Source organism: Triplophysa dalaica, chromosome 2 (genome assembly GCF_015846415.1).
Source record: "Triplophysa dalaica isolate WHDGS20190420 chromosome 2, ASM1584641v1, whole genome shotgun sequence".
In the NCBI taxonomy this organism is placed as follows: Eukaryota; Metazoa; Chordata; class Actinopteri; order Cypriniformes; family Nemacheilidae; genus Triplophysa; species Triplophysa dalaica.
Genome location: NC_079543.1, coordinates 11887861 through 12016975, shown reverse-complemented (window position 1 = coordinate 12016975; position 129115 = coordinate 11887861). Strand labels below are relative to the sequence as shown.

General features: G+C 38.3%; 5 protein-coding genes across 11 annotated transcripts; 3 read left to right on the top strand and 2 right to left on the bottom strand.

Moving 5' to 3' along the window:
* The first annotated feature begins 7427 nt into the window (after window positions 1-7427).
* On the top strand, window positions 7428-49259 carry dclk2a (doublecortin-like kinase 2a). 6 transcript variants are annotated; one of them, XR_008909288.1, is made up of 19 exons: window positions 7428-8221; window positions 14660-15000; window positions 29282-29411; window positions 31427-31534; window positions 32680-32730; window positions 33858-33952; window positions 35286-35333; window positions 36256-36340; window positions 37359-37464; window positions 37603-37660; window positions 37927-38046; window positions 38392-38538; window positions 39915-40048; window positions 40191-40268; window positions 40596-40692; window positions 42956-43054; window positions 43170-43283; window positions 45631-45710; window positions 47822-47961. XR_008909288.1 is itself a non-coding variant. In XM_056770044.1 (18 exons), the coding sequence occupies exons 1-18, from the start codon at window positions 7825-7827 to the stop codon at window positions 48137-48139; spliced, it is 2499 nt and encodes an 832-aa protein (XP_056626022.1). In that variant the 5' UTR covers window positions 7428-7824; the 3' UTR covers window positions 48140-49259. The 6 variants fall into 6 exon arrangements, 5 of the variants coding, with proteins under 5 accessions (XP_056626022.1, XP_056626014.1, XP_056626048.1 ...); XM_056770044.1 differs by lacking the exon at window positions 45631-45710 and having other exon boundaries at window positions 29282-29384; window positions 47822-49259; XM_056770036.1 differs by lacking the exon at window positions 45631-45710 and having other exon boundaries at window positions 47822-49259.
* A 500-nt stretch (window positions 49260-49759) lies between these two features.
* Window positions 49760-74811, top strand: fam193a (family with sequence similarity 193 member A). 2 transcript variants are annotated; one of them, XM_056730907.1, is made up of 23 exons: window positions 49760-50060; window positions 57045-57113; window positions 57367-57597; window positions 60406-60575; window positions 60690-60857; window positions 60947-61178; window positions 62356-62480; window positions 62564-62711; window positions 63168-63242; window positions 63348-63425; window positions 65299-65417; window positions 68167-68406; window positions 68913-69045; window positions 69129-69272; window positions 69556-69822; window positions 70193-70406; window positions 70541-70765; window positions 70957-71239; window positions 71699-71882; window positions 72229-72459; window positions 72540-73350; window positions 73440-73521; window positions 73596-74811. In XM_056730907.1, exons 1-23 carry the CDS (start codon window positions 49917-49919, stop codon window positions 73687-73689), a joined length of 4467 nt encoding a protein of 1488 aa, XP_056586885.1. In that variant the 5' UTR covers window positions 49760-49916; the 3' UTR covers window positions 73690-74811. The 2 variants fall into 2 exon arrangements, with proteins under 2 accessions (XP_056586885.1, XP_056586876.1); XM_056730898.1 differs by having other exon boundaries at window positions 57367-57645.
* Window positions 74812-79177: 4366 nt separating this feature from the next.
* On the bottom strand, window positions 79178-83218 carry tnip2 (TNFAIP3 interacting protein 2). The gene is made up of 6 exons (XM_056731490.1): window positions 82461-83218; window positions 81570-81863; window positions 81320-81409; window positions 80845-81123; window positions 80565-80681; window positions 79178-80455 (listed from the first exon to the last, which is right to left on the bottom strand). The coding sequence occupies exons 1-6, from the start codon at window positions 82779-82781 to the stop codon at window positions 80210-80212; spliced, it is 1347 nt and encodes a 448-aa protein (XP_056587468.1). The 5' UTR covers window positions 82782-83218; the 3' UTR covers window positions 79178-80209.
* Window positions 83219-85088: 1870 nt separating this feature from the next.
* scpp1 (secretory calcium-binding phosphoprotein 1) lies at window positions 85089-87791 on the bottom strand. The gene is made up of 9 exons (XM_056735931.1): window positions 87655-87791; window positions 87483-87546; window positions 87341-87388; window positions 87202-87258; window positions 87088-87117; window positions 86964-86999; window positions 86822-86860; window positions 85940-86005; window positions 85089-85845 (listed from the first exon to the last, which is right to left on the bottom strand). The coding sequence occupies exons 2-9, from the start codon at window positions 87534-87536 to the stop codon at window positions 85345-85347; spliced, it is 831 nt and encodes a 276-aa protein (XP_056591909.1). The 5' UTR covers window positions 87537-87546; window positions 87655-87791; the 3' UTR covers window positions 85089-85344.
* Window positions 87792-89381: 1590 nt separating this feature from the next.
* Window positions 89382-99009, top strand: sparcl1 (SPARC-like 1). The gene is made up of 11 exons (XM_056730977.1): window positions 89382-89499; window positions 90328-90383; window positions 92127-92192; window positions 92497-93453; window positions 93601-93703; window positions 94873-94994; window positions 95088-95208; window positions 95558-95694; window positions 95892-96040; window positions 97937-98085; window positions 98232-99009. The coding sequence occupies exons 2-11, from the start codon at window positions 90330-90332 to the stop codon at window positions 98258-98260; spliced, it is 1887 nt and encodes a 628-aa protein (XP_056586955.1). The 5' UTR covers window positions 89382-89499; window positions 90328-90329; the 3' UTR covers window positions 98261-99009.
* Window positions 99010-129115: the final 30106 nt, after the last annotated feature.

Genomic DNA, 129115 nt, shown 5'->3' with positions numbered 1-129115 from the left:
AGTATTGATTATTTGCATTTATTTGCAGAAAAGGAAAACCCGGAGAAACAGGTCAACATAACAGGAAAGATGCTCTGTATTTTTTCAGATCTCAAATAGGCATACTGCAAAGAAATGTTTAAATGCAAAATAACAGTATTATTAGTTAGGAAAATAAAAAAACGTGATAACCTTTAGCACAGTTTTCATGTGCCTTGTTATGCTATCAGTCTTTCACATTACTGTTGGATGACTATGGGTCTCCTGTTTTTGCCAAGTGGTTGATATCCTTACGACAACATCATGTTGACCCTGGGAAAACATTTAAATCAGCCAATCAGATTTCAGGAATAAAATTACAGTTTATTTTAAATTTAAACTTCCAACCATGATTAGGTGCTTCTACACCATTGTTTCACTTATCATTTCCCTGTGATTTTAGGGGTAAGTTATGGTTAGGTTTGGTGTTGGTTTAGATTTTATTTATAAAAATATGTTGTCCTGAGGACATCAACCACTTGGCAAAATCAGTTCGAGCGGATGACTATATGCCACTCATGAGGATTCATTTAGTTGAAGTTCAAAAACATCGGACTGTAATGGCCACAATACATCTAGAAATGTTGATTTGAAATTAAAATTTGAGCTGGTCTCACTTTTTTCTGTGGCTGTAGGCTATTTGGTTTTAATAAAACCTGTTCCAATTAATTAGAAAGTGATGGTCAATAAAGAATTTCCCACTATAATATTTCGCAGTGAATTATTAATTTTACGAACAACATATCCTGTGTGCTTGAAATCGCATTCATGCTGTATATCTGTATCGTATTTCTAGCCCTATACTCACCTCACTGTATCTTTTACTGTATTTGAACACTGACCACATCAGTAAATGGAACAAAGAACAATTTTAAACAGAGCATATAGCATTGAAGAATGCTTCTTTTTATCCCAAACAGAACCAGAAGAAATGGAAATGAGCAACAGATGGATGGCAAGAAAGAGAGCACGAGAGGAAATGAGCGAAAGACACAACCGGAGATTTGAGAAGCATTAATTAATACTTTGCCAGAAGCATAATATCAGACACATTGAAGTGGTTTTGGATATTTCGCACTCAATCCACGAATAGCGAATAACAAGTTGGAAGTGAATAAGTGGCCATACATATTTCTCTCCACTTCCAAGCCAATTTTCGTGCAGGGTGGTGATTGATCATTAGAGGCACCTCGAGAAAGGTTGGAGACCAGCTGAGGAGATTGAGGTGCAGGTTTCCTAGCAACCAGAGGAACCATTGTCTTGGTGAGGCAGTAGAACATCTGAGTGAGATTCTGTTCAGCTCTCGATCGTTTGAGATGCTTTTCTCACACTGAATCATCTGAAAATCTGCTCATGAATATGGGCATGCTATCCAGTGACATTGGAATTGATTTATCTCAGGTCATCATATTAAGCTATAATGTACAACGTAGTGTATTATTCATTTTCTCACATTGTAAAAATGAAAAGTGCAGAAAACATGGGAATGACCAAGAGCACAATGAAACTTTAAATGAAAGGTCCCTAAATCCAGTGCAGTGTTTTTATTGATGCAATGACAGGCTATATCACACAGAGTTTTGATTAATTGAAAATTCAGTGCACAGTAATCCCTGTTACCTGCCAGAGCCCTTTTTGAGCCTACACATGAAAGCGCATGTTGGAACTAGAATGGCGGTAACTCATGAATTCTTTGGAATACAGACTTACGGTTGGTCTCGTTTGAAAAAAGAAAAGTAGCTGATTATTGCAACAACAACAAAATCATACACACACAAAAATTTAAAGGTATGGTGTTAGGCTTATTTAAAAAAAATGGTTTATGTTTTTCTTTGATTAAAAAATACATTAAAAAATTACAGGTCGCAAAAGGATAACAAAAACTCTAAGCACACTCTTTATAAAATGGTTTATGTTTTTCTTTGATTAAAAAATACATTCAAAAAGTACAGGTTGCAAAAGGATAACAAAAATTCTAAGCACACTCTTTATAAAAAAGAATCAATTACTCTCCCTACATAAACTATTTTAAAAAACACCAAAGAAATCTGAATTCTAGAGTCTTAGACCTTTCCAATGATATATAGTTTGTCATGATTTGATAAGAAATTGCATGCACAATATTGATGCAAACTAAGGTGTCCCGCACACAGAACGTGTGACAGTTAACAGGCTACACCAGGACAGAGAGTTTGAATGATACTCTGAGGATTGAAACCAAAGACTGAACAACCAACCCAGTCTCTCATGGCTGTTCGTAGCATAGACACGAAATTTGGAATCTATTCATTCGTGTTCATGGACACGAATATCCCCATTTTTTCTTGTCTGTGAGCACGACCTTTTTTATGTCACTCATCACGACATGTTTTTCGTGTCACTCAGCGCGACTTTCAATACACAGACGTGGGTGTGTATTTACATATTTATAACCTGAAAGTTCCAATTATTGACCAGTCACACAGAATTGCCCTATCTTCAACCATTTGTGGGTAAAACCAAACTTTTACAGTTTCTATTCAATGTTAATTAAACACTAACATTTGAATATTATCTTCAGTGTTATAACATTTTAGAGCCCTTAGCTTACAACAAGTTTATTAGTTGTATTTGCTATTTTGCAGCGGAACGACACATGACAACATTGGTAGATGACGTGACAGATATGTTAATGGCCATTTGTCAGTCATTATGGTCTTCTCACCTCAGAGTGTTGCGACTTGAATCATGTAAACTTTCTTTTTCAGTGTAAAAAAAATGTTACAGCACTAACAAAGAATTGTCATTGGTGAAGAATTGCCCACATAGCGTTATCCCATGAAGAGTACTTGATATTCATTGTGAAATTAGCCGTCAATGAATTTGACTCATTTTGCAATACACGTGGCGAATTTGTGAAAGAGAGGAAATAAGACAGGAACTGAAATGACAAAAAAAAAGAATGTAAAAAAGGAAAATGGTGGGAAAGGATCTTGGTTTAGAATGTGATGATATAATAAATGATTCCCATGAGACTTACATAGACAGTTAGTAATATACGCAGAACAAATCTCTCAAAACGTTTACATCAAAAGCTCACACATAACCCAATATGGATGACTTCTCATACAAAGGTTCACCTTGGTTTCTCATATTATTAATGCAAGCATGTTCTCATGCATGAAAAACTACCATATGTGTCCCAGGCTCATGGCCACAGCAGACATGCTGTTATTTCTCAAGGGAGGGTTTTTAGTGTGAGGCATATAAGTAGACGGGCTGCCCATTGAGGCCGTCCTGATGTGTGTAACCTTGGATCACATTTGGGCCACAGATGAGACAGACGCTGCTTAGTAACAAATGGACTGGATGACAGATTGACGGCATTTTTTACTCGCAGATATTTTACTCGCCTGGTGCTGGATGCTGTCAGCCAACATCTTCATTTGTAATAAAGAGCACTCTATTTTACAGATGCATCGTTTGCACAGATGCAAGGCCGCTATAATGAATAGCCAAGTGATAAGTGTGGGTTTGTCAGTGTTTTTGTATATGTTCGGGAGTGTGTTTAGATATTAATATATATAAATATTATAAAAATAGTGAAATAAAACGGTAATATGAAAGGTTATATTAAAACATTGTGTGTTTACGTACATGTATGTCCAAGTCATCCTTGTGTTAAAACCACTTGAATTATTTTCCACTGACTGACTGAGTTTATTAACATGTTAACTAGTCAAGAATAATTCTAAACAAGATGCATATGTCAAACAAATGTACTGCAATACAGAAATAGTTTGACTTCTGTCAAACAGCCTTTGTCAACTTGTGTATTAGTGCATCCCCATGTGGCAAAAAGTGGAAATGCAGGTCACTGTGGGTGAATTCAGGTAATGTGGGACACCTAAACTCTGATTTACAGTAGATAAGCTAGAAACTGCTTATAAATTATAAGGCCTGTTGAGAAAAAGTTAAGATATCCATCTGAAAAAGTAGTTAGCTACACTAACAAATTACTAAGCTATTATGTTAAAACATTTCTACCATCTGTGAAATATTTTTAGGATGAGTCGACAAGCTACAATATTTAAAAAGTATCAAGCTACTCAAATGTATTTAAATTATTAGCGTCATTAGTTAACTACTCACCAACACCGATTTTTATATGAAAGCATTTTAAAGATGCTTTCAAATAAACAAATTTAAGCCCAACAAATCAAGTATAAAAATATAATTAAAAAGAGTACAATTATGAAAAACATGGTATTGCAAACAACCTTAATAAACAGTAGGTGAAGGGCAGGTAGCGAAGATTCAAGTACTCATGTCTGGGGGATACAGAATAAATAAAGCACGAAGAATGTCATTGAAAAATCTGCTGATCAACCACTAACTGTATTTTTTTATATATTTTCTTTTCATGAGATCAGTGACTATGTTGATGATGCTTTGCACAGTTTTAAAAGTGACACAATCTGGAATCCTTTTCTGTGGCATTATTCAACTTCTACCATTTTCTTTCCTTCTCGATGCTGCAGGCCAACATCCCACTCCTAATGGAATGTGAACGATCTGGGTCATGGGAAATGTGTTTCCCGCTCGCAGACACCCGCCCACTTGACTGCACAACCACTGGTGTAGAAGCTGGCTTTGCTGGTGATAAAGGTGATATTAATTATAAGTTCACCTTCAAATTGAAAATTTGTTTACTCATTTCAAATCTGTTTGACTTTCTTTTGTTCGCAGAACACAAAAGAAAATATTGGATTGAGAATGTTCTGTTACCAACATTTTTCAAAATATCTTCTTTTGTGTTCTGCAGAAGAAAGAAAGTCATAATGGTTTGAAATGAAAAGAGGGTGTGTAGATGATGAGAGAATTTTCTTTTTGAACGGGAAATACTTTAAATGGTTACAGTGTGTAGAATAAGAAAAGGGAAGTTGGTCTTAAACATACAAAATTGCTTCTTTAATTACATAATGTCAGTAATCTGTATATTTATTAAGTTATAACCACAGTGGACCATATTGAAATAATAGTTTCCAAATAATTCACTGACCCTTCTTTTTTCCCATTTATTAGTGCAACATTGTTTTTTTTTGTCCCTGTCTTCACATCCTTGATAAATAAAATGGTGGCTGTAACTTCTTTCTAAAAACATAAATCTAGAAAAAATAGATACAATTTTCAAGCTGTTACATTTGCTGATGTATACAGCAGTCCCTTCTGTACATCCTGGCAGTAATCTCTCACACTTTTACTCTCCTTGCCTCCCTGACTATCATCTTGTGCATTCGCAGTTCATCCACAAGATGGCAAACTCGTGCATTTTTTTGTAAATGAAGGCAGTGGTAATTGTGCAGAAAGTCTCCTGAGGTAAAATTGGCATAAAAAATATAGTCCAATATTCATTTTTAACTCAAGCATACCTTGAGACCCATTTGGACTTCAGTTATTATTATTCATTCCGTGGCCTTCCAGTGATCTAAACACATCACAGTAGGTGCTTTTCTCCCTAAACTTATTTTTTATTTGAAGACTTAACAATGTTGCTACCATTTACATAATACAGGCACTGTATTTGCTTTTTAACCAAAACATTAAACCACGAATAATAACAATAAAAAAAAAATACTTTGGGCAACCCTGCAAGTTCATCTTTCAAATTTCTACTGAATAAATTACAAATGTATATTTAAGCTTGTTGTTCTTCCAGCTGTGATTATGTAAACCAGGGCCTTAGGCTGGTCTTTCTCTGCAGAGAGAGAAATCTCCTGTCTCTCTCTATTTTTCATTGTGGGAGGTTACTTCTCTGTAACTGCTATTGTCTTCAGGATTTCCTGTCTCCGGGGCTTTTCTTTCCCGTTGACATCCTCTTGAGAGGACTCAGCTGTTTTAAGACTTCCTTTAATTTATAAAAGAACCACCATGTACGTATTTGTTCTAAATGAAGAGCGTATACTCACAGCAGAGACATAAGATATATGGTCTTGTCTGTGTTCATTTTGAATCAGTTCTTTTACTTTTGTGTTATGTGACTGCAGCCTGTGGCTCAGGTGCAAATGTTGCTCTTAAAAAGATGCCTAATTTTTAAGACAAACCTGTGTGTTAAATTACCTTGAATGTTCAGTCTTCATATTCATGTTTGCTGAATTATGAATGTGCAGAATATTGAATAAGCACACTGAGTATTTGAATATTGATAAATTATGAGATCATGTTGTTTCTGTTAATATAAATTCTACATTTTTCATGTTTTTTTGGGGTGCAAGCTTGAGCCAGCCCATACATTATTGGACTTTGTACTAAGGTCTTTGAACATGCTTGACTGAACTTATTTTTCACATGATGCTAAATACAGATCAATGGCTATTATTAAAAATTTTTAGACATTCCAAAAGTTTTTATAATGTTAATATAATCTTTGAATATTATGATGGTAAAAACTGAATTTGATGATAGTTTCAAGCCTAAGACTAAGACAAATTTTGGACTAATTAGACATAAAAGTAGAAATGAGGAGGTGGAGACGTTACAGAAGTGAGGTAAGCTTTTGCTTCTGTATGCCTACTTTTGTACTAGATAAGCATGAACTTTCATTTAGAACGTCATGTTACTTCTAGAACATTGCTGTATAAACACAATTTTAGACTTTACGGGATCTCAGGATTTTGGATATTTTGGAAGAACAGTAACAATAAAATATTGTCATCTTGTAATTATAAGGCTATAATTGACATTTGTGTCAGTTATTCACACATTCTTATTCTGCGACACAAATTTACATAAATCCATAGGTTGTCTTTATGTTGTACATTTGGAGATTTTGAAGAAAACAGAAAGGTTCTATCTACCAAATCTAAGTCATATGGAATGCAAAAACTGCTTAGAATTCCTAGGTGGCAATATGTCTCGTTCGAACTTCAATAAAATCATAGAATGTCATCAATGTTCTGGTATCATGAATCACTGTATTGTTTCACTCACTCATGTAAGTTGCTTTGTTTAAGTGTTTACTAAATAGTTAAATGGAAATATAAACCTAGTATATTATTAAATAAAAGCTTACCCCACAACTAAAATCTGAATAATAACTACATAAAATTAATGATAAAATTTGATAATAACGATAATAACAATAACCATAAAAAAGTAACACAGAGAATTACAAAGCAAATATCAAGTTGAAGCAAATAAGAAAAAAAAGCATTGGCAGAGAATTCTGGGAATGAGCCTATACACACAAAAATAAATTATAGGCTATTATATGATTATTATTATATCAAATTATAGATATAATTTTTATTATTAATTTAAGTGCATGGTTCCCTTAAAATCAAAATATATCCGATGTTTTTAGGACCGTGAGGAGAAGCTGATCTCGCTCCTCCAATGGCGCTGCTGATGTAGGTGTGTGTTGGCCTGAATGTGTGCCAGTGGAGGGATGAAGAGAGCGGTGTATGGTCACGCGTGTCCAGTGAGCTCACATACAACTCTACGCGTTTCATCAGGATGATCTGGGCTCATCCGAAGGATATTATCTGTCCAGCGAGCACACAATTGTCTTAACATCGTTGTTCTTGGACTTATGGACTACTGGGCCTCTTCCACAACCTTGTAAATTCTAAATGTATTCATTCTTTTGCTGGGTTTAAAGTTGATCGAAAACTGTTTTTAATCCAGTAGGTACAGTTGTAGCCTAAAAGAAAGCGCGTCAAATTTGATTGAAGTCAAAGGAAGCAACTGATATCCTACATTGTTTAGAAATAACACGTAAAAGTTCTTATATTAAGGAATCAGTGCTTTGACTTCAGGGAAATAAACATGTCCAGCAGAAGTATCGAGTGGGAGCATTTCGAGGAGCGCGAGAAGAGTCACCGGTCTCCGCGCGGCAGCGCCGGTTCTCACTCCGGCGCGCGGGGTAACGGGCTCGTGCCAAGTCCCGCACACAGCGCGCACTGTAGCTTCTACCGCACGCGCACCCTGCAGTCGCTCACCACCGAGAAGAAAGCGAAGAAAGTTCGCTTTTATCGAAATGGCGACCGATATTTCAAGGGCTTGGTGTACGCGGTGTCCCATGACAGATTCAGGTCAGTGGATGCGCTGCTGATGGAGCTGACCCGCTCTCTGTCGGACAATGTAAATTTACCACAGGGAGTCCGGAGCATCTACACTATAGACGGGACAAAGAAGATCACCAGCCTGGATGAGTTAATAGAAGGTGAGGTGTAACACGACTATACTGTAGATGTCTATTTAGACACAACAGACCATTTAAATGCTTTTTAGACATCCAGGCCTTTAATAATCTCTGTGTATTCAAATAAGCCTACTTTGTCATTCAACAACTTTATTCAACAATGCATTTTAGTTTAACTTAATACTTTCATTGTATAACAAAATATTGTTATTATTTTTTATAATTATTTATATTAATAATTTATCACAAATTGTAATGCAAAGTGGATTGATGATAAGTTTGACTAAAACTTTTCCACTGGACTCCATAGGTCCACTAATTCTGTTTTTTTTTAACAACACCCTTGTAACTCTTAACGTGACTGACTTGACTACTAACTGATGAATTATGTAGAGTAAGATGTGGCTGTATGTAATTGGCCACTTAAAGAGTCAAGTCACTTAAGGTCAAAGCCATTATAATCTCCATTCTTTTATAGACTGAAGTCGACTGTAGACAGTAATAGGAGCTTAGCTGACATTTGCAAGTCAAAGCCAGTCAACAGTACTAGAACAGGAATGTTTTATTTTATTATAAGGTCTAAATGTGAGCATGTCACTAAAAGCACACTTTTTGAAATAGATGGTTTGTTATATAATTTGTAGAATATTTTAAACTGATGTTAAAATGCATGTTGTTTGTAGATTTTGTAGATAGTCACACTATCCTAACTATTTTTGCTGAATTGGTATGTGGTATCCGCTTTGGCCCAGAATTCAAGTTTGTGACGCAGAATGTGCCTTTGTGTTTGCTCTGTAATGCAATTGTCCGTGAGCTTTGCATCTGAAGTGCTGAGCTCAGCAAATCTTTACAGGACTGGCGTTGGTCTATTTTGTGTTTTAAAGACATACACAGCGTGACCAAAGGTATGAATGCTTTTCGTTAAACAACCAGCAATAAGCAACCATGTGAGAATGTGTTTGAAGCTGGTGACATGTCTTGACACATGTCTCCACTAAACTTTGTTGAATGATGGGCACATCAGGGTCCCATCTGCACATCTGATTATGAGGATGTGGTGGAGGGTTCATAACCCATGTGGCTGTTTCACACCTGAGTCCAATGTGAACGACATGCATTATACTTTATTCCCCAGATATCTGTTCCTACACGTATAAAGTGTCAAATAGCTGTCATTACATTCGTATTTTGAGACAGTTTATTCATCAGTATCGCTGACCCCATCTGGTGTCGATTAATTAGCCTTTTGTTCATTTCTCAGCTTAATAAAGCCCAGTGCCTTGGGAGCCCCAGCCTCCCTCCCTCCTGTTTCAGAGCAAACTGAGTAAAATTGATATTTTAATCCAGTGGCAATGAAATGACTTTATATTTTGGATGAATGGCTGTGGTTCCAGCTCAGTGGCAAAGCCACTGTATATTTTCATGTGAATAAACAAATGTTTATTTCACACTAAGTGAGTCACCGGTTCTCAGATGCCTGATTCCCTTAGCAACTGAGATCAGAACTACCGCATATATCACATTTTTTTTCCTAATTCCTCTGAATGTTTATAAATATATTGTGCTTTCATGGTGACATTAAAAAAGCTATGACATTTCCGGGATCTGCGTTGGGTGCAAGTGATTATACATCACCAATATCACTTTTGCTTAGTTATATGACATCTACAGCTTGACTTCCATAAACCCAGTCTCTAAAACTAAATATAACACTTACATAGGCCTGCATGATTCATCTTATTTTAATTGTAAAAGCGATTTATGCCTCCTTCGATTAAGTGAGCATAATTGTTGCCATACTAATGTGTTAATAAGCATAAAACGTTAATGTGATTAAGGTCACACTTTATTTTAAGGTCCAATTCTCTGTATTAAAAAAACATTAACTATGACTTTTGACTCAGTAAACTACAAATTTGTTGCTTATTAATAGTTAGTATGGTAGTTGTTAGGTTCAGGTATTAGGTAGGGCTAGGGAAGTAGAATATGTTGAATATGTGCTTCAGAAGTACTAATAAACAGCCAATATGCTAAAAATGGGCATCTAATTAGCAACTAGTTAATATTGAGAATTTGTCCCTATACTTAAGTTTTACCGTGATTAATGTGCATCATTTTGGTTAGATTTACACTATCCCATGTTTTTCTTTAAAATATGTACATTTTTGGACTTTTCTAAAGAAAACAAAAAGGTTTGATCTACAAAATTTATTTATAATTGGGTTCTATAAGGTTCTGTCTGCAAGCCAGTCAGCACTTTGAATGCACACAAGAGGACCAATCAGGATAAGATTTCTTTGTTTTGTTTTAGGTTTTATTGAAGATTAGGATTTTTTAGATTTAAAGACACAACACTAGCCAGCAGCACTAGCTTCCTAATACCTGTGAGACATGCTTTAATGAATGTTTTGCAGTTAGAACCTTATAATTCTAAGCAGAAAGTGATTTTTCAGAATTAGAATACATTTAGGGTCTCTTTTTTTTACAAATGAAAGAGATTTGTTCCTCATATAATTTTTGCTATGAAATTGCAAAAACTTTGAAGCTCATTATCTAAAAACTACTTAGAACACAGATAGAACCTTAAAATTCCAAGGCGACGATTTTTGTGCATGGTTAGGTATATTTATCAATTTGGGTGTTCCCCACGTGAACCACGAAGATTTTCCACAATCAATGTTTTTTAAAGTGGTAAGTTTAATTTAACTGCTTGTTAATATGTTGCATCTGTTAAAGTGATAGTTCACCCAAAAAAAATTTTTTTTATCATTTAATCTTTGCATTTCAAACCTGCATGACTTTTTTGCTTCTGCAAAACAGAAAATAATATATTTTGAAGAATGTGTTGGTAACTGAAGGCAGAACCCATTCACTTTAATTGTAAAGACACAAAACCAATACAAGTCAATGGGTAAGGGCATTGTTTGGAAACCAACATTCTTCAGATTATCTTCTTTTATGTTCTGCAGAGCAACGAAAGTCACACAGGTTTGAAATGAAAAGATATGCATATACATGATTACAGAATATTCGTTTTTGGGGGAACTATCACCTTAAAGCGGCCCTAACACAAGGGGTTTCTGCCAATCTCATGTTAACCTTGAGTACCTATAGAGTAGTATTGCATACGTCATATCTTCGAAGAGTATTTCGTTTAAACACATTTATAAAAGATAGATACAACTAGATACTAGATTTTTTGTTATATTAGCCATAATGAGCAGCCTCTGCACACAATCGCAATCTTCTTCTTGTAGTATTTGGTGGTGAATTGCATGGTACCTTTAGCGCCACCTGCACAAAGGGAGTATTGAGGCTGTACAGTATGGGTAATATCATTAAAATTGACATTCAAATTTATGAAAATATTGAGCGAGTCACTTCACGAAACTTCAACATGTCGCCAGGAGCCGCTTTTTGGAATTTTGTGCTTTAGGAACTCTTAGAATGGTCGACCCCATAAACTCCCATTATATGAAGCAGAGAGGGCTGCGGATTTACCAAACAATCTTCTTTATGATTCTGTTCAAAAAAATGTCACCTACATCTCGGATGGCCTAAGGGTGAGTAAATAAATGGCAAATTGGAGTTTTGGGCTAAACTATCCCTTTAAGCAAGACAATTCACTGATAGTTAACCCAAAAATGAAAATTCTGTTGTTATTTACTCTCGCTCAGATTGTTTCAAACTTGTTAACATTTCTTTGTTCTGCTAAACAGAAAGGAAGATATTTTGTCAGTAACCAATCAGATCTCATCCCCATGGACTCCCATAGTATTTATTTTTCGTAAAAAATGGGAAATAAGAGTTTTAATTTTGGGGTGAACTGTCCCTTTAAGTTGCCTCTTTTCAAGGGGAAATATTTCAATTTTTTAGAATAGTTTCAATTTATATTATTTTTGGGATATTTTTATTGTATCACATATCCTTCCATATCCTTCCATATCATTATCTCATTCAGGTTTTAAATAAAGAAGGTTTTACAGTATAGCGTACTAAGCATTTTTTCACTAAACATTTTTTCAGTCTTTTTTGTTCTCACATCACTGGCAGAAATGAGCTTACGTACTTCCAACAGACCCTTCGGACTACACCAAGAATTTTTACATCCATTTATAAGATGTGTTGCTTTATAACCGTCTGGCTATCCTGTCTAATGATCCCATCGACCTTAACATCAAGATAGGTTTACCACCATAAAGCTTACACAGTCCATATAGTTCATACCTCTCTCACTGTTTGCTGATGTAAGTGGCTCACCTGCTTAAACAACAGCATCATTCATCATTCAATTGTCAAATAGTGATGATAATTTCATCATAATGGCCATACATGTGTATCCTGCTATTTCACTCTTACATTATGAACATGTTGTTCAGACGTATTTCCACTGAGAGTGGAGAGTGTCAGCGGATGTTTGGAGTTGAAGGTTGTTTGTCTTGTTTTGATACACTAGCATGTCTTATGCAGTGACAGCCCTCCTCTTCTTATGATGACAAAGCTCCATTTTCAGACCAGCTGCCTCTGCGGTAGTGCCAAGATGTGCCATGTCACATACACAACAAACATGCCCTCTATGCTGTCAAACACAATTTCACATGGTTCAAAAACTTAGCAAAACAACAGCTATCAAACAAGCAGGTGCAAAAGTTCCTTTGTGAGTGCATTTAATCAGCATTTGTTAGCAAATCATGTGTTTAAAAAAATGCTTGTCCATCTTGTGGTTTTTGTTTACTAAAACATTTGGGAGTGCAAACTGGCTAGCAGTTATGTTGGAATTCCTTAAAAAAAAATATGCCTTGGACATTGTCCAGAACTACAGCTGAAAAGTGCTGAGAAGGAGGGCTAGGGTCGTGAACGGGCTAAGTGCATGTTTTTTTTCTGCCCAATGCATTAAAACCTCGGCAATCTTTAGTTATATATAGTAAGTAGGTATATTGGTTATATTGTACTACACAATATGAAGCAAGGTTTGTTAACATCTAAATACCTCACCCCTACAATATGCTTGGGTGTTCTAGGGTTCATATCTGGACTTTGTGCAGACCAGTCAAGTTCTTCCAGATGCATTTCTTCACTGTTGCAACAGAGTTGGAAGCACACAATTCCCTATAACGTCATTGTAGGCTGCAGCAATATTATTTTCTTCAATGCAAATTTAATCAAACATGAATGTTCAATCGTAATTCACTCATTCTAATGCCTTCATAAAAGTACTCTTGTGAGTTGTGTTGGTTTGTTGGTTTCTGTGAGAAACGATTAACATTGTATAAAATACTGCATATATTAGGCATGAAATCAAATATGGCCGCACATCAATAACTCAAAATTGGACCATGCCTATCTTGTGACAACTAGCCACGAGACTTGAAAAAAACAATAAAATTAAATTATGAGAATATTCTTCCTTTAAAGCAACATTAGAGAACTTTTGCTTATGGTCCCCCATGTGGTCGATAAGCGCAATTGTCTGTTATCAGAGTCATAAGTTCTGTAGCTGTATAAGCTTCTACTTGGGCAAGGCGCTACACGTAAATTTGTTGACTAAGCAGAAACTGCTGTTATATCATGTCACTTCATAAACTGTGCATGTCTAAAGCACTCTTTTGGCTCCCGCGGGTATACTACTGGGCTATAATAATAGCTCAAATTAGATTTTGAGGTAGCAGCAGCTTGTTAGCGCATAGCCTGCTAGCTACATAGCACATTTGCAGTCACTCAAAACAGAACGCATGGATGTGAATGTGTTTTTTAACCAGCAAACGTGACGAGGCATGATTATGCTACATAAGCTATTGAGACCCGGCAACATTAGGCTACATTATCTCTAGTCTACCTTACATTAATAAATTGTGAACCTGTATAATTAGTGTGCAAATAGACAACCTGAGCAAAGCCTAATAACTGATAAGCTCAATAGTGTACTATTAAGAACATTTTTACATATAAGAATTTCAGATCCAGTAGCAGTGAGGCTAGGTCTCCATCCGTTTTGAAACCCGTTGCCTCTTGCAGCTTGTGCTCCCGAGTGTAAGTCCGTAAGATATTGCTTCGTGTTCGTGTCCGATCACTCTCTCTTAGGTAGCAGGGGCAGTAAAATTTGTCCAGTTAAGAGTTGTCCTACCACTAAAATACCAATTATTTTAAGGTCGAAAAACTCTCTAGTGTTGCTTAAAAGGGCCTTGAAGCCATAAATTACAGGGGGGCGTCCCACAAATTTTGGCCACATAGTAAATTTGCTTAAACATTTTTTGGTACAGATTTTTCTTGTACAGAGATGTAGTATCATATTGACTCAAATTAATGCTAGAGTGTGTGTTTTGTGCGTGTGGTTCAGTATTTAAAAAAGCAAAAAGCTATATATTAATGATCTACAATTCCCCAAATAATCTTTATTTGCATACTAAGCATTTGACACTGAACATCATCAAATTCCTCTTATTCCTTCCTCTCTGGCAGGAGAGAGCTATGTGTGCTCTTCAAACGAACCCTACCGTAAAGTGGAATACACCAAGAACGTTAACCCTAACTGGTCAGTCAATGTGAAAACGGGCACGTCGCGCTCGCTTCCGTCACTTGTCACCACTAAGAATGAGCAGAGAGAACGGGAGGGCAAAGACTTCATCAAACCCAAGCTGGTGACGGTCATCCGTAGCGGCGTCAAACCGCGCAAGGCCGTCCGGATCCTACTGAACAAAAAAACGGCTCACTCTTTTGAGCAGGTGCTCACAGACATTACCGACGCCATTAAACTGGACTCGGGGGCTGTGAAGAGACTCTACACTCTGGAGGGCAAACAAGTAAGTGATGGATCGAAAAAGCCATTTAATAAAATGATCTAAATAAAGATATTAGTCAAAACCCAATGGGGTTTTGCAATGGTCCCTATATTGCCAAGGGGCTTCATTTATCCATGTTTTCCAAGTGAGTGGGTGGTCATGTTATCCTCTCTGTTTATGAGGTACTGAAGGGTGGAATTGGCCATTGTGACACATATGCAAATGTAACATCTTTTAGGTTGTTTCTTGAACTGGATAATAACCTTATTTTCTCCCTGAAGTGCCAGTAGAGCATTGTCTTGTAAAAAATGGCCTCACTTTTTATCACCTAATCAATGTGAATGCTTCCCAAGGGAACCTCAAATAATGATCTAAGCCATGTAGAATTTACATATAGATAGTACAGAATTATACACCAGGAGCTGATAATGACCACCTGAACCCTCTTCAATTCTCAACATGCTTGAGCCAGACAGGAAACCCAGATGGGACGTGTCTGTGGTCATTAGAACGATAAAACAGTCATCCTTGTGTTATTTCCGGGGTTATGACCCAAAAAAGAATAAAAAAAGCGATAAATAAACAGGCTAGAGAGAACAAAGCTATTACGTGCAACTTCAGTTATCACTTTCTGGCGTCTTGATGATGTCATCAGCGATTCCACTCTGCAGTATTGTATTGTTGATCTTCCATAATTATGCACAATTGTCTGCAAAAAGGTGAATGCAGAATTCATACCCAAAATGAAGTTAACGTATGTACGAAACCTTAGAGCAGTTTGTCTGTTTAGGGCTACTGTAGACACAACATGGCGAATTCCATGAAAGGGGACCCGCGGTGTATGTAGATAGAAAAAGCTCATTCTAAGGTTATAAAAACATAACGCTTCATTGTGTAAGGTCTTAATACATTATATTGCATTTATGTCAACATATCCTTATTGGACCTTTGATAAACTTTTGTGTATCCTTTTTAAATTCAGAGGTTTTTGACTTTCTGATTTATTGTATGTAGACTCTAGGGAATGAAATTTAATGACGTAATGTTTTTCATACACTAGTTTTGGTTATTAAATCAGCATCAAGTTCATTTTTGTTCATGTTTTAAGCCTCAGAAGAGCAAATGTTATGTATACCTTCTCCGTGGGAACATCCAGGTTTATGATTTAAGATATATAGAATAGTTATTGTGATTAAAGAGATAGTTCACCCAAAAATTCTTTCATCATTTACGGACCCTCAGATTGTTCCAAACCTATATAAATGTTTTGTTCTGCTGAACACAAAGGAAGATATTTGTAAGAATGTCAGTAACCAAACAGATCTCATCCCTCATTAGCTCCCATAGTATTTATTTTCCCTTCTATGGAAGTAAATGGGGGATGAGATCTGTTTGGTAACTAACATTCTTACAAATATCTTCCTTTTTGTTCAACAGAACAGAGAAATTTATACAGTTTGGAACAATCTGACGGAGAGTCAATGATGACAGGATATTCATTTTTGGGTGAACTGTCCCTTTAATGCTTTCGGATTGAACCTTCTGTCAATATCTACTGCTAAGTGTGTTACATTGCTTGTTGTAGGTCCTAAAATATGTCACACAATCTTATGACAGTTTGTAAATATCTTGCAAATTCATACAAATCAAATTTTTAAGTATTAGTCGATTTGCTTTAACGCCAGTGATGGTCAGAGTTGGGAGTAAAGCTTCATTCCTGCTTTTTTCAAATAATCTTACGTTTCTATATTCATCATATGAATCCATACAAAATTGCCACCACTTAAAATTATTTTGTTTTCCAGTGAGAACAACAGGCTGTAAATGCCCATTAAAGCTACTGTTAGATATCAATTAAATGTCAATTTGATTATTGTTGGGTGGGAAAGGTTTCAAGTAAATTGGTCCGTTCTTCTACTTTTATGCTGGAATGAGCCATGATGGTGTGGGGTTGGACATGCTAAGTGACACTTTACTCTCACTGTTTGTATGTTCTTAGCCTTGTGAGTAAGATTAAGGTCATTGATTAATCACTTGATCTTTCAAGGTTTGACGGAACATATCTTGCTCGTTTTCCATGGAAGTGCTGATGGGATAATAAAGTAAAACCTTAAAATATTCAGATATTTTCTGGAATCTTGTATATCAACTAGTGCGTCTGCCAAATTAAGAAAGCTTGTTCAAATCCATTAAACTAATTTAGATGTCACCTGTCTTACAGTTAAGCTTCTTTTCACACCTTAAATGCACATGTTGTTGCTTTCAGGGTACATGTGCATGTATGAGTATATAATATGCGTCAGCACACGCCCATGAGGAGAGAATTTCACTTGGCATTGTGTTGACTTGAGAGTTCTTCAGATCTGATTCAGGCAAGCCATTCCTGCCTATGATATGTGATTACAGCTGGCACACCCACACAAGGACTGTAAAGAGTTTAGGGTGGAGTGACCAAGACACACAGCTGCAAACACACCCGATTTTATCCCTCATATATGAAATGCATTAAAATGAGCCTTGTTTGACCATTATTACATCTCTTAGACTCAAATAAGATGAGTAAAATCACTTCACAGCCTCAGCATTCGCGCATCACAATCGAAGAAGGCCCTCATTAAACACTAAATGATGAATATTTAGGGGTGACATTCATGTTAACTCGATAGCCACTGGGTACCATCTGCTTCTGAGCATTCCGAGCCTAATTCTCGGCAGGTGGGGGTGGGGCGGAGAGGCGTGGACACCCCCCTGCGACTCCATCCAGCTCTGCTGTAATTGAACCTTAAGGCTGGGGGATTTAAAGTGCAGCTGGCAGGTGTGGGACGAACGAGAGGGGGCCAGCAGGAGGCAACACAAGATTCTCAGTCACACACACTCCTTATTAACGCCTATGAATGCCAATCGCCTTTTTCCTTTCTTCTTAAAAAGCTTTGCTTGGTTTTACATCTCAACAGCAGATGGACAGAAAGAAGCCACGCACTTTCTTTGGCAGGACTTTGGATTTGCCGCGCCAAATCAGTAATCGGTGGTTAAGACTGACCCTTTTGAAGCATTGGAGATGTTAACTTGGTTATGTCCCCTCAGATGTGTGTCTTTTGCTTTTAGCCGATAATGACATCCAATTACATGGTAATAGACCCTCTATAATTGTTTTATAAGTCAGCATAAGGACAAGTCTGTTTCTAGGACAACAGCAACGGGGAGGTGCATGTTATAGTCAAGACAAAAGAGGGGTCATCACTTTGTATGGTAAAAGTAGCACACAAATCACCTAAAAGCTCAAAGGCAATTTTATAATCATTTGTACATTCTTTAAAAACATTATATATAGGGCCATTGTATATTTTCTCAAAAATCTCAAAATTAGTTTGGAAATGAGAAACAAGTATGTTAGGTTCCCAACATCACACATGTTCTGTACCCTTGCTAGTTATCTTAATGTATTTATTACTTGTAAAGGAATCAGATTTACAAATTTGTAAACTTTCACAAAAGCTAAATATTTTTTTAAAATAAAAATGAATTCATAACCCAGTAGCAAAAAATATTTCCTTTCTTTCTTTAAAGTTTACTTTATCAAATGTTGGTTTATCTTTGTTTTGAGGTCAAGAGTAAATGGAAGTGACCTAGAATCTTACAAAGTATGACAAATAAAGCATCAGCTAAAGATTTTCATTGTTTTCCATCTTGTAGTTATTACATATTAACAATAAGCTAAACTATATTACTTATCAAATCAACGTTATTTATTTCATTTTAAATGCATTTTAGCAGATGACAGAGATACTGAGTGTAGATTGGTGATACTGCATGTGATGGTTGTGATGGACAGTGGGGGCTGGTGATTGACATGTAGTCCCTCGAGTGCATTAGCATAATAACAGCCTTTCATTGTTCGCATAACATCAGGATAATGTTCACAGTCAACCGATCTCTGATCTGTCAGATGTCCCCTGAATACAGTTTCATGGCAAACACAACAGACTTCAGAATCAGATCAAATTCTTTGAGGACGTGATTCACATTAGATCATGTACTCATCAGTAAATAGGACACTTTGTTTTAAAGGTCTAGTGTTTGAAATTTAGATACAATCATTGTTTGACTTCAAATAATTATTACACCAACATCTGCACCCCCATCAACATAACTATTGTGCACAAGTAACAGAAATAAATGTAGTTAAACCCAAAGAATTGTATGTTCTGACTATGGCTTTCACAAGCAGAAATGTGTCAGTGGAGCCAACCTGGGTCATTGTTTGATCTCAATGCCCTCTTTTGTGTTTGTCTGCCAGTCTGGAGACTTTATCAAGTGAGGAAGGCCTTTCCATGTGGCTCATCGTTCACCGGCATCACTTTTCCTGTTGGTTCATTTTTGTTTGTACTAGGGCTGACAAAGTCAACTCATTTACATGATTAATTAGAGATGTTTAGGGAACTTTTTTTGGAATGAAATCAATGTATTTTATGTCTTTAGCAAAGCATCTTATCAGTCAGTCACTAAAACCCCATTCACGCAGACCACTGATCCTAGAAAATTGCCGAAAATTGCATAGAGTGCCTTATATGTGAATGCAAACGCATCATAGATTGATCCGAAAAGTGATTCCGGAAAGGGGACCTAGTAACATTAACGGAATTTAGTCCTGGAAAGCGCCATGTGTGAACAAAAGGCAGAAACAATGCCGTAAAAGTTTTGTAGTGATGACACACATTTATAATGAGTTGTAAATAATTTGGATATGAAAACAAATACAGTTAAGCAAGTAATTTTTGTTTGTTAGTAAATCGAACACAAAAAAATAGGCCTACTTTTTGTCTTTAGCTAAATCATGGATGAATGCAAGAGTCCTAATAACCAAACCTAAGGTCAGATGCGAGAATGGCATTGTCTGCTTCTAAACTCAGTTTAAACTTGAAATTTCTTTTATCAAAGCTATTATCCTAAAAATAATCAGCGCTTCAATAACCTTGATCACTTACTAACCTTTAAAATATGGTTTTGTGCACCTGCTGTGCTGCACTCCGGAGAAGCCCTTGAGTTTCTGTATAGACACTCTTAACAGACTTACTCCAAACTTTCACCCGACCATTTATGTGCTTGTTTTTCTCAACAAAAACATTGTAAACAATATAAACATGATGATCATATAAAGACCTCAATGTTTATTTGTGGTTTTTACAGCATTTGTGCAATATGCTTTAGGCCCTGTTAACAGGTTTTTCATTCGATCTGCGTGAGCTTATTCCGAAATAAATGTCTCTTTAAATGATAATAAGTTACGGCGAACTTACCAACCTTCCATCCGGCGTGTCAACACAACACACATGTTGTACTGCCATGGCAATGGTTTAGCTAAATGATATTTCCTGAATTCCTCTGCAGTTAGATTCGTCTTAAACGTATCTAGCTCTGAACCGCCAGCCTGACAAGCGGGTCTGTGAACGGTGCCGTAATGGCACTGGACCGGATGGCTGCTTGCCGGAGCTGGATTATCTTTGCCTGTTGCAAGTCGTTTCCATGATGTATTATGTGTATCTGTTTTTCTCACCACTTTCCTCATGTTATGCTTTTCTTCTTAAATCCATTTCGTTACACTTTACTTGTATATGTGTAATGACAATACATTGAATACAATCCAATCAAATAATTTGTCTGGAGACAAAAAATTCCGTCACAGGAAACAGCGCTCACGTTGTGCGTGTATGTTTGCCTAAAATCCACGCATTGCGCATTTCATTAGCAAAACAAACAGCTTGCCGCAGCTAAACATATTAACGCACATAATGTATTAACATTCATACAGCTAAACTCCAAGTGTCCATCTGGACTTATATACAGTATGTTTATCACTTTCTTTGAATGTTCTATTTAGCCCGTGACTGACTTAGCTCTAGAGGGGCTTAAACATTATAATAAAATCCGCTTTGGACATCACAACCGGAACGAAATCTGAATGGCTCGATTTCTCACATGCTTGCAGGGAAAGGCAAACCAAAATAAACTTACTGGGTTCTTATTTTTCACGTTTTCTGGGTTGCTAGATGCCCCGGGGAGCCGATTATAGAACTTAAACACAGGGGTTTTCATATGATGTCTCCTTTAAGGCTGTGTAAATTTGCACCGAACAAACCTGATCAATTTGCTTTTACTTGTTTTCATATGACAGCTTAATATAGCTTTAACCTTCATTGCGTTCTTGTGCCTCATTCATTTTGTTGTTCTGCATTTACCAATAAAAAATATGAATTAAAAAGTTTGTTTTAAAAATTGACGTCTTTTTCATTTGCAAAAGGCAACAATATATGCTACAGAATAGTAAATAAAAAAACTGATATTATTTTGTCCTATTGGGCACTAGATAAAGGAATTAACAATAATTTTGCAGTAAGCTAATATTTACAAATTGCGCTTTTTATCCAACCTAAAACACTTGCAAGGAAATATCTTTCAAAGTGATCAACCCTATTTTCATGACAAAAAAAATGCACATAACATACATTGGAATTAAGTCATGTGTCTTTGTGGGATCTTCAACTAATGTGAACGCAAGCAAAGATTCCAGAAAATCACTGACAGTGTGAATGAACAAAATCTAACGATCCAAGGAAAATTCCTGGACACATTTTGGTATTTTCCAGGGTCTTAAATGATGTGTCTTGTTTCTCAAAAAAAATTAATTATTTTAATTGTAATTCTATTGTATTTTGAAAATATGAAAATAATATTTTAATGTAGTGACAGATAAGTCTACCCAAGAAGCACTTTGACTCTAACCCACACAGATTTTTTGGGGGGGGTCATGGTGTTGATGTTGCTGTGGTTAGACAGCTCGTGTCATCACAGTGAGAAATGAAAGCTGATGTTCTATTCGCTGCCACATCCTCATCAGTTGAACTTTTGATGACCGACTTCTCAAATGGCGTTCATTTTCTTTTTGCAAGCATTAGTCGCTGTAAGAGTTGCTTGTGAAAACAAAACTAATACGGTATGTAATGTGTTTATTTTATTAGGCCTACTTCATTCTTGATGTTTTTTCTTGTATTCTCTTTTACTTATTTTGTTCCCATGCATTGAACTCTTTGGGAACAGAACCACCCCATTAAATGTAATTTTAAACTTATCAGTCTCTTAACGCATAGTCATTACTGGGAAATTGTCTTTAAAAAGGCTCATTTATCAACACTGCCTTTAATGGTCCATTAGCTGACGAAAAGAGAGCATTTTTTCTTCAACTGCCACTGCTTTTCTTTTTTAGCTAATGGTTGTTAAACTCATTCAAACCTTGTTGTTGTGACCAAGGTTCCACCCCATTCAAATCCCCTGAGCCATCACTTCTGCTTGAAAGGAAAGCTAACACAGTACATTACCACTAATAGTTTTATATGTATGTGGGATCCTTCTCCCACACAGTTTCATCCAAAGCAACTTACAAATTAGAGAGCATTTAATGTTCACGTGTTTCTTAGTGTGAACTGCATTGCCAAGATTTTGGTCTTAGCAATTGTAATGAGATTGTCTTAGCTTTACTATATTTACATTTATTCATTTGGTAGATGCTTTTATCCAAAGCGACTTACAAGTAGGAGAGCATATACAATTTTGTCAACACGTAAAACAGATCTGTTAGTTTACAAGGCCATGCTACTTTTTTAGACAGACAGATTTTTTTAGACAGACAGACAGACAGTTATTGGTTAGTCAAATAAATGGGGAACAGGAATATATATATATATTCAGTTCAGTTGACTGATGCCAGTTTACGTTAAATTATTGATTGCAGAATTTTGATATCTAACCATGTGACAGTATTGGCTGTTTGTCACTTTCCTCATAAATGACCTATGGGTGTGTTTACTTTACTAAATTAGCTTCTCTGCTGTCTTTTGCTAAATGGATATTGGTGGTCAAGGGATCGTGTAAAAAGTGCAAACAATGCATTTTGAATGATAACGACGGTTAAACATCATTATATGATGAACAGAACACTACACTTCAGTTTCTTTACATAATATGTAGGGGGTGCCTAACTTTTAAAAGGAACTAAAGGTCATAATAAGCAGCCCACAATTTGGGGTCATTCTTAGATGAGGACAGGCTCTTTCTTAACTCTTATGTTTTGGGTCTCTATAGAGACCTCAGGTAACGAAATGTAATTGTTTTTTAAAATAAATGTAATTTTACTCTGCTTTTTATGTAATGTTAATTTGATAAAAGACCCACATTTCTAACTTTCATTCATGGGCATAACATGGATAATTTGACATGGTTTAGTATAACGGTTTTGCCCATCATTTGGAAAATGCTGTTTTAATATTATAGATATTGTGAAATCACAATTAAAGTCAAAGTTGTGCATTTTTGTACTGAAAAAATATTTTTATCAATAATGTTACATTATGACTGAAATCGAATCAAGGAAAAGTTGCAGTCTTTAGAGTTTACGATTTATTCAATAATCCGTTTTTCATAGAATTCTACAAATTTAATCTAAACATCAAACTCTCTCTCTCTCTCTGTGTGTGTGCGCATTTGAGCATGATGTTATTTGCATTGTTTGAAGTGTGCCACTTTCTTGCCATTTGGACAAGAGACAAACGTTTAAAAATTTTTTAGCATACGTCATTTGCGGGTCAAAAAGACCGCGAATACCACATAAAGGTTAAATAGTCCTTGAGAAAGACCTTTGTTTTGATAAAAAATGTATCTCTTCATTTCATTTATATGCCTTCTATTTCTCAATCCCTTCTTTTTTGGTCTTGACACAGTGTAGAAGGGAGCTGCTGTTACACCCTTCATTATTGTCAGGAGAAAAAAGCAGGGCTGTTATTACACTCAGCACACTGTCAGGTCTCTCTGAGTGCAGGCCTGTATTTTACTGGTCTGTGGAGGGGAGACAAGATGTCAAGGAGCTTAATAATACAAGTCTTAATGAAAACTTTTAAGATACTTAAAATAAAGAGATAAGACAAAGACTTAGTTGAATTTTTTTGTGTTAAGTATAATTATATAAGTATAATTATATTTTGAATGATGAAATATATTGCTTTTTTGTGATAAGTATAATGATTGGTCACCTTTGAGATTATCATTTGCTAATGTAAGCGCTACAACTGTGATTGCTCATACTTTGCAATGCTTAGCATATACTTGAAACATACAGCTTACCTGTGGCTCAGTGGTTAGAGCATGGCACTAGCAATGCCGAGGTCATGGGTACCATCCCAGGGGGTTCCACATAGTCAGAAAAATAATGTATTATACAATGCAATGTAAATCGCTTTGGATAAAAGTGTATGCCAAATGTGTAAATATAATGTGAATATTTGTCTGTGGGATTATAAAAGTGGTTTAACAATCCTGTAGATCTGCACAAATGAAGGGACCCAAATGATTATTCTAAAGACATGAATATTAGAACGATTTTTAGTGTGAGTTTTATGACATGTAACATTTCAGTAATGTTTAATGTACGTGGACACTGGATGTGCAGCCAGCGTGATTAAAGCAAGGATGAGGCATGCATTTATACTCAACTCAACTTTATTTATATAGCGCTTTTTACAATTTTCATTGTTACAAAGCAGCTGTACATGAGACACATTTAATACAAGTATGAATTCTAAAGCAGCCCCCCCGGCCAGGCAGATAGTGCAAAACAATATGCAAACGGTGGTGAGGAACCCAAAACTCCCATCGAGAAAAAAAACCTCAGGGGAACCCAGGCCCAACCAGGGGATTCCAGTTCCCCTCTGGCAAAAGCTGCTGCCTCTGCACAAGCTCATCAGTGCTTGCACAACAAGGCTTAATAAAAATATAAAAATTAAAGATTATCATTAACAATCTAATAGCATTTGAAATGTTGTAGAAAAAAACAAAGTTGTCGCGTCCTTTATCCAGCTCTATCCTCTTAGCACTTGTCAGGTCACCGCTTCCCATTCTCAGCTCTGCCATCAGGTCTGGGCATGAACTGCATCCTGCGGTAACCTTGGAACAAAGAGACAAGACTGGCTGAGAGTAGAGTACTGTTCTGCACTCTTTGATGCAACAAGTACATCATTTGTTGTTGGATGTGTTCCTGGTTCCGGTTGATCTAAATAATGCAGCCTAAATCCTCTGAGGATTAATATTATGGAGGTGTAGTGTATGCAAGATTAAAAAGATGAGTCTTTAGTCTAGATTTAAACTGACAGAGTGTGTCTGCCTCCCGGACCGTGCAGGGAAGAATATTCCAAAGTTTAGGCGCTAGATAAGAAAAGGATCTACCACCTGCACTTGATTTTGAAATTCTAGGTATTACCAACTGACAGGACCCCTTAGAACGTAATGTACGTGGTGGTCTGTAATACAATAGAAGTTCATTCAAATACTGCGGCGCTAGACCATGTAGGGCTTTATAGGTAATAAGCAAGATCTTAAAGTTAATGCGATGCTTTATAGGTAACCAGTGCAAGGTTGACAGAACCGGGGTTATATGCTCATACTTTTTTGTACGTGTAAGAACTCGAGCTGCCGCGTTTTGAACCAGTTGCAGTTTTTGTAATAGGCCCGCAGGGCAACCACCTAGAAGTGCATTACAGTAATCTAGTCTTGATGTCATGAATGCATGAATTAATTTCTCTGCATCTGACAGTGACAGCATATGACGTAATTTAGATATATTCTTAAGATGGAAAAATGCAATTTTACAGGTGTTTGCGACATGGCTTTCAAATGAGAGAGTACTGTCAAATACAACGCCAAGATTCTTAGCTGATGACGAGGATTTTATGGAGCATCCGTCAATCGTTAAGCAGTATTCTTGGTTGTTACGCATAGCAGTTTTCGGTCCAGTAAGTAACACTTCTGTTTTGTCCGAGTTTAGTAGTAAAAAATTGTTACTCATCCACATTTTTAAGTCAACTATGCAATCCTTTATTCGATGAAACTGCTGGGTTTCATGAGGCATCGAGGAAATATAAAGTTGAGTATCATCAGCATAACAGTGAAAGCTAATTCCGTGTCGCTTTATTATATCTCCTAGAGGTAGCATGTATAATGCGAAGAGCAGGGGTCCCAAGACTGAGCCCTGTGGTACACCGTACTGGACTTGTGATTTGCGGGACACCTCATTGTTTATTGCGACAAATTGAAAACGGTCGGATAAATAAGACTTAAACCATTTCAATGCTATTCCGTTAATGCCGACGTAATTTTCGAGTCTATGTAGAAGTATGCTGTGGTCAATGGTGTCAAATGCAGCACTGAGGTCTAGCAGCACCAATAACGAAATACAGCCACGGTCAGACGCTAAAAGCAGATCATTTGTAACTCTGATCAAAGCAGTCTCTGTACTGTGACATGCTCGAAATCCAGACTGGAATTCATCATTAATGTCATTCCTTTGGAGGAAGGAGCATAATTGAGTTGAAACTACTTTTTCCAGAACTTTAGATATAAAAGGTAAATTCGATATAGGCCTGTAATTCCCTAGTTCTTTGGGGTCGAGTTTGGTTTTTTTTAAAAGAGGCCTTATAACAGCCACCTTAAATGCTTTAGGCACATGTCCTAATGTCAGAGATGAGTTAATAATACTAAGAAGAGGATCTATAATTTCGGGGAGCATTTCTTTCAGTAGTTTTGTAGGTATAGGGTCTAGCATGCATGTTGATGATTTAGATGATTTAATGATTTTAGACAGTTCATCGTGATCTACTGTAGAAAATAATTGCAATTTCTCCTTAGGGGTGCTGTAGTTAGTTTGTTCAGCGGATTTCACTACAGGTTGCATTGTTATAATTTTTTCTCTTATATGTTGGATTTTACTTGTGAAGTAGTTCATAAATTCATCACTGTTATGCTGATAATCAGAATCTGACGTCGATGACGACTTATTTTTTGTTAATTTAGCCACGGTGTTAAATAAGAACCTAGGGTTGTGATGGTTTTCCTCTATTAGTGTTGAAAAGTAGGCGGATCTAGACGTTTTTATTGCATTCCTGTAATTTCGAGTACTATCCTTCCATGCTATACGAAATACCTCTAAATTAGTTTTCTTAAAGTTGCGCTCCATTTTACGGGATGCTTTTTTTAGAGTCTGAGTGTGTTCATTATACCACGGTGTTGGGCTGCTATTTTTAATTTTCTTTAAACGCAGAGGAGCAACTGTGTCTAATATTTCCGAGAAAGTAGAGTTAAAATTTTCAATAGTAGTGTCAAAATCGTCAACGTTATTACTCATGCTGGATATTTTAGACAATTCAGGCAGATTATCGAGAAACGCATCTTTGGTAGTTGAAGTAATCGTTCTACCATATTTGTAACAAGATATTGTGTCTGTCTGTCTAGATAAACACAAAATATGACATTTTTGATGAGTTCCATGTGTGCTATGTGTAAAATCAAGACATTTTGTTATAGATGCTTATATAAAGAATGTGGCATGCAGTTACTTATATAGAAAGTTATAAGACATTATAAAACACATTTCAATCTAACATCTGATTAAAATTGGTGGTTCTTGAGATTATACCAGATTGATTGGGTCACAGATTAAAAAAATTTGGGAACCCCTGTTCTAAAAATACTAGGAAAGCAGGCTATGCTCCCAAAATTATAATTAAGTATAATTTTGTTTTGACCAAGAATTGCTGTTGCTAGCTGCTGTTGAGTTTGACTCCATTAATATATGTTTTTAATTCTAGGATGGTTTTTCTCATCACACACAGAAACAATGTTATCTAGGAATGACAGAAAAACTTTGGCTCCATTCCAGACTGTATTTTGTTTTACAGATCCAAGATATCACCTAAAACATTTCAGGCCTAGTTAATAGTCTCCCAGTGTGGGATTCCTCTGTTACTGTACATAGGCCAGCAACTGTGCCCATATGGTCCTCTGATCTTTTGACTGATGGGAACACAGCTTAAAATCTGTCCCACAGACTTGTCATGTGTAGAGCATAGCACATTGGTACCAGCTCGGTTTAAAAGAAGAAACTTTATGTGGTTCACGTGTTTTCAGTAACCCTTTGCAATAAGGTTACAAATGAATGAAATGAAAATGTATTATTATTTACTCATCCTCATGGATCAAATCTCATCTGGTAAACAGTAGTAAAGATCTTTGGAACGCTATATAGTAAGCTTTAGGACTTTAATAATGCTAAATTTGCTAAATAATTCTAAGCATATGACCTGAATGATACTTCTAATCTTTGTTTCTGTGGGGAAGTGTGTTTATTGTGTTTTTCAAAGAATGCCCATTGAGCCTGTTAAATAGCAGATTTATCATTTACATTAATAACATGTTAACAAAGTACAAGAGAGACTTCAGAGCTTTATCTCCCATCAGTTCTCTCTTGTCCCGGTTTTTCATGCTCTGTACCCTCTATTTCACTCATTATTCTGTCGAATGTTGTGTCAAGCTTATAAAGTGGAGGATGGGCCTCTTTACCTCTGATTTCCATCTGTGACCATTCTCTCAATTCTGTGTGTGTGTGTGTTTGATGGAGCTCCACATTAGGACCATCTGTTTCTTGCTGCCCACCTTCATGAGTAGAGGAGAGTGGGCTGAGATCCGGACATCATTCCTTGAGTCCTTGCCCACTACCACCGCGGTTATGTGTGTATGGGGGTGTTTGCATGTATTTTCAAAATGTGACACACTGTATGTGTTACTCATCAGGATTGCAGATTTGGTGAATTTTTCCAAAAAATCCATGTGTGGCTTTTGTAGGTTTATTTTCTAAAGGAAATATTACATGACAACAGTAAGGATTTGAGTTGAATGATTTCTCCTTTTAATGATTTCTACTTTAGAATGATTTCTACTTTAGAATGATTTCTACTTTTCCTGTATTTAGAGTGAATATGCCATTTTTCAAGCAATAGAGGCACTAACAGCATGTTTTGTTAATGAGAAGTATTACTCAAGTCAGATACACAAAAAAAGTAGCTGTTAATTAATAATCAGTATATTTAATCAAATACACAGCTAATTTATGTTATTATTTATAATCACAAACAGTAACTTAATATTGTAGGAAGATATGGTTTCGACTGCCCTGTTACCAAAAAGACATAAACTTCAATTTATTAATAACTTTCCAACAATCCATTTATTTAATTTAAACAATCTTAAGAGTTTTAGGCACTGTGTTTTGTTTTGGGGTATTTCAAATGTTCTCTGAATCTTCATTGTGAATGACTTGCTTTATCAGTTCATAAGGGTAACAGATATCGATTTCTGTCACATGATTACTTCTATTCATTTCTCAAACAGTGTTTCCCTCTTTCTCTCTCTCCACCCCTCTGTGTAGATAACAGGTTTGCCAGATTTTTTCGGGGAGGATGACGTGTTCATTGCATGCGGGCCTGAGAAATTCCGCTATGCACAGGATGATTTTGTGTTGGATCACAGTGGTAAGGCTTCTGCAGCCTTTCTAACCGGTAGGATCAGCGAAGCACTAACTTCATTTTTACACAATTTCAAATGCCATACTTAAATATAATTTGCATTTCATTTATTTTACAGGTAACTTGTATTTGACTCAAAATACGAAAAAAGGGCTTATAAGAATGTTATAGCTGCTTCTGCAATGCATGTTAATATAGGAATTTATAACCATTTTAAATGTAGTGAAGAATAAATCTCTTACATATTTAGTTGTCCTCAGTGAGAGTATCATCTCATTTATAGCTTTATTTATCGTTGTATTGTTAATGTTAAAAGAACAGTTCACCCAAAAATGAAAATTCAGTCATCGTTTGCTCACCCAAAAGTTGTTCCAAATCTCTTACAGCTCTTGGTTCTGATGAACAAAGAAAGATATTTGGAAGAATGCTTGAAAGCAAACAGTTATTGGCCACAAGTACCACAGTACTTATGTGACTACCATAGTAGGTAAATTTGCTTTTTACATTTCTTTGTTCTGTCAAAGAAGATATTTTGAAGAATGTAGGAAAGCAAACAGTTCTGGGGCACTTTTGACTACCATTGGTAGTCAATGGTGGCCAAGAACTGTTTGGTTACAAGCATTCTTCCAAATATCTTTCTCTGTGTTCAACAGAACTAAGAAATACATACAGATTTGGAACAATTTAAGAGTGAGAAAATGATGACAGAATTTTTTGTTTTGGGGTGAACTGTCCCTTTAACAGCACACAGATTAATAAGGAAAAGTATTCAAAAGTATCTGTACCGAAATGGAGTCATTCATTCAAATGCAGGATTTAAAAATGAACCCTCTTCAAGAATGCTATAAAGACATTGGACATGAGACAATTGCCATTGTCATGAAGTGACCCTGTTATCCGAAGTTCCCCACAATTGTTTCATGAGCGCTATGTCTCCTTGTGAACTCCATTGGTGGGGAAATGAAGATAGTCTGGGATTTATGGTTAAATTTGATATAATATAATATGAGCTTCCTGTTTCTCTGACATACATCCAGTTTTTGTAGCTTTTCCCACACATGAACTGTGATAGCTTGATTCATAGCCGTGTGAATTTAGTTCATCTGGTTGGCATTTTGTCCCAGTTCTTCACCACTGCCCCACTTAGACTAAGTAGGACTTTTCCAAAAATATAAAGAAACGGTAAGTCTGACGGCGTCTGACGGTATTTAGTCCTTTTCTTCTTACAGCAGGCGTGAATGCTTCAATAAGCCGAACCACCAGATGAACTACATTCTCAGTAACTAAGGAGTTCACCACATGTTGTCTCTCAGAAGCTGCTATTAAATTCTTACATGAATCCCCGTGAAATATATTAAATTGATAGTAGTGACATTTCAATTTCACTTTTTAGCTATAAATTAATTTATCACAGCCCGTTGTGATTAACATGTGCATTGAAATCAATGGGATGGATCAAGTCCGGTTGCCTTGAAAATTTTTAAAGGTTTTGCATCTACTTCTCTCATTATAGTGATGGGCTGTTCTCATAGGCCTTGGGCAGGCACTTTCATTACGCCTTCGCATAGCGCTTTAAAGTCTTGGCACATCCAACGCTGAAATATTTCTGCTGATGTTTCTTTACAAGTCATTTACTCTATATGTTTAACTGTATGTATAGGACAATCTGTATGTGATCATTACAGTAATTGGTCAAACATGATATCAGCTCTGATTTGAGCATGACTCTATGTTTGTTGTGTGTGTGTCAAGAACATTCTGTATCGTCCTTTGAGTGTGCCAATTGTTCTACTTTAAAAGCGTAAATTATTTATTTTTAAATGAGCAAATGAATCACATACCGATTTATACAGTTAGTCAACCACTTAAAGTTAATCTTGGAATAAAGACAATAAGTGCTCTTAATTCTTGCACATTTGTTTAATCTCTGAAACCACTGATTCATACCAACCTAACCCGTTAACCTCAAACAGCTTTTAAATCTGTGTTATTATGAGACATCAAGTAAGTAATCTTCTCCCGATTAATAGAGTCTGTGTTGTTGCCAGAGTGCCGGGTACTCAAGTCGTCTTACGCTCCTCGTTCTCCTGCCCCTGTGAGATACTCTGGAAGTAAAAGTCCGGGTGCGACCCGACGCAGCAAATCCCCTGGATCAGGTGAGGATACATAGAGCACTGTGCAGGGGAGGACAACCAAGACACTAGGGGGGCATTAAATGACTGCTACTTTTAGTTCTCCCTCTCTTTAAAGGAACAGTACACATATCAAAATCTGTCATCATTTACATGCCCTCACATTATTCCAGAACTGTATGATTTTCTTTAATTCATATAGCACAAAAAGATATATGTGACCCTGGACAACAATTTTTTGAATTTGGAATTTTTACATAATCTGAAAGCTGAATAAATAAGCTGTCTATTGATGTATGAGTTGCTAGAATAGGACAATATCTGGCTCAGATACAACCATTTAAATCTCAGGAATCTGAGAGTGCAAAAAAATCTAAATTTTATTTTATGGAACATGATCTTTACTTAATATCCTAATGATCCTAAAGAAAACTCAATAATTTTGACCCATACAATGTATTTTTGTCTTTAACTAAATATGTTCCCGTACTACTTGTTTTGTGATCCAGGGTCACATATTAGGATATATGACATGTGTTCTATGTTCCTTAACTTCTGAAATAGTACTATAGTATTTTAGGAATATAACCTAAAAAGTCACTGACAAACTAACTTTATCATACAGAATATGAGATTTGTAAACTGTAAGTGGAAAGTTTTTATTGAATAAATTAAGATTCAGTTATTTTCTAAACAATGTAATATAAGGGTTGAGATAAAACAAATTATGGTAAATATACAGAGAATTGACAATAATTCAAATATCGGCTGATTATATCGGCCACTGCAATTTATCAGTATATGACTACTCTTATACTTTATAAAATTTGACAACCCCTGTGGTCTTGTAGATTATTTATATTAAAAAGTTCAACAGAAACATTCGAGTAAACTTGATATTTTGTCCAACACAAAGATGAGAAAATGTTGACAAAATGAGTTAACTATCTCTTTATCTATTAGCTTCAGTGCTCACGGCAAATGTTTGGAAAAGAATAACAAAAACGGAAAACGAATTTCTGACTTTGACTTATTGTCATTGATATGTCCCTGAATCATGTGTCTTTCAGTTTGTCCTATTCCCACTCCTGTCACAGTGTTTTGCTCTTTGTCATGCTGTTTCAGTCTCATACCTTTCTCACTCTCTTCTTTTCCTTTTTCCTTTATAGTGAGAAGAACTGCAGGACACTTCTCTAGTCAGTCTCCAGTTAAATCACCAAGTACGTTTTGCTGCTAATAGTACAACCTTAGTATTACAAATGTATTTTATATATTTTTTAATATGTTTTTATATCTTATGGTAATCCCGAGTATATAATAGTCAAAAAATAATACATTCCAATATTGTGCAATATTTTGCAGTAGACTCAGAGACCGATCATCATTTTTTAAGGAAAATTTGCCCACAATTCCATTTAAAAAAGGATACTTAATAGAAATTGGGACTTCATGTGTGCTTGAACCGGAAGTCAGTCATTGTTTTCATCTGAAAAATGAGCTGACACCCTATAATGTATTTGAGGACATTGAAAGGAATTTCAAACTTTTTTAAGTGGCCTAAAGGACATTTACCTGTGGAAATAGCTGTATGTGACCTCCTGCTCTTCAGTGCAGCATTCAATCATGCTAATAGCTGCTTCGTGGCCTCCAAATCCATCAAATAAACTACAGAGCTTTTTCAAACTCTTGAGCTGGCCACAGCTCTGGACTTTGACACCCAAACATTTAAAACCATGCAGACTATTGGATGTGTATGCTCAGGCAGTCTCATGCCTTTTCCTTAAAGCGCCTAATGCAGGACACTCATCCCTGAATTCCTTTGCCCCTTAACTACAAGGTCCCTATCACATGTCTCATGAGAAATCTGCTTATGCCACTATCAAAAAACTCAGCGGGAAATGCAAGAGCTGCTTTTCTACAAAGCTGTGCCCCCTGCGGAGGCTGACGTACTTGGGATGCAGTCCATAATGTGCTGTGTGCTGCTGACTTGTCCTGCTGCAAAATATGTGGGACATTAGTGAAAGGGAATCTGTTGTGTTTAAACTGGTTTGAGTGACATTTTTACACTTATTTTGGCCTTTTGAAGTGTGTTTTTGAGCTCAAGTAAGTTGTGCATGTGAAGTCTTATGTCTGTGTGTTGAGAGACTTGTCGATAGCCTATTTAATGAATTTACCAAATGCACCTCAAACACATTACAGTAGATGGATGGTGCGGATGTCCTAATAATTATAATACATACAAATAAGTAACAGTGAAAAATAAGGACACATGATGAAATGAGAAGAGAAGAAATAAGGACAAAAAGGAATGTTCTAATATCTCCCTCCATCTTGTCTCTTTCTTCAGTAAATGGAGCACCCAACAGCCAAATCACAACCCCCAAATCCGCCAAATCCTCCAGCACCTCCCCGACCAGCCCCCGCAGCATGCGCAACTTTAAGGTAAACCCGTTGGCATAGCAACAAGCTTCCTATATGCTGACAGTTTGCTGTCAAAACATCCCAAGTTTTAAAATAGATTATTTTTGTCAAGTTAGAAATAGGATCAGGCATCTGGATGCTGACTCGTGGATGATAGCATCACTACACTCGTTGATGTAATTGTTGTGATTAAGAGAGTAGAGCTTAGATGGCCAAAACCACTCACTGCCAAAAACATACACAAAGCATACTTTAGCAATTTCCACTAGACCCTTCAAGATGACAAAAATGCATCTTTTTGATATATATAACGTTTTTCTAATGTAATCTATATTTCATACAAACAGGGTTTTTCTGGTTCAGGTATAATAGACACAAAGTACCCTGGTATGAAATGCTTTGTCATGTCACATTTCATTCCTGCCCATAATAAGAATAATTTGGAAAAAACCGTACAATTTATATCATATTGATATTACAAGAAATATTTTTTAAACTTATTTTGTACATTTTTTACAATAGCAGATCCAGACAAACAAAATAAATTTGTTAAGTCCATATAGTTTCTTGATCTGGACAACAATCTACAACCGAAGTTGTGATGGAAAATCCGCTAATCACACCTATTCTTAGAAACATTTTGTGAGTCGATGCATTGATACTGACATCTTACTGTAGTTAAACCAAAGGTCAAAGTCAAGTACAATCAAAAGCTTGATAAGTGAACTCTGGGGTTAATCTCCTTAACTCACTGCCTGTCAAGACAGATACCGTAAGCTTCTTGTTGTGTCAAGGAGGAACTGCTGAAGAGAGATTTTCATGCATTCAGGAAAATCATATACTTGATTTTTAGAGAGGATTTTTTATATTGTGGATAATTTGATGCACCCTCACAGAGAAAAGAAGATCTCAATAGTTTTTCCTAGACAGCAAAGGGATTAAAAAGAGAGCTGAAGGATGCCTATAGCTTCTCATGTTTTTCTCTAAAGAAAACCACATCTTCTCCAAAGTATAGAATAATTCTCAACACATACCCAGCATAGATTCTGCAAAAAAAGATTTCAATACAAAAACAACCTTTTTGTTGTTTTTTAACCATTTTTAAACCATTTGGTATACAAGGAAACTTAACAAAATGAAATACACTATTTTCTAAGAATGTCTATTACGAAACTGGTCTCAATGCATTATTAATAATATTTAACCATTTTTTATTTACTTACTGAATAAGTGGTTTGGCGGAAAACTGCCCTTCAGCAAGGTTCTTTGCACATTGCTCCTGAGAATCCAAGCTAATTTTAGACCAAATGCACCAACGCTGATGTTACATAAATATCTTCCCACTTGCCTTTAGTTTAGTTGCAACAAGCGGATGGGAGTCCCCCTCCGTCTCACTCGACAGGTATTATGAAACTCTATTGCAGCATTTCTGATTAGTTGAAGTTCCCTTTGGGTATTCATATCTTGACTTGGGATCTTGCATCAATCAATTTTTAGATCAAAAATGTCATTCAATAGCATATTTTTGAAATCGGCTATAAATCACGTTACAGTACATGTATCTGCTGAAAACACCATGTATACCCAGGAACCTGTGTACCCAAAGGAAACATTCAGCCTGTATTAAACCAGCTTTAACCAAAATGCTGCTACCGTTTGTCTTCATTGGCTTACTTAGTCTTTTCTCATGTCAATGTCACATCGGTTTAATTCGTTTTTGCTGCTGATTTTAGATAACAAGCAAACTTTTTAACCATGTAGATTGTCACAGAATTTAAAATCCTTTAAGACCAAGGTTCATTATTTGTTATTTCAGTCATCCAGTTTGTCTTTCAGGCAGTTGTTTATCTAGTTAACTCTTCTTGTTTTTTCATTAGTTATTTACTTTCTTAATAATAATGCTTAGTGTAAGATAGCAGTATGTCATTGTGGATAAAATGGACATGCTTCATGCTTTATTATTATTCAGCTTCTATAACCAGGTTACATTGTTTAGTTTTTTGGCCAATCAATTGATAGATAATATTGATGATAGGATGAAAATATGTAAAAATAGACCAAAAATACGAATGCCTCATTAATGACTCATCTTGCACAGCACACATTTTTGTCCAATCAGATGTTCTAAAATTGAAAAAGTGATAATCCATTGAGTAAGTCATTTTTTTACATCTTACATACATATTTTCTCAGAAGGCTAACAAATTGAGTATATTGATATATATATATATTTTGGGTATATCACCCAGCTCTACTCTTGTGATCCTTTAATTATTATTTCTCAAATTTTTAAGGTGATTTACTTGTTGTCTGTCTGTTTTCAGATTCCAGCACATCACTCCTCTATAACCAATGTGAACGGCTCCTCTGAGCAGCCCCAGCAACAAAACAACAGTGTGATCCCTGAAGGTAAATGTCCATCCCCTGTGTCTCTCTCTCCTTCTTGATCACCGTCATCCATTCGCTCACCTTGCGCCTCACTGTGGCTTTCAGTACCAGAAGTCCCCAAAGGGCATTTCAGGGGCATGACAGTCTGGAGAGAAAGTGCTGACACACATGCCACTCTTTGCCACATTTGCACCACACACACTCTCACACTGTGGCGACAGTGTATTAGGAAACATCCCTGCTCAGCAGCGCATGAGTCAGATTGACCTTGAGTTGTTTGTCTGTGTAATAAGGCAGACACACACGCACAAACACACACACACACAAAACAAAGTTGAAGGTGAAGTGTGTGATTATTGTGCCAAAAGCTTCACTTAACAGAGTTGCAGTGTGTTTTTTTGAGGACTTGACCAGGCTGGATAAACAACATTTGCTCAACCAATAATGCGAGCTTGGGGCAGGGGTTTTCTGTTTTCTGACCAATGGTAGGAATAGAAGGAAGAAGGAGTGTTTGCAACTTGTCATTATTACATTTTTATATTACACACCTCCCCTATATATAACACACTTCACCTGGAACACCTTTGTGGTTTATATATTGTTTCGACATAGTATTGTGTATTGTAAAAGTAACAGTTCCACCAAAAATGAAAATTCTTGATATTTGGAAGAGTGCTTGTAACCATACAGTTCTTGGACACTATTGACTACTATAGAAGGAAAAATTGCTATTCTTTTAAATACATTTTTTTGTTCACAAAGATATTTAAAAAAATTGTAGGAAAAGAAAAAGTTCTGTGGCACTTTTTATTACTGTTATAATTTTACTTCTATGTTAGTTAATGGTGAAAAAAAACTGTTTGTTTACAAGTATTCTCCCAAATATCTTTCTCAGTGTTCATCAGAACAAAGAAATGTATACAGATTTGGAACGACTTAAGGGGGAGTAAATCATGACAGAATTTTTGGGGTGAAATGTTCCTTTAAGAGGAATACTTGTCTCAAAGTATGTTTAAGATATTGCTCTGTTCTTTTTTAGTTAATGGCAATCGGAACCTTGCTGCCTCCACTATTTTGGACAAGTACAACATTGGCAAAGTTATAGGTGATGGAAACTTTGCTGTTGTAAAGGAGTGTGTTGAGCGGTAAGAAACCCACCAAGGCTGATTTTGACAAAGATGTTATTTCTATTCTGTTAGGGAAAAACTGGCCTTGCGCAAACTGCTCATTACGGGTCATAAGCACTGTAAACCTATTGTTCGGTTTAATCTTTCTCTGCACAGATGCACCGGAAAGGAGTTTGCACTAAAGATCATTGACAAAAACAAATGCCGTGGAAAAGTGAGTTATCTTAGGGGAATTCACGCTGGTTGGGATATTAAGATGTTAATTATGTATATTCTACTGTTGATCCTGATGTTGTGGGGCATTGGCTATTTATTGTCATACATCAATGAGGAAGTTAGTTTCCTGTTTACCTGTTAACTGCAAAAGCAAACCTCGGGAGTTCATGTAAATTTATGCCTCAGCAGCTAAAGACGAAAGAATGCTGAGATGCTGTAGGGTACGGTGTGGAAGTTTTAGTGACACATGCTTTTAACACTCAGGAGCACCTGATAGAGAATGAGGTGGGGGTGCTGAGGCGTGTGAAGCATCCTAATATAATTATGCTGATTGAGGAGGTGGATACGCCCACTGAGCTCAATCTAGTCATGGAACTTGTGAAGGTATCGTTCATTTTATCGCTTCTCAACCACAACACACTCATACACACATTATTCTTTTTCTCTAACCAATGCCTTTCAGTCAAGAAAAAACTACTTTTCATGATTTCCCGGAGAGCAAATCAGATCCATTCTTTCCATTATTTTTCCAGAAATGTATTACATCAATTATGTTAAAATTAGTATAAAAATAAATTTGTTGTTATTAACCTGAGCTACATTTCACTAAATTTACTCTTTAAATATTGATCAGACCCATACAAATAGTAACCCCTGTGTGAAAGTGTTTTTCTTTCAAAATACAACTTTATTTTTCTATTTATATTTAACCTGTGTGTTTGTTACCAGGGTGGAGATCTATTTGATGCAATCACCTCCTCCACAAAATACACTGAAAGAGATGCAAGTGCGATGGTTTTCAACCTGGCTGCGGCTCTCAAATATCTACACAGAATGAGTATCGTCCATCGAGACATCAAACCTGAGAATCTGCTGGTATGCAAATTCCCATTCGTCTCATGAAGAGCATGTGTGCTCAAAACACTACACGTTTTGTGAAAGTCGATTCAAACTTTTGATATTGTTGTAGCTGTGCTGTGCCAGTTTTTTAGGCTATAAATATTTTTGGTCAAATTCCCACCTTTAAAGGTGTATTAGTGAGGACCTCTCATAGACGCGATATTGACATAGGCTACTAATATTGTCATATTTACCATAACCAACCCCTTTCCCTAACTCACTCAAACCTGTTAACTTTACATTTTACATCAATAAATGCTGTGGCTGATTTATGAGCTGTTCCTATGGTAAAGCCAACTCAGATGTTCACAGAGGACAGTTTTTTACCATTTTCAATCTCTTCTCGCAGCTAAACATACGTCCACACACACTTCCTCAGACATCAAAACTGTATTCTATAAATACAATGTTCAGGTATTGATAAACAGGGTAGTTCCAGTCTGGGATTCTAATTGGTTCACAGCAGTAGTTTAGTCATGATAAAGCATTGCTATGATGCCTACAGAGCCATTTGAGGGATAGTTTACCCAAAAATAACAATTGTCATTATTTAATCTCCCTCATGTCATTTAAAACTTGTATATGACTCTTTCTTCCATGGGATTTTTTTTTGAGAAATGGTTCAGTGGTTTGTGTCCATACAATGGAAGTCAGTGGGTTTTGGTTCCCAACATTCTTCAAAATATCTTCTTTGGTGTTCTGCAGAAGATAAATGTCATACAGGTTTAGAATGACATGAGGTGAATAAATGATCAAATAATTCTTATCGATGGTAAACTATCCTTTTATGCCTATAGCATCTGTTCTTAAACCCATCTATTGAGATGTTTTACACTAGTAATTTAATGATTTAATTACTAAAGTATAAAACACTTGAATCTCTAATATTTTTTATTAGGGACACAATGTGTTTGATAAAAAATGCCACATAAAAACGAATAGGGCTCTTGTGGATAGAATATGTGAATATGGTCGAATATATTCATGGCTAAAGGGTGAAGGGAATCTATACACAACATAGCGTAGCCTCTCATAGTTCAGAGACTACAAATCTGAAGATACTCCAGCTCATATACAAACCAACATACAAACCCACACATAAACGCACCTAAAGAACTCTTTTTAACATACACATGTAGAGGCACGAAACATGTGAATCATCAAGTATACTGTATACACACCTACACACACCTTCTCCAAATAATTTAACCTCCATGCACAAACACATCGTAACTCATGACTTTAAATAACCAAATATTAAATTGAAGCAAGATTACAATTGACATAAGGTATGTCAAATGGCGAAATTAAAAGACTGAGAATGAAACAATAACTGTGTTTGTATTTTCAAGGTGTGTGAGTACGCTGATGGCACCAAGTCTTTAAAGCTGGGTGATTTTGGCTTGGCCACAGTGGTAGAGGGGCCGCTGTACACTGTGTGTGGAACACCCACTTACGTAGCCCCAGAGATCATATCAGAGTCAGGGTAAGAATCACTGGATGTGAATCATTGGATATAAACAGAATTTTGAAAGCTACAATGTGTGCAAGAATCACATTTGTTAAATCCTTCTAAAAACTGTGGTTCGAATGTTTTTGACTGTCTGAATGTTTGGGCATTGCTGTAGCTACGGGTTAAAGGTGGACATCTGGGCAGCTGGTGTGATTACCTACATCCTGCTGTGTGGCTTCCCACCATTCCGCAGGTACAAGATCAAATGTGCTGCTCTGTTCTTAATGTTTGTATCACTACTTAACATCCTGGTCTCTTAGTTTTAAAGGGATACTTCACCCAAACCTGAACATTCTATCATCATTTACTCACTGTCGAGTTATATAGATTTCTTTGTTCTGATGAACACAGAGAAGGTACTAGGAAGAATTCTTATAACCCGACAGATTTTGATATTTATATTACTAACTTGTGAGGAATAGTCTAAGCTGTTCACGCAACCAAACACATGGTGTAAGATGCTTATATTTGTCAGTTATTGTTCGTAATGCATATACTGTACTTTATTATCTGTTTGTAGTGAAAACAACTTTCAGGAAGACCTTTTTGATCAGATCCTGGTGGGCCGCTTAGAGTTTCCTTCACCTTTCTGGGACAATATCACAGATTCTGCTAAAGTAAGTGCAGTCAAACACATATCATCACCTACACACATAAAGGTCATCAGCAATCTCGCTCACTCATTTACTGTATCTCCACATTGTTCGTTCCTCATCTTGCTTTCTCTATATTGACTGCATCCTACACTCTGTCATCCTACTCACTTTATTATCTCATTCACATCCACCCCCTCTCATACTCCACCACATCCAGCTTCAGAACTGTAGGATATTAGATATTAGTGTTTAAGTTTTGGTTCTTCTGTCTTTTCAGCACTGCATTGCAGAATTTTTAGCTGTGTTTGAGAGCATCAAAAAACAGACCTTATGTTTGGATGATTTAACAATTTGAGCATTGTTTGTGTTGTTTTGGTTGTTTTTTGAAAGGGATATATTGGTAGGTTCTTAAAGGGATATTTCACCCAAAGTGAAAATTCTGTCATCATTTACTCACCCTTTTGTCACTCCAAATTTATATGACTTAATATCTTCTCTGTAAAACAAAAGAAGATATTTTGAAGAATGTTGGTAAACGAACAATGGCTGGACCTTTTCAGGATTTTCCTAGATTATTATACCGGCAAAAAATGTTTTGCCCCTCCAAAGATTTATTTAATCCTTGAATGTGAGTTATGAGCAATGAATGACATAGAGAGAGAGTCTCTTCACTCTTTGTTGCAAAGATAGATCGGCTTATGATGTGAAGTAGCCTACTGCGTGAACTGACTTCTTCGTATGCATTCAAAACGCTCTGGCGGAAATATCAAATGCCGATCTGCGCAGCGCCAAATGAAGTCGAATATGCACGTCTCTCTCCCTCGCACATTGAAAGTCAATATTGGGCTCGCAGTTCAAGAGTAGGGTACATTTAAAGCAACACTAGAGAGTTTTTCGACCTTAAAATTATCTCTCTAAAATTATTTTAGTGGTAGGACAACTCTTAACTGGGCGAATTTTACTGCAGATGCTACTTAAGCAGCCCTCTATCTGCTGAAATCACACTTGTTACATTGGTAAATTCACAAGCCCCGTCCATCACCTGTTTTATAGCATACGTCACGTTTTACTGGTTGCATGGGTGATCTAGTTCAGCTTAAGTCTTCAAACCTTCACCCTGGCAGAGCCAGCAATAAAAAACAAGAGGAATAGAGAGAGAGTGATCGGAGACAAGCCCGAACATGAATCAATATCTAACGGATTTACACTCGGTGGTGCAAGCTACAAAAGGGAAACGGGTTGCAAAACGGATGGAGACCTAGCCTTCCTGCTACTTGATTTGAAAGTCTTATATCATTTCTCGTACTGCCCTGTACTTTTGTGATGGTTTGCTACTAGGCTGTGCGGGTTGTTTATTGGCGCCCTAACGTTACTGGTTCACAATTTATAACCGTAAGGAAGACAAGAGATAATGTAATGTTGGCGAATCTCAATAGCTTACGTAGCATGATCGAATTTAGTGTTATGCTTGTAAACGATGACTACCAAACCAGAATAAATGTTGTATGGTCAAATGTTGCTGATTTCATTTCAAATGTTGCTGAGTTCATGCACGTAGACTGATATTATCGGTATCTATAGTAACTATGCTAGGCACTATTCCCATAGCGAGGTGAGTTTAAGTTAGTGATTTCAACTCAACTCATCTTTATTTATATAGCACCAATAAAAACAACAAATATAACTACAGAAAATTATTTTTGTTGGTTGCTAAACACATTCACGTCCATGCGTTGTGTTTTGGGTGACTGCAAATGGCTGCTATGTAGCTAGCACGCTATGCACTAATGGATAACAACCAGCTGATATGTCAGAATCTAGTTTTTATCTATTAGTATAGTCCAGTAGTATACCCCACGAGAGAAGAGTGCTTTAGTACATGGACAGTTAATGAAGTGACATGAGATAACAGTGGTTTCTGCTTAGTAAACAAATTCATGTGTATTGCCCTGCCCACGGGGATGCTTATACGGTCAGCGACAGTATTTACAACACTGATGATAACAGGCAATTGCGCTTATCAACCACATTGGGGGAACCATAAGCAAAAGTTATCTAATGTTGCTTTAACAGGTTGATGGATGACTATGTTTATCAGCCACCACCGAAGAGCAATTTGGACCCAGGAAAAACCCTCCCATTGACTTCTAGACAAGCCAGTGCAAATCAATGTGTACCCCCGTTGTTCGATCACCTACATTGTCTTTCTAAATGGCTACTGTGATTTGTCCGCTTTGGAAATTTGACGAGCCAACCATTATATTCCCATTCAATATTCCTACAGGAGCTGATTGGTCAAATGCTGCAGGTGAATGTGGAGGCCAGATACACAGCAGAAGATGTTCTCTGTCATCACTGGGTCACTGTAAACGTGGGTGTGAATGTGAGTGTATGAGTTTGTACCATTATTTGCCACAAGGACTGTTAGTTAATTATTTTAATCACAAAACTGTATTTGAATCTATGCATGACTACTTAAACATGTACTACTTTCCCAGGAGGATACTGCAATGGATAACAACATGAAGATGGAGGTGGCAGGTAAACTCAAAAAGCACTTTAACTCTGTGCAGAAACAGAGCAACACTACTCCTGGAGTCTCTGTGATTATGGTGAGAACACAAACTGACGTTTGTGGTAGTTTGCGCTTAAAAACGCAGTCCTCATCTTGCTGGGCTGGGTTTCCCAAAACCACCTTGACTCTATAGGTCATTCTTAAGTTTTACCTTAAAGATGGGGTAACACACGCAGTTTCTGCCAATCTCATATTAATCTTGAGTACCCTTACAGTAGTATTGCATACTTTGTATCGTCAAAGAGTATTTAGTTTGATCAAATTTATAGAGAGATATAGCTGTATGATTATTTCCGGAGGCAAGCAGGGTGACGGAACTACAGCACGAACACACAATACATCATCGCAATATCCCTTCGTGTTGTTTACATTATGCACATACGCGCTGATTTACAACAAAACACAGACATATGACTTAGTTATAGAGGTTCATGTCCGGCATCTTTTAGCGCTGGGACCCTGCCCTCTATCAGTTTTAAACTATCTCCAAATTTGGCGTTATAGCCACCGTTTATATAATATTCATCTCTGAAACGCAAACAAAAACACCGCTAAACTTCCGCAGCCGAGTGAAGCGGCATTGATGGAGGACACTAGCCTGTGGTCCTTCGCTCGGTAGATGAGGCGTGGGCTTGCTTTTCCAGGAGAATGGCCAAAAAAAGGAATAGGATAATAAACAGGGATCCAGGCTTATAAAAAAACAAAACAAGTTGGGGTGCTGGGGGAGTGTATCGAGCACAGAAATATTATATTGCTGATTACGTACAGCTCATTTTTTAACAAGTTGACCATGTTAAGCATGAGAAGCGAGCAGACTTATCAGTGTAAAGAAGTCAGAATGCATGAAAAAACATGTTACCCCATCTTAAAGAGTGGTAGCGATATATTCTTTAAAATGATGTAGTGATGTGAAGGTTTTGGAAAAACCCAGCCCTATAACCTACTGATTAGAATTTGGATTACACATAAATCCAACACATAGCGTCACTAAAATTCCAGCTGCTGAATAAAATACAAATCAATCACTTTGTGGCCCTGGCGCTCATGACTTACATAACTGGCAAATCTCAGTGAGAGCATTAGGGATTATTGTATTGTAAGCAAGCACATCACAAAATATGCCAGATCTATGAAATTCGAAAAGTCTGGCCCCAGAGCTTTCACAGTGCTTGACTACGGCAGAATAACTCATCATAATCCTTTTATTATTTGGCAGAATGTGCTCTTTGAGGCACGAGTGAAGCTTTTTCAGCCATTTCCACCCTCACATTTAACTGAGCTCTCATTCCAAACACATTGGACAATGAAGTTATGGACTTAATACTAATTTGTGCAAGTGCTGCACCATACACTGCCTTGTGTCTCAGCTCGTCTCCCTGTTAGGTTCTGTTGTATTCAATGTTTTTAGTGGTCTGTCGTGGAGCTTCATTGCTACATATTGTTTTTTCGCTTATTCCTACACTTTGGACTAGGAAAAGTGATCTTAAATGAACAGAATACAGTCTAAATTTAAACAGAAACATATTACTCGGTAACACTTTACATTTGTTAAAAGGATTGTCCATCCAAAAATGAAAATTCTGTCATGAATTACTCACCCTCATGTTGTGACAAACCTGAATAAAAATATGGTTGAACACAAAGAAAGATATTTGAATGAATGTTAGCAACTGAGATTTCTGAGGCATAGTAGGAAAAGTTATTGTATAATGAAGAATTTAGGAAAGCTAACAGTTCTGGGTCACCTTTGACTACCATTTACATTTCTCCTACTATGGTAGTCAATAGTGCCCCAGAAATCTCAGTTGCTAACCTTCATGCAAATATCTTTGTGTTCAACCAAACAAAGAAATGTATACAGGTTTGGAACAACATGAGGTTGAGTAACTCATGACAGAATTTTCAATTTGGATCGACTATCCCTTTTTATGCTCTAGCAAGCATTAACCAACAATAAACATTATATTTTATAGCATTTATTAATCTTTGTTAATGATAGTTCATATGAATACACATTTTGAAATGTGTGGTGCAAATAGTAAACTAAGGTTAATAAATGCTGTATGTTGAAGGTAGTAAACTAATGTTATGAATGAAACCTTATTATAAAGTGTTACCATTTACTTTACTTTTTGGTTTAAATATTAGTTTCTCCAATTGAAAGAAATTTGTCCTTTTAGCCCAGCATCTAGGTCGTATTTGTCATTATAAACATATACATTTTAAAACATTGTAATATATTGCAATAATATTGTATTATATTAAATATATATATTATTGCTCATTTTCCATTGAAAAACAAAGGGAGTGTTCTGGAGCAGTTTTTAAAAAGCAGCAGCGGGGACTCTGTCTGAATGTGTATTGATGTTAATCTCATTTGACAGTTTGAACTGTAAAGGGCTGTATCTACACCCCCTTCCTTGCTTTCCCGAGACCCGAAGTGATGTCTGCCACTGGAAATTGGGTATTTGACTCCAAATCTAAACCTGTTTTTAATACGCTGCAGTTCTTTATGACTGTTTACTAAAACACTCAAGTCTGTCTGAAAATCTGAGCTTGACCAAGAACTCTGTAGTTTTTGACTGGCATTTGTTGATTCTCACAGGGCTTGTTTTATTTAGCCTGATCTTGCTTCTAATTCCAGTCTGTTTTCAATCTTACCATTTTTACATTCCACTCCATGGCTGTTTTAAATAGCTACTTAGTATTAATCTTTGTCACATTGTTTCGTGGCACATTATTGTAAATTGTTTTTTCTGGGCTCTAGCAACAAGGTTTGTATTGGCGTGCATGCATAACTGACCGAATTAACACAGCTATGTGATGGCTTCGCTTTCTTTCTGTCAAGTAATCCAGAGACAGTTTACTGGCCACCTCATGCCATTGCCATCTCAATTGGAAATAAAATGGTTTGAACAAGTAAAAAACCTGCCACCTTCTGGCCAAGTGCTATAAAATGAAACAATAAATCTACCTGTCAGTTCTTTAGAGGACAGAGATGGAGAGATGCATTATTATTCCCAGAAATGGCCTTGGATGAAATATTTACTGAAGGTTTCGGAAAATACATTAAATGCCATTTTGATTATTTTTGCAGCCGCTGTATTTACTGGTTTTATTCACTTTGCCAGTTTTCTTTGCATTACCGATGTTAGACTTTAGATCTTGATATAAAGGGCTAATTTACCCAAAACCATAAATCTTCTTTTGCAGCTCTTATATCAAATATGCCACTGAATTACAGTTAAATTGACTTAAATGTAATCTTTTAGCAAAGCTATTACAGGCTCCAGAGAAGTTTAAATATATAATGAACACTTCACATGGGGTATTTTTATTCTGCTTTAATAGCCTGTGGAAGAGTGCAACATACAGCACATGAAGATTCTTATTTACTAAAGGAATATGGGTTTGGAATAACATTCGTTTTTTAAATAAATTATCCCTAAAGGGGCTACTTTAATTAAATGTCCCAATTTAGGACCTGACACTGGTATTAGTTATATAGTCCTTGTGCTAGAGGTTTATTTGTTAGAGCGTTGTTTATGAATTTGTGCTATATGTGCTCTGTGAGTAAGACTAGTCTCTGTCCTCTGCTTCTGCTCTCCTCTTGGTATTGCTATTCTCTGACTAGCTCCAAGGCAATGGTATGTACTAACACTAACTGCTATGCTCCTCCCTCCCCGCCTGTCTCTATACACACATTCATTCTTTCACCAGAAGTGGGAGAAAGTGACAACAACATCACTTAAGATACTAATCTGACCCAAAAAGAAAATGTAATTGTAGCAACAGAAATTGAATTGAAACTTAATGTTTGACTTTCTTTAATCCCTCAGTGGTGTTTCTCACTTTCTGCCTTTTTCTGTGCCAGTCTTTTCTACAGCAGTTTCTTTCACTGCTGTGGTCTTCTACCTGTGAGGTGATCAATACTATTGACTTCACAGTTAAATCAGGTCATACGTACTGTCCTGTATCTGACATTACTTAGTATGAAGGTTTTTTTCCGACAGCAAAGGGAAGAACAGTAGGAAACATTGAAGAACTGGAAAATAATCTTTAGGACTAAATTTATCTCTCTTTGACCTTACTGGTCTTAAAGGGAAAGTTCACCCCAAAAGAAAAAACTGTTTTTATTTACTCTCCCTCTTGTTCTTTTGAAGACATTTTTTTCTGTGGAACACAAAAGATGAAATTTGATAAGAGTTGATAACTGATGATACCTGTGCTTGTGGTTTTAAGATATTTTCAAGCAAAATATTACATAATGCGCCTTTAATGAAATTGTATATAAATAGATGAATGAATAATATGTAAATCTGTGTCCTGTTATCCAAGAAAGGCAATGATATTATTTTTAAATTCACCTTTTAAATTCCACCGGAGCGAAAAATGCAATGCGCATTTGAGTTAATAAAGGGATGAGTAAACCAAATTCCATTTTGAGTGAACTGTTTCTTTAATTTCATATCAGTCACTTTTCCTAAAAAACATTTTCACTTTCCTTTCCATTTTGTGGTTGGGTGCAACTCAGCGGACGTGTAAATATTAACACAAGCATTGTCTCCTCTGTAGAACACAGCTCTAGATAAGGAAACCATCCAGCTTACTTGTCGTCGCCAGGATCGCAGTTCCCCTCTAGGAAAGAGCCCCTCCTCCACCCATCCAGAGAGAAGACGCTCCTACAAGAGAAGGTCGTCTGCCCAATCGGAGGACTCGAAGAGTACTGCCCCTGTTGAGCCTCTAGCCTCAACAACCCCTAATGCACCATCTGCACAGCCTCTGCCCTCCCCTTCCTCCGCCCCACCGTTACCCCCATCTCCCATCACCTCGCCCTCCTTCCTCCAATGCAGTGAGGCTGACGCCAGCAAGGGCTTTCCAAAGGAAGAGTAATATACTGACCCACCAATATAAAAATATAAAAAATACACTAGGAGAAAACAATATAAAAACAAGGCACACTACACACACGCACATGAATTAATAAATAAATGGCAACCCTGCAGATTTTTTAATCTTCATCCTATTAACATAATATGGTTGTAGCTGTCTGTATAGTGGTCAACTGCTTGTCTCTCCCAGGCTCTGTGCTTATACTTTATGCTTTCAATGTGCAACACCCATTAATGGCTTTAAAGACTTAATGTGCGATTGAATATATAAAGGTGTATTGATCGACACCCCAGCTTAGTATTTTTTCCACATCTGTGAGCTAATGGTTCAGTTATAAGTATCAAACGAATTAGGGTGCTGCTGGGATTAAGGATGATACTTGGAAAAAAAATTGTAAGAAACTTGTCCTGCTGAAACTTGAAGTTTGTTCTTTTTTCTTTGAGTGTGTTTGATTATAGACTGCTTGTCTTCTTTACTCTACTGCTACACAGAAAGGCAACTCACATTAAATGCATGTGGGGCTGAGTGTGTTTTTCTAAGAGGGTGTGCCCACACTACTGTGTTAGAGTAATTTTGCAGTAGTTTATAGTTGCCTTTATAAAAGCCAGCAAACTAAGAAATCTGTAGGAATTGTTTAAAGTTATTTTATTTTTTGCTAACTTATTTGTACAGGTTAGAAATAATGTGAAATTGTACTTTTAGAATAGTTTGATTTGACGAAAGCATTAAGTGCACAATGTTTTATTTTCTCTGTCCCTATAGAGCCAACAGATGCAATAGTGTGTTCATTTACAGTCTTTTTGCATTAGTCATCATTTGCTTTGTGTAATAGTTTCTCTGTACTGTGCCAGTGCTCAGTGGTCCCAGTTCCCAAAATATTTAATGCATTCAAAAAAGTCTGCACACAAGGATTTTGATAAAGCTGATTGTTGATATTGATGTATGATTGTGCACAGATTTGCAGACTTTTTTACATGTTTCGAAGGTTTTGAGAAATGTGGCAGTACGTAAATATGGCAATCTGTAGTGTCATTGCAAGCTGGATTTCATATGTAATTTTTAATAGTGTTCTTCATCGTCACAAGAATCAAAAAGAAATGCAATAAATTTGTCTTGTTTATCCTTGTCTTATTGTTTTTCACGGTTCTCTTAAGAAAACATATTTTTTTTAATTAAGTAGTATCTTCGAAAGCTGCATTGTAACATCGCCATCTGTTGGCTGAAGAATGTCACTATAGGAAATATATTTGAATTCCGAACGGCAGGCATAACAAAACAAGACACATATGTCAAACAGTTATATAAAAACAATTGTCGCAAGAACTATGAAATACACCACATTTGTTTTTTTATCTGAAACAAAACATATTTCAATAATGTCACAATTAATATAAAAAAATGCATCGTCTCCGTATAGCGTCCTAATACAATAATCTGCTTTGCCTTTCTAACTGCATAACTAGTTATATCTTAAAGTGAAAGAAAAAAACAGTCGTAACGTGAATACGTGGATGTCCCTTATAAAACACTATTTCCCATAAACCCTTAGCGTGCCGTACGCTATTGCGTCATGGCGTAACGCCATTGGACAATTCCTGTTGAGTCGGCCATATTGGAATTTCAAGTCTGCTTTACTACTAGTAATTCGACAGGCTCTTAGAATATATTTAAAATTCAGCTAAATTTCACCTGTACCAGCAGCGTCAGAGCCTGGCATTGCACCCGAGACCCCTCTGTTTGTGGACGGGACGCTGTCTGTGTATTTCGTGGGATAAAAATGAGTCCTACAGACGCCAAACGCGGAGCAAAGCGCAGGAAGAATAAGCGGGGCGGCGGCGTAGGGAAGGCCGGAGCACCGCCAACACCCTCTAGCAGCGTAGCTCACGGAGACCCTGGCACTATCCCCAGCCTTAACGGAGAGGTGAGTACGGGCTGGGGCATACGCGGCTGTTGATGGTGCATCGGACCTCAACTATGGTGCAGTTTAATCCTCATCTCGTGATGTTTGGGCCTTATAATGGCACCTGTAACGTTAGTTGATATCACGTTTACACGCAGGCTGAACATTAAGTTACTGGTGTAAAGCTTGAATTGTAAATAATTCGTCATGTGACCACGGGAAAAGAAGTGCGGAAACATGTGTAAAGCTCGTTAAGAGTGATTTCAACCTTCATAACAGTCTGAGTCTAGAGTTTGTGGTTGTGTCACTCGCGGTAATGTCAAGCTAACTTGTCAAATGAAGTCCAGTGCTAGTTGACACAGTTATATTGTGTGTTACGTTCACAATATTTAAATCAATAAATTAATGTCATGCAAAATGTAGTTTGAGGCTTAATCTAAAGCTTTTTATACTCCACCGTTCACCGTATGTTTCCATGTTGATAGACTGACCCGATGCTAAACAGCCCATCTTGTGTTTTGGTATTGACGATTTGTTGCATTGCTAAGTGGCGAAATAAACAATTAGACTTATAAGTCTATAAGAATATAACCACTTTCTATTTAAAACCATTTAGTTGGGTAATTGGTATAAACTGAGTGTAATAATTGCTCATATGCACTCTAGCATTGGTTTCAAGTAGGAAGTAGATGTGTCAACAAACCCCTTAAATAGATCTGTCATTGGTTTAGAAATGGGTCTTGTGCAGAGTCTGGGCTCTAGACATCACAATGGTGATCTGATTTACAATTGTCTAGTGTGTTGTCAATATAAAAACCGCCTTCAACCCAACAACGTCATGATAAACAATCACAGGAATATACACACATACTTGCCTAATGTTATCAGATGCTTTTGGTTGTTGCAGTTGTCTGTTTATGTAGTTCACTTGATTGTTTGTTAAAGCACTGAAAGTGTCAGGGAATGAGCAGACCACTCGGGTCCAGTGTGCGGGCTTTGTCAGACACTTATTGGTTCTGGAAAAAGGCCTCTGTTTCCAAGGAGACCACATCTGTAACTTAACAAGATTATCAGTCTGTGTTGACGGAGGAGTCCGCTTCATGACTGGACTGAATCATGGCCTTCACACAAAGTGAATTGAACAAACCTGGGTTAATGCAGTTTCAGTATCCAGAGTACCCAACATTTTGTGTATAAATGGAAGTTGTCTAGTTGAATTCAAAGCTAACTGTCAGAAAAACACGTTTGGAGAAGAGTGTGACAGCTGTTTGTATAATTATTATTTTGCCATGCTTTTGGAGTACATAAAAAGCTTGTTGTCCATCAGACATGTTGACTTGAATTGACAGTCTGATTGAAGGAACGTTCAGGTGAAGCTGCTGTAATCTACTGTACAGAGATTGTTGCCGGAGGTTTCATTCTCGGACAGGTATTGTGTTAAATTAAGCACGATAAAAAGTACACAAGACATCTCATTCCTAATATAATTGTCTAGCTGTTTTTAAACCAAAATGTTTTATTTCTGTGCCACAAGAAAAGGCTTTTCAAATTTCGAATTGGCTTTATGAACAGTCCCCCATTTGTCATGGGTAGGGCTGCAACAAGCGATTAATTTGATAGTCGATTAATCGAATGATTATTATAATGACTAATCGGCTATTGCTTAAATTGCTAATCGGTATGTTTTTAATGATTATTCAGCTTTTGCAACTAGTTAAAACATTGAGTTATACATAATTTACGTAATGAATAAAATCAATTCAGATTTTGAAATTTGTTTTAATGAACACGAACCAACTGGTTACTCTCTTTAAGTTTGCTGATTCTATCCAACTCGAATCACACAAATACTCTCTGCAGACGTTTAAATACAAATAAATAAATTAGGTACATTACAGACCTTTTTTTTTTAATGTAAACGAATCTCTTGACAGAAGCATTAAGCAGCATTTCTGTGACAACAGTTCAGTTTAACTCTTTCCCCACCAGCCTTTAAAAAAAATAAGGCTGGTGTTTTTTTGTTTTCAATTTGGTAAATCTTTCCCACACTTTACTTGTTCGCATTCGTTTGTACACCGCCATAATTCTCGCTGTGTGTCCTTCTACTGCGATAGCATTCGGGAAGGCTGCATTACACTCTAGCGCTACAGTGCCGTAGCGGTCAAATTCTGATATTGCAGGCCCTTAAATTAAGTCACGTACTCAAACAACTACTCGACAACCAGAATATTTGTCGAAATTTTTTATGTCGACAATGTCAACTAATCGTTTCAGCCCTAGTCATGGGTCCAGAATGAAGATATTCCCACCTCACACTCCCCCATTGGTGGTCAGTGGGTTAGCAGGTGTGCTCAAACAAACATTGTTTAGCAAAGATACACCACATTGGTTACACTATGGAATATAATTAATCAAATGGCTTTTTATAGTTTCTCTCCACGCTTCAGCCATAAAAGTTCAGTTAAAAATAAAACCGTGGAGACAAAAAGCCATCATCTCCCCCCCCCCTCGATCGTGACCGCTGAGGTGAATACGTCATATTAGCAACGGCATTATGTTACGTGCAAGCAAGTCAATTTACAGCTTCATGTTAAACATTTCCATATTTGCACACAGATTTTTTTTCAGGCTTTAAGTTTAAGATGTATATATATTTTTTTAAATGAAAAGGTTCGGGGGCCGGAGAAGTGCCACAGACAGAAAGGCCATCTTACTCATGTAGCTAAGAAAAGAGGCTGGCGTATGCATAAAGAGGACATCCATCAGAACTCGAATCGGTTTGATTAAATTTGACCATCTGTAGTAATAGTTCAAGGTTTATGTAAAATATAACAAGTAAAATAATTAGTAAATAAAGTCAGATTATGTAAGGTTGTGTTGTTTTATGTTGTCGCTATGCTCGTGTTTGGATAGACCTTATGAGTGCATGTGCGTAAAATGTTTGTATACTTTAGGCACCTCTGAGGATAGTTGGGGTCTCCAGTCCCAGGCACTGTTATTCTGGGGGTCGAGGGCTGCCCCCAAATAGTCAACTAAACGTTAGTCAATGTGAAGGAGGCTTGGTCGAATACGTTTTCATTGGTCGATTAGTTGCACAAAAAAAACCCTCACGTGACGTCACGCAGTCAGTATGCACGTTAAAACTTCACGGCGCTTCACAGCTTGGTCAGTATATGACATCAAAAGAAACAACGTGAGATCAACAGCAACAGTGCCTATGTTAATAAATATGAAGGGACGCCATTTGGTGCTGCGCGATGACCACAAAAGCACTGAAGATACGACTCGCAGAGAAATTGACAAGAGAAGGGAATTGAAGAGAAATCTCGCAACCAGCATTTTATATACAAGCCACAGTATTAGACCCACATTTTAAGAGCTTGTCATTCCTTGCAACGAGAAGAAGCATGTTCGACAGTGTTGGATGGATTGCAGAAAGTTTATCCACAGAAGCTGCCCAATATAGGGATCATGACAGCAGTCTACAGAGGAGGGTGAGCCCGTACCAGAAAAAAATCAGGCTGAGATATCCATGCTGATGGCCATTTATGACGAGGAGCATACAGAAGAGAATAATGAAATAAAGATGTACTTGGCGGCCAAAACAGAGGTTGATTCGGGACCGTTGACATGGTGGCAATAAAATAAAGAACGATATCCAAAGCTTCCTAAAGCAGCTAAGCGCCTGCACTGTATCCCCTCCACATCCACACCATCAGAGCAAAACTTTTCAAAGGCCGGCTTCATTTTGAATTAAGAATCAGTCAAGAATCTCACTTCTTCCCAACAATGTGGACAAGCTGTTTCTGACGCGTAATGTAAAAAAAGCTTAATTTCCCCTTTTTGTAGTGTTTCTGTTTGCTATCTGTTTTTTATTTATTTGATTTTACATAATATAGAGGTTGTTTTTACTCTTTTTGGAAACTTCAGACTCATTTTTCTATTCGTTGTTTATGGTCAAGACTCATCCGTCTGCTTTATATGGCAGTTTGCGGTGATATTATTCCATTTGATGTATTTGTTTTGTTTAAATTATTTGCTCCACATTTAGTTTAAAATGTATTTGTTCTAAACCATTTAAGCAAAGAACTCAAAGGCTTTTAATTGTTTGCGTTGTTTTGTACAAAAGTGTATTTGTTTGTAGCCTGCCCTGTTCTTTTTTATTCTAAGGTTTGGCATTTGCTGCGTTTATTCGTTCATTCGTTTTCGTTAATTTCCCTCTTCAATATAATTTTTAAGTTTTATGTTTTTTCTTTTTATTTATTTTGTTTGCTTTGCACAAAGTTGTTTATGACTTTCCATTCGACTGATTTTTCTTTTGTATTATTTCCTATATTGTACTTTTTACACTTTTTCTACTTAATATTTTATTTTGTACTAGAGAATTATTAAAGAGTTGCCATTTGCGATATGTTTATTTAATTGTTTTATTTATTTATTTTTCCCTTTAAAAAAGGAAAAAAAATCAGTTTGTTTTAATCAAAAGGCTTTTTAATGTTTATGGTTATTTTGTTGGCAAGTTCATTTGGCATGTTACTGATAATATAGTTTGTATTATGGTTAATAAATTTGTTAAATGTACAAGTAGTCTCCTTGCTGTTTTTCAAACACATGATAATTATAACTTTTTCCGGTGTTGCTGTCTGTCTTAAAACGGTTTATTATTATGATTTAGCATTTCTCTGTTATATGGTAGTGTTAAAAAAACATATTTTCTCAGCCGGTAAAGTTAGAATATTCTTTTTCCTGGTATATATACACGCAAGTAATTATGATAATATCATAAATGTTCAATTATTCGACTAATTGCTGAAATGAAGGACTACTAATCGACTATGGAAAATCTTAAGTCGGGGGCAGCCCTAATTTTTTACAAGTACTCACGCATGTGCGACCCGCAAATTTGGAATTTATTGTAGTTTTTATTTCATGTGGAAAGACGAGAAGAAATGCCAGCCTGCCACCACAAAGTGAGCGCACTACGAGTTGCTGTTTACTGTCACTGATTTCTTAAACCTGCGGACGAACAAATTGATATAGGAGATGTTAAAAAAGAAACTTTCTGCGGAGGATTTAAGGAAACATAATTTATGTGTGGAATACTTGAGAGACATCACTGAATCATTTCAATTCTGTTCACAGCAAAAAACGAACGACAGGCGAGTGTTTTATTTGACGTTACGGGTTGTGAACATGAGTAAAAGTGTTCTTAATACACTATAAGATCATTGTTTGAACATAACACGAAGCCCTCGATTTTGCTTTAATGTGTAACACTGTAAACAATTAAATTACATACTTTTGAAGAAGCACAATTTCTGTTGGTTCAAATGAATTCAGATTACAGTCTCTCTATTTAGCACCAATCAATAACGAAGCTGCTCTGTAGACATTGCCTCTTCTTAAATAAGCAGAACCAAATCTGCTTTCATTAACTTATTTTTCAGTATCAGTAATACAGTTATTTTGAGGAAATGTGAATAAATGCATTTCTGATTGATTTAAGTTGTCCCCCAAAAATTTTTGATTGCGCTCCTAAAAATTTCAGTCAGGGGCTACAGTGCTCTCAATAAAAAAAGTTAGTCTGGAGCCCTTGTACACCCATCCCATTTTTAGCGATGGCAGGTTTTTGGAAATACTTCGGATTTGATCAACTCTATGGTAAGAAGGAGCTTGACAAGACTATGCAATATGAAAGGTTTGTAAAGCGAAGATGAAGTATTTTGAGAACATTAAAGGTAAAGACTCACATCGAACGGCCTCATTCCAGAAAAATTGAATAAAATCTAAACATATATCACATCGAATTTTGAGGAAGAATCGTTACAAAAAATCGATCCGTGACACCAAGAATCAGTATAAATCGAATCCTGAGGTAACAAAAGATTCCGATCCCTAGTGCTCGTAATATAGCAACATATTGTCGAGAAAGGGCAAAAAGCATATAGCCGCTCTTTAATGTAGATTTACTGTATTGAGATTTTGTATGATGATGTTACGTTTATAAATTAGAATGGTGGCATCCCTTTGTTAAATACAGTATAATGTAACAAAAAAGCCAGTAGAAGAAAAACAGATAAGTGCTTACACTAACACGACGTGATGACGTCACAAATATGCTCATTAGTTTGTGTCGTCACCAGCACGTACGTGCATAAATGTGTGCTCGTGCTGTAGTTCCTTCCAATCCCAGACTCCAGCAGCTGATGTTTTTCCGGAAATAATCGTACAGCTGTATCTATCTTTTATAATGTGATCAAACTAAACACTCTTCGAAGAATAGTTTGCAATACTACTGTATAGGTACTGAAGATAAATATGAGATTGGCAGTAGTACCTGATAAATACCAGATCTTTAAATTTTACAATTAATAATTTCCTTAAATGTATGCTTGTATGTTTTAGTTTAAAAAAAAAAATGAATATGCACAGTACACAGACATGTAAACACAAACCTTTATTCTGGATGGGATTAATCGCAATAAATCATTTTTACACCCCTATTAGTCAAAAAAATAAATATGCACAATTCACAGATATACATTATGTAAACACAATTTTTTAATATGGATGGGATTAATCGCGAATAATTGTTGAACAGCCCTAAAGCCTGCATAACACTTTTGACTTAGAATTACCATGGCTATAGTATTTCCCTCTTCCTCTCGTTAAATGAATTAATCATGGATGCTTTTGCATGCTGCAAATTTCACTGACCCCGAAAATTAATGCAATTTAAATTTACCTGCATGCATTATCCTGGATGCATAATCCTTCAACAGAAATATTAGCTGTACCTGTGGTTTGCTACTGTAAAGCGTTTGTTTTAGGTCAGCCTCCTCACAGTGAACTCTATGCCGCACGTTGCTGCAAAGCGCATTTACTTGCAATCTGGCAGCTATAGTAAATTTAGTTGTATTGTTTGAGTTCTGAGCTGGAGAGGTCTACAACATTCTTTCTGCAATTCCCAGGGACGAGTTGATTTTATGACATTTTTTCCCTCAGGTTCCATTGAACGGCGCACCACAGTTTTCAGAAGGGCCTGTAAATGCTGATTTCTCAGGAGTCCTTCAGGTAAACAGGCAAATCAACTCTGAAGTATTCTGACACATTTGCATATCCTCTGTATGGCAGCACAGCTGTGATTTTCTGAAAGACTGCTCTGCTGAATGTCAAGTCTGTTTTGAAGCGTTTCACTCTGTGTTATTTAAAGTGTTATTTATTGAATTGTTCTTGATGGATATTAATGCAATCTGAGAATATTTCAACAAGCGTTTCACCTCGCAAGCTCTAAGCATTGGCCTGTTTCTTTTTCTTGCCTGTCTAGACTCCGTTCACTTTCGGTGTGAACCAGAGAGCACCCTACACCACAGGTGACCGTTGTCTGCTATGTCGCAGCGAACGCAAGGACGCCCAGGACGTGGGAGGATCACAGAATGGACCGACCCAATCGCCCAAATCTTCCAACGCCCTTCAGCTGCCTCTGTATGTCTGCTCCGACTGCAAGCGAACCGTGGAGAAGGACGACCGCCAGCCACCCCTTGACCAGTCTCTGTTGGTACGTCCCTTAAGCCTCCAACACCGGCATGTTTCTCCTCTGCCTCCGGTTAGTAGAATTAGACAAATAATGATTGTGAATTGCCATAATAAAGTCTGGGTTGTGTTGGATGAGTCACAGGAGTCTAATTTGTTAAAGTGTGATCGTCAGTCAGGTACAATATCTAGGGGTTATGTTTTTCTGCCAGTAGGAACAGTTGATTTAAAAAAAAAAAAGTGTTTTCTCTGTACCCGTGTACCCGTACAGCTGTGAGACAACTGACAGCTTGTATTAATGGATTAGAAATCATTTAATTTTCACAGCACTTTGATTGCAGATGGAATCTGGCAGATGCACATCTTTTTCTCTTTGAGAGTTTTTATTTAATGGCAATTACCACGTGCTTAAGTTTTGGATGTGATATTGGGACTTATGTTCCAGACTATTCAAGAATTCTCGCACCTTGAACACATATAACAACGGTTTATTAGGAAGCTGTATGATAATGTCAAAATATTCCCTTTTTTTCCTTTTCAGTGACTGTTACACATGAATGTTTCTTGTTGACAGCTTGTACAATAATTTACCTTAGAAAGTAAAATTGTGTAGTTGAATCATGACACGGTCTTGTTTTGTTTACATTCCCAGTGATGTATATGTATGTGATGGGAATGATGTAAATTGAGAATTGAACGTGGGTAGGACCATTGCTTAGGATACAACTCTCATGATAAACACCAAACTTTAATATAATAATTCTGATGTTTAATTAATTAACATTTAGCACTTTTAATCACAAGTCGGTTCCCTGTTGAGGTGGACTTGCACTATTTTATAATTTAATAAGGATTTTGTTACCTCATGGTTCTTTTTCCACACTGTAGGGTGTATATGGAAAATGTTGCATGTATAGAAGGTGGAAAATACATCTTTTCAAACGGTGAAGTTAATTTAAAATGGCAAGAGAGGGGCTATTCCCATTACACCGAGCTTAAAGGGATTGGTCACCCAAAGAGGAACATTCTTTCATTATTTGCACACCACATTTTCATTTCAAACCTGTATGACTGTTGGTCACAAAAAACTTTTGGTCCCCATTGACGTGCATTGGTTTTGTCTCTTTGAAGTAGACCGTCAGTTTTTGGTTACCGACATTCTTCAAAATATGTTACCGACATTCAACAACCGTTTTTTCTTTACACTTAGTCTTTACACTGGATTATTTTACATTGTACAATATTTTTGTTTAATCAATTCAAAGTATTCTGGCAATTTTATTTAAAGCAACACTAGAGAACTTTTGCTTATGGTTCCCCCAAGTGGTTGATGAGCGCAATTGTCTGTTACAGTGTTTCCCACAGGAGTTTGACAGACTTGTGAGGCTGGTGACGTCACAAACTAAGTAGCATATTTGTGATGTTGTTTTAGTGTTAGCACTTATCTGTTTTTCTTCTACCCTCTTATCTGTTACATTTTAGGCCTGCTTTATTTTACAACGGGATGCCACCAACAGTCACTTTAACCGCTGCTAAAATCCTGATTTATAAACACAACATCATCAGACAAAATCAAAATACAGTACATCTACACTAAAGAGTGCCCATATGCTGTTTGCCCTTTTTTCGACAATGTGTTGCTGTATTACGAACGCTTCTTTGATTTTAAATGCAAGTGACAGTTAAATACGACATGCCGAAGGCTCGCGCACACACATGGAGCTCATTGGAAGAGAGTGCATGCGAACATGGAAGAGGAGGTGAACGAAGCAATATTTCGCTCAATGACTGTGCGCTTCGCTCAGTCGCTCACGGACCAAGCAAATGCTCCTCTCTTATTACGCTCACCGGTAAACCAAATCCCACTCAGATCCAGCTCTGACATAAAATGTGTCTAGCAAGCCTAATTGTTTTCAGTTTATAATAAACTTCAGTTTAAGTAGAAGGCTGAAAACGAGCAGTTATGTTACAGCCTAATATAACTGTATAATAATAAAGATACAGATATACAGATAAAGTATATTTGACATTCTTTACTTTATTTCCGTAAACATATAGCTGAATATATAAAAAATATTTGCTCAAATGATGAAATGCACTATGAACACCTTTATTATTACTGAGGTTAATAAAAGAAACAGGCTCTAAAGAAAAATACACCAAAACAAGGGGAAAAGCAGTCTTAAAACATCAAACCTCAATCGTTACAGCATTTTAAAATGTACTTTTAGAAACTTGGACAAAGAAACTGCGTCTTAGAAGGCTGCATGCGTCCTCCGGCGATCACATATGTCGGCCGAGACCGGAGGTTTATTCAGGTTTTATGTCAGTAAAGCAACTGGTACATTGGGTAAGTGACACAATGTCTTAGTAAGAGAAATAAACTTAAATGTCATAATGTTTTTTTTAACAGTAATGAGCCTATTTCAAGCCCGCGAAGAGCCGCAAATGGACGATGCATTTGTAGTTATAGCTGTTGTGCTATAATTCAGGGTCATGTGGTGTACATAGGACAATAATCCAGCAAAAAAGTAAATCACCAAGAGGACAGAGCGAGCGGCTGAGCCCTCTCTGCTCCGCAAGAAATATTAACACTTCGCTCACACGCTCTGACTCGCACCAAACAAGTCAGGAAGGAGAGAAGAACATTTGTCTAGTTAAGAGTTGTCCAACCATTCAAATAATTTTTGAGGGATTATTTTAAGGTCGAAAAACTCCCTCGTGTTGCTCTAAGTGAATGAGTATTGTTGTTTAAAGGAAGCAGCAAAAGAAGTCAGTTTATGAGATATCAAGTTTTTATATTTAACTGTACCACATTATCATTCTTCTTCAGAATCAGGACTTCTTATTGCACATGCCGATGGGTAACGGAGGTTTGTATCAGGAGCCGCTGGGGTCTGGCGGGAGACTTGCTGTCGGAGCTCCTTCACTACCTGCACCAGATCTCAGTTCTCCCCTCAACACAGACACAGTGTGCAGCTGTGAGGCCTGTTATGAGCGGAGGTGAGTCATCCATCAGACATCATGTTTTCAGCTCACACAACCATGACATGTTCTATCCTGATTCAGAGATTTGAGGTTTTTCTCAAACTGTAATGGTGTCATTTCATTGGTCAGGGAGATCACGGCTGAGTCCGAGCGGGAGTCACAACAGCTTCAGAATCACTGGTCTGAAGTGAGATACCTGGTCAGGTGCATTTACCGTCAAACTGGAACTCCACTGGCTGATGATCAGGATCAGCCGCTGGACCGGGACAAAGAGAGCATGAAGGAGCTTGTGGACAGGTATCGTTTAGTAACAGGCAGACTCCAAATAAACAAAGCAACAAGGTGTTGGAAGATAAATGAATTTGCTGTGCTTGGACATTATTCAGGCTTTGCGAGAAGGATCCGTACCAGCTGTACCAGCGTCTGGAGCAGCAAGCGAGAGAGTACGTGTTAGAGATGAAGGTGCGGTTACTGAAGCATCTGTCCGCGGGCTCCAAGGCGACTATGGCCGTGGCTCAGGGTCCTCCGCAGGCCTACCAGTTCATCTCGCTGCTGCTCGAGGAGTACAACGCTCTCTGCCAGGCTGCCCGCACCATCAGCAGCTTCCTGCTCACCCTGGTATGTTTATTAAACCACTTCGATGATGTTCCCGGTGATGCCAGTTTTCAAACATTAGTTACTGTGTAATGTTGCTGAAAGAGCATAAATGATATCTGCAAAATCATGAAGCTCAAAGTTCAATGCCAAGCGAGATATTGTCTTTAACAGAATTCGCTTTTCAAGGACTACAGAGAATGGCTGGAATAGGACTACAGCCCATTATTTCCCGGTTTAATGATGTCACAATTCCGAGTTTTGAATAACCTCTGCCCAAAGGAATACGCCAAAAAAGGGGTGAGGCCTTCCTTAGAGAAGAGGAAGAGCCGCTGCAGTAGTGTTTGGTTATCAGAGATTGTAAACATTTAACTTAGCTACGCGCTTAATTACTTAAACTTTTCTACAGCTGGTAATAAGAATTCAGCTACACACATTCTAAGATAACCAACGGTCATATAACAGCTTTCATGACTTTAACATCGCCTGTAAAAGCTGTTCTGTGTAATACACTGATATTGTGTGTGTGTGCGCATACCTCTAAAACACTTCTATGAAACGCCCTTTGAAGTAGTCCTTGCAAATGTCTTGTAGTCAATCTGATTGTTTTTTTATCCAACTTAGGTCCAATATAAAACAGCAAATTTAACGGTTCTTTTATTAGTGTTAATTAATATAACCGGTCTGACGCCAATCGCTCCGGTGTCATTTCCCCTGGCCATAGTAGGAAAAGAATCACGATCTCTAACACAGATTGATGTTTGCACATGCACTAGCAGACCTCCATTATACTTCGATTTATCCACATGTTTTTAACTGAGGAATTGAAGTTGATGCCGTTGTCACTGTTTGTGGTTAAAAGCCGAAGCTTATGAATACACTCGCACTGAGTGGGGACCAACCAATCATTTCAAAATATTAAAATCCATTGTTAAACACCCAATAAACATAATCAAAGCTTCGAAAACAGCCAAAGAACAGCACCTTTAATAAATATGTCACCATCACATTGAGACATTGATATTACTTTGAGTCATTTAGCAGACACTTTTATCCAAAGCGACTTACAAATGAGGTAAACAATATATGCAACTGGAACAACATAAGGACAAGAAAAAGCATAGGTGCAGTAAAACTGGTCTCATATCTACCACAGAAAACCTTGTCCTTGTAAATGACCTTCGCTGCTCTTCTTACGCAGGAGAACGAGCATCTGCAGAAGTTCCAAGTAACATGGGAGCTCCACAATAAGCACCTTTTTGAGAACCTGGTGTTCTCTGAACCCATTCTGCACAACAGTCTACCTGCTCTAGTGGCCCAGCTCAGGTACAATCTTCTTTGATTCACAAAACTCCAATTTCAATATCTTAAATACGGTGGTTCCATGATTGTGTTTTCTTTTTTATCAGGCATGGCACCACATCCCATGATTCATACAGTGAAGATATGTACCGTACTCTTCTGGAGAGATACCGCCAGCTGGACCAGGAGATGAGTGAAGTCGCTCTAGAATGGCTGGAGTGTGAAAAAAGGATTGACGACTATGTGGATGAGCAGGCATGTTTCTTTCAGATAGTTTCTGATCATCTTTGTAAACTTAGATTCATTAAATGTTTTTTTTGGGAGAATCTATTAACAGAAATGCAATATAATATACATAACTATGTCTTCATAGGTGTATAAAGACCTTACATAATGAAGCGTTATGTTTTTATCATCTTAGAATGAGCTATTTCAATCTACATGCACCGCAGGACCTCTTGCATGGAATTCACCATGTTGTTTCTAAATTAGCCATAAACTGCTCTACAGAGCGTGGTTTGTGAATACTTTATATCCTTTGGGGGCCTTAGTGCTTCGATATTGAGAGTGGAGTGAGCTGTTGGTTGCAATTCATAACCTCACTGCTAGATGCCGCTAAAAGCTCCTCATTGATTCTTTAATGTTAACCTAGCCTTATTGTAAGTCTTTGGAGTCTCTGAAGGCTTGCGTCTAATAGCTATTTGTTTACAGTTGCTTTTCAAGGTCGAAGGTCAGAATCTCACAAATCAAAGGACAGAACCGCACAAGTCTTTAATTAATAGAAATGTAAGTCACATCACAATTTATTCTGTCATATTTTTTCGTGTTTATCAGTGGGTTGTTCCTTGAGGAGATTTTTTTTGTACTAAATAACTTTCTCCACCATTCCAGATGTCTTTAAGAACAAAGCAGCGGATGCTCAAAGAAGATGCAGAGATCTTTAAACAGAAAAGATTTTTTGAAGAGCAGGTAATCATTTCTCCAGAAATTTCACCCCAACGCCCGATTCACTCATACTCCATGTGCGGTGCGTAGAGCAACACGTATGCATTACGGATCCGTCATGTGCCATTGTGCTTTCACACATACTACGTGTGTAGCGTGCTAGCGGTCCGCGTCTTCTGTTTGATTCAGTCAACAATGGGTATTTCCCAGTGTTTGGATGATTAATTGAAACGTACGTTTAAAAAAAGTTATTTTCATCATAGTGATTTCTCTGTTTTATCTTTAGTGTGAGTGGTTGATAGATATATATAACAGCATCCATCGTAAACGTCCATGGTGTATACAGATTAAAACACATGACTTTGAATTAAGTGTAGGACAACACAGAAATAATATGATAAACCTTTTTAGGACTAAACACAATAGCTGAAAAGAACATACTATTTAAATGATTTTTTTATAGTGTTGATGTTTGGATGGTACTTCAAAACACTTGATGCTTACGTGAGGTTATATTAGCCTAGCCTATCAAAAGAGTTTCTAAATAACTTATCATCCATTCCAGTGGCCAAAGAAACTGGCTCCCATGCCTTTTCTTTAGCATTCAGGTATTTATAAAAACTGTCCTAGTGGTAATAAATCACTTTGTATTTTATTTTCAACCTCAATAATTAGACGAGTGTCATCCATCGCGCTGCTGTCTTGTACTTTCTGGACCACCTGCTTGTCACTATCTGCATAGAAGCACCTTCCCCATGCAATATAAACACTGTAGAATATTTGTACTACACAACATTTTAATCAGATTCCTGGTTAGGAGGAAGTTATAAACTAATAACATAAATAAAATGGTAAAAAAATAAGATTTTTATTTATTTACATGCATTTATGGTGAAATAACTGCATCTTTGTGTCGATTTGTGATCATTTTGAGCATGACATGTGTGCTATCGCTTTAAATCAGTCTGTGCTATACAGCAAAAATAGACTTGATACGTAAATGATCGCTGCACTGACGCACAGCATCTGCAACGGACGGACCGCATACGCACTGCACAGGGGGAATGTGTGAAACAGGCGGAAGGTCTAAATAAGAACATGAATAAGGATAAAAGGTTAAATTGCCTTACCATTTCAATCAACAATAAAAGTTTTTAATGAACTGTCAAAAACAATAATTTAATATTTAGTGTTTCTGATCAACAAGAATATAGTTCATGAACCATTTCTTTAAAGCTATAATTTATTAACGTTTACTTTTATTTATTTGTTTTTCTATCAGCTCATTGTTATGTTGAATGATGACTAAAAGTTTCTCCAAAGGGCATGTCACATGCGTAGGAACTTTCCTCTTTCTCTAGCCTTATATACCTGTTCACAATTATTCTAAGGGCCCAGTTTCACAGACAAGGTTTAGATTTAGCCAGGACTATGCCTTAGTTGAATGAGGATATTTGCTTTAGATGAAACATTACCTATGTGTTTCTTTACACAAAACAATGGCACTGAGATATTTTACAATATTTTAGGGCAAGTTACTTTCAATTGAGACCGCTCAAACATTCATTTAAGACTGGGACTAGCCTTAAGCCTGGTCTGTTTTAAGGTCAGAGCCATTGTCTAGTGGTTGGCTACAGCTTTTATGTAGTGCAATTAGTAAAACAGGGTCCCATCAAGGTCAAGGGTTCTGTTTCCACGGCATGGACATACTTGTAAAATGTATAGCTTAAATGCACTGGCATTCCTGGATGAAGAATCTGGCAAATGTGTTTGTTTGGTCAATAAAAATGTTAGCTCGCATTGAGCTTTGGAGCTCATGCTGTGAATTTGGCTTTGGTTTAGAATTCAAATTGCATTCTGCTAAAATTTACATTCTTTTTTACGTTTAATATTGCAGTTCTTATCAAATAGTAAGAAGTCTCTGGGTGGCGACAATAAGTTCACAGACACAGTGAAACAGATGTTGTCCTCCAGGCTGAGCATTCCAGACTGTCCCAACTGCAACTATCGACGGAGGTACATTTACTTTTTTTTTTTTAAAGGCCCCCTAATCCAGCCCTTTTACACAATGTATTATAAATCCTAGGAGTCCACAAATGTGTCTGTGAAGTTTCAGCTCGAAATACACTACAGATATGTTATTATACTGTGCCCTACATGTCCATTTTTGCCTGAGGTGTGTGTCTCTTTAAATGTAATATAAGCGGCTGGTCTCTGCCCCCTATCCAGCAGAAAACACTGGGCTTTGTGAGCCGGTGCTTCCAGTAACAACAAAACTGAAGAAAATGGCCATTAAGCGAATGAGATGATTGCTGTTTCGGTGAGAAGGTTCCGAGCCTGGCAGTTTCTTCTGAATTGGAGTACTCTCCCCATAACTGGGGAGAACGCCAAGATAGCATTTGTGCACAGAGGCAGATTAGAGAGACAGGCTTCATAGTCAACGTGAAGATACATATTTAAAAACTACAATATTCATTTTTTCGCTAGAAATGAAATCAAAAGTTATTGAAAGTGAAAATTGAACTTGCATTTATACAAAACTATGCTCCAACGGGCGTTTCGGAAACCATTTTTCTTTTTTCGAGATTGAGCCTGCTCAACCAATCACGTTCCTCACATGTTTTTATGGAAACGACAGGTCTCTGTCTTGGTAAACTTTGAGAAAGGTCCTTGACAGGACAATTTTTCAGAAAAGTTGAACTGAAGATGCTCTGGGCTGCAGAAAAAGACGCTGCCGTTGGTGTTTTAAAAAAGTGCTCAGGACTTTTTTTGAAAACACGGTTTACTCCATAGAATTATATTTTAAAACAGACGCTTGCAGCTTCAAAAAAGAGGTGTGAACACAGACAGCTTTGTCTATTTGTAGTGGTTCTCTCTTGAGCTGATAAGGTAGATGCTGAGATTGCTGATACTGAACCAGCCGGATGGATTATCTTCTCATGCAAGTCTTGAAATTTGTTAATTAAATACCATTCATAAAGCACAGTGATCCTCCTTCCGTTGACGTTATTCTCCTCCATCCACCACTTACAAGTAACTTTAAGCTGCTGTTTGGTTATGAATGTGCAATTTCTGCCACTCCTTGAATGGAAAAGATGCAGAGAGACAGTTTTCCCTACCATCACCTTTGGGGGGCGCCCCGCCCCTCCAATGGCATCCCCGCCTCCCCTCGAAGGACATGTTCATTTTATTTTCCATATAGCGCCAGATCGTAAGAGAAGTAATTTACGGTTACCTTTCCTATAGTATATGTATATACCATGTTTTTTATCAAACAAATTAAATAGCATTATATTATTTATCTTATTTACACGATGGGATGTCATTTCTGTCTCTACATGATTGTGTGTTTACAATTCTCCTCTGAACTCGTATTGAGTTCTGCCCCAATCCGTGCACATGCACAGACACGTGTGCACACATACTCAGGTAAGCACCCTCCCACTAGTGGACAGAGAGCGCGTGTTGCATCAACCACCTGAAAAGCAGATACAAATATTTAAGTTTTTAAACATTCCCATGGTGGTGAAAATGGCAACCTTCGCTCTCCTGCTCCGAGTCTAAGTACCGAATCTTAGTATAGTTCTGTAGTTTAAATTGAGCAGCCCGTGTACATGACAGAGCTATACACATCACGCGCACTCAGGAACATTTATTTTGATTATATTTTGTGCTATATCTTTATTAAGGGACAAACATGCTTCATTTGAACCCTTTCTGCTCCGTGAGTGCTGCTTCTCCCCCCAAAGATGCGTTGCATACCTGCAGGTATCTTTCTTTTATTATTAAAATTGACCACTAGGAAATTTTCTCGGATACCAGGCCTCCTATGTTTCATATATACTGTGGGTATCAGAATATAAAATGAATGGCCTGATAAAACCTCAGATGTTTTTATATACATATTCGACTGGGCTCAATTGATTAAATATTAATATTTATAAAAAAGTATTGGACATGCGCCACAAAGAAAGAGACCGCACCCCTAGACCTCCCAAAAGCCATAAACCTAGGGGAAACACTCCACTTACTTAAAGTAAAGGTTTATCCAAAATGACGATCGTCGCTTTCGCTCTCTGAAGGAAACAAGTCTTTGAACACCGCACCACTGTGCGCACCTGTGTGTGTATGTGAACACGGGACACGGGGGTCTAATTAAGTGACAGATGCATGCATTGCAGATCTAGAAACAAGGCCTCAAACAACGTTATCGCTGTGTTGTTATAAGAAGTGTAAAAAGATTTTCAGTTCATTTTGAAACGATGGCGAAACAAATTAGACTGTGGTGGGCCATCATAGTCTAATGCCTTGTTTATACACGCCCCTAGCTCCGTGGGTTTTCCTGAATGGGCGAGGTGTTTATGAGTAATGAATGGGAAGCATGCAACACTTACGATCACGATCTGTTGAAAGGAAATAATTGGATGATACCAACTTTACATCATAGGGTTACATTTCCCCCAGCATTGTTATCTTTCAAAAGATGGACGGCCTTCAGATTTTTCTGTAGCTCAGAAAAAAATATCTGTCAATGACACGACAATTTTCGGTTAATACTACCTCTGTTATTGAGTATTTCAAAAAAATGAATGGGTGGATTTTAATCATTCTAGGGTGGTTCTGTACACACACTCCTAAAACACAGATATGTTCAAACAACATTTAAAAGAGCATTTTCTGGATTAGGGGGCTTTTAAGTAATTCTGTTTTAAAAGCATACACCGCTGTTGCATTCATAATTGTAATCGATTGTTTTTATTTCTAGATGCACCTGTGACGACTGCAGCCTATCTCACATCCTCACCTGTGGCATCATGGATGCTCCAATGGCAGATGACCTACATTTAAAGCTGCCTCTACAGGCAGAGCCTCCCTGCGACTACCTGTCAGTTCACCCTCCCAGCATGTCATCGGGCAGCTCGGGGTCCGGATCAGCCCCAGGCTCGCCCATTACCATTCAACAGCATCCTCGCCTCATCCTGCCGCGGGATGGCATTACCACATTGTGAGTTACAACAATTTTATGTTTCTCAATGTGATGGTTGACCGACTACCCTTTAAAGTCCTTGCTTTGGGACAGTTTAAAACTGTTTTAAATTGTAATGTAGCATTAAAGTTGTAATGGAATTTTTACGTTTTAATGTTTACAGTTAGATTCAACCCATTATTATTTGTGTTTACTTTGATCCTGTGTGACTTCCTTTTACAAGAAACATTTTATACTTTGTCAAGGGTTTTCACAAGGACAGTGTTGCAACATACAGTTAGGACTTATGTTTAATATGAATAAAGTAGTATAGCAGTATGCAAGCAGAAACTGAAAATGGGTCAGATAAAGTAAGAACCAGTCATTATTATAATATTTCTGTCTTTATGATTTGAATGACTTCATCTTGTACTTTCCTGCTGACCTCATTCAGTTTCTGTTTTTCAATAACAGTGTCATTAATCTGGCTTAGTCATTCAATTTCTTTTGTTTACTTGCTTCCGCCTTTTCTACTCCTGTGTTAGTGATGATGAAGTTCCTCCGTTGTCTGCCATCTATCCTCTAAGTGGGTATGAGGACCCTGCGGTGATGGCCAGCATTAATGGCATTCACAGCCAACTTGGTGGGGGGGAGGAGAGCATGACCCTTAAAGACAAAGTAAGTGCCAGGATGTACAGAATATTTAAATAAGGCTTTAAATATGACTACATTTGGAATGTAAGACTCTCTTATTCTCCCAGTCACCACGAGGTAGCAGTAGCAGTAGCAGTTCATCAGAAGGTGATGAGGAGGAGGGGGAAGGTGGTGGGGAACCCCTAGGCCAGAAGGGGACACTTTCGGGTGGAAAGAATGACTATCCTCCTCCATCATATCCTCACACACAGGTAAAGGGCCAGTGCTGGACTTTTAATGCTGCCTTTTAAAGTCAGAAGTGGGAATGTTTTAGAGTCACACGACCTGTCATATGAAATGACATACACAGTCGTGACATTATCAATTGTTAGCTCGCTACCTCTTTAACAAGAACAGTAAGAACATTTCGTTGATTTACCACCAATTCTTGAAATTGTTGTATATTATATTTTTATAAAAAAATGTGTATGTATATTATTACCTATACATCAGATTAGCATTCTGTCACTCATAATATTATGTTACCTTTATTAGATGGAGCAGATTCATCATCCATGCGAGTGTCACATGTGTAATCAGGGCTCTGGGGATGGTATCCCATCCGGCCTAGGCTCCAACTGTCTGCCTACCAGCAGGCTGCATGCAGGGGGTCACCAGTTCTTCTCCGACAAGACGGCAACCCACCCCTCCCTCCACCTGTACCCCCACATCCACGGTCATCTCCCATTACACAACCTCTCCCACCTGCCCAGGCCACTGCTGCCCACCCTTTACTCCCCCCCTCCGCTTACACACAGCAAGGTTAGACACAAGCACAAAAACACTGAACATTCTCAGTCTTCCCAACTTTCACTCTGTGTTTGGTTATAATATATATAAAAATCCTCTATAATAAAGGTGTTTGATGACTATTGTGCCACAAGGTGGCGGTGTGTATTAAATTCTTACAAAAGGGCACAGGTGCAATAATTTCACTTCCTACTGGGCATGTCCCTTTTCACACCACTGACTGCACCAACTGCACTACACCGAGTCGATATCTTATGCTATTATATAATTCCAACATCAGCATTGTCCATTTTTAGATTCTGGATTTTATGGGTGAAATCTTTTAGATGGACTTACCTTGATGTAATGAAATGATTTTCCCTTTTCTCCATGACTTCTCTAGACGCTCCATTCCACCCCCACATCCAATCACACGGGCGGAAAGCAGCAAGGGTTCAATCCCACCTTACCCGAGCACGTCTACCAGAGCTGCTTCAGTACAACGGGGGACTGGAACGGCTCTTTGCCATGTCCCTCGCTCAAGCTAGAGAACCTCTGGGACACGCACATGATGAAGAACTGGAACCCATCTGTGCTGCTGCAAGAGCCTTTACCTGGTCAGTTGTAGAGCTCAACTGTAAACTTCCTGTTGTCCCTCTCCCACTTTAAGCTAAATCTTATCTATGTCAACCAGCTTGATAATGTTTACCTTGTTGACATGTTTACATCAGTAACGTTCTTTTCGGTATAGGTGATATGCTGGGCCCTCCCCTTCCTGACGTTCCCCTTCTCTCCCCTTGTCTGGACCCCACTGTCAACCCTCACCATACCCCAGATGGCAAAGAGAAGAAGAATAGCGCTAAGAAGAAGTGTCTCTTCAACTACCAAGATGCCTTCATGGAGGCCAGTGAAGGAGTGATGGCCACTTCCTCTGCTGTCTCCTCTGTGTCCAGTACCACCACCACTGTCCAGTCAAGTAATGATCACATGAACAACGTTCATATTTAATACCTCGTTTAAGTAGTTCTCCTTTTTTAAGAAATGTTAGGTATTTCTTGACAATCTTTTGTATTCTTCGTTCTATTATAGTAGTTGTATTGATCTGGATACCATTTTATTGTTTTACTATCTTGTATCTGTTTAATTTGTTCTCTTTGTTTTCTTTAGATGATGTTTTCCATAATTTAGGTAAAGAGGACCATAGACATCCCAATCCTGTTGCTCCTAGAAATAGCCCTACCAGTCTGGCACCTCTCCCCCCTCTCAGCGGAACCTCACATCCCTCGTCCCCCTGCACACACCTGCCCAGTATAGGCACCCAATCCTTCCCAAAGACTGTAACTCAGACTCCAGCTTTCATGGATGTCCATCCAGGTCTCTGCCTATCAGCTAGTGATCAGCCAACGTCTCCGGGGGAGGGTCTGATCAGTGGTCCAAATAGTGTGTGCAGGTCAGTCCAACATTTCTTTTTATTTTCATACACATATGTAGTTTGAGGTCTGGTTTGAGGTTATCCTTGCAAAGGCCATATTAGGCCAGCATGAATTTTGGGTTGGTGCTGGTTTTGTGGCGATCTCTTTGAGACACCACCCTGACCACTCTTTTTATAGCAAAGCTTAAACTCCCCGTGAAGTGGAAGTTGCGATCGTTTTTACTTCTGTATTTTGACACATTTCTGAGTGAAATGGAATTTTGAATGAGAAAAATAATGGGCATGGCTGTTGTCTTTCTGATTTGATTAGAAGTATTAAATCAGCCGTTGTATTCTAAAATGGAACATAAAACATTTTAATGTACCTCTTTGAGGTTGTAAGTGGAAAATGTCCACCTTGTTGACTTGAATGGACGTAGCAGCATAATTATAACAAGATTAATAAACAAGATAAACATACTAAACCATTTTTTTTAGTGATCCTGATTGTGAGGGTCATCGCTGCGAAGGTAACGGAGGCTACGAGCAGCCGTATGAAGGAGAGGAGAGCCCAGATGAGGACAGCAGCTCGGAACATAGCTCGTCCACCTCAACCTCCACCAATCAGAAAGAGGGAAAGTACTGTGACTGCTGCTACTGTGAATTCTTTGGTCATGGAGGGGTATGAAAATGATCTCACTACACTTTTGACAAACTGCTAAATAAAAGTGTTCCCAAAATCTGTTTTCTATTACTATTTGTAAAGCAAAACTGCATAAACACTTCCTGTACCCAGTTCTATTCTTTTACCTATCAAGCCTTCAGGCAGGATAGTGTGTTGTACATTGACATATCAGGATCTTATTATTTCCTGTCTGCAAACCAGTTTTTCATGCACCAGTGCTTATGTAAATCAGCCCTTGAAATACACGCGAAACCAGTTTGTGCTACCAGTAACTGTAATTGACGTGTAATAACCCAAAGATCTTCCCAAAGCTTATCTTGCTTTTGTTGTTTGTGATGCAAAGCCCCCCGCTGCACCCACCAGTAGGAACTATGCAGAGATGCGTGAGAAGTTGCGACTCCGGCTGACTAAGCGAAAAGAGGAACAGCCCAAGAAAGAAGAACCCCTGCCGGAGCCGGATGATGTAGAGGACCATCGCAAGGTGGAGGACCTGCTCCAGTTCATCAACAGCGCAGATAACAAACAACCCAGCAGCTCCAAAGCAGCAAAACGTGCCCGCCACAAACAAAAGAAGGTAAACTTGTTTGTCCAAATTTTAGCATTATTCTCTGTAAATTGTGAAGCGGACTGACCTGATGGTGTGTTTGAGTGCAGCTGGAGGAGAAAGCTCGTCTAGAGGCCGAGGCTCGGGAATTGGAGGTACAGCAGCAGCTTTTGAAGGAGCAGAGGAGGCGGCAGGAGGAGGAGGCAGCGCTAAAGCAAGAGCTCCTCCGTTTACAGGAAATGCAGCAGTTGCGTGCATCCAAGAAGAAGAAAAAGGACAATAAAACCAAGGAGGTAACAAAGCCTGAGAATCCTTCTTTTGTTCCAACAACCAACAACCCTCAACCTCTTCGGCAGACAGCACAGAGCGTTCTGGAAAAGAACATGCGAAACGGCAAAACTCAGCTACTTCACAGTCTCATCCGTCTTAGTCCTCATATAGAACCCCAGTCCCCCATCAGTGCTAAGAACGGCCCTTCCCAGCATCCAAGCCCAAAGATCTGTAAAGAGAGGCCTTCGGAGTCTCCAATACTCCAGAATGGCACCTCGCCCCACCTAGACCCCACCCTTATCAAGTCCAAATCCAAACAACAGACAATCTGCCCAAAAGCCAACTGTGAGGCCACCAAGAGGCCAGCAGAGACCTGCAAGACTCCAGAGCCTCCGAAAGCCAGCTCTGACACCAAAGCAAAGCAAAGAGCTTCAGAGGAGTCAGTTACCGAACTCAAGAGGGAAGAGAGGAGTCATGGGAAAAAGCGGCAGAATGGAGGGAAGGATGAGAGGTGCTCTCCTGTTATTGAGTCTCTTGCTTTAGAACCTCCTCAGCAGAATGGCAAAGTCCAAAACAACGAGTCCCCTCAGCCTAAAGGCAAAGCCAAGAAGAATAAAAAGAAAAAAGCAGACAAGATTAACAACTCGATAGGTGAGAGTTGTGAAATGCAGCTTTATCTGTCTGAATGATGAAAAGAGCACATTGAACATGAAGTCAAACGTTTTGTTTGTGTTCTACAGATGATGTGTTTCTGCCCAAAGACATTGATTTAGACAGCGTGGACATGGACGAGACTGAACGTGAAGTTGAATATTTCAAAAGGTGCGATACGTTGATGTTTGGTGTAATGTTTGGTGATGTTTAAGAAGTTATTTAACTTGTTTTACCTTTCACAGGTTCTGCTTAGACTCTGCACGACAGACGAGACAGAGGCTGTCCATCAACTGGTCCAATTTTAGCTTGAAGAAGGCCACATTTGCTGCCCACTAATGGGTCCTCCTATCAACAGACAATGGTGGAAAATGATAAGCGTTCGTCTTGCTTCTTTCTTTCATGTTTCTACAGGCTGACCCCAGTGCTGCTATGCTTCAACCGCTACTCCGGTCTACATTATACATGCCGCCTTGCCTTTTCCGCATCGTCGTGGGTTTCACAAAGAACCCAAATGGGCTTATTCCTGCAGTACATCTGGAGACAAAACAAAAGAGCAATTCAAAAACCAACCACAAAATGAATCGCTACTCTGAGTTTTCCCTTTGTTTTTCTTTTTAAAGCGTGTGTGCTTTGTCAGTGAGTGGGCCGTTTGTTTTAGGTCTGTATCATGTTCTGGGCTTTCTGATGCCTTCACAGTTGTCAAGATGCTGTATGTACATGAGAATGAAAGCGCTTCAGACGACATGCTTAAAGAAAAAAAATTGATGAATTATCAAAAAAAGATCTTTCTACTCAAATCAACTGTGACTTTGCTCACCCGGCACTGCACTTCGTCACAGCTTCGTCAAGACAATTACGACTGGACAGCATTCACTCCCGTCATCGGGAGGATGGCTAATACTTGACAACATTCACAGATGTTTCTCAGTTCAACCGTGTTCTTTTTCCTGTTTTTTTCCAACTTGTATCGAGCTTCTATCAGAATACGTTCAGAATGAAATTGAAAAGAACAATACTCACGCTGTTATAGAGTGTATATTGTATTAACACTGAAGCCAGACTGGCTACTTTTTAACATATTGTTAAGTAATATTAAAATCTTGTCTTTCTTTTTGAAAGATGGAATACAGTAGAATGGCAGGAAATTTGAGTCTGTTGCCTTTCTTTGCTATAAACGTGGGGATGTCTCACGGGGCTGGTCCCCCGGATATTAGGTCAACGCACCTAACCTCAGTCAATAAAGGGGAAGTACAAAATCAATAGCAAATCGATGTAGAAGGGGCTCCCTGACGCCTCACATTTGCATGACTTGGTGCATTGACATGGGACCGTCCCCATCGTTCTGGAAAGAACAGATTCGGGTAAAACACCACATTGCAGTTTATATTCAATATTTATGGTTTTACGATGACTGCTGGTTATTAGTTATGCAATCATTAAAGTAATCAATACATTTCAGGTTGACTTGAAATAACCTGTTTGTTTTTGTGACCTTATTGCATGGGTGCGGTAGGTATGAGCCAGATATCAAGTGGTTGCACATCAGGAAGAAGTAGGTGTTTTGCTCTGTACATAGTCCAAATGTGCAAATTGGTGCAGATAAAATCAATGTTAAGTGCGTGGATTTTATTAATAACAACAGACCAAACCCTTGACAGAAATGGCTGTAAAAGCAGCATTGACTCCTACGTAACCATCATAACTTTCATAGGCCAGAGTTACATGTGCATGGTAGTGGTTGGGTCAAAGATATGGAGAAACGCAACCACTAGATAAAATGACCGTGTGAATTTCCTGTGCAAGTTCACCCAATATTTGGGTTTGTCTATTTCTTTGAGTAATCAAAAAGTATGTATTTATATGTAATATAAAGGTTTAAGACAAGTGTATGCTTACTCCACCTCTCAACTGATGTCATAAAGTTAACTTATTTTTAGCCCCTCCCCCAACTTTTCTGAAAATCCTCCGATTCGTGTAGTCGCAACTTCAATGGATTAAGTTAGACAACTAAATATGAAAAAACGTGTAACGTAAATTTGACAAGTAGCAACTTTCCTCTTTACAATGTATAAGGTCTTATACTAATGTTCAATGGTAGCATGTATTTAACATGAGAAAGACATCCTTTTTGCCCCAATTATTTATATTGTGCCCTTAACATGAGCTGTGTCAAGTGATAGCAAATCCGTGGTTTTGAGTTTTAGCTCCTGTTTTTTCTTTACTTTGGTATTAACCTTAATGTAATAGTATCACCATTTCAGAAAAGTTTCTCTTCAGAGGTTAATATGACGTGTGAAACAACCCCTGTGACACAGTTTTGAAGTACTGATCATTTTCAAATCGAGGTGGCCTTGTCGGACTCCGCCTCTTTTCAATTTGAATCCTAGTTTGGCAATTTTGGAACGTTATGGAAATGAGAAAGCACTCGATTAACTCTTGATTCTAGGAAATGGGTAAACTTTACTCAATCCAATCTGAAGAATTTACGTAAGTAAACTTAGTAAACATAAAGCATTGGAATCACATTTTTAAATGAGAGTTAGTGCAAATATCTAATCTTAGAAACTATTTGACAGACTAAAAGACTCCCACAGAAAGGGAACTTTTGTCACTATCCGTCATCATCGAATTTTGTTTTATGTAGAAGGGCTTTTTTTTCACTTCCTGCCAAAAAAAAATTTCGCTGTGGTGGCACGCCTACCTTCTTTTTAACATGTAACAAAGAAACATACAAGAGAACTCTGCAGTGTCTTCTTGTAAGGTCTTGTTTAAAAAAAAAAAAGAGGTTAAACTGTACATGTTTTCGCTTATTTTTACTGGTTTATAAAGATAAACGAACCAGTATCACTATGATTGTCATTGTGGCATCCTGCTAGTGACAAAAAAATGGCCTGTTTTTTTCATCTTTTTAACAAGAACCACAGCCATTTGTTAACGTAGGTGTTTTTTTTACTAAACTTTAATAAAAAAACAAAGATTTAACTTCAATTTGAGAATTTTCTTTAAAGGCAGTCCCTGTAATAATTAGAAAAAAATTGATTATTAATTTAAAAGAAAAATGTATGTGTGTTCGTCTGGGAAATAAGAGAGTGAGCCATTGACGGGAGTTTTGGTGAATCTCCTGGTAATGCTTTCGTAAGTACTAGAGTCTGCCCACGTAAAGTCAACCATGATGCAATGCTGGAGTTGCCTAATTTGTGTAAAATCTTTTTAGTAATACATTTCTAGTTGAGGCCAGGTTTATGACAGACTTCAACATGAAAGTCAAAGTATAGTTCCAAAAGTACAAATAACAAAAATCTTATTCCTCGCACAATAGGAACAACCAAAATCTATATTAAACACACATGCTTCTAAATGAAGTTTACTTTCACTTTTACTTAAAATGTAAACTTTTTATTAAATCTACACTATGTATAATAACAACTGCCTTTCATAAAATTTTCTTTGTAGGATTTTTTTGTGTGATGACTAAACGTCTCTCACCTGTTTTTAAGATGGGGATTTGCACAATGATAGGTTTGGAGAAAGAGAGAGAGAAATCTCTGCTTATTAGAGAGGAATTGAAGATTGGAGATGTGATGGTGCAGTTTATAATCACTAGGATCTTTTCATTGAGGACAGCTCAAAAGGGAAAAACCCCATCATTCCACATACTGGAATTAACAATAGAGTTCTGTCTGATCCCTGATCTGTCTTATCAAAAAAATAACACAACATAGATTGTTTTTCTTACTAAATGTGTTATCAAGGCATTTTAAGTTAGGTGCTTGTCTTTCAAATGAATGATGTATATTCCAATGCTTGGGAATTTCCTGCTTTAAAGATTAAAGGCCAAATGTATTCCTTTTGGCATGGTGTTTTGCAAGGGTTTCCCGCTCGGAAAAGAACTATGCAGGTAGTTGAGGATAATTTTGGTGTTTTTGTATGGGAAATAATATAGACGAACAGCACTTTTAAATCGTTTTGCGTGTGTTTGTAGTGTCAAGCGAACATGTTGAATTCATAAATTACCAATGCAGCTCGTTTTAAATGTGGGCTAAATTATTTTTCTGCAACAAAATTTTACTGTAAACGTCATGTGATTTTGTGACCTAATTATTTCCACTTGATGAGGGTGTCTTGTGGTGTGTGTGCTTTTCAGGTCTGTGGGCCTCACATGTGTGTGTGTGTGTGTGTGTGTGTGTGTATTTGAGGAGGTGGGGAATCCCTTCCAGCAACCTTTCACTTCTCCGAGGAAAAAGGTTTCATAAAAGCACTACACCAGGCTCACACATCCATCACTTGAGCTTTTTAAATCTCTAGTTACATTCTTCAGAGATACATGATATTCTCGATGACTTCACAACAAATTACTCCAGGTAGAAAAATGACACTGTTCTGTGTAAAACCTGATGACTCAGAAGTGCGTGTACTTGGGCGTCTACGTCATTTCAAGAAAGTTTCTTGACCGTAGTAGAGAGCACGAAACTCCTGCTGGAGTTTTTCCTCCTGCCCCCATTCAGCAGCTAAGGTGTGACCACGATGCTCTTTCAAATTTGACAGAAAACCCTCCACAATGCGATCTTGTGAATACTAGCTGAAAATAGACCAAAATTTTGGTAGAAAACAAGGTGCTGATGTTTCAGATATATTTAAAGGGATAGTTCACCCTAATCTGAAACTTCTGTCATTTATTCACCTCATGTCATTTCAAACCTATTTGATTTTCTTTTTTATCACGTGGCAAGTAAGCGATAATCCACAGCTAGCCATGTGTTTTAATGCACAACATGGAGGCCAAGAACCACCCGATGCAAAGCAGAGGTGTATGCCGCCACGTAGTGCATTAAAATCCTTTAACGCACTGTTAGCTGTAGATTATCTCATTTCTACCATGGTCATATGCCAAATTAAAGCTTTTATTGATGTTTACAGTGTAATTTTCAACTCTTTGATCTAAAATTATAGTTATTTAGATTATAAAAAAGTAAGAACACAGATTTAAGGTGACATCACATATAATGATGTACTACAAATTCTGATCACACTGTCGGTGCTTATTTCTGCGATAACAACCGGCTGCCAGTACATTATCAATTACTTAAACGCTGTTGTAAATAATAAAAGTCAAAGTGTAAAAATGAATTGATAAGTGATATAATGTATTAACTTAAGTTACAATTATTCATGCATTATAAGGTGTATTACAAGGCATATTTAATACATTAAAACTACTTTTATAAAACATTATACACATATTCTTTAAGTAAAGGGTTCCACAGTAGTCGTCCAGTATGTTTAAAAGTCTGAATTTAATTAAAGACACATTTTTGTTAGGAGACGTGCAGAAATGGCAACACAAGCATCCGCACATACTAATTCCATTTAAACTCACACACACCAGCCTTGTTTGGTTCTGCAGCCTCCTCCCCTCTAAATAGCCAGTGCTGTTTTATCGCTATATCCTGCAGTCGCATGTTTCTCTCGCGCTATTCACTCGTAGGCCTCAGGACAGCTGAGAATTTGCCGCAGTCACAGCCTGTCCATTCACTACTGCTTGGGAAGGGGCTTTCCAGCACTTGCACACATACGCATACTCTTTTAAATCCTATGGGACTTGAGTTTAAATTCAATGACACACTATGCCTCATGATCCTACCAGCATTATTTCAGTGTATGGTTTCCTCTTATCAAACTTCGAATTACATCTGATCACGTCCGCGTGTGCATTCATGTATAAATGCACTCACAAAGAAACAATCAACAAATACAAAGAAGACACATATTTTAGAAAGAGGTCATTATGCAAATATTATTTTATTACAAAAATAAATGCTCTTATGTCTTAATTTGGCAGCTTTTCTAAAATGTCGATATTTGCCAATTGATTTTTTCCCCCCATAAGTGTTTTACCTCACCAGCCATTTTGTTAGACGGCGTCTGAGACTGAGAAGTGTGTACGTAAGTTTACCAGGATGTAGGGAACTTCCTCTCTTACTTAAAACTAGAATGTTTTCAATTGCAGAGGGGGATCAAATGGCAAGTACCGAACACTCAAAAGGTGCCTTGAAGTCTAAGAAAGTAATGTTTTATAACAGAACAATACAGAACATTTACATTAGGAAAATGAACACGTAATATATATATATATATATATATATATATATACTGTATATATCAAGATATCAGAACATTATTTATAGTGTGTGCTTTCCTGCTCTCTATTTGCTGGTAAAATTTAAATTATGTAAATCGAAAATAGGAATATACCTACAAATAATACAGATGAATTACTACACACTGTACATTACCAATAGCACCATGACAATAAATGTCCGAATAATATTTTACAGTCTGTTAGTTAAGAAGCTTATGTATCAAATATAAAAGCCATGTGCTTTAATCTTCGGTATTCGGCAATAATTTAAAAAGCAAAAAGTGCAAACCAGTTGATAAAGACAAGACATATTGAGGTATATGATACCAAGGATTCATCTGAATTAAACACAGATCTTCAATAATAACACATTTATAAAACAAAACTGTACCACGTGTAGACAAACTGTGTCTTTTTGAATGCATGACAGCAATAAACTACACGTCATTACAATGTGAAGGGTATGACGTTGAATGATTTGTTCATTTTTTACTCTTCACACCAATGAAAGCCGTGTGCGTAAGCCCCGAACTGGGAATTCCTGAACCCTAATTCCGAACCGAGTCCACAACTGAAGTGAAGCCGAAAAAGCAACAAAGCTCTTTCTCCAGCGTTTTCCGACATACTTTCTTTCACACCTCCCGTAGTCAGTGCGTTTGTAGTGATTCTGTCCTCAGTGCTAGTTGCGTCCTATGAAAAGTCAGTTAGGTGAGAGACTCACAGCTTGGCGCACTCGTCCCAGTGATTCAGGTATTCGGCGGTGTGTTCCTCATCGTATGTGGTCAGACATCGAGGGCACTGCAGTTCAGATGCTCCCTGTAGGGCAGTGTTACTTATAGTCCTTTTAGAGGTTGTGTCCGGGGGACTGTTCCTTAGCAACGGTTCGGCGGCGTCTACGGGTCGGTGAGAGGCTTTTTTTAGTCCTGCGTGAGCTCGCCTTGAGGGCAAGGCTTCCTGGGTGCTCTGTGTGACATACAAATCTTAAAATAAGAATAATATACAGTATATGTGTATTATATAGTTTAGTTTGAGGAACTCTTGCTTATTTCTTAGTAGGAATATGAATACTTGCCTGTTTGCGTATTTGTAGTTGAAGTTGAACTACTTGGTCTTGAAGGTCCAGGATTTTCCCTTGGGCCCGCTCTCTATCTGCTCGCTCCGATTTGAAGTCTTCAATATAGGCCAGTACCTGTAGAACAGCAAAGAATTACAGCACTCGGTTTATAGGCAGAAAGCCAAACACTTCTCGCCTTTACTGTAACAAAAGTGTCAATGACTTCCTGTTTTAAATGGGAATTGAGAGCGCTTTAGCAGAACAGCTCTGTTTCAGGGTTAGTACATCAAAATCTTACCTGTTGCTCGAGCATCTGAATGCGCTCATGGTCTCTTCTGGCATTGTCATCCTTTTCTCTGCTGTGTCTCTCACACTCCATCATCTTCTCCTCCAGGAGGCCGTTGAGTCGGGCGATCTCCTGCTGGAACAGATTGGCGCCCCCCGCTGCTGACGTCTGGGTGAGGTTGGGACCTGTAGATGCCAGGCCGTTTGATTCTTTCAACTTCTGACACAAACCCCTTACGTACTCTTCTCTGCTCGAGTCGTATTTCTGCCACTTTGAGTTTAAACTTTCCACCTGAGACGAACGGAACGAAATGTGTGTTTATGATGTGAACAGAAAAGAAATGACATGACATTTTCCAATACTGTTACTTTCCGTAAAAGGCAGGGGACATTTTGATATTTTGACACATATGACATTTTCTGCTTATGAAAAAGGTAAAATGACTGTCAGTGGGTGAAAAACAACAATTCCATCATGTGGTCCTTACATATGCAACTCTTTTATTAAGTTGGTCGTTCTCCTCTTGTAACTTGCCGATAATGACGTTTAGATGAGAAACCTCTGAAGAAACTGTTGTCTGGTGATGATACAAAAAAGCAACGTCAGATATTATTGGAAACATTTAACATGAAATAAGACGCAATGTATCATTTTATGCTAAATGAGCAGTCTTGGTTTTGAAAAGTGGCGTTCATTGCGTAAATGGGGTATGTTCTCTGTGAATGTCCTTTACACACCTCATTCACTTGAGCTCTTTGATCCGGTGCTGTGTTGTTGCTTTTCTCTTTCTCAAGCCGTCCCAACAGCTCCTGACACACCTGCACCGTAGCGCCGAGCTGGGCCCTCAACTGCTCCGCTTCTTCAGCAAGAGAATTGCAAAGGACGGCCCTGGTGGCCTGCACCCGATCCTTGTCGGCCAGAGTGGAGCGAAGTTGCTGGATCTCCCTCTCCTTCTCTTGCTCAGGCCTGTGCCTGATCATCTCCAGTTCTTGGTCTTTCTCTTTTAAAATTTCTTGCAACCGCTGGATCTCCTGGAATGAGAAAACAATCAAAACTTGATTTCCAAAAAAAGACGCATTAAATTCCAGATCGACTTTTGGCAGATTTACTACCATTATACAACCATGGTTTAACTATTTTAAATGTGTATGTTAAAGAACTATGATTATTGCGAAGGGAAGGCTTTAAATATACACTTTTAATGGGATAGTTTCACAAAAGAATTAGCCATCATATTTCGCCACCATTCACCCTCATGTCGTTCAAAACCTGATTATGAATCTTTCTTCTGTGGAACACAAAGGAAGATATTTATAGAAATGCCTCAGTGGTTTGTGTCATGATAGTCAATGGGCTCTGGTTATCAGCATTATTAGCAGATTGTTTGTGTGTTCTGCAGAAAAAACATAAGCCATAAAGTTTTAAATAGCATGAAGGTGAGTAAATGATGAACGAATTTTAATTTGGGGGTGAACTGTCCCTTATTCCATGCATTAGGGCTCATGCACTGTAGAATATGTAGTAACTATTTTACAGGTAATTTGCAAATAAGGAAAAAAATGTTGACAGATGATTTTAACAGAATACTGGCTAAGTGCGTAAAAGTACAAACATAACAAATAACTTACCGCTTTGCTGGTTTCCAGTCTCAGGGCGGCTTCCGTCTCTGACTCTTTGACTTTCTGTTTTAATTTGCAGATTTCCTTACACAAACTCTCGATCAGAGACTTCGATGGTCCAACAAAATAGGGCTCCTCTCCCTCCATGACCACAGTTTTCTCATACTTCCCCAGCCTTGCCCTCAAATCGGCAATAATTCCGTTTTTGGATGTTAACAGTTGATTTACATGATCGATTTCTTGTTGCGTTTCGTGGTAAAACGAGTTGAGTTTAGAGCAGCTGCGCAGCTTCGCTCTGAGCGCCTCGTTCTCCCTCTTCATCTCATCCATACTGTGATTTAAAACTAAAGACACGACTGTCGTTCATAAATCACTGTATACCCGTCAATCGTAAAAGCTCGGCAGGCGTCTGCTGTACACTAAAGACAGAGAGCTTCAGCCTTTGAGAGCCACACTCAATTTCGGAATGATCTTTTGAAGAGGGGATTTCCTCGCGGGGACTTCCCAGTCTCAATTTGGGTATATTTTTCTCGCACTTCACACAAACGTCGAAAAATAATCTGCTAGCCCCCTTTTCGCCTTTACCCATTACGTTAATTGTCGAGTCATGTGTGCTTTACTTGTCATTTAACAAGTTTGAAGGACTGTTGTTGTCCCTCTCGAGATCACAGCTCAATAGGTCTGGCGCCACCTTGTGCGCTTGAAGAAGGTTGTGTTGCGCGACCGCGACGCGAAATGAGGCGGCGCGACAATGTAGCAACTACGCTTCCCTTATAACCTGTTTGTAGACTTTTTTTGGCATGTTGGTGAGATACAATCTCATGATTTTTCTGTGCACCGACTCACGTTGAGCATGTGAATGCAGCACCCTGTTGCACTGAAAAGGGCCCACGATGTACAGAACCTTAATGTTGCCTATGACTTTCTTAACTTATAAACATTCAATTATTAATAGTTTGAAAAAATATGAATTTATATTATGATTGAGTCATAATACACAGGACGAGATTTTACACTGTCCCTTGTGCCTATAGGTGGTATGCACTTGCTGGATTTGACTTGTTGTTGGGAGTGGTAAACGATCTAGGGATGGGGGTGGAGGGGGTCCGTTGGGTGTACGGGAGGTGAATCTTGGCCAGGGTAACACTCCGGGCAGTTGGGCAGAGGACACTTCTTCAGTAGCGTGCCCTTGCATGGTTGTTTCGGCCTTTTAAACATTATGCACCCTCCGCAGGGGTGGCCCGCTGCATCATGATCAGCCCTCAGCTTATGTCCTGTGCTCAACCACCTGCGAATTTCACCCTCAAGAGGGACTTTGGGCCCAGACTGGATCGTTCGGCTTGAGCCAAATCCGCTGGCTGCTTCTTTCAACCACCTCTGACATGGCTCTAATGGTGGTCACAACAACTCTATTACAAAATATATTTTGTGTTGAATTTAGAAATTATCAGGTCTTTCTATCACAGGATTCGCTGTTTTTAATGTAGCGTAATATGTTACAATGTAAAAGCTTAGTTAAACTGTAAAAAGTAATGAAACAGGAAGTATACCCCAGATACAGAAACCCTTTGAGTTTCTTGATTTATCTGAAATAATCGGCTTCTATTAAAAGGTCTAAACCCCTTCATTTAAAGTTTTCATTACACACTATCTCTCCTTGTTTTGTTTAATGTCTGTTAAAGATAGCTTTCATTCTTTCACACAGCTTCCATAATAGCCACATAATTCCTGCCATTATCTGGGATCATATAGTGTCAATTGTCTAGACAATGCATGCCAATGGTGCTTATAGTCTGTTATCTGAAGATGGAACATTAAGCAGCCATTTAAATTATACAGCAATTAAGAAACTTACAACATCTAAACCCTCATTCTTAGTGTTAGGAATCTTTATTCCTTTTCCAAAAGCAGCACACATGAAACAGTAAAAAAGTCCCTATCATCCTGTAATGTTTGGGTTAATTCATAAGGTGCTGCGCAGGGAAACCCCACAGTGTTCTCTAAAGTTTGCCACCCCCTTGTGGTATGAGATCAGCATTGACGTGTTTTATATGCAAGAGCTATTTAGAAAGAGTTTACAATATGAGTTTAGTCGTAAGTTAGTTAAATATAAATCGGTGACACTAAAACAAAAATGACGTTGGGCTCTTGGAGAACATGAGGTTGAGCCATTATGCATTTTCAGCCCTCTGCTAATTTGTTTAGACATGCAAAGTTATTAACTCTGTGAAATAATAGGCAACAAAGTTGTTACCAATCTAGCACACGTACGTCTGTAATACGTCTCCAAATGATCTGGAGATCTGGAATGCATCTGCTGTGTAAAAACATCTGCTAAACATATCAGAAAGTGCAGTTTTTTACATTCTAAATCCTAAACGTCCTACACATGTCTTCTGAAGCTCCATTTGACATCTGACAGCAGACGTCTCTGAGACGTAGCCTATTGCAGATGAACAAACTAGGCTATGTATTGCAGATCTTGCAGACATCAAGTAGACGTCTGCCAGTTCAGGGTAATTTGAGGTAGGTTACGTGCATATTTTAGTACTGTGAAAAACACAACTTATCCAATTGTTTATATTTTTTATTTAAAAACGGTTAACACCAACTGTATAAATATATGACTACAAAGCTTATAAATTAGAAAAATACTGCAGCCTCATGATGCATATGAAAGTAAAATAAAGTTTAAATATACAGTATATTTCAAGTGGACTGAGGTAACCTAAAACATTACCGACAAGTTTTTTTTATCTAGCCTAAGTTTATACGGGAACAGCCAAACTATAAATATACTCTTTTTAATATTTCCCACATCCTACTCTAATAAATTCCTGGGATTTCCATTTGCAGACATCACAGCACTGAGTCATAAACAAATACAAAGCTGTTAGGACTCAACATAATCTGGCATAAGGAAGCCGTTGAAGGGGTCGGTTGCACCATCATCGCCAATGTCGTGGGGAAAGTCTTCCTCACTTTCACAGTCTTGGCTGTCGGTTCCAGTGACACACTCCACTGAGTGACTGCTGTCATTCTGTGTGCTGTTACTGGACTCTGTGCTTTCGCTGCTGCTGCTGCTGCTGCTGCTGCTACTGCTGCTACTGTTACTAGTGCTGTACTGTGCCTCCTCAACAGCGTATGTGTGTTCGACACTTTCGCTTGTGTCGGCACCATTATTTTCATCTTGTGTGTCAACGGTCTTCGCACCGACCTTCTCTAAACTCTCGCTCGATTCACTGTTTTCGCTCGGTTTTGATGTTGCAACTGTCAACTCGTCTGTGATGTCCACAGATTTGACCTCATCTGTGACGTCGTCCTCATCTGGTTCACTGGTTGCTTGGACGTTGCTGTAGTTCGCATGGACCCATTTGAGGGTGTAGACCCAGCCCTGTATTGTGATTATCATCCTCATTAGGTTTTTAATCATTATTCCAGTGAAAACAAACATTTACCTGTGTAATATGCAATTTAATGTTACTTACCCTACGCATGTTTTCTTTACTGCTTTGAGTGTCATCTGATGTCACTGCAGTGTCACTTTGTCCAGTCTATTTAAACATAGAGAACATCGTATTGATGGACTGTATACATAAGAAATCTATGGCATATACGGGCAATTCCGTTTAAATGCCAACCTTAAAGGTCCATGGACCTTTATTTACTATGTCTTCAGAGGTGTATAAAGACCTCACATAATAAAGCGTAATGTTTTTATTACCTTAGAATGAGCTATTTCTATCGACATACAGTGTGGGTTCCCCTATCATGGAATTCGCCATGTTGTTTCTAGAGTAGCCCTAAACAGACAATCTGCGCTACAGAGCGTTTTGTAAATATGTTATCTCGTTGAGTGAAAATATGACGACATCTGTGTCAGCCACCAGTGCTTGGAAAGGGAGGGAGGAGGGATGGAGTGAGCCATTGGTTGCAACACCACTTAATGATGCGAAATTTCATACACTGGGGCTTTCAGTTGAAAAATATATAATTTGAATCAAATGTTTTCAAACGCAATATTTGGTGGTTTAAATACCCATGTGAGGTCTCTGTTAAAGTTTCTAAAGCAGTTTCAATTTAATTGAAGGAAAATAGTTATTTCTCAGAAACGAGTGTCCTTTTTGTCACATCCAACACATTTTGATTTCCCTTTAAACGGAAAATTCGAGCATAGACTGATATTTTTCTGATGCTATCAACGGGTTTAGTTCAGATGATTCAATATGATGTTAAGAAATATTCCCAAAGAGTTTGGGTCCATAATGCTAAATGTCAAATCTAGAACGCTCAAAGTGACACATTTTTTTAATTGACAGTATGTGCAACGAGCATGATTTCTGTATAATGTAAAGGGCAACAAAACTTACCAGACTTTCCACAGAATGGCTTTGGCTCTCATCAGAGACCTTGATAAAAAAACATAAAGTACAACATTTTCAGATATATTTGAAAATTAGTGATTTTTTGAAATGATTAAAGTTTAATGTACTGTAAACAGTGAAGTTATACCGGTTCAGATGAGTTAGACTCAGGTGATTCTGATGTCTGTCAAGGAATTAAAGCAATTATTGAAAGCTATCCTATATATGTTTTCATAAAATGTATTTATTGACAGCAATGTATATGCACTTACATTGCTGTCAGAGCTATTATCATTGGAGTTCTGTAAAAAAAAATGTTTTATCTCAAGGTGGCACGTTTCAGTAATTTCAGAAAACACAGTACTTAAAAGTTTCTGAAAGCTCACCTCATCTGAAGGGTCAGGGGCATCATTCTGCTGAGAGGATTCAGAAGAGCTATCTAACTATAATATAAGATAATGAAAAGATTATTTAAAACAATTTAAACTTAGCAACTCTTGTTTTCAGTGACCTAGTAACACTTACAGAGTTGGACGCATCTTTAATCATCCCCATACCAATTTTATGCAAGAGCTGAAAAAAGAGAAATGTTTGTAATGTATACCAATGTTCCATTATTTGTTTCTTGTAATTTCCATTTTTAAAAGTTGTAAAATGTAGTACTCACTGGATTAGCATAGACTGCTCCCAGCAGGCAAAACATCAATATGACAAACTTCATTCTGAAAACTCTGAAAGTTAAAAATGAATACAAATCTGCATCATATATAATCATAAATTGATATTTCATAAAAAAATCCATTTTAAAACAAAAATAAAAAGGGTAGGTTGAATCTTACCTTGCTCTTTTCTTAGTGTAAAACAAGTCCAACAAAGCAGTATATATTTGCCCGTGTTTAGCTAGAAGAACAGTGTTTAGCTAAAGCTCACGACTGGATTTAATGTGTCTGGAAGAGGAGCTATTTATCAACCCGAGTCTTCATTACTGTAACAGCATCACTTCCTGCTCGCCAACACTCTATTTGCGCTTCCACCCTCAGACGGCTGTGGGGGCACGTGAACTGAAGCTTGAGCATGCATGAGAAAAGGAGAGTGCCACACTAAGAATGTTTACATAACACAATGACACACACTTTAGTGTGTACTCAGACTTCCTTTACTGTATGAGTCTATTTTAAGTTGCCAAACTATAGGGTGTGTGGCCTCTAAATACTATGTAAGAGTACTGTCTCGTCCCACACTGGGACAGGAAGTCCATAATGAGAGCATACCAAGCTCCTTATGGAGGTTTACTCCAAATTTTTATACACATTCAGAATATACAGTACATTGTGCAAATTGTACAGGTTTAAAGAAGGCTGAGATAAATGATGCAAATTTACAATTCTTTTCAAATATTACATGCATGGAGATTCTTAAATGAATTTAACTACAGAGGGTTTTCGTTAAAATGAAAATGAACATGAAAACGCATTACTTCCTGTTACTCCATATTTGGAGTGTTCCTGTTTTTTTCTGTGGTGTTGGTGGAGAGTGGAATATAACCCTTTTTTACAAACATTCCTCATAATCATCACACAGTGTAACCAAAAAACCCACATAAAGCAGTCCTCTGAGATGGGGGCTACTAATGGTGCGAGGAAATATGAAACAATGCACTGTGAACTGGTATTTACTTGCAATTTGAGTGGAATTACAATCTGATTTGAGAATAGGTGGATGAGGGTAATGTACTGTAGATATGAGAAGGATAAGCGAGAGAAATATAGATTTAAAAATAGAGAGATAAGATTTAAGACAAACAATTTTGAGAAAGAGGCAGATAATATAACAGTATGTGAGTGAGTAGGGGGAATTCAGATTTTGGGGGATATTTTAGTAGACTGAAATAAATGACAAAGAATCAAACAACTTAAATATAAATCTGCCCCACCCAAACAAAAACTATGTTATGGTTTGTGGTTTATTTCATGGTTTTCTGTTTCAAAAGAGAGAAAAATGTGTGTGTTACAGATGTGAAAAAAAAGATTGCACATTTTGAGAGAGAACATTATATAATTTCTATAAATTAACATGCACAAATCAAAAGCAACAATACCTAGCAAATGAAAAATGGTTGGCTCTTCATACAAAATAGTTATTTCATTTAAATATTCATTTAAGGACCATTTATGAGGAACATGGAGTGTAATGGTTGTGATAATTCACTTATCTGACTATGTAAAACTATGCTTTAAAAATCTGCTTTAAAAACTTTAAAAAAACTTGACACGGGAATTTAAAACACCAAATATTGACATCTGACCTAGTGTATCAGTGTAGTGAAAACCTTTGGTAAAAACTTTTTTTCACCTTAAGGTTGACATTTGCATTGAATTGATCCTACCAGTGCTGGTGAAAGTTTGAAATAATGGCCACAAACATGGGGCACATCTCCCTTTTTCCCAAATGCACATGTATACTAAATTATATGAAAAAGTTAAAGTTGCAATGGCTGTGTTGTTATGTTACTCTATTCAGAAAAGCTCACCGCCCTCCCCCCTTTAATGCCCCTTTGCACACGAAGGGCATCTGATGTACTTCGGTGTTGAGAGAGGCATAAATGAGAGGGGCTTTGAGTCACTGCGTCTAAGTGTTTTGCTGCCATTTAAAGTTTCCTCTTTCCATCATTCCTCTAAGCTCAGGTAAGTCTAAGTTGTTTATTTTAGCGAGGTAACTGAATGATTCTTTTATGCTGTATCTATCGTGAAGTATGCATGATGCAATGTCATTAATTTGACCAATAATTTGTCTCTTTAATTTTTATTGATGAAAAGTACTGTTTTGGCAATAATTAAATCTATTTATTCATTATATGGTTTATGAAAGTTCTTTTTATGTTTAACATTCAGTCAGCAAAGTATTCACTGTGCAATAAAAATAGAAGCAATTTTTACTGTGCTTCTTTTAAAAGAATGTTCAATAACAGTTCCCAATATTTGTTACGTAAACATAGATGTTACAAATAAAATGAAAACATGTCAAATTCAGGTAAATGATGAAATGTTGCTGTCTTTATTTATCATCTTTTGGTATGTGATATCTTCATGCCGTTGCAGCCCTACCATTGTGCACATCAACATGGGCACATTGTCGCTGTGCAAGAGGCGAACCGCTTGTGTACTTAGTCAACTCTTTTTCCAGTCTGGTAGCTTCTGATGTTTGCTTTGCCCCTCCAGACTTTGAATGTGACTTTTGAGTGAATCTCATCTCCCAGGCCATGTTGCCATGACAACTGAGGCCACCGATTTATGCTGGGGTTTCATGGCAGCACCATGTCCAGCATGCAGATGGGCAGAAAAGCAGAATTCCCATAGACAATAATAACAGGGGTGGGGATATTGTGTCATTTGAATAGTTTAAAGAGGCTGATTTGAGACAAGATGATGTTGGTCACATCCTGAAAAACATGAAACATCGAAGAAAGTCTTTTCTTATCTTGTAAGAAATAACACATTTTCTATTTTTTCTAGAAATGAAGAAACACCTATTTTTGTTGTGCTTTTTGGCCGCAGCACTGTCTGCATATGTAAGTTAAATTCATCAATTCATCATTAACATTACATTTAGTCATTTAGCAGACGCCTTTATCCAAAGCGACTTACAGAGAGTACAGGGAGCAATAGACGATATGTCATTTAGGAGTAATAATACAATAGGTTCTAATTCAAAGTTACTAGTTTCAACAAAAGCTACACCACTACCTGTTGGGAGAAACTCATTTCATTTGTCTGTCAAGTATTCACAGAAGAGATGGGTTTTAAGTAGTTTTTTGAATGTTGTGAGAGATGTGGTTGACCTGTATGAGTTAGGAAGAATGTTCCACCAGGAAGGAGTTGTGAAGCAAAATGAGCGGAAATGCGATTTGCTGCCCTTTTGAGAAGGCAATACAAGACGCCTCTCATTTGCTGAATGCGGGCTTCTTGATGGGGTGTAGGAGTGTAGGAGTGTAGGAGGGTGTTGAAGTATGCTGGTGCAGATCCAGGGATAGTCCTCTAGGCAAGCATTAGTGACTTGAATCTGATACGGGCTTCAACCGGTAGCGAGTGGAGAGAAATGGAAAGTGGTGTCACATGAGCCCTTTTGGGCTGTTGGAAGACGAGGCGTGCTGGGGCATTTGAACCAGCTGGAGTTGTTTGATAGCCGTTGCAGGAAGACCAGCAAGGAAAGAATTGCAGTAGTCCAACCTTGAGAATACCAGGGCCTGGACAAGGAGTTGTGCGCATACTCAGAGAGAATTGGTCTAACATTTATAATGTTGAATATGGTATATCGTCATGACCGCGTTGTCCTTGCAATGTGATATTTGAAGGACAGCTGTTCATCGTATACGACTCTGAGGATCCTGGCTTTTTTAGAAGGAGTGATTGTGGTATTGCCAAGTTGGATGGTGAGATCGTGTTGCAACGTGGGGTGTGCCGGAAACACAAGTATTTCTGTCTTGGCAGGGTTCAGCTGGAGGTGATCTGAAATCTAACGATCAACATTTTGAAAAGTCAGTTTACATACATTTCATCTGAACCAACAACCTTTTACAGATACAATTAGTAAGTACAATTTTGTAAGCTTTTTGAGAGCTGATGAAATCTTATTAAGTGTTTAGATAAAGTGAAGGAAACAGGTTAATTGGTAAGGAAATCAATTAAAATATAGGGGTCAACAGAGAGAGTTTGTTGAGTTCAAACACTAGATATTGTTATACTGACTCACCCGAGGTAATGAAAAGGGGTTATTCTGAAATCATTTTTTTGCTGTGCAGAACAATCAATGACACAATCTCATGGCAGATGAGCATGTAATTGTGTAGCTTTAAAATGGCTAAATAACTTCCTTAAATCAGGGACTGAAGCAACAAGGAGAATGTCATGTAAATTCTGGAGTCTTAACCTTAGTTGCTCATCAGGCTACAGAGGTAAAACAATACATCACTCCACTGACAGAAAGGAAATTACAACATCGCAAGTGGTTAGCCATAGATAACCTCAAACTACTAGGTTGGAAAGAGATTATGACCGGCAGTGTAATTGGAATAGAGACCAACCTGCAGTTGAAGGAAGATTGATTAACTCTCTTTTTTGTACGCGGAAAAGTAGGCGTTAAGTGTGCATATGATACTCACACAAACACTATGCAACATTTGGGATGTAGAGACTCAACAGGGTACTATTTATTCATTTGCAATATATCTTATTTATGACTTCACAATTATAGCAAATCAAAACAAAATGTTAAGTCACTTTTTTATTCATCACTCTTTAAATTTATTTTTAAGGTGCAAAGTAAACCTCATGAAAAAAACCAGCATGTTTCCAAACACAACCAAACTCCAGAGAGACAGGTAATTCTGAAAAAGCTGCATCTTACACTGTTCTTTATTAGGCTAAATTGTAAATTTTCTACAAGTTATATCTCGGCCCTATGTAAATTGTCCCTTATGACTGGTTTTCTGGTCCAGGGTTACATTTGATAAATTGACAGTGTATAAGATGATGCACCATCAACACCCATGTATAAGCAATAAATTACTTTTTGATAGCTGTGACCTCTTGGCATTAGAGGTTATAAACAAGTCATAACGTTTATTTTTTAAGAAAAACTATTCATCTGTTAGAAGTTAAAAAGGGATCTTTTATGGTTTTTAGCACAAGCCAGAATCAGTGAAGCCTAATGACAGTGAAGGCAGCGTTCTTCCCACATTTCTGCCTTTCGAGTCCAGCACTCAGGACCAAGAAGATGAAGACATGAGTGAAATAGAAATCAAAGTCTCAGAGGGAGGTGAGGAGAACACTCCTTTGCTCCTGAGTGAGGAGGCACTGACTGAGCTCCTGCAGGACTCCAAGGAAGCAGAAGATCTTGTGGAAGATGATGAATATGATGACAGTCCAAGAGAGAGTAAAGCGGTAAAGGAGACAGAGAATCAGAAGAAGGAACATGTGAAGTCTCCAAAAGTAGAATTAGATGAGACGAACAAGAATAAAGGTGAGAATAAAGATGATGATGGGATGGAAATTGACAGCAGTACCGATTCAGAGATACCAATGGATTTGGATTATGCATCAGATCGTGATCCACCACAACCATTGCCCATCAAGCTGAAGGACTCCATCAGCACTCTGGATAAAGAGGTGGAGAAAATGGAAGATGTGATCCCCACAGCCATGGACTATGATTCCCAACAATTGAGCAGCTCTGAGGACTCCAAAGAGGACATTGTAGAGAAACAATCTGAGCAGGACGTGTCTGCCGAAATTCAGAAAACTCAAGAAGAGCGGATAGAACCACTTCATGATTCTGTAAATGACAAAAACAACATGGCTGAAAAGAAAACTGGTGAAAGTGAGAAGAGTGATCTATTCGGTGAGAAGGACTCTATTCCTACTAGTGACAAGAAAGTGAAGAAGGAAAAGAAGCAGAAGAATGAGAATGGTCATGGAAAGGGCAAAGGCAAGAAGCAGCAAAATAAGGAGCATGTGGAGGACATGCAGAATGACCAATCCAGTACATTTGTAGCAGAACATACGCAGAGAGAAGATCAAGAGAAGCAGGTGGATCCCACTGACAATACAGTGCCAAAACCTAGAAAGAAGAATGGGAAATGGGTATGAATTTGCATCACATAACCAGTGCATTCTTTTATGAATTCCCTATTTGATAGGAACAGACTGTTATGAAATGAATACAAACAATAACCTACAAATCTTGTAGCAATAACTGATTTTGATGTGTTTGGTTCGTGCTCTGTACAGTCACGTTTGGTTGGGATAAATCCAGTCCAGATTAAAGCCGCTATGGAGCTATATCCTGACATAAGACCCACCCATCGACCCAGCGGACAGGAGGTGCCAGCTGGTAAGTGTTATCACAGCAATGTGTTTCCACAGGCCTGAATTTTTATTGGGAATCTGCTGAGCAGAATTTTTCAAACTTTCGATGCAGCCTGGTTTAAGAAGTCAATGGATTTTAGCCCCTGCATTACACTATGCAAACCAACAGAACCAAAGGAATGCCGGCACTCTTTTTTACAGTAAGGTTACATGCCAACCCAATCTCATGGCAAAAGGGTAACTATTTTACAATGTGGCAAATTTTGGCCAACTAGTATGAATCTGTACTATCTCATTTATATATTTGTGGACGATTTGCTTCCGCGTCAGTGACGTTAAGGTTAGGGTTGTGGCTTCAGTAGGCCTATTGCTTTATTTTCACATCGTACAAATTCATGCAAATAAACTGCCTTGTAAAATATTTACGAATTCCTGTGGGATCAGGTTGTAAAATGAAGGGGTTAAATTGGGATTTAATTTGCTGAACAAAGCAGATATCTGCGATGTAAACGAGGTCTTATTAATGACATACACTGTACTGTACAAGAGCATATGTCAACGTCCAAATCTTCTACGAGCGACAAAAATGGCTTATTTTCCAAAAACATGCTGCGCTGTATTTGGAGAAGCGAAAGTGCGTACGTCTGCTCAGATATTCAGAACACTGAATCATTCCACAATGAATCGGTGGGTTTCTGTGAGATGTGCTGTAGTTCTGCTGTGTCTTTCTTTGAAATTATTTTCGTTGCACAAAAGGAACAAAGTAGTGTGTAATTTAAAAGTAAGTCGTCGGATTTTCACAGGAAATGTCAGTTTTATGCATTTCGAAACAAAGTATGTAAAGAAAAGAGAAGTAGATATGTAAAGAAGCAATTTTGTTTTACACAGATTCGGATATAAAACCTAAAATTATAACCTTTTAAACCAGTCATAGATGTTTGAAGTTCAGCAACTGAGCTAATAATATGTTAAATAATATGCAAAATAAAGAGAAATATACTTCAGAGAGTGTTAAATAGTCCAAAGTAAGTCAAATGCTTTCCTTGAATAGCCAAGTAATGGTATTTTGTCAACTCTTATTTATGATGTCATCACTTATGGACAGGGCTACATCATTTTTTCTCAAATTTTAAGTATTCTCCTGTACGGAGGATATTTATCTAACTAAACACATTCTGTCTTTATTTAATCCAGACCCCTGTGAGAGTTTTCGTTGTAAGCGAGGAAAGACATGCAAAATGAACAATGACAACCAGCCCACCTGTGTGTGTCAGGAGCCTTCAGCATGCCCTCCCAGTCTGAATGAGTTTGACCATGTAAGTGTTTTTTGCAACACAACAGTTTTCACCGTTTGCATATGTCTACACAGACTAATAATATGCTGCTGATATTGGGATTTTTTGTTGTAGGTGTGTGGAACGGACAATAAGACATATGACACATCCTGTCAGCTCTTTGCCACAAAGTGTGGCCTTGAGGGAACCAAAAAGGGCCACAGACTTCATCTGGACTACACAGGATCCTGCAAATGTAGGAAAACCTTTGATTCGACTGCTAGACAATGCTAAATTTCATAACAATGATGCCAGTGTGACTCATACATTTAGCAACCCTGTAAGAATAGATTGTAAGATTGTTAAAATCCACAATACTAGCATAACAACTTACTTTTAAATACAGGATTTACAATGGATTTCCTTATAAACTTAATCATAAATGTTGCGCTAACATTCAATATGAAAGTGACCTATAGGAGGCCACCAAATACTCAAAAATGATAGATCCTCCAAACGTAGCCACACTCATCAGATTGAGATCTCATACATGTGCTGTCATGTTGTGCTATTTTGTGCAAATATTTATTTTGTTTGTCTGGCAGTTATTGCTCCATGTTTAGAGACAGAGCTTGTTCAGTTTCCTTTGCGTATGCGAGACTGGCTGAAGAATGTCCTTCTGCAGTTATATGAGCACGACTCCATGTCTTCTGGCTTTCTCACAGCTAAACAAAGAATCAGGGTATGTCTCTCAAAAATATACAGCATGTGTCATTTTATCACATTGCCATCCAATAAAGACAATTAATGTGTCCATGACATAAACTGGAGACACATTCCACAATCCAACTCTTGAAAGAGATAAAAAGCAATTGACGCTATTGTGTCTAAACCAGCTAAACAAAGTTGTTCATAAATGGATCTGAATTTGTTCGACAGGTTCAGAAGATCTATGAAAGTGAGAGGCGCCTTCATGCAGGTGATCATCTCATAGAGCTTCTACTGCAGGACTTTGAGAAGAACTACAATATGTACATTTATCCTGTCCACTGGCAGTTTGCACAGATGGACCAACATCCTTCAGACAGGTGGGATCCATGCAGTATTCTTTTGTTTATTCTTTAGATGTTGTAAGTCATGTCTACTTTGCAGCTAATTCAGGTCAAGAGGAGATAACTTGTCGGAAAAGACTGACATTTAAAGCAAGCGACCACAATCTTTTTTACAAGGTCTTGAGGGATGGATACATTTTAGCAATAGCCCACGGTGGAAAATGCAGGTTTGCTGGTGGATGTTTTTCAAACATTTGTACCAGATTCAGTCACTGGTTCTTCCTCGAAAGTGTCTGGCTTTTTCTGAGTGCTGTGTGTACAGTATACAGTCTATGGGTTTGTGGGCAAACCGTCTGAGGCTAAAGCCTCATTGAGGAGTTTCAGTGATATTTTTAGAGGATGTGGTTGAGGGACGTTTACAGCAAAAGACAAACTCAGTGCCAAAAACCCTCCTATAGGCAACATTAAAGGTTTATATAGATTTGAAAACAAATTTCAAAAAGGCGTGCGCATTCACACATCGTACCTTATGAAGTCGAAACGTTTGCTGATTATTGATTAAAGTTGTGGAGCGGAAAGTGCGGATATTAGTTTTTCCTGGTTTCATTTAGGTTTATATACATTCAAAAACTTTGAGGTCACTTGACAGAGATGTTTTCATGATTTAAAAAAATCTTTTGACCAGAAGTATGCATGTCTGAAATTATTTAAATCTCAAATTATTTATGTGGAGAAAATCTTTTTTACATATATATATATATATATATATACACTCATCAAAAGGATTATTAGGAACACCTGTTCAATTTCTTATTAATGCAATTATGGTGGTGGTGTAATGGTGTGGGGGATGTTTTCTTGGCACACTTTATGCCCCTTAGTGCCAATTGGGCATCGTTTAAATGCCACGGCCTACCTGAGCATTGTTTCTGACCATGTCCATCCCTTTATGACCACCATGTACCCATCCTCTGATGGGTACTTCCAGCAGGATAATGCACCATGTCACAAAGCTTGAATCATTTCAAATTGGTTTCTTGAACATGACAATTAGTTCACTGTACTAAAACGGCCCCCACAGTCACCAGATTTCAACCCAATAAGGCATCTTTGGGATGTGGTGGAACAGGAGCTTCGTGCATCCAAAAAAATCTCCATCAACTGCAAGATGCTATCCTATCAATATGGGCCAACATTTCTAAAGAATGCTTTCAGCACCTTGTTGAATCAATGCCATGTAGAATTAAGGCAGTTCTGAAGGCGAAAGGGGGTCAATCACAGTATTAGTATGGTGTTAGTAAGGTGAGTGTACAGTCAATATATTGTGTGCATATTGTGACAACATATTAATTTTCTATAATAATAATAAATATTATTGAATGGATGACCGAAATGAAAAAAGCAGCCTAAAGAGCATAAAATATACAGTATGTGAACCTTAATACTGTTGCTTCTCAGGGTGCCAAGCTGCTTGTACGTTTCACAAATTAGGCAAAAGATGACCATTTTGAAGAAATATAAATAATTTTACCTTATTTTTTCAGTCCCTAATTTAATTTGTGTTATTTTTGTGTTTTTTATTGGTTCATTATTACTCGTGTAGAAAGTGAAGAAAGGTAACGTGACCCTTAATGTTTGAACATAGATTACACTCTTATAAATAAAGGTGCTTAAAAGGTTTTTCACAGCGATGCCATAGAAGAACCAGATTTGGTTCCACAAAGAACCATTCAATCAAAGATTCTTTAAAGAACCAAATCTTTCTTATTTTGAAAGACCTTTTTTCGCCACAAAGAACCCTTTGTGAAACAGAAAGGTTCTTTAGACGTTAAAGGTTCTTTATGGAACCGAAGGTCCTTTTGAGACACCTTTTTTAAGAGTGTGGCAGTAATTTGAGGTTTGTCTATTAGTTGAAATTGACTATCATTGCAGGTTCCTCTCTCATTCTGAGCTGTCTCCTCTGCGTGTTCCCCTGGTACCCATGGAGCATTGCACCTCTGTCTTCTTCCAGAAGTGTGATGATGACAAGGACAAGCTTGTCTCCTTCAGGGAGTGGTGCAGCTGCTTTGGCATTAAGGAAGGTAAATGCATTCCTTTTCAAATTCTTATCCCAATCAGCTCAAAGTTGCAAGCAAAGTTTTTATTCAGTGACACTTTAAATATATCAACTGCTTCACAATCAACCCTGGTTAGTTTTTTCACTTTCTGCATCGTTTCATTTCAACAGAGGATATGGATGCCAATCTGCTTTTCTGAAACTTCCCAAAGGCCCAAGTAAACATATCTGAATGACCTGGAGAAACTGTAAGAAAACAAATGAAGCTTTGTTTATTCAAAGTCGATATTGGAGAGAGGTTTATTAAGTAAAATGGTACTGTTTTCTTAAAGATAACGATTAAGATGAAGGATAGTCATAGCATGTCTCTTGGTTTGTTTGATTTATTAAAAAGGAAGCTCATTTTTGTTAGCAATTTATTAACCACTGAACATTTGTTTTAGTTATTTTTTTAGATGTTATATGTGGGATAAAAGTTTACATAGAACAAAATAAAATACATAGATGTTTTAAAATGATCCCATATTTTGAGTGATTGGCCTGAATATTTATTATAAATGTATAATTTCAAGGAATGATTTATTCCTAGGAACAGAACTGACATTATATTTTTATGTGTTCAACTATGTAAAATATTTGAAACATGTTTTTGTTACTGTAAAACTGTATTAACTGTATTAAAGTACAATTTTAATCGGCATCACAAGTTTAATGTCCTATCGTTTAATATCCTATGTGCCTAGAAGAAATGGTCCACTATAGCTAAAATAAGAGTATACAATACATGTAAATGGAAAAAATAAAACTTTTATAGGTAGACAAAAAAGTATTTGTGGTGTTTAGAGAAAGACCCACACAAATATGGGACTTGTTTTTCTTGGAAATGTGCAAACTTCTATTAATAGTACATCATTTTTAAAATAGTAAATAAAGATGTTTATTATTTTGTTCTAATGTGTGGGTTATGGCACTGTAATTAAAATTAAAATTGTCTCTGTAAAAAACAATTTTGCATGACTCATAGTTCCATTACCATGTTACTGACGGTCGCAGTTCAGGGTTAATTCTCTATGTTGAATACTGGCGTCTTATTTGTTCAGGCTGTCTCAAAACTGTCAGAAAAAAATGCTAAATTTGTACATTTAGGGATATAATTTCTTGTCACTGGGGCAGTACCCTCAATGGTACAAATATTGTACCCTTTCACGCTGGTACCCAGACAGCAAGCAACCATTGAATCAATGGGGAAAATAGTTGATAAGTCAATGTTAATTGCATTGAAATGTATACAAATCAACGTTATTATGATCAGTGTTTGCTTTAGTTGGGCTCTTGAGTTTTAATGTTAAGTTTTCTTTAGCTGTCCAACACGTAGGTCAAATGATTTTCATAAAAGTGTTTCGTTTTGAATCAGATAGACATGAAGAAACGGTGTCTGAATCTCACAATGGTGACAATCATCAAACTAATTCAGCTAAACAGATCAACTGCATGCAATGCTGGGAGTCATGAATGAGTTTTGTACTATGATGTAACCCAGCACGGATTGCAGCACAAAGCTTTCTTTTGTTTTTTTGTCACCATTGTTGAGTTTCACACACTGATTCTTCATGTCTAACTGATAAAGAAACTTAATATTAAAACTCAAGACTCAGAAGCCCAACTAAAGCAAACATCGATCACAATAATGGTGATATGTTGAAATGAAAAAAAAAATGTCAACATTATTTGTGGGCACAAAAGTGCAATGCAATTAACATTGACAAACCAACTATTTTTAACATTGATTTAATGGTTGCTTGCTGTCTGGGTACCTGTGTGAAAGGGTCCAATCTTTGTACCTTTGAGGGTACTGCCCCAATGACAAGCCATTGTACCCCTAAAGATACAAATTTTGCAAATTTTTTCTGAAAATGAGATGATCTCAAATAAGTTTGTAGTTTTACACCAAAGTTCTAGTAGTTGGAGCACCAAAATATGACAGAACAACAATATTGTGGAAATATGAGTTTCAGCGAGACTGTATTTCAACATTGCCTTGCAGTAATTACTACCCACAAGAATGAGATTATATATAGCAAGCAGGAGAAAGAGCTGTCGTAATATTTCTCTTTTAGTCTGTCTGCTAGGATTACATCAGTTGCACTGAGACCTATCAAAATAAATAAATACATATAGGCAAAAAATGATATGGAGAAGACTGTGGGTTCATGGCTTATGAATAAAACAGAGTGTTTCAAAAGTATGATTTATGGAAATGTGTCATTTTAGCAGGATACCATAAGGTTATCGCCATTCTTCAATTATTTAGAAATATGCTAGCTTCAAATATAAATATATAAACATGTCATCAAGTCAAAATAAAGTAAATTAAGTTACTGGCTGTCTGGCTGTCATCCATCTTCAGTTAAATACTATTTTAAATTGATGTAATTAAAATCTATTAAGCTTTGTTATTTCCTTTAAATTAGATAACAGTTTATATTAAAGACAACACAAACGTAAACTACAGCTTTGCTAACAATGTGGTTACAACTTTCTGGAAAATCTGGAGAAAAAAAAACGTTTCACAAGCACATTTTGATTACATATTCAGTGGTTTTATCCCGAAAGATAGAAACAAACTTGATTCCCTCTCATTGTAGTTTTTGGCACTCATTTGCCACTTAATTCTACACAATAATAACATCAAGCTTCATTTTATAAGTACAAGGTTACCGTATAAAAATTATTCCTTTCAGTGATTTGAATTTAAAAATCTATACGAAGTTCATATAAGTTTTAGCATATAAAGAATCTTAAGCAAATGTCATCTTCAAGGACAAGAGTAGAGAAATGTTTGCAGTCTGTGCTAATGTGTTTCTATTCAGAGAGATTTATTCTTTTGCTTTTGTTGCTGTATTCAAAGTTGCCGTTTTGATTCAGAGAGCAACTCATTTATAATTAGAAGACTAATGTGCTGGAAGGAGAACTGCATCTGTGAAGAGACTACATACAAGCCTAAAGCACTCTTCACTAATTTCTGCCAGAATTTATGTATTTTGATGTGTGGATTCATCAAACAGCATTATACTGTATGAATATGCAATCGGTATTTTGTAAGTCTGTTTTGGGACTGACTCCTGAAAAGCAATGTTAGCTGTTGCAAAAATATTTGGCCATGGCCTATGATCATCGCATGAATAATTCAAACAGCTAATAGTGTGACAGTTAAACAGATCTCTGACACAACAAATAAAAAATTGTATATATGTATAACATTGTAATCACACGTGAGAATAAAAATGTGTTCTACTAACAACTATAAATAAAATTCACAAATGATTTTAGTACATAAAACCATAATACAACACCACTGATAGAGATAATATGCATTTGTGTAAATTGACTTTTGTATTGTTTGTAAGTTAGTTTTGATGTTACACAAATACAGATATATGACCCCCACTGCTCATATAATGTATTTTTAAGCCTTTCCTGTAGAGGGCAGTATTACATCAGCACAATATCTTTAAAACTGCGTGTGAACGTGATTTTAAATTCGAGTCCACGTCACAGCCATACAAGCTTTTAGCCTTTGCCAAACACAGCACTCGAATGTTTCTTAACTCTAACAGAATTTCTCTTAAAACATTTATTTCTGGAGTATATTGTATATAATTAAATAATAAAAAGTCGGTTGCTGGGGTCTTTTTGCTACTCAGTAAGGTATACGGTCATTGAAAGCATGTTAGGCATGTGAATACAAAACCGGATGTTCAAACTCGTTTTCTTGCTGACTTCTGAAATGCAATGTTAGCTCTGCCATAAATATTTGGCCGTGGCTTCTGAGCATTGTATGAATTAGATGAAGCAGCTAATGGTGTGTAGGTGACACTTCAAGGGCTCTCTGACACTTTAATGGAGTATGAAGAGGGTGTATGTGAGATGTGCTGTCAGAGAACGCGCTGGAGTGTGTGCGCGCGCGGCTGCGGTAGCGTCTGACTTTAACGTCCCGCTTTGATCCCCATTCAGCTCTTTGTGAAACTTTCCTGGTAGCATCCTGTCCATTTACCGATCGTTGCTGTAAATTACGGAGACAAGAGGTCATGGGAAAGCATGTCATGCATTTGGAAAATTGCGTGTTATTATTGCACATTATCATAGTTATTTTGTGCATCATCGTAAAGGTGTGTGACAAGCATTTCTTTGATGTTGTTTGGTCTGTATTGATCTGATTTATACATTTTCGGTTAATTATTTCGCTTTGACAGAGTAGTTACGTCACATATCTTATTTGAGAGTGTTTTTAAAAGTACAGATTGGATAAATCCAGTCTCGTGAGGTCACACGGAATTGTTTGGCAGAGATTGTCAGTATTGATTGCATGTTCAACAAACAACCTTTCTGCCCTTCGTGGCTGTGAATATTAAAATGAATTTTACCAGTGAAAAAAGGCTTCATTATAAAGCTTTCATGTAGATCACTGCAATTAAAGACTATTTATCTATTCACTGAAATAGGCTACTATTCAAGTAAAATATTTCAGCTCACATTTGAAACGGGAGATGGGAAGAACACGTTCTTTCACATCCAGGCTGCGGTTTTCTGCCGTAGTTGTTATAACTGGCTTACACATTGCTTGTAAATAGGTTTTTCGAGGTTCAAGGTTGGGTTGAAATATCCTTTTAATTCAATTAACTTTCAATTCAATCAAATGCAGTTGTACTAAAAGCTGTTCATCCAATTTAACCTCACCTCTTTTGCTCTTTTCTTGGACACCTCTTCTTTTCAAAGAACGCAATAGAATGTTGTTGTACATCATACGCAAGAAGCAGTTGTCATGAGTCTGCCTTCATGTCATGTCTATTCTTGGTCTTGGGGCAGATTCATGACGAAGTCTTATGTTTTATGTGAGATAGAGATGTTTACCTTATCGACCTTCGATACTCTCTCTCCGGTCCTCATCTTCGTTCCCGCCATCTCGTTCCTCGCTAGCTTTCCTTGAGTCCTGTGCTCGTTCGTTGCATGTACTTGTAACTGTACTTATCCGTGTTGTGCTTTTTGCCAGTTCATGTTATTGTTGCCTTGCTTTGCCTTGCTACTTGCCCTATAACTTGCTTGGATTACCTTTTCCCTTTTGTCTAGACCATTATTGTGAGTGTTAGGTTTGATCCAGTCTCCTTTGTTTTGCCCCCACGTGGGAAGTTTTTGGTTCTTGTTTGTATATTAGTTGTTGCCCCTGTTTGTTCCCTATCGTGGGTTTTTGTTTTGATCCTGTTTTGTTGATTATTAAACCTTTGTTAAAACCCCTTCATTGTCGCTGCCTGCACTTGGGTTCTTCTTCGCCCCAAAACCGTGACAGCAATAAAATCAACAGAATTGAGGGGTTGCACAGTTCTTCAAATATGAATAAGGCATGTTTTGTAAAACTATCTGCAAGCTGTGGTAAATATGCAAATGAGAAATTCTAGTGTCATGGATGTGAAGCTTTCAGTTAAAACTTGAAATAAACTTTCAGAGAACGTATTTACCACCAATATGTTGAATCATCTGTTTATATTTTACTAAACTCTATGTGACATGAAATGACACTTATTTTTGAAAGAATGCATACGTTGTTGAATTTCTGTGAATTAGAATGTACAAACCAGAAGCAATAATACCCAACAAATGGAAAAGGGATGGCTCTTTGTAGATCTCAAAATAGTTATTTTATTTTCACGTTGGTGCCCATTTATTGTTGAATTCTTTTTGTGCCAATAAAAATGAAGACAGACTTTAAAAAATGAACAAAATAAGCAATGAGAAAGAAGAAAAACACTTAAATGAACAATAAACCCAATTGCAAAAATGTGAAATGATTTTCAAATAAACTACATATTTTCTAAAAGATCTTGCATCACAGGCAGTTTCTGCCAATCTCATATTAATCTTTAGTGCATATACAGTAATATTGCATACATCATATCTAGGAATAGTATTTAGTATTTAGTCACCTTGCCGTGCCTTTTTTTCGGGAGAATGTGTCGACACAGGGATCCAAAATTATAAAAGATTTTCTGAAACAAATTGGAGTGCTGGGGGAGTGTGTCAAGAACAGAAATACTACATCATACGTCATACATCAAACATAACTCGTTTATTAACAAGTTAACCATGTTAAAGTCCCAGTGAAATAAAAAATGACTATTCTTATTTTTTCAAAAAGTTTCGTTTTTGCCAAAAACGGTTCATGAATTTGCTGCTAGATTTTTCATTTGCGCTTTCCGAGATTTCGTTTACGCTTCTCGAGTTAATTCGCCTTTCTGGCACAAATCTTATGTGTGGGGGGATTAATGCCCACTTTACTCTCATTGGTTAGTGAGATTTGGATTAACAGCTCCCTGACCAGCAAGTCGATACTAAAGACAGTACAGCGGATTAGAGAGCAATCTGCATGCAGTTTTCTGTATTGTATTGTTTTGTTTTAGTGTTTGCACTTAAATTACTTTCTTAATTTTTAAGTACATTAGCAGGGTTGCCAACTCTCAAGCACTTAGAGTGGGACACGCTTCCAGGATCTATCTCCCTGTGACAACAAGCCAACATCAAGTAAATACATGATAGATATAGCCATATTCACATCAGACGTTGCGTTAACCGAAAGTTCTCCATCATTGACAGATTTTTTATACCAGTGACAGAAAAATCGAAAGGCCATCCGTCATTGCGGATTTCACTGAGGGCAGTTTGTAATTTCGCTTTTGTCGAGTTGGAAGCATCCAATCGTTTCTTTACAACACAATGTGATCGTAGCGTCGCGTATGTTTCCCAATCATTGCTCATAAATACCTCGTCCATTCAGGAAAAACCCACGCGAGATCAGCGGAGACTCGCGGTGTGGTGCCAGGGGATAACTAGGGATTTTTAAGGTCTTACTTTGGTTTATGGAGTGTCCAACAACAAGTTTATGTACATAGAAGGTGTAAAAACACTATTAATTATAGGCAATTAATTCCTACCTTACTTCTTGACTGACTTTCAAATGATTCATTCCGCGATTCATCTGTCTAATCCCCTCCTTTCGCTAGCCTAGTCTGATGTGACAGGTCAGATGGTCTAGTCTGCCATGTTTGAGGCTCACGAGCTACAGTGTTTGGCTTAAAAGAGTGAAGTTTTTTATGGGCAGTCCTAGCAAAACATAGGCGGGGACTATATGTTGTGACATAAATCAACAGGGGTTTCGTGAATCGGACTAGGGACGACTCATTTGCGTGATTCAGAGTCGACTCCCTTTTTTCCAAGCCAATAACTTTGTTGTTCATTCACCTTCGGAGTTACAACTTGGCAGACTGCTTACTTTCAATCTCGGCAACATAACAGACTGCATGAAATGTAATTTTCATGATCTCATGTTATGTACTCTTTAGCTTTCAGTGAGGGGAAAAAAAGTCTCTCTGCGCCTTTTCCTTTCATGACCTGACATTTGCTTAAAGTTACTTTTAAATTAATAAATGAATTATTACAAAACAGCATGTACAAGCACCTGTCATTGTTACTGACTGGACATGAAAGTTTTTTATGTCATTAGTATTTTCTGTCTGATGACAGAAACATTAAATATGTAAACGACTTTAGCTTTATTGGGTATTACAATACAGTAAGTTCAAAGAACACATTTTTATCGCGATGACGTCACAAACATGCTAATTGGCACGAAATATCACCTTGCACCATAGTTATGGTGAAAAACAGATCATGACAGATTTTTTATGAGCCTGTCCATCAAAATGGCGGACAATGAAAAAGTCTAGCGCAACCTCTGATTCACATCCAATGATGCATCTTTACGTGGGCTGTCAAGACAGCAGTCTATAATTTATAATTACAATCACATCAGGAACACGAGACATCTGCACACTGCATGCTGTTTATAGAACAAGCAAGATCAGTAAATAATATTTAATAAATGCAGTCTCCTGATGAGCAAGCCAACACGGCCCTGTGGAGAGGAACCCAAACTCCAATGATAAATAAATGGAGAAAAAATCTCGGGAGAAACCAGTCTCAGCCGGGGGAGGGGGGCAGGTCCCCTTTGACGTGTCACAGCGGCACTCAGTGACTTTGATAAAAGGTAACTGAGTAAATGTTTATGAAAAATAGGGAAATATTATTAGTTGTGATATTTGAGATGGTTTCAGTACAATAAAGTGTTATGTTTTCAGTTCATATTTATTATTCATAGATTATCATCTTGGTGGCATTTTATCATTTGTTTCTATCTTTAAATGTTTGTTTATATTTTAAGAAGTCTCTCTTCTGCTTTTCTTTAACCTGTTTCTTTAGGTGTGTGTATTGCCCTATACATAAAGAAAGAGTTGTTTGCAAGAGGAAGACTAAATTAATAAAACATTCTAAAGACCTCCAATTGTGTCAATGCCACCGTATAAATTTGTTTTGTTATATCGTTTAAAATACATAAATGGCATTTGAATGTATAGATACAATGTTAATGTAATTGCAGAGAAAGGGGTATATTTTACATTTACCATGAGTTTAAAAAAATAGTTACAGTACTTGATTTATAAGGGTACTTAATTCTATATTAGGAGAATGTATGCAAGAGCGACATCGTCCTCCTCAGCTGGAAACGAAATATTTTCATTTAGCCCGTTCATTTCTCACTACTCAATTGTAATAAATCTCCATAAAATGGAAGGAAGGAGTCGGGAACCGGAAGACATTCAAAACATTTAATAACAGAAATAAAAACAGCCGGCGGCCTCTCACGGACGAACGCCGGCAAAATAACATAAACACAAGTATAAATACAAATACAAACATAACACACGTTCGGGCCCGGTCCTCTCTCTTCGACGGTCCGGTCGCTCGTTCCTTTTATATGCTCCCTATCTCCTACGTGATTCGAGCCGGTGTGCGCACAGCTGGCGCTTATTCACAATTACTCACCGGACTCGAACCACGGTCTTGCCCCGCCTACTCTACTACATACCCCCATCACCCCTCACAGGCCGGGGGGTACCCCCGCGACTGTGCAAGCTCCCTCCCCCTCCCTCGGGGGGGGGTGGGGCGGGGGGTATGCAGCGACGAGACAAGACAACGGAGACGGGAGCCCTCTGAGCGACCGGAAAGAGAGAGGGGAGAGAGGAGAGAGGAAAAAAAAAATTATAGTCCGGTTCCCCGACATGCTGCCGCTCGTTCCTCAACCAGCCGGGGTACTCTCCTTCGCGGTGCCTTGCGGTGGCCCTGGGGCTTCGGTGGACGGCTCGACCGTCCGCCCCCTGGCGGTCGGCGGTGGCTCCTCCCTTATCTGGGAGTCGGGGTGGGTTCCCCGTCCCCTGCTCCTCCCCCTCGGGCGGACGGACGCAGGATCCGGCCTCTGGCAGGCGGTGGCCGCACTCGGCACTTCCGCCCCCTGCTCCTCCCCCTCGGGGGACGGACGCAGGCTCCGGCCTCTGGCGGACGGCGGCAACTCCCCCACTCCCGCTTGGACGAAAGCCACCCTACCTCGACCCAGGGGCGTGGCAGCAAAGGTCGCCGATCCACCGAAGCTTTGACGGTGGCCGCACTGTGCACTTCCGTTTCCCCAGAGCCACCGCGTCGGGCAGCCACTGACGGACGCCCTTCGCCCGCGCTGCCCGAACTCTCCGGCACCGCGAGGCCCCTCGGCAGCGAGGACTCTCCGACAGCATGTCTCTCCTTCCTCCCGGGTTTTCGGCACCAATGTAATAAATCTCCATAAAAGGGAAGGAAGGAGTCGAGAACCAGCAAACATTCAAAACATTTAATAAAGTAATATAACAGCCGGCGGCCCCTCACGGACAACTGCCGGCGAACAAAACATGAACACAAGTATAAATACAAATACAAACATAACACACATTCGGGCCCGGTCCTCTCTCTTCGACGGTCCGGTCGCTCGTTCCTTTTATATGCTCCCAATCTCCTATGTGATTCGAGCCCGGTGTGCGCACAGCTGGCGCTAATTCACAATTACTCACCGGACTCAAACCACGGTCTCGCCCCGCCTACTCTACTACACCAATAATCTGTGACATGTCTTCTTATTGAATGTTATGTTGTTCATTCCAGTTTAAGTGAATCATCTTTATAGTCCATAAAACAATACCTAACCAAAAATATAAAGCAAATAATGAACGAGCAAAAATAGAATTGCTACTGTACAGGAACACATCTTTTACAGATTTTCTTTATCATTTGAATTACATTAATTTACCTGAGGGTGAGGAGGAGGATGATGAGGAAGACGCTGAGATCCACACCCCGCATGACTAAACAACTTCAAATACCAGTTACTAACTAATATTCTTACTAAACAAGAAAGTAAGTTTAAGGACAAACTCTTAAAACTATACTAAACAAAACAATAAAGATAACAGCATTTAGATCACTATCAACTTCCCTGTGAGGAAGCTGTCAATCAAAATCTCACTAGCCAATCAGCGTTAAGCGGCAATAAATCCTGACCACATGTGGGTTTTGTGCCAGAAAAGACGAATGAAAACTCTGAAAGCACAAATGAAAAATCTAGCATTGAATTAAAAAACTATTATTTGCAAAAACGAAATTTAGAAAAATGTTACGAAAAAATGCAGTTGATTTGAAAATCATGTCACATTCTTGCAATTGATTGGATTGTTTTCTTTATCAAAGTGTTTTTTTTTCTCATTGTATATTTTTATTATTTCATTTAAAGTTTGCGTTCATTTTTTTGGCACGAAAATAATCCCATAATTTAGGAGGAATATGGACCGTGATGGAGTCTGACAATTCTGTTTTGGATGTGACAATACACTTACATGATCATGGAAAACTATGCTTTTAAAGGAGCAGTTCTTCAAAATGAAAAATCATTTACTCACCCTCTTGTCATTTCAAACCTGCATGACTTTCATTTGTAAGTGTATGACGCAAAAATACTACGTAATTCGGCCAACTAGTTTTTTGACAAATTAACCATGTTAACCAGATGTTTAAGGTTGACATTTGCATGGAATTGTCAAAAATGCACAATTGTGTCCTTAAATTTGAAAAATTTTGAGCATCAAAAACCTAGGCTACTTAAGCAATTGTTTTACTGCAGCATGTTCCCTCCATGTCTAAAGACTATTAGGATGAAAAGCAGAGAAGATTTCTTGCCTGTTGTTAGGGGCCAGCCAAGATTCAAGATAGTAAAAGATTATATACCTCTCATCTGCCACAGAATTTCCTCTTTTTCTCAAAAGATATGGAAAAACTGTGATAAGAAAATCGTCTAGTAACACACTGGAAAACTTATTTTGTAATGAGTGCCTACAGACATTTGGGTCTGTTTACAAGCGTCCCTAAAGAAACAAGACCAGCTTTTAATATTGTTGCGTATACCACGGGGCTGTGGAATGCTTCGTTCTGATTGGCTGGCAAATGTTCTACGGGTATGAATTATTTTTCTGTCAAAGCACATTCATTAAGTAGTTCTAGATTTGTTGACCGAATTACAGATCGAAATCACAGCGCCAAGTTTAGCTGAATAAGGTTATACTGTAGCCTACTGTCCACCACTGAGTAAAGATCTAACAACAACAAAAATGATAGGTCATTTCCATTTTTTGAGAAGTTACTATTAATATTTATGGACAGCATGACAATCTCAACAACAACACTTGGTGGCACTTTAAGCAACACTTTATGTATGCTTGGTCAAATGTATCCTGTTCTCTGATTTTTGTCTGTCTCTGAGGCACTTTCAGCAGGTGTCTTCTGTTCCGTCTCATTTTTGTTCCTTGTTCAACACTTTGTATGACCTAGGTGTAGTCTCTCTTATCACTTTGGCCAACGGTCCCCACTGTCCATCACAACTCACTCGTTCAACTTCTTCCGTGGCCAGTGGGCTCTGTGGTTTCCCTGTTTTCTTTTGTAGTGAATCATCTCTCTCACATTTGTGGAATTTAACTCCCTCTGTGCTCTGTGAAACTTTACCGATGATAGTTTTGTTCTCAATTTTCTGTTCATCATCATTTTTGCTTGTGAGAGACCATCCTCCAGGGGTGTTGATCTGTAGTTAAAAATCGCCAGGTATGGATCCTCCCCTGCCTCCATGGCTTTTTTTAGAGGGTGTAGCAGGTCAGACACGAAACGAACACAGGTGACAGTTTTAACCCCGGAGGGTTCTTTATTACTTGAACAAAAATAGCGCGTATTCAAAAATATGTAGGTGTGGGAAAATCTTCAAGCGTCCATGGGAATCCTCCGTGGGAGAGTGATGCAGCCGTGGTCCGTGGCCGTGGAGGAACTTCTGTCTTTCCGGCTGGTTGTCAAGCACTCGTATCTTTTAGAGGAAAAACACAACAGAACACAGTCAGTATCTTGCATCTCGTGTGGAGTTGTAGCTCACCGTTCTCTACCCTTCTTCTGGGTTTTATTTCTTCCGGTAATAAGGGACGGGTGTTGACAATCAGCCAATGTGCGGCTTGATTTGCTCCGTTGCCATGGCGATTGGGCAATAGGCGACTCGCCACACTCCCCCAACAAGTGTCGCTCCGGTACGGTAAGTTTTCTGTCTTAAACTTCTTCTGTATCCGTCGATGGGGGGGGCATGGTCCCTGACCTGACGACCCAACCTGACCACATCCTGGAGAGACCATCCTCATTTCCATGAGAGGCCCCGGCCCGATGTACCACTTGGAAATGGAAGTCCTGGAGTGCTAGAAACCATCTGGTCACTCTGGCGTTGGTCTCTTTAGCTCTGGACATCCACTGTAATGGTTCGTGGTCAGTGACCAAGGAGAAACTTCTTCCCAAGAGATAGTACCGCAACTCCAGGACTGCCCACTTAATGGCCAGGGCCTCTCTCTCCATCGTGGCATATCAGGTCTCGGCGGGGGTTAGCTTCCAATTTATGAACACCACTGGGTGCTCCTCCCCGCCTTTTACCTGTGAATGGACGGCTCCCAATCCGGTGTCCGAGGCGTCCGGAACACGCATAGGTTTGTACCAGGAAGGGACAGCCAAAGTCGGGGGCATGTAGCACCGGCGAGGATGAGAGGGCTTCCTATAACATCCGCTCCGGATCCTATGCACCCCCAGGTTGCATCCCGGAAGAGGAAGTCGAAAGGGAAACCTCCACCCCGTTAGCAGCCTTCCAGGAAGAAGAAACACTGACGGGAAGAACCCGGGGGAAATAACATTGGGCCGACCCTCACAGTTCCATCTCTGACTGGTCGGTACGGGAGGGTTCCTGCCTCGTCCCCAAAGCCCATTTCAGGATCTGGCGCCCGCTTACTCACAGAGAGAGTTTTTCCGTTCCCCCTGGGTGTTCCTTCTAGCCGATCGCACACTCCACTGGACTGTGCCTGGCAAACCCGACCTCACGCCCTGGCGAGGCGTAGGGTCGTACACACGACAGCTGCTACCACTCTCAAATCGACAGTGCGTGCAGCTGTCCCGCCAGGCAGGTAAGTAAGCAGAGCCAACCTTCCCTCCGGGGCCCCTCCGGGGTTCCCCCTGCGACATGGTTAGCTCTGCCAACCATCGAACCACCCTCCGTGGGAATGGTGAAGCAGACCGTCCCCTTGGTCCCCCTGTCACAGTCCCTGGGAGCTCGAGAGCTGCCCACACTGTCTCGGTGGCTAATGAGGACGGTCCATCTTGGTTAATCGATCCAGTTTGCCAGAGACTCTCCCAAGTTTCGGGGCATCATCTCTCCCTTTGTCAGAGGCAGGGACGCCTACATACTTCGGGTAGATGTCACCACCCTTCTGGCAAAACAGTCATCTAGTTCGTCCCTCAAAAGCAAGATGTTCAGTGGGTTACAACCCGCACTTCATCGTTCCCAAGACGGTGGGTTGCGCCATAGGTCTGCGTACCTTGAACAAAGCACCTTCACAAGCTGCCGTTCAAGATGCTCACGCAGAGAAGCATCCTGACATCTATCAGGTGTCAGGACTGGTTCATGGCAATTGGCCTGAAGGATCCTCCCTTTCGGTCTCTTCCTGTCTCCACGGTTCACGAAGATCGTGGAAGCCGCCCTTTCTCCCTGAGGGGAGGAAGGTGTGCGGGTACCAAACTATCTCAACGACTGGCCTATCTTGGCACACTCGCAAGATCTGTTATGTACACAAAGGGACCTGGTGCTCGGGCACCTAGACTGATTGGGACTCCAGGTCAACCGAGAGAAGGGCAAGCTCTCCCCAGTGCAGAGCATCCTCTTTCTCGGTATGGAACTCAACTCTGTCACCATGTCGGCGCAACTGCCCGCAGTTCACGCCCAGCCGGTGTTGAACTGCCTGGAACATTTCAGGCAGACAGCTGTCCCCCTGAAACAATTCAGAGGCTCCTGGGCACATGCCGTTCTCTACGGTTGATGCACATGAGACCGCTCCAACACTGACTTCAGAGTCGAGTTCCGAGGTGAGCTTGCAAACCGGCAGCAGGCGCATGGTGATGACACCCTGCTTCCGACGCACCATAACCACTGGTCTTCCATAACTTTTTGACGGACTAAGGTCCCTCTGGGCAGGTTACGAGGCAAGTCCTGGTGACGACGGACGCCTCCCTACAGGGGTGCGGTGCAGTGTGTTACGGGCACGCAGGCGGGGCGTTGGACGAACCCCCGCCTGTGCTGGCATATCAATTGCCAAGAGTTGTGGGCTGTGCTACTTGCACTGAGCAGGCAGCGGCCTCTCGTGCGGGACAAGCACGTGCTGGTCCAAGGATAGCACTATAGCTGTAGCATACATCAGATCGTCAGGGTGGCATTCGCTTACAGCAGCTAACACAACTTGCTCGACGCCTCCTCTGGTAGAGTCAACAGGGCCACACCCCGGGCAAACTGTACTGGACAGCCGATGCGCTCTCTCATCAGTTTACACCTCGTGGAGAGTGGTGACTCTACCCCTGAGCAGTCCAGCTCATTTCGATGCTGTTCGGGCAGGCCCAGGTAAACCTGTTCGCCTCCCGCAACACCACCATTTGAAGCTTTGGTATTCCCTGTCCGAGGCAGAGCCCTCGGCACGGATATCCTTGCACACAGCTGACCGCGGGACGGGCGGAAAAACACCTTCCCCCCAGGAGCCCCTTGCACAGGCACAAGTGTTATTGGTTACACCGCACTGGTCTACCCGGCCAACCCGATTCGTGTTGTGTGCAGCCCATGCATTGCGCCTCTACCCGGACCGCACGCAGAGCTCAAAAGCTCTGACCAGCTCCGTGAATGTATTGGAGGACAGTAGAAGGGAAAGGCTGTCTCCAAGCCAAGGCTGGCGCACTGGGTCGTGGATGCCGTTACGACGGCATTCCGATCTCAGAATCTCCCATGCCCATTGGCATTGAGGGCTCACTCCGCATGGAGTATAGCCACCTCCTGGGCACTGGCCAGAAGCGCCTCCCTAGCAGACATCTGTTGAGCTGCGGGTTGGGCTACAGCCAAACACCTTCGCAAGGGTTAACAACCTGCGCGTAATCCCGGTTTCAGCCCACGTCCTACGTGGCGACATGTAGGACTGGCATCCGGGGGGGCGTATGCCTGCGAAAGCACCTTTCCACCCTCCACTAGGTTGGGTCAGTGTGCTATCTACCTCTCTTCTTCCCCAAACATATGGCTAAGAGCAGGTATATCACCAACCTCCATTCTTACCCAAATACTGGTTAAGAACAGGTATTCCATCCATCACTAAACAAGCACACCCTGGGGGCTGGCTGGGCAGAGCAGCCTTTCCCCTTAGGCCGGGATACAATATGAACTATCACAGATAGCTTGAACTGGACCTAGTGCTACCGGACGTCTGTAACACCCCCTCCATGGGCTGTTCCGTCTGATGTATCCTCATGAGAATGGTTCCCACTCCTGGTATCCCATGAGCTTCCCCAGGTGGACCTCCACCTCACGGTTAACTACTCAGTCCGCACGTTCCATGCGTTCTCCTCCAAGGACGAGACCATACCTATATCCACCATATTCCTCCCCAAGGGTAGGATGTGGCCTTTGCAGCGCATCCCTGATTAAGGAAGTTGCGCTTACCCGGTGTACACCCAAGCCGGCCTGTTTCTCGCCAGTAGAGAGCTAAGGCCCCGTCCGTGAAAGGTTACTGGTCAGGGCTGTACCCATCTTTCTCCAAGAAAGCTCTGGAACCCCCCGACCACCACACTGGAAGGTTACAGTTTCGCGAAAGCATCGAGCTGACACGCCCAGGCCTGTTACAGTCGCTTCGCTAGAGATTATGACGCGATACAGCGTTGTGGCATTTTCCATAGGCAACCCCATCTGTCACACAACGTCGAGAGACCGACAGAAAGGAAATTCTTGTATGGATTTTCTAGTGTTTCATCCTCAGGCATGTGAATACTTTGCATTACTCAAATATCCGTCTTTCATTGTTTTGCTATTTCCGCCCATTTTAATGTTGACACTGGCATCTGTGCTTTGATCGAATCCAAGTTGATCTGCACCTATGTTTCTGTAGTGCTTTTGTTATTACTCAAGCTAGCTCTGCTCAGTGCATCTGCAACTAGGTGTTTACCTGGTTCAAACGCCAGATCATACTTCTGAAGTCGTCGCATAAGTCTTTGAATGAGGGTTGGTATTTCACCCAGGGGTTTCTTGAATATTTCTATAAGAGGCTTACGGTCTGTTTCTAAGATCACTGATCTTCTGTTCACATACTCGTGACATGTCTCAGAGCCAAACACTGCACCCAAATTCTCTTTTTTTATTGGTGCATAGGATTCCTTGTCAGGTTGCACCCCTCCTTCAGACAGTCTCTCACTTAGGTATATGATTTCTTTAACACCGAACTAAAACTATTAAATTCTAACAATTGTCTTTTTGCTTGGTTCATTACCTTGTGAAGTCTTTCTTCGTTTTCTTCTTTTGTGTGGACCCAGACCACCACGTCGTTGATGAAAACTCCAATTCCTTCAATTCCATCAAAAATCTGTTGCACAGTTTTGTGAAATACCTCCGGAGCTGAGCTGATGCCAAAAGGTAACATTAAAAAACAATGTTTTCCAGCTGGTGTGTTAAAATTACATAGCTTTGCACTCTCCTCTTCAAGCACTATTTGGTAAAATCCAGATGATGCCTCTAATTTAGCTAAATACTATGATCCATTCATAGCACATGTTATGTCCGTTTCTGTTGGAAGTTTGTAGTGTTCTCCATTCACAGTTGTATTGCTTTTTTCAAGTCTTTTGGATTTATACACAGTCTTAGATCTCCATCTGCTTTCTCCACTATCACAAGAGAATTGACCCATTCAGTAGGCTCTTCCATTTTCCTGATAACTCCTTCTCTTATCAGAGCATCTAGTTTCCCTTTTAGCCTTCCTTTTAGCACCACTGGCACCTTTCTTGCCGGGTGTATGACTGGTTCTATATTTTTCTTTAGTATTATCTTGTATTTTCCTGGTAATTGTCCTATGCTTTTGAACAATTGTATTCTTTTACCCAGTCACTGTACTTAGATCCGCCGTCAGCAACATCTTCATGCCTTTTCTGTGATATCACTTCTTTGTTTATGACATGGACTCTATTTATTAACCCGAACCTCATTCATGTTTTTAGTCCTATTATTGCCTGTTTGTCTCCTTCAACAAGCATGAAAATAACTTCTTTCTTTGTTCCATTATATGACAGACTGACTCTGCAAACTCCCTTTATAGGTATGGTGTTGTTGTTGTTATAATCTTTCAGATGTGTTTTCTTGTGACGTATTTTCGTTTTTTTAAGTCTTTAATGGGCAGGGTTTTTTCCTGTACCCCTGTGTCTAGTTTTAGTGAAATGTCAGTACCATTTACTTCCATGTGTGCTATCCACTCTTCTCCTGAAGCACCTTGCCCCTCTCCGATCGAGTCCATAAAGATTGATACTTGTTCATTTCTATTGTCACTCAGTTTTTTCACCATCTGTACTTTTTTCTTTGAATAACAGCATTTAGCGAGATGGTTCTTTCCTCCGGATTTCCTGCTGCCACACTTTCTACTCTGCCTCTGCTCCCTTGACATAAATTTGCCTTCATTTTGTTTGACATTGTCCCTTTATTAGCACAATGAACTGTGTCCAGTTCTGCCAGTTCTTTTTCATCACTGAAAGTCTTTAGCTGTGCCATTGCACTTTCTGACGCATGGCAAATTTGTATGGCCTTTTCTGATGTGAGGTTAGTCTCTTTCAACAATTGCATCCTTACTCTTTTGTCATGTACTCCAATTACAATTTGATCTCAAATCATGGAGTCACACAGTGTTCAGAAATTACACGACTGACTTTTTAATCTTAAATCTGTAACATATTGTTCAATGGATTCCGACTCTGTCTGTTTCTGAAGACGTACCCTTCGCAAGTCTCGTTTTTCCTCTGTGTACAATATTGTTAAAATCTTCCAATCACTGCCTCAAACTTATCTTTTTCATCTTCCGCGAAGACAAAAGTGTTATACACATCCAGTGCAGCTCGTCCTGCCACTGTTAACAGTAATGCTATTTTCCTCCATTCATTGTCATCCAGCCCAAAAGCGAGTGCATAAATTCAAAACCTTGCTGGAAAACTTTCAAGTTCTTGTTGACATCGCCAATCAACTTCAATTCGTCTGGAGGACGGATGGAATTCATAATTTTTTCGTCTTTTATCCTGGTACCACATATCAATACAATGGTTATTGATGACGTAGAGCGACATAGGATAGGAAACAAGACCGCTGAAGAACGCACGTTGAGAAGCGGCCATTTTCAAAAATGTGACTCAAGTAAATGTAAAGAATTAAATGTATGCACGTTACTACCCACATCTGACTGCTTGTGATCTCATAATAGCCAATGCATCTGCTAATGTTAACAAATACAACCAATGTTACCCGATTCTTATATTTAATACATATTTTAAGTTTAAACTCTCATGGTTATAGACATTTCACAGTAATCCTTCCATGCTTGAAGTAGATAAAGTAGACAAGGCTTTAATTGGTAGCTCTGTTACAGAAAATCCAATGCAAATCCACTGGGGTGTGATTGGAAACACAATCTTGCTATAATTTCTCACTAGAGACACATGTCAGATCCAAGTCTCTGTTAACACAGACCACTCTCCATCTCTCTTGCCAGGTTGCAAGATCAATGAATGAGCCATGTCATAGTGTCAAAATCAATACTAAATGCATAGACATGACTTTGGAAGCACAGCATCTTATTAAGACTCAGTCTGGGCACAGATAACCTGTTTCCCCTCAGGGAGTGTTTTTGGGTTGACTTTATTTAATGCATGGTTAACAGTTCTCCAACAATGTTGTGCTCCGCTGTTTCTACCTGACATTGTCACGCTGCTATAATGAAATTTGTAGGCAGTGATGACCCTGTGAATAATGAAGAAACTGTAAAAAACAAGACCTGCTTTGATGAGTTGCTGGGTTGGATCATCCCTCTGCTGTCAGATATTTTGTTTTGATTGGTTTTGAAGGCATCCTACTGAATCTGTGCTAAAAAGATCTTATTGACATGTGGGTTGTTCCAGCTTTGTCATGAGGGCCTGTTAGTTTCCTCTTTGGAAAGCTTTGCTTGGCTTCTGTGTGTAGGTGAGAACTATGATTCAGCTTGAGTGATTCAACGCATAGAAATAAATCTTTTACATGAGAATATTCTGTAAATTATACTGTATATTAAAACAGGATATGTGATCATGTGCTGTCATGGTGAAGAATAAACATTGGCCATGAGATTTAACCCAAAGGCTTTACCTGCATTATATGACATGTAGGGGATTCAATGAGGAACAGTATTATTTAAACACTATTCTTCAACGAATTTGTGAGAATTATCATGAGCTTAGATCCCAATTTTAAGCAATATATTCTCACCACGCTTTGTAAGGGAAACAAATATCAACCCAAATTGGGATTAATTTAATTGCTTATGATCAATTATACTTATCTGGATCAAAATTCATGATTTGGGGAAATCACTTCAAGCAGGTAGTAAGAATCTGCATGTTTAGGGTCTCCGTATTTTAGGCATGAACTACAGACAATGTCACGTGTTAAATAAAACAGTACTTTATTACCTAGACAAGACACATACTAATCTAAAACACACACACATACAGTTTAGCATTGGAAGAAGGTTGAAGTTGAAGAAGAGAGAAGAACAGAGCATGGCTCTTTGGCAGTATTTGATATTCAGAAGATCAATAGCCCGAACAAAACCTCAGATTACTTTTAAAGCACCTTTGTTAAATGATTTATGATGCTCTATGCATCCATTAATAAGACTAAGTATGATACTTGAGTGACTTGCCCATCAAAAGAAAGAAAGTGTCCTAACCCTAAAGGGTGTTGAGGCTCCAGTAGATCTTGCCTAGTGATGATAAGAGCAAACCAGTTTTATGCAGAGGATCTGTATTTGGAAAGACGAGGCCGCATCCTGGCACAAACTTAGGGTTCCAGGTGAAATCCTCTTCTAGACCATCCCTTAGAACTCTACCTTTGTAGAAGTGGCATGGACAGAACCCGAACAAATGAAAAGCAAAACGCAAGAAGAGAGAGTAAGAAGGAACACTCGAGTACCGAAGAGACTCTTCTGGTGGTCTCTTTTAAACTGTAAGGATTTAACATCCTACAGACTTGACTCACCCAATCAGGCGATGGCACCTTTGGAGGGAAAGTTAACTGTCTTTATTTTCCATCATGGTGTTTTGCACGTGGAAGCTGATTGGATGTTAACCAGGAAACTTCTAAGAGTTTAATAAAACTAATATGAAAAGAGTTACCAAAACACAACAAACATTAAAGACGGGGTGTCCGATTTCCGAATTAACCTTTCTTAGACAAAGTCGGGGCGAGTACCAAAACAACCTTGTAGCCAATCAGCAGTAAGTTACACAGTGCACAGGATGGACTTTTGTCAAGCCGAGTGCTATCGAAAGCGAAAGATTGGGGTAAGGGTACTGTTTTGGTGATTTGAACATCAACAACGGCTATGAGAAATCGGACATCCCACCTATAACATAATAATTCTAGTAGATATACACACATTCATTCAAACTACTTTTGATTAAACAGACATAACAGACATAACAACAAAAACATCAATGCATGGAAAGGTTTTAAATGTATTCAGGATTGTGTGTCTGTCCCTAAAGTGAGTAAAGAGAGTTCATCTCCCTACATTCAATACGTAAAATACTCTTCTCTTGTTGGTTTGGTGCGGTTTCTATGGTCACCAGCGTTCTGGTCCTACGCCTAGGTGTTAGTTGCAGATTGGGGGTAGATCCCCTGGCGACTAGCTTGCTATATTTTAGTAGCTTGCCTTGATCGGTCTCAGGTAATACAGACATTATGCTAGTCCTTAGATATGTGATAGACATTCTAATAATACACAGGTGTTAACAAATATTACACAATCTTAATCAATTACAGCTATGTACTGTACAATATTTCCTCTCAATATTCATAACAAACACATGGGCAGACCTAGTGCTGGAACTATCACCGGGTGAGCAGCAATTCCTCCACACAGCATCACATTCCACTATACGGCTCATCTGTGACAGTTTCATGGGACTGTGCCTGTTCTCCATTCCACTCGGCTGTCCCTTTCATTGAGAATGAATTGTGCCATAGCAGGTACTTTATTCCGAAGAGAAACCCTCTCTCACTTCTGCTGCTATCTGTCTGCCCGTGGAATAGGTATCTCCACCTACAAGACATCATATAATTGCTATTCAGTTCAGGTAATGTAAATGAAATCTAAGAAAAAAATGTGAACTAACATTCCTAACATGCAGTGGCAGTCTGTCAGAGGAGGCAAGAATGACTTAGTAATCTTAAATGAATGTAATATCTTTCATATAACAAACAAAAATCAAATAAAAAAGGAAAAGATTGTATTACAGTATATGAATATATGTATAATGCAAAAAACATTTAGGAACCACTGCCTTAACACGTGATCCAGATTTTTTTAAATTGGCTTGACCTTCAACAGTTCTTGTGCCTCAGAGATGAAATATTTTTGTAGGCTTACCCGGAAACTGGTTACCTCAACTGAAAGCATTTTTCTCATAGACTTGCAAAAAAAAAATTCTGTGATTAACAAAGGTTTATGATGTTAACACATTTTGTCTATCAAGATACCGAAAACCTCAGTATACAAAAATGTGTAGGTGAGAAAAACTCGGGTGGCCTACTACTTCTGTTCGAGATTCCTGAGTTTGAATCGGATGGACACTTCTCTAACCCATAATGCCACGGGAGCTGGGCAACGGTAAAATTTCAAAAGTAAATCAAATAAACATAGCAGAAAACTTCAAGGTGGACATCCGTTTTTAATGTAAGTGCCAAGAAATGAGTTTCTCGTGACTACATTCTGTTTTTATCAACGCTCACTTATAGGTTGTTGTTTATATGTCATAGTTCAAAGAGTATACGGGTCACATTAACATACTGTTTTAAGGGGTGATAGGAAGGTTCTACGGCTGGGCGATATGTCATATGATGCTTATGCTCTCAGTTTCTCAATGACTTATGCTTAAATTCCGCCACATCCGAAAGCCAGAGTGAGCTCTTGAACAGAAAATCTGAATATGGGAAATTGAAGAAGCGCAAGTAGTTCCAAGAAATGCCTGTGGTCATATTCTATCGCTGTCCTTCAAACCTTTTCAGGTATTTTCATGATAGTAAAGTTGATTTATAGTAATGATGATAGACGGGTGTTGTTTTTCAAATACACGTTATAAACGACTCAATCTTATAGTGATTTTAGATCAAGCAGACTAGCAGTAAATCCTACTGCTCACACAGCCATAGTTCAGGGAAGAGCTGTGCATAAGTAATCGAATCAATTTCAGAATCGATTTAGACATGTATAATTAGCCTGAATAGCAATTTATATTGCGGTACTTATGCAAATTCAGTACATGGTGTCACAGTATGCGAATTCGGACGCAGCAATAGACTTAAAAGTCCTAAAATACTAACTTGCTTCCAGGTTTTACAAAATTACGTCATCTCTGAGCCTCCCTATAGTATCAAGCTGTTTCAGAATGGAAATGAGGGGTGGAGTTATTGACAGCGCGATAAGCATGATGGATAGCACTGTCAGCGTGAGCAAAACGCATAGAACGTATGTTTTGCATTTTTGAAAATGCAACAGACCTCTTTTGGTTAACTCTTGGAAAAGAGCAGGGAGCAGCGTTTATGTTGCTAGGTAACCACCGAAACAGCTGTCCAGTCAGTCAAGGATTATAGTGCGAGAGCACTAGTCGCTGTTATAGTCCCTGTGAACTGGAAGTTGCGATCATTTTTCCGCATTTCCGACTGAAAAGGAATTTCTAATGAGGGAGATAGTGGGCATGGCTTTTGCATTTCTCTGCGATTTGATTGGATGTATAAAAACAGCAGTTGTATTTTGAAATGGAACTGGCAGCAGACCAGAAGGAAGGAAGTGCATTTTCAGATTTTATCTAAAGATTATGAGGGCACAAAATTTTTAAAAGAGAATGATCCACATTGAAAAAACTATTTACAACTATTTGCAATATTTCATTAACAATAGACATTGTAATTTTTTAGTTCACTGGGGCTTTAACTGTCATATTATCAGAAACTTTAAAAAGGTACAAGCAGAGGGCCCTTGCTCTGTCCTTGCTCAGCCAACACAAGTTTCTCCTCCATCGTGGCATTCTCCGGACATTTAAACAACTCTAAAGTTATATCACCACACTAGACTAATGATGGGTTCACACGAAACACAAACAATCGTGTTCCACGCTCTTTATTACTCGCGAGAATTTTTGCATGAGGGTTTAACTATTTTCATCTCAATGCGGCACCAGTGCACCTAGAAAAGCAGAAGCGTTGCTCCCTATTTGCATGCGCCTGCCGCGTGTCTACATTTAAAATAACGAACTTGCGCCATAAAGACGCAAAATGTGAATCAGGCTTTAAGCGTTTATTTGCTAAATACTGAATTTGTGCGTTTGTGGGACTGTTTTTACAGAAATGTAATGATAAAATGGGCCTAAGAGTGAATTGTTCATTTGATAAATTGTAATTTAATTATTTTGTGTATAATGTTTGATTATTTCTTTTAAAACCATGCGTTTGCTTTCGACCAAGTTTATTTAAGTTATATTTATTAACATTTCTGTTTTCATGCATGCTGTAAATGCCCAGAAAACAATTAAACTTAATAAAAAATAATCACAAGTTCAAAACATTATTTCTAACATAATGTTCAAGAACACATGGGCTAATACAATAAAACACATTACATTACACAATAATATAGGGTATATGTCAAATGACTAAACCGTTAAACAAGGGTGTGTAAAACGTTGCAAAACGTTTTTTAAACTGAAACGGTGGGGCGGTTTAACACCCTGTTGTGATGAGGCAGCTGAGAAGGCCATTCTTTGTGTTTTTTTGGAAGAATTTTCAGTGCCTGATGAGATTGGCATAAATACGTGTTGAATACTGCAAAATATGTGTCTTCTTATGTTTTAAACTGTTGCGCACACCGAGATGCAGCAGACACATTTGTAAACAACTTATACCCATAAAAACTTATCTCAAACCCTGTTGCACACCGTTTCCAGGAAAAAGCGATGCGCACCATTTTGAGCTTTAAGGCCTGTCCACACCGGGACGATAATCGCATGTGTTTATCGCCAGCGTTTTTTTGACGTTTTTCTGCATTCATACCCAACCGATTTTCAATGACATGAGCCGAGTGAATGTACAAATTTCCTACCTGACATAGATGGCGCATATTGAAAAACAGAAATACCCTGGTTCACAAGGTAACGCTTGCGCAACTTTATGCTTCTGACACCCACTTGTCACACAGCAGAAGAATTCATATTGCTTCCTCTTCTTCTTTGTGTGCCTGATAACCACCAAGCCATGTTTTATTGTAACTTCAGCAGCTCCAGGCACGTGAACAAAAAAAAACAATCTCATTGTTCGGCCAGTTTTAACGCGCTTCAAACCAAAGAAAAACACGAAAAACCATGCAAACACGGTATTCTGCGTTACCGGTTTATTGCTAGGCATGTAAACACATGAAAACAAATTTCTTTCATAAGCAGATTTTTTATAAGTATCCATTTATTTTGTGCATGTAAACGAACTCATTGGAGCCCTCTGTTTAGTCATGCGTTGTTAAACGTCCACAATAAACAAATGTGATTATCATTCCAATGTGGACAATGTTTTTTGTACTGTCCAATAGTGTAGGCTATTACTATAACTTGTACATGTACGAACAGAAAAGTGGCCTTATTTTAAAAGTATGAAGGTTCGCGTGTTACAAAAGCAAATCCCAAGCTCTGCCCCTCTGCTCTACTGCACTTGAAGGCAGCAATAAATTTGCCACCTCTTATTTTTGCTATGAATATTACCATTTTGATGTCATGGAATTTGTTCTTATGTTATAAGCATTGTATATTTGACATTTTTTTAAACAATAACAAGTAAATAAATTTGCCACCTCCTGCATAATCAGATTTAGGCTCTCAAGCCAATTAACAATCAGTCTCGTTTGACTCCACCATCAGCCTCCTCAAGAGCAAAAGTCAAGACTTTTCAACTAAAACTCTGAGAACAAATATTGTTTGCCAATAAATCAAAGAAGAATACATCAATTTGCCATAATGGACCTGACAGGGCTAGAGTTTATACAGATATATATAGAGTTTATATAGAGATATTTCCGTGTTCTGCTTTTCCATGTTTACAATGAACAAATGCAGTATTGGGTTCTTATGCGAGTTTCCATAACCGTAGTGCTGTAATAGATTAAACTAGTCTAGATTCTATAGCATTTCACAAGATTCAAGTGTACTTGTTAACTTTCGCCCTTATCAGCACTGCTTGTCCTCAGCCAGGCCTCACTGGGTCAGTTGGATAAATCAATAACCAATTCCCTGAGCTAAATCCTATTTCTAACCCCTGAAACGCCCGAGCAGAGAACCAGCATCTTTCTCCAGTGTTTATTAAAAGGAGACTGTGGTGCATGTAGGCGTGGAAACAAATAGCCACAATTTAGTGATGGTGCTGGGATGAGACGGAGAGAAATGTGTCTGACATGCAGAATCTAATTGAGTCTCTAGAGTATGGTGTTCTCCGAGTCTTTCTCTAGCCCTCTGATGTCACAAACTATAGCTGCAAATAACATGAAGCAGAACCATGGGTGCGTCCGAAAGAGGCGTTTTTTCATTCGAAAGCAATTTGTTTCAGTCAACCTTGTATGATGTAAATGTTCCCTTGGATTCCTATTGGTGCTGTCCATAACTAATAATGTCTGGAAATGTAGAAGTTGTGGCCTAATTATGACTTGAGGATGCGTTGAAGCCCTTCAGCATTTTAGTAATGACTCTGTCTAGCTGGCTGTTGTGTTCTGTTGTTCCTTTTGATAAGTGTTGCATGCAGACGATATCTTCTGGAATAATTGTGGTTCCATTTACACTCAGAATAGAAGTGCTTGCTTGCTTTTTTTTTGAATCTCTGTAGATGGAGCTATTGGCCTCAACACTGCAGCTGGAAACGTGTCCTCAGGAATCCAAAAGCCCACAGGGCCTGATTAATTTAAGTGTAGCAAAACAGACTTTTAATCACTTCACGACTGATATGGTGAACTGGGGAAGGAGTAAGACATATCTAAGGAACTCTTCGAAAATGATAGTTATCAGGGAAAGGAATACTTATTAATATTCTGCCAGCTGGAGAAGACTTATGGATGTCATATTTTTCATTCTGTCATTGTTGTTATTGAGTGTCACTTCTTTGGGATTGTAAAGACGTATGAGGTAATTTCATCGGGTTTTGTTATTGTGCTGTTTATGCTTTTATTATGATATAACTGACTTTAGAGACATTCCTATGGTATCATTTATTCCCGTCAAGGGACTGGCATCCATCACTGCATGTTCAACAGAAAAAATCTTTTACAATTCTCCATATTTCGAGCCAAAGGAAAGTGAAGGTATTAAAGTGATTCACCCAAAAATGAAAATTCTGTCATCATTTGCTGAACCTCAGGTCATAACTGTATAAATGACTTTGTTCTGATGAACACAGAGAAAGATATTTGGATATTTTCAATCATGTGACATCATTGACTGCCATAGGAAAAATTTATGGTAGTCAAAGGTGCCCCAGTACTTTTTTGTGTTCTTAAATTCCTTAAAATGTCTCACTTTGTGTTCAACAGAGCACAAAAGTATCCAATATTTTTTCCTACTATGGTAGTGAATGATGTCACAGAACTGAAAATTGCTAACATTCTTACAAATATGTTTCTTTTGTGTTTAACAGAACGAAGAAGTGTATATAGGTTTGAACCAACATGAGGGTGAGTAAATGATGACAGATTTTTTTTATTTGAGTGAACTATCCCTTTAAAGTAAGTTTTAAAAAATCTTCCGTTATTGAGAATACCTAATGTATTCTTTTTAACCTTTGAAATGTCCTGTTTTGCTTTGTTAGTAAAGCAAAAGTATAATTTTGACAAAAATATGCATGGGCCATTGTCATGCCCTCGGTCTGATCAGGTTGACTTTAGTTGTTATTCCCTTATGTGTGTGTTTTGACAGTTCCCCATGTCCAAGTCTCTGCCCCATACATTAGCTCGTTTACACTCTCCGGTGTTAGTTCTCACCTTCTCCTTGTTTGGTTAATTGCATGTCCCTCTATTTTAGCTCCACGTGTTCTCTCGTCCTTTGTCAGATCATTCTGTGTTGTTGCACTACTTTTGGCTGCCTTGATATTTTCTAGTCAAAGCACAGTCTTTTCATAGGCCCAACCTCAAACCTGCCGCTTCACTGGGACATCAGCGCTCCACTCCCCCGTTTAACCATATCACTGGTCGCAGCCTCTCTGTCCAGCTGGTCGGTTTCACTCGTCTGCAGCACTGGGGTTCATCGGACGTTTGCTCCTATAAGATAATCTGTTTACTGACTTTCAAACGTGTGTTCTGAATAAAGATTGTTATTTTCCTCACAGTTGCGTCTGTTCTCACTCATGTCCACTAAATATTAACATAATGATTTATTTAGAGGCTATTATTGTGCTGTACTTGTAAGTTTATTTTGTTTTAACTTTTCAACTTTTTTTGTACTTTCTTAAGAGAATATCCTTAAACGCAGTGTGTTGAATTGTTTCCTGTACTCAGAGAAAGTTATCATTACCTCCAAGAAGGTCTATAACACCTGGGGATCATCTTCTTCATACTGTTATTTATGCTTCTTCATTTCCTCGCTCCTTTGCCCTCCAGCTCATGACCTGGAAATGTTTTAATTGCACTTGGAGAATGGAGGATAGAAGGAGCATTCTGAGAAGACTTCAGTGCGGACATTGAGTGCATCATCGTCTTTTCATTGACACATCCATAAATCCCGCCCATCACGTTTTGTTCATTTGAGAGAGTATTTACTTTACTGTTTAATTAAACGATACATTTCACATACAACAGCATGTCTCGCTAAAATAAGATGTTTTAAAAATGTTTGATGATCGCATTGAGGTTATTCCGCTTTGCAAAGACGCAGCTTTGAAGTTCACCCTAAACAAATCTGTAATCATTTACTCTTGTCATTTCAAACCCTTATGACTTTCTTGCTTCCGCAGAAAAGAAAAGAGGATATTTTGAAGAATGCTGTTAACCGAACAATGGCAGTACCCATTCACTTCTATTTTCTGCACACAAAATCAATCTTTTACTCACTACAATAGCTAAAATCATACATTATTAAAAAAAGGTGCTTCAAAAGGTTCTTCTATGCCATAGTATACCTTTTGGTTCCATAAAGAACCTTAAACATCCTTAACTCCTGGAGTCAATAGGACTTTGCAGAGAGACAGAATTGATCCTTTTCATGTTTCACTGTAACTGCATGTCATTCTAACTAAGAATAATCACAAAACGTTAATTAAATTAAAATTGACTTATTCACCGGAGTCCTCAACATGATTTTATTGAAAATGAGTACAGCGGCATTTAATCTACAAGATTTGCCAGAAGTAAATGCAACATAACGTTACACAAAACCCAGACCTTATGATTATGTTTTATATCTAAATGAGATTTCATACTTGCATGTTAAAAACCATCTCTTTGGTAAACATAGCAAAAACACAAACACCAAAATAAGTATTTTTTAGGGGGAGAACCAGAAAAATAAATGATTCTGAACACAATATGGTCAATATTGCGTATTTTTCAATGGATTTAGTGCTCTAATGGAGACAGACTGCTGCAGGTTTTAGCATAATGATGCATTGGCAGTCATCACCCGTGGTTAATTCAGATGACCTTTTCTCATGTTTTCTGTCATGTAGAGCAGGTGTAGAATTGTAAATGCTCATTGCAGAAATGTTCAATTAATCTTTGCAGCTAATGCCTGTTGCCAATTGTCTTAGAGGCTAATAGGCACTTTCCATTAACAGGGTAAAAAATGGGGCCTGAAACTTAGTCTTTTTTTCAGCAAATGGTCAGCCTTTACTTTTAACAACTCCACCGCTGTCAGCCACGGTCCCCACATCAGCGCCTCCACCCAGCCATTACCGCACCCTTTCACTGGACCTTTAATATCAGGCACTACACTCCCCAGGATCCTTTGCACCCGTTCACGCCATGATTGCATCCGCACCTGATTCACATTCCCTTGGACACTATTTATACCCCATGTTTTGTCTTGCTTTTTTGTTAGGTCATGTTGTCTGTTTATACTCTAGATGCATGGTTTCTAGTGCCGCGCTTCACCTGTGGATGTTATCGTTTGTTCTGCACCTGTTTCACCCCAGTAAACCTCTTGTTATCAGCAATTCCTTGTGGCATTGTCCATCAAGTTACATTACTTTCAGGAAAAGATGATTTGTTGAAATCACAAGGTAACGTTTTCTGTTTTTTGGATATCAAATACAATTAGCACAATTTTGCAACCCTGGTGTGAAAAAGTGTAATACTGTACTGCACATGGGTAACAGGGTTGACAATTTACCCTATTAAGTGCTTTGAGGGTTGGGATCTAAAATGTCAGCTGACGGTTATTGATAAAACTGACATGCATTTATGAAATATTTTATGGTTGGATTATTTATTAAATATCTCATTTTGAATAATATAGCCTAATGTATTTTATATTCAAGTAATTTGAGGAGCAGTGTTGTGTTAAGTTGAATTAAAGCTACTCCATAATGTTTGTGAAAACATGTTACTTCTCATTTTAAATTGGGAAAATCATGCAGTAACAGGGTTGCACATGTGGGCAACAGCTAAGTATTAATTATGAATTTGTTTTTGTCTAGAAGGAATTGTTTAAATATACATTTCAACAGACTGTATTCAAGTCCTCCTTTTATAAATAATCCTAATTGTTGGGTACAGTTAAAAAGTTCAAGACCTGTAGTAGGACTGGCCAAAATTAGCATGTAAAATTATGCAGTGTTAATTTTATGCTAGATAATGTAGTTCGGGATGCCAGTGTGTCGGTAATACATCTGGAGGGGCAAAAACAGGAATCGTTTGACCAATTAGGAGCCAGTCCTGTTTGTCCATGTGACTTAATTTTTCTTGGACCTTTGTCTACTAAATAAGCATTTTGCTGCCATGTGCTCTTTAATGTGAAGTCTGCATAGATACTCCAGTAAAACAATTACACTTGTGCATGAGTGTGTTTGTTCATGATGGAAGTAACCTCTCCCCAGGGTTCTGTGCCTGGAGAGCTGAAGTGGAGATGCCAAACGTGTGCATTTCTGCATGTAGTAAACTGAAATTCTTGCAAAATGAATCCATGAACTGTAAGGTGATTTAAGCAACAGTGAGCCAGAGCACCGTAGCTACACTTGGCTTTGTGATCTACCCACAGGACACCTACATAAACTTTCTGCAAAAAATGATGTTGGTTTGTGTACCGTAAGCCTATTCTATTCCGTAGCATGCTATTGGGAGCTTTTTTAAGCATGTTATTTAAATTCAGGATATATAAATAAATAAAAAGGATTGGTTATGACATGTAGGACTTGGTGTGTCAAATGCTATGCCTACAATACTGCAACATATTGTACTATTAATAGGATTGTAATGTGTACAACA

Excerpts from the sequence above, each read along its gene's own strand:
- tnip2 (XM_056731490.1), bottom strand. The coding sequence starts at position 82,781 with ATGGATGAGATGAAGAGGGAGAACGAGGCGCTCAGAGCGAAGCTGCGC. Across the intron at positions 80,682-80,844 it reads TTCAGATGCTCGAGCAACAG|GTACTGGCCTATATTGAAGA; the intron begins GTAAGATTTTGA and ends GCTGTTCTACAG. Across the intron at positions 80,456-80,564 it reads AACTACAAATACGCAAACAG|AGCACCCAGGAAGCCTTGCC; the intron begins GCAAGTATTCAT and ends TATGTCACACAG.
- dclk2a (XM_056770036.1), top strand. The coding sequence starts at position 7,825 with ATGTCCAGCAGAAGTATCGAGTGGGAGCATTTCGAGGAGCGCGAGAAG. Across the intron at positions 15,001-29,281 it reads ACACTCTGGAGGGCAAACAA|ATAACAGGTTTGCCAGATTT; the intron begins GTAAGTGATGGA and ends CCCTCTGTGTAG. Across the intron at positions 31,535-32,679 it reads CAGCAAATCCCCTGGATCAG|TGAGAAGAACTGCAGGACAC; the intron begins GTGAGGATACAT and ends TTTCCTTTATAG.
- sparcl1 (XM_056730977.1), top strand. The coding sequence starts at position 90,330 with ATGAAGAAACACCTATTTTTGTTGTGCTTTTTGGCCGCAGCACTGTCT. Across the intron at positions 95,695-95,891 it reads CAGCTAAACAAAGAATCAGG|GTTCAGAAGATCTATGAAAG; the intron begins GTATGTCTCTCA and ends TTTGTTCGACAG. Across the intron at positions 98,086-98,231 it reads CTGCTTTGGCATTAAGGAAG|AGGATATGGATGCCAATCTG; the intron begins GTAAATGCATTC and ends TCATTTCAACAG.
- scpp1 (XM_056735931.1), bottom strand. The coding sequence starts at position 87,536 with ATGAAGTTTGTCATATTGATGTTTTGCCTGCTGGGAGCAGTCTATGCT. Across the intron at positions 87,259-87,340 it reads TTAAAGATGCGTCCAACTCT|TTAGATAGCTCTTCTGAATC; the intron begins GTAAGTGTTACT and ends CTTATATTATAG. Across the intron at positions 85,846-85,939 it reads GTAAAGAAAACATGCGTAGG|GGCTGGGTCTACACCCTCAA; the intron begins GTAAGTAACATT and ends ATCACAATACAG.
- fam193a (XM_056730898.1), top strand. The coding sequence starts at position 49,917 with ATGAGTCCTACAGACGCCAAACGCGGAGCAAAGCGCAGGAAGAATAAG. Across the intron at positions 57,114-57,366 it reads ATTTCTCAGGAGTCCTTCAG|ACTCCGTTCACTTTCGGTGT; the intron begins GTAAACAGGCAA and ends TTGCCTGTCTAG. Across the intron at positions 72,460-72,539 it reads CCCGCCACAAACAAAAGAAG|CTGGAGGAGAAAGCTCGTCT; the intron begins GTAAACTTGTTT and ends GTTTGAGTGCAG.